This window comes from Coregonus clupeaformis, chromosome 31, assembly GCF_020615455.1.
Source record: "Coregonus clupeaformis isolate EN_2021a chromosome 31, ASM2061545v1, whole genome shotgun sequence".
NCBI classification, from domain to species: domain Eukaryota; kingdom Metazoa; phylum Chordata; class Actinopteri; order Salmoniformes; family Salmonidae; genus Coregonus; species Coregonus clupeaformis.
In genome coordinates this window covers 7,972,890-8,085,282 of record NC_059222.1, presented here as the reverse complement: position 1 = coordinate 8,085,282, position 112,393 = coordinate 7,972,890, and the positions used below count along the sequence as shown (strand labels likewise).

The 112,393-nt window shown below is 43.3% G+C and overlaps 4 protein-coding genes across 9 annotated transcripts; 1 reads left to right on the top strand and 3 right to left on the bottom strand.

Annotated features, from left to right (window-relative positions):
* Window positions 1-1,899: 1,899 nt before the first annotated feature.
* Window positions 1,900-6,482, bottom strand: LOC121547461 (chromobox protein homolog 7). Its single transcript, XM_041858769.1, has 6 exons — window positions 6,127-6,482; window positions 5,015-5,058; window positions 4,840-4,905; window positions 4,610-4,676; window positions 3,656-3,995; window positions 1,900-3,005 (listed from the first exon to the last, which is right to left on the bottom strand). Exons 1-6 carry the CDS (start codon window positions 6,193-6,195, stop codon window positions 2,818-2,820), a joined length of 774 nt encoding a protein of 257 aa, XP_041714703.1. The 5' UTR covers window positions 6,196-6,482; the 3' UTR covers window positions 1,900-2,817.
* Window positions 6,483-6,737: 255 nt separating this feature from the next.
* Window positions 6,738-20,350, bottom strand: LOC121547460 (josephin-1). Its single transcript, XM_041858768.1, has 5 exons — window positions 20,010-20,350; window positions 18,689-19,538; window positions 18,191-18,319; window positions 10,198-10,392; window positions 6,738-8,234 (listed from the first exon to the last, which is right to left on the bottom strand). Exons 2-5 carry the CDS (start codon window positions 18,967-18,969, stop codon window positions 8,132-8,134), a joined length of 708 nt encoding a protein of 235 aa, XP_041714702.1. The 5' UTR covers window positions 18,970-19,538; window positions 20,010-20,350; the 3' UTR covers window positions 6,738-8,131.
* A 14,762-nt stretch (window positions 20,351-35,112) lies between these two features.
* Window positions 35,113-61,457, bottom strand: LOC121547459 (X-ray repair cross-complementing protein 5-like). The gene is made up of 13 exons (XM_041858767.2): window positions 61,327-61,457; window positions 60,866-60,984; window positions 60,660-60,772; window positions 60,258-60,399; window positions 59,732-59,983; window positions 58,286-58,472; window positions 57,166-57,352; window positions 56,842-57,010; window positions 56,485-56,646; window positions 56,271-56,400; window positions 43,393-43,493; window positions 35,709-35,825; window positions 35,113-35,531 (listed from the first exon to the last, which is right to left on the bottom strand). The coding sequence occupies exons 2-13, from the start codon at window positions 60,936-60,938 to the stop codon at window positions 35,332-35,334; spliced, it is 1,833 nt and encodes a 610-aa protein (XP_041714701.1). The 5' UTR covers window positions 60,939-60,984; window positions 61,327-61,457; the 3' UTR covers window positions 35,113-35,331.
* A 729-nt stretch (window positions 61,458-62,186) lies between these two features.
* On the top strand, window positions 62,187-78,732 carry LOC121547457 (desumoylating isopeptidase 1). Of its 6 annotated transcripts, none has more exons than XR_005996526.2 (8): window positions 62,198-62,618; window positions 69,564-69,585; window positions 69,808-69,877; window positions 70,100-70,209; window positions 73,545-73,667; window positions 76,963-77,069; window positions 77,781-77,864; window positions 78,119-78,732. XR_005996526.2 is itself a non-coding variant. In XM_041858765.2 (7 exons), the coding sequence occupies exons 1-6, from the start codon at window positions 62,528-62,530 to the stop codon at window positions 77,054-77,056; spliced, it is 510 nt and encodes a 169-aa protein (XP_041714699.1). In that variant the 5' UTR covers window positions 62,198-62,527; the 3' UTR covers window positions 77,057-77,069; window positions 78,119-78,732. The 6 variants fall into 6 exon arrangements, 4 of the variants coding, with proteins under 4 accessions (XP_041714697.1, XP_041714699.1, XP_041714698.1 ...); XR_005996525.2 differs by having other exon boundaries at window positions 77,781-77,898; XM_041858765.2 differs by lacking the exon at window positions 77,781-77,864.
* The last annotated feature ends 33,661 nt before the right edge of the window (window positions 78,733-112,393 follow it).

Here is a 112,393-nt window from a genome sequence, read left to right as displayed (position 1 = left end):
ATAAAGCCCTTTTGTGGGGAAAAACTCATTCTGATTGGCTGGGCCTGGCTCCCAATTGGGTGGGCCTATGCCCTACCAGGCCCACCCATGGCTGCGCCCCTGCCCAGTCATGTGATATCCATAGATTAGGGCCTAATGAGTGTATTTAAATTGACTGATTTCCTTATATGAACTGTAACAGCAAAATCTTTAAAATTGTTGCATATTGCGTTTATATTTTAGTTCAGTTTAATAAGAAATCAACCACACATTAACAATTAAAGATAGACATTTATTTTGAGTACAATATAAATAATCTCAGACATAGACTGGATGGTTTTTGTAGATTTATTACATCACTTTTCCGATTAGACGAGCCATAATAAAGTGCAACAGTTCCTTGCTCAGCAGTGAATATTTAAGCAGCAGCAGAAGCAACAAACCACATTTGGCAATAATATAAAATATGAGCCTTGTCATGGCTACAGCATCAGCACATAGTTTAGTCATCAGAACTACAGAGTATAAAAACATTTAAGTTCCTCTGTATTTACTAATACACAAGGTTTCTCCTTTAAAGAATAAATACATGGAATTACATTGTCAGATCGATATAGAAAAATAAGGACTAGAAATACACAATATCCCTCTCCCCTTCTCAGTCTGTTTCTCCGCTCCCTGGAGTTAAGGTGTAAGAAGCATTCTTACTTCAAGCCCAAAGGATAAGATGAATAAACATCCAAAAATAGGGGGCAGCTAGTGTTGCATTGTTGGGTGGGTGTGCGCAGAAGCACGTGTACAAACCGTAAAAGCTCTACAGAAACAATAACATCAGGCACTTCCATAATTTCTCGCTGCATTGTGGTCGCAGACGGAGATCATTTTACTGAGTCACAATCAATGATCCCTTTAAGCTGCGTGCTCTCCTGGGACTGCCGTGCAGAAGAAATATCAGCCTGTGCAGAGAAGCACGAGATTGAACTTCACTCAACTTTCTAGTTTTCCCCTTTGGTTAACACTATCAATGTTTCCCTCTACTGTGCAAATTGTGATCGAATCAATGCAATATTAGCCACTTTCAATGCAACACACCGAAACCAAACTAACTGCAAGAGATTTTCTTGTAGGCAGAGCGCATTGGAGTAGGATTCTATTGCATTGACAGGCACGACTCAGGCCCATACTCTACACAGACCGGTGCGCCATAACAAATTAGAGCTGCAGTATCCCTATATGCAAATAGACCATTGCCATATATGGATCTGTGCCATTCACTTTGAACTGGACTGTGTTTACAGCATGAGTGGTCGCGAGTAGATGCGCTTGTTTTGAGATCAAAGCAAGAGCTGCATGTAGCCACGTGTCTACATTTGTTCATATTCTTTGCAAGTAAGTGAGTTATTAGCCCAGTTAAGCTAATTTCTAGTCAGCAATGGGGGAGTGGTTGCTTCCTACCAGAGCACAAAATGTGTGCATTTCTAGCCATCTTTGAAAAGCATGTCAGGTAAAGAGCTTGTTTCTGTCTTAAAGGGGGCAGTGTTATATTTTGAGACAGGCTTGAATAAGCTAAGTAGCCAATAGGCAGAGGGTAGCATAATTTTCCTGATTCTCTTTAATAATGGTATGGGAATAATGATGCATTTTATTTTGTAAAGTGGTTTCTTGCATCAAACAACACAACATTTTCAGTCACCTCCTTGTCTGAAGGACAAGTGGATAAACAGCTTAATTTTCAATCCCTAAATGTTTTTTTTTTTTTAATCTCATGGAATGTCCCGTGTAGCTCAGTTGGTAGAGCATGGCGCTTGCAACGCCAGGGTTGTGGGTTTGATTCCCACGGGGGGCCAGTATGAAAAAAATAATAAAATGTATGCACTCACTAACTGTAAGTCGCTCTGGATAAGAGCGTCTGCTAAATGACTAAAATGTAAATGTAGGACTGCAGCTATTTCCATGTTAAAATGTTATGGGATTCATATTTTTTTAAATAATCATGGTAGGCCACTGTGATAGGCCTACATTACGATCAAATTGCCACAGTTGCCTACTTGGCCACTGTTATAACTAACTTAAAGCGGGTACAGCTTCAGTGTGCGCCAGAAGTTGCACCGAATTTTCACAACATTCAAGTTTACGCTCAGCAGACCTGACATTTGCTCAGTGCCCAAAAAAAATTGAGGGAACATTAGTCACAAGACCCATCAGTCTCGGTTTGGGACTGGGAGTGGGATAAACAGCCACTGACCAATGGGAGGCGACAAGGAAGATTCCACAAAGATGACACATCAACATCATGACGTAAATACAGTGCAATTCAGAAAAGAACAGACTGTTCCTAAGTCTGTTTTTTTATATAGGTTTTTGGTTCCACTTTTAAAGTTAGTTTACACTGGATGTGTTGCGCAGGGCTTTAGTGGGTAACCAAAAGGTCTTGAGTATCAGTGTGTATCCAGAGAGAGGAGAGGAGAAAGGCATGCAGGCTGATGAAGTCATCTTGCAGAGGATTTCTAAATCATTTCAAGACTCTACTAAGCCACATGTTTATCTAATAACAGTCCAGAAGGATATGGTATACAGTATACTGTGTATAGCTCAATGTAGAAGGAGTGTATGCCCATCTCAATGTAGTCAGTATATACTGTACACTACACAATACAGTATGCCTATTGAACGAAGTTAGTGTGGACAGAGGTCAATCACAAGGCCAGAAAGGGAAGAAGGGTAAAGGGATGAGGAGAAAAAGTGGTCACACAGTCCAAACAGTGTCAAGAGCCACACTTTCCATATCGCTCATTCTGTTCCCAGACCCGGTTTCGTCTGTGTATGCTGCTGTGTGTTTCAGAACTCTAAGCCCCAGCCTCTGAAGAAGCCTTTGGCTGCCAGGGCTTCTCTGAAAGTCACTGTGAGAGAGTTTATGGTGACGTCAGTCACGGTCACCTCCCCTGGGCTCCAAACAGAGGACCGCTCTGACGCGGTCACTTCCTCTGAGCCAATCACGGAACTCCAGTCCTCTGCCCTATCCTGCCCTGAAGGAGGAAGAGAGAAAGGGGGTGGGGGAGGAGGTGAGAGAGAAAGGGGGATAGGGAGGAAAGAGGGTGAGAGGGAAGGGAAGAGAGGGAAAGAGAAAGGAAGAGGGTAAGATTGCTGTGATTGCATCAAGTCTATCTCTGAACTAACTGACCGAGATTAATAAGAGCACTGTATGGTGAGTACATTGCCTGTAGGCTACGCATAGACCAGGGTTCTTCAATTCCGGTCCTGGAGGGCCGAAACACCTCTGTTTTTCATCCTCTCCTTCTAATCAGGGGCTAATTCAGACCTGGGACACCAGGTGAGTGCAATTAACTACCAGGTAGAAATAAAAAACAGAAGTGTTTCGGCCCTCCAGGACCGGAATTGAAGAACCCTGGCATAGACTATCTGTGTTGTACCAGGAAGTTTGACATGTATTGGTCTGCGTCATACATGAAACCCTGTTAAGTCAACCCTCTCCCTTGCCACGACTTGTCTGTTTGCTGTGCCAGTTGCCAGCCCTGGATGGGATGGCGGAGCTTATGTTCCTGGTTGTCTGCCCAGGGGGCCTCCTGTACTGTACCGACTAACTGGTTGACACACACAGCAATGTCCTGGTTTAAAATTTGGCCCATTTGGTGAATAGGCCGACTAACACGCTTACCATTCAGAATGCCGCTGCATATCTCTGTCTCTCGCTCCGACTGCTCCTGTCGAGTTTCCTCCTCTATGTCATCTTCCTCTTCCCTCCTTCCCCAGTCATCATGTGTGGGGTCCTGTGTGGGGGTAGGGGGGCCAGGGGGAGAGGCCAGGCACATGAACTGTGACCTTCTGGGTTTGTTGTTGCGGTGGGCCAGGCGGGGGTGTAGGCTCCGTCTACAGGCCCCGTAGGTCGGGTCTTCTGCCTCAGATTCCAGTGAGCGAGTCGGGGAGAGACGTAGGTGAGCTGGAGGCTTCTCTGGGGCCTTGTGGGCGCTCCGGAGATCCATGTTGTAAATAGTATTCTACAGAGGGAGGAACAATAAAGATGTCTTATACAGTAGTAGTGGTTCTCCAAGATAATTTCCCCTTTACTTAGTATGCCAACCTATTATTCTGTCTCATCTAGGATTGCAAAATTAACGGAATCTTCAGTAATTTTGGTAATTAACAGAAAACATATGGCAATCTATTGTAACTTTGGCAATTTATACTTGAATAACTGTACAAAAATGTATTCATATACAGTATTAATTTATTATATTGTGTCCATGAGTTTCTAGTAGATAGACCATATGGTTCAAGAGAAAATAGCCAAATTAATGAAAAAACATCTTATCAACAATGGCATTATTTTAAATTAACTCTGCAACTCTTCCAACTATTTTCTATTTTAAAATAATCTTATTCAATGAGTCATATATTTTACATGTGATAAAGCCACACAGAGGGCCAGAGATTATTACAAACACCTGTGACTAACGGAAGTACCCAAATTGGCCACTAGATGTCTTGTGATAGATAACATAAAATCCTTGAACGATATCAAAAACGTCAAAATTTTCCAGTAATATACCCTTCCTTTGCAGCCCTAGTCTAATCAGACAGAGACATTATATATAAAATTAACCCATCCCACCTGTATTAGAATCCTTTTAGCTTTGGGTCCTCTCTTCCGGTACCCTAGGGCTCTGTCCTTCTGCTCTCTGGTGGAATGGTTAGATCAGTCAGTACCAACAGGTATAGTTTACTACTATGATAGTACAGTGTACTACTACTACAGTACAGTTATCAGTACTATGATATTCGTTAGCTAGGTATGGCCTCTACGTAATGCGCTCTATAGCATGCAGTGTCTCTTGGACTTACTTCTCCTCATAGGCCTGCACCAGACGCTGGTCCAAGATGTGCTCCTCTGGTTCCCATGTACTGTATCTGTACAGATAAAGACCGCCGTGGTTACTCATCCATCCAATAATACTCTGCATGACTCATTGTCATGAATTACTGGATATGATGATGATGTCATAGTGATAATACTCACTTGGGGGGCCATCCCTTCCACTTCAATAGATATTCCACGTTCCCCTGTGACACACAACGTTGGAGACAAGCATCAGTATGGGAGAGAGAGGAGAGTGTGTGGGGAGGATGTTGATTGTGATGTTGCTATGCTTACGGTCTCCACTCCAAGCACAGAGATAGGTAGCCTATAATAACCTTTGAAAATCCAGGAAAAGTATGTCTTCTCATCTATACTATGTCATTACCGGGAATTAATTCCAGGTGACGTTTTCCTATAGCTTATCGACTTTGACAGCTCCTAGATAGCATGACGTCATCGCACGAGAGCACTGGTGACTGGAGAGAATTGGGATCCTCACGAGACACACCCCCCCCCACCCCACACACACACACACTCTTAAGAACATTACATACAATTATGTGTGGGTAGGACACTGATTATTGAAAACAACAATATTTGACAGCAGGCAACGTTTTTCCCTATGTAACGGGACTGCATGGCTATAATAACGGTTGATGGTGGATGCGCGACTGCACCGACAATGACTCATGTACTTAAGGTATCGAGTTCACTTTTAATGCAGTGCAAAATACGATATTAAAGACCCAACACTTATAAGGACTTAGTATCATACATTAATTCACGCCTATGGATGCGCGTCCATAGGCGGCCACGTTCTGCGCCTTAATAACCCACAAACCTGTATTTGACATTTCCTCCGCGAAACTGCGTAGCACTTCACAAATGCACAATAGCCTAATAGCGTAATTGTATAACCCGTGGGCTATTATTCTGCCTATGCACAGGACTGAAGGCAAGGTTTCGGTTCCGATATGATTATTCTGTTTCACATATTAGGATAGATAGCTGCCACCCTGACTATAATGTAATGCAATGGCAACAAGCTCCACTTTATGTTAAAGGGATACTCCCCACACTCACGCCCCCTTACATGTTTATATTCAGTGGATACTGGATATAAATAGGCTATTGGTACAAGTGCTTTTCAATATAGCCAGCTGTGTTCCCTACTGGATCTAGGGTATCCTAGAATGGATATTCTCCAAATTGCGTAATTGTCATTATGTAATTATGGTACATGCGTTTTATTTCCAATATGAATACCTTACCTTTCTAACTCTTTTCTTGATTATTGATTCCACAGCAAACACTTGTTCACCAATCGCTGACAGCTCCATTGGTCCAATACTGAACGTTCTGCTTGCTCTTTGAAATAAATGTATTCAGCAGAAATGAGAATAACTGCTGTTAGTTTAGCTCGCCACTATAAAGTAACTGTATACAAGCTATGACAAGTCTCTACGCGTCGCGATTCAAAAACTGTTTTCTCCTCCCCCAACCCTCCCTCTACAAACTGAGCTTTGTTTTCGTTTAAGTTGGAACTGAATTTCTCCCTTCCACTTCCTTGTACCAGATCTTTCCGTATGTACAGTGACTTCTCAAATCTGCGACACATCTGCACTGCTTGGCGCGTCCCCGTGCTTCCAAACGCTCGTCCTAGGCGCGCTCTTCGTTCCACAGTGCCAAAGCAACGCTGTCAGCTCGAGCCTGGAGCTAACGCTCGAACATGGGTCCGCGCACGCAGATGACACAAAAGCAGTAGCAGGATAATAAAGTCGCCAACCCATGGCCCATTTCTTATAAAATGTGCTCTATTTTGCATCCAAATTCCAACACCAATTTCACTCTCAAGAAATTAAGCCACATCCTCACAAAGGAGTGTATATAAAGTGCCATTTCAAGCATTTTATTTTTGTGGAAAACAATAACATAACCTGGACCCTTTAATAGAAGGGAGAAGGTGGGTGGGATTGTCATGGCAAAAAGCAAAATCCACTATGTCACTACTGAGTTTTATTTCCAAACACCCTGGTTTAAAGTAGAGGGGATTTTCTACCTGGGAGTTTGGTTGCCCAACCTGAAGTCCCCTAGGGGAAGCCTCAGTCCAACCACCTCATTGATTTGTCTCATGATTAGTGATTGTTGCAAATTATTAAATTATCAGTTGAATTAATCATGTGATTGGATGCTCAGATGAATAGGAAAACTGTTGGGATTGAGCCCATGAGGGGCAAAATTCAACAACCCCTCTTTAGGTAGAGAATAATGTCTGCTTCATCTGTAAACAAGTTAAGGCCTTATCAAGTCTTCAATAATACACAATATGTTGTTGTGATGATAAAGATCTATCAACAAACAGAAATCCCTCTGCTGATTTCAAAACTAACAACATGTCTGGCTGGACTCATGCCTTTCTTCTTTCACTTTCACTTCTCCATGGGTTGTGATTAGCAGATAACACAGGTTGGTGGATTTTCCTGGTCAGGTCACATTGTCAAGAAAACCCCCTGGCTCTACCATGTTACAGTATACAGACATTTGTCAATACCTGGGCCTAACACAGCTTTAGCTAAGAGGAATTGTAATTTGAAGACAGTAAAAAACCCTGCTAGTTCCTAACAGACAGAGATGGTCTCAGCAGCAACAGAGGATAAAACAGCTGCATACACTCAGGTCCATACACTGGGGGGTGACAGAGGAAGAGAGACTGAGGTAAAGAAGAGATGTACAGTCACAGTAGAGCAGAGAATAACAAATAGAGAGATACACAAAGAAAAGGAGGAGAGTTACATGAAGACGCATCAGTGAATATACAGTACAGGGGTAAACAGTAACAGGAGGGGGGAGATAGAGGGAGAAATAGATACTCGTAGTATTACACAGTCACACGCCTCTCATACTTGGACACTGGAAACAGTAAATGTACAAAAAAAATCGAAAGTAACTTTGAAAAATAGTCATCAATTGATATATAAAAACACAGAATCCCAAAAACCAAACATAAATGTTCATAAATCTAAGTGTAGTGTGATTTTTTTCATGACCTCCCTGTATGCGTCCGTTTCCTTCATCGCTTCAGGTCTCATCAGCCTGAGTCCAGCAATGGGTGAGTAAGCACAAAAAGTACATCTGGCCAGTGTGCATCTACGTGATTGGCTGAGCACAACCCCATCTGCTTTTCAATTTGTCCCCTGATTGGACCACGCCTGTTATCCTGAGCAGCAACTGGGAAAAGTCTAATCCGGTAGAGAAAAGGTTGGCGGGCACATTCAATCAACAGCCATCTGACCTCCATGTTTGGTGGACCTCCACCTCCTCAGACACCACCAATAGGAGCTCACAGTTTTTCCCTCTCAGCTGGTGACGTAGGAACTTCCTGTTGTGTGGATGGAATTGAAAGAACAGAAGAATAAAGATATCAGCTTGTTATTCATTAGGTATTAGGCAAGGATCGATCACCATTGTGGATGGTGGCCGTGTAATTATCTATTATTTAGCTAAGGGAATGAGACTGATTGAACTTATTTTGTATTACTATGTGGCACCACCTAGTGGATACATACATAGAAATTCTGTTCTCTCTTGGATGCTCCACAATATAAATCAAATCAAATTTTATTTGTCACATGCGCTGAATACAACAGTAGACCTTACAGTGAAATTCTTACTTACAAGCCCTTAACCAACAATGCAGTTTTAAGAAAGAACACCACAAAAATGCAAATAGTCTGGGAAATCTTTCTGATTGAGAGGGGGTCAAATACTTATTTCCCTAATTAAAATGCAAATCAATTTATAACATTTTTGACATGCGTTCTTCTGGATTTTTTTGTTGTTATTCTGTCTCTCACTGTCCAAATAAACCTACCATTAAAATTATAGACTGATCATTTCTTTGTCAGTGGGCAAACGTACAAAATCAGCAGGGGATCAAATACTTTTTTCCCTCACTGTACGTACAGTCACTGTGGGGACGACGTCATCGATGCACTTATTGATGAAGCCAGTGACTGATATGGTGTACTCCTCAATGCATCTACACACAATACCCCATAATGACAAAGCAAAAACAGGTTTTTAGATTTTTGCAATTGTATTAAAAATAAAAATACACCTGTCTTTGGGGAGTTTGTCCCATTCTTCTCTGCAGATCCTCTCAAGCTCTGTCAGGTTGGATGGGGAGCGTCGCTGCACAGCTATTCTCAGGTCTCTCCAGAGATGGGCCACTCAAGGTCATTCAGAGACTTGTCCCGACGCCACTCCTGCGTTGTCTTGGATGTGTGCTTAGGGTCGTTGTCCTGTTGGAAGGTGAGCCTTCGCCCCTGAACGCTCTGGAGCGGGTTTTCATCAAGGATCTCTCGGTACTTTGCTCCATTCATCTTTGCTTCGATCCGGACTAGTCTCCCTGTCCCTGCCGCTGAAAAACCTCCCCACAGCATGATGCTGCCACCACCATGCTTCACCGTAGGGATGGTGCCAGGTTTCCTCCAGATGTGACGCTTCGCATTCAGGCCAAAGAGTCTAATCTTGGTTTCATCAGACCAGAGAATCTTGTTTCTCATGGTCTGAGAGTCCTTTAGGTGCCTTTTGGCAGACTCCAAGCGGGCTGTCATGTGCCTTTTACTGAGGAGTGGCTTCCGTCTGGCCACTCTACCATAAAGGCCTGATTGGTGGAGTGCTGCAGAGATGGTTGTACTTCTGGAAGGTTCTCCCATCTCCACAGAGGAACACTGGAGCTCTTGGTGGTTCCAAAATTCTTCCATTTAAGAACGGAAGCCACTGTCTTGGGGACCTTCAACGATGCAGACTTTTTTGGTACCCTTCCCCAGATCTGTGCCTCGACACAATCCTGTCTCGGAGCTCTACGGACAATTCCTCCGACCTCATGGCTTGGTTTTTGCTCTGACATACACTGTCAACTGTGGGACCTTATATAGACGTGTGTGCCTTTCCAAATCATGTCCAATCATTTGAATTTACCACAGGTGGACTACAATCAAGTTGTATAAACATCTCAAGGATGATCAATGGAAACAGGATGCACCTGAGCTCAATTGAGTCTCATAGCAAAGGGTACTTATGTTTTTTATTTTTAATACATTTAAAAAAATGTCTAAAAACCAGTTTTCGCTTTGTCATTATGGGGTATTGTGTGTAGATTGATGAGAAAAAAAAGTTATACATTTTAGAATAAGGCTGTAACGTAACAAAATGTGGAAAAAGGGAAGGGGTCTGAATACTTTCCGAATACACTGTATTTAAAATGAACAATGAAAATCATGATGGGCTTAATCTACTGGACAGGACACCATAATTGGGATGACGTACGCACGCAGTACCTGAGCTCATCAGGGTTTCCGATGGTGTGTGGGCTGCGTAGTTTGGAGTCGAGGTTGTAATAGACTCCGCCCACCTCCCGCACCCCTATCCAGTGCTGCCGTTTGAGTGGCAGGCGCAGTGGACCCCAGCGCAGATTGGACGGGACGTTCAGAATGAAGCCTGTTACGTTGGACAGCGCTATACTGCCCACATCCCTGCAGGAACACAATAAACAAGTCAATCACACAGTCTTCCATAGGTCTTGCAGGAGTGGATTTTCAGTAGCTACTGTAATGTTGTACAATCCATGATGATGTCTGTAGGGAAGAGTGGGGTAAGTTGAACCAAAGGGGTATGTTGAGCCACCCCTTGTTTCTAGGAAACAATACACAAAATTAAATCATGTGACCAAATATTTAGGAAGAGATCATCATTTCATGGAAAAGGTCCCAAAAAGTTCAAATTAATTTATTGTGTTATAGGTTTCATGATGCATGTATCTACACCAAAGTAGACCGTTTTATACATCAAGGTCTCTATAGGCTACAATATGAGGTCCTAAACCTAGCTTGAAAGTGCATCCTTGTAGCTGTGTGGGCTAATATAGTCAAAATGTTTGTCTTGGGGTAAATTGAGCCAATGGCCACCATACCCCATACAAATGATCATTACATTGTCAGTTTTATGCATAATATGCATAGTATTTTTGCAATGTGCCATGCGTATGAACTCATGCCCTGTTTATACAAACATAAAACAAGCAGGGGTCTAGCCCCCCATTGATGTTCTTGAGAGAGCAGCCAAGGAAGTGAGAGAAGGGAAGATTTGAGCAGCAGCAAGGGATGAAAAAAAAAATAGACTGAATGACACTGAAGAGGTACATTTACATTTACGTCATTTAGCAGACGCTCTTATCCAGAGTGACTTACAAATTGGTGCATTCACCTTATAGCCAGTGGGATAACCACTTTACAATATGTGTTTTTTTTGTGGGGTGGGGTAGAGGGGGGTAGAAGGATTACTTTATCCTATCCCAGGTATTCCTTAAAGAGGTGGGGTTTCAAGTGTCTCCGGAAGGTGGTGAGGTGACTCCGCTGTCCTGGCGTCGTGAGGGAGCTTGTTCCACCATTGGGGTGCCAGAGCAGCGAACGGTTTCACTGGGCTCAGCGGGAACTGTGCTTCTGCAGAGGTAGGGGGGCCAGCAGGCCAGAGGTGGATGAACGCAATGCCCTCGTTTGGGTGTAGGGACTGATCAGAGCCTGAAGGTATGGAGGTGCCGTTCCCCTCACAGCTCCGTAGGCAAGCACCATGGTCTTGTAGCAGATGCGAGCTTCAACTGGAAGCCAGTGGAGTGTGCGGAGGAGCGGGGTGACGTGAGAGAACTTGGGAAGGTTGAACACCAGACGGGCTGCAGCATTCTGGATGAGTTGTAGGGGTTTAATGGCACAGGCAGGGAGCCCAGCCAACAGCGAGTTGCAGTAATCCAGACGGGAGATGACAAGTGCCTGGATTAGGACCTGTGCCGCTTCCTGTGTAAGGCAGGGTCGTACTCTCCGAATGTTGTAGAGCATGAACCTACAGGATCGGGTCACCGCCTTGATGTTAGCGGAGAACGACAGGGTGTTGTCCAGGGTCACGCCAAAAAAGAAAACGAACATGTACCTGTGCGAAAGAGAGTCTATGATAGAGTAGCAGATGCACACAAGGTCTTATCTAGGGTTACAAAGGGAGGGTATATTTTGGTATCTTGCAAGGATTTTATGTAAACTAGCACAATAAATCTAGTGGCCCTTGTGGGTACTTCAGATTATCACAGGTGTCTAATTATCAGTGGCCTTATCACATGTAAAAAATGAAATAATTAAATAAGATGAGTTTTATATAAATTGAATGACAAAGCTGTAAAACATTATCTTAAATATAAACCCTCAACTATGTGAATACCATTTGTGTTTAATGAGGGTTCAGCATGAAATATCCTTTGGCAATATGTATTTGATGTCAATGATTTGGCGTCAAACTGGTGGCAGTTGTGAAGAAAAGTCAATATTTGGAAGAAATGCAGAGTTAATTGAAAATAATGCCATTGTTGATTAGATGCTCTTTTAATTAATTAGGCTATTTTCTCTAAAACCATATGGTCTATCTACTAGAAACTCATGATATGGACACAGATATAATAAATGAATACTATATATATATATATATATATATATATATATATATATAAATAATATATATATATATATACACACAGTTGAAGTCGCAAGTTTACATAAACTTAGGTTGAGTCATTAAAACTCGTTTTTCAACTACTCCACAAATGTCTTGTTAACAAACTATAGTTTTGGCAAGTCGGTTAAGACATCTACTTTGTGCATGACACAAGTAATTTTTCCAACAATTGTTTACAGACAGATTATTTCACTTATAATTCACTGTATCACAATTCCAGTGGGTCAGAAGTTTATATTCACTAAGTTGACTGTGCCTTTAAACAGCTTGGAAAATTCCAGAAAATGATGTCATGGCTTTAGAAGCTTCTGATAGGCTAATTGACATCATTTGAGTCAATTGGAGGTGTACCTGTGGATGTATTTCAAGGCCTACCTTCAAACTCAGTGCCTCTTTGCTTGACATCATGGGAAAATCAAAAGAAATCAGCCAAGACCTCAGAAAAGAAATTGTAGACCTCCACAAGTCTGGTTCATCCTTGGGAGCAATTTCCAAACGCCTGAAGGTATCACGTTCATCTGTACAAACAATAGTACGCAAGTATAAACACCATGGGACCACGCAGCCGTCATACCGCTCAGGAAGGAGACGCGTTCTGTCTCCTAGAGATGAACGTACTTTGGTGCGAAAAGTGCAAGTCAATCCCAGAACAACAACAAAGGACCTTGTGAAGATGCTGGAGGAAACAGGTACAAAGTATCTATATCCACAGTAAAACAAGTCCTATATCGACATATCCTGAAAGGCCGCTCAGCAAGGAAGAAGCCACTGCTCCAAAACCGCCATACTACAGTTTGCAACTGCACATGGGGACAAAGATTATACTTTTTGGAGAAATGTCCTCTTATCTGATGAAACAAAAATAGAACTGTTTGGCCATAATGACCATCGTTATGTTTGGAGGAAGAAGGGGGTGGCTTGCAAGCCGAAGAACACCATCCCAACCGTGAAGCACGGGGGTGGCAGCATCATGCTGTGGGGGTGCTTTGCTGCAGGAGGGACTGGTGCACTTCAAAAATAGCTGGCATCATGAGGAAGGAAAATTATGTGGATATATTGAAGCAACATCTCAAGACATCAGTCAGGAAGTTAAAGCTTGGTCACAAATGGGTCTTCCAAATGGACAATGACCCCAAGCATACTTCCAAAGTTGTGGCAAAATGGCTTAAGGACAACAAAGTCAAGGTATTGGAGTGGCCATCACAAAGCCCTGACCTCAATCCTATAGAAGATTTGAGGGCAGAATTGAAAAAGCGTGTGCGAGCAAGGAGGCCTACAAACCTGACTCAGTTACACCAGCTCTGTCAGGAGGAATGGGCTAGAATTCACCCAATTTATTGTGGGAAGCTTGTGGAAGGCTACTCGAAACGTTTGACCCAAGTTAAACAATTTAAAGGCAATGCTACCAAATACTAATTGAGTGTATGTAAACTTCTGACCCACTGGGAATGTGATGTAATAAATAAAAGCTGAAATAAATAATTCTCTCTACTATTATTCTGACATTTCACATTCTTAAAATAAAGTGGTGATCGTAACTGACCTAAAACAGGGAATCTTTACTAGGATTAAATGTCAGAAATTGTGAAAAACTGAGTTTAAATGTATTTGGCTAAGGTGTATGTAAACTTCCGACTTCAACTGTATGTATATGAATAATTGTTAAAAAAAAGTTATTCAAGTATAAATTACCAAAGTTACGCATAGATTTTCTGTTAATTACCAAAATTACTGAAGATTCCGGTAACTTATTTTATGACATGGAGTCTTGCTAAACGTATCAAGTCTCAGTTTCATGGGCTAATAGCCTCAAAATGCAGAGAAGTTGCCTATGAAGTTGAGCCAAGGCGGCTCAACTTACCCTGTCCCTATGATCAACTTACCCCATACCTGGGGTAAATTGTGCAAAGAGACCACTTATTTTCGGACAAGCTATGTTTTCAAAACAGTTATGTATATATGTATTCAGTTTATTTCCAGGATACCCAACATCCTGAAATATATGTAGATATCATTATTAGAAAGAAAACAATATTTCCCTTGACGTAGTGATGCTGAATGTAAAAAATGGCTCAACTTAACCCACTCTACTGTACATGTCTCTGTATGTCGCAATTGTTTTGATTTTCAAAATAGCTGTTTGGGTAATCATGAGTAGCCTATTCCTTTTTTTGCTGCCTTGTGCTCAACTGGGATTCAGAATGAAGAGGATATGTAAATATGCCTTCATCTTTCCTCTATTGCTGGTGTACGGCCAGTGATTGAAGTTAACTAAATTGAGCAGGGCTGAGCTGACTGAAATAGTTGCTGACAACACATGCACCAAACCAGAGAGCAGTAAACAAGATGGAGAGTATGAACAAGCATAGCATTGTGGTTCCAGTGGCTCAGTGGGTTGGATGGTGCTTGCAACACCAATGTTGTGGATTTTAAATCTCCTGCATGGTCCACATGCATCATTTTGGATAAAAATGCATGAAAACACTGTGTTTTTCAATTTAAAATTGCCACCAACAGAATGTTATATAGATGGGGCATACAACCATCTCAGCAGATTTGCTGCGAAGAGAGAATTATTAGATCATTTATTCTGGTATTAACCCTACAAATAGCACTGTTGGGAGATTTGGAAAGCCATAGTCAACAGTATAATAATACTATATCATATTATCTGCAATTGAAGCCTTGCTCTGAGTTCAAAGTTTATTTTCTAATGTCCAATCGCTGGAAAAATAAACTTTGTGAACTCAGAGCAAGGCTTTAATCGCATCAGGGAATCCTGTGTCTTTGTTTTTACAGAGACACGGTTTATGGACAGTTCACGCGACTCTGTTATTCAACCAGACGGCTTTTCTATTTTCCGTATGGATCGAACGGCGGCTTCTGGTAAGAGTAGGGGGAAGGTGTATGCTTCCTCATCAACAATTCCTGGTGTACCGAAATTGAAAACATTTCGAGCGCCTGCTCACCCCACCTGGAGTTTCTGATGATAAAATAACCCCGCTATATGCGGAGGGAATTCACGTGTTTTATTATCACAGCTGTGTACATACTGCTACAAGCAAACATCAAGGCAGCACTCAGCGAACTGCACAAGAACATTAGCTAGCATGAATCCGCTCACCCGGAAGCAGTATTTATTGTCACGGGAGATTTTAACCAAGCAAGTTTAAAACAAATTCTCACCAACATGTATCCTGTCCCACAAAAGGAAAAAGTGCTGGACCATGTGTACACAAACATCCGTGAGCGTACAAAGCCCTCCCCCGCCCCCACTTCATGTCTCTCTGTTCCTACTCCCCGCCTACAAGCAGCAACTCAAGAGGGAGCCACCAACACAGAGAATAGTGAGGCGCTGGACAGAGAAGGAAGACTCAATGATGCAGGACTGTTTGAGAATACTGATTGGAATATGTTCAAAGATTCATCCACCCAGGATTCATCCATCAACATTGAGGAATATACATTGTCATTCACAGGCTTAATTAGGAAATGTGTTGATGTTGTATCCACAATAACAATCCGGACGTATCCCAACCAAAACCCTGGATGAACGAGAAATCCGTACCATGCTGAGAGCCCGTACTGCAGCATTCAATGTCAGCAGAACAAACCCAGACGAATCAATGATGTGCGACACGTACATTGCAAGCGGGTACGAGCTCCGCAAGTCCATTACGGACGCGAAGAGACAATACAAAACTCAAATCGATGTTCGACAACTCTGACTCGCAACGCCTTATGACAAGGACTACAGGCTATCACGGACCACAAAGGGAAATCCAGCTGTGTGGTGCCCACTGAAGCCTCCCTCCCAGCTGAACACATTGTGTGCTCGCTGCAAGGCAGACAATACCGAGCAATCCAGGAAGGCTCTCGTTGCTCCAGACGACCAGGTGCTTTCGTGCTCCGAGGCTGATGTGAGGAAAACTCTCAAAAGAGTGAATACTCACAAAGCCGCCGGCCCAGATGGCATCCCTGGCCGCATCCTCAGAGTGTGCGCTGACCAGCCGCTGGGAATCTTCTCAGACATCTTCAACCTGTCCCTGTCCAGGCTGTAGTCCCCACTTGCTTCAAGGAGACCACCATCGTCCCAGTGCTCAAGAAAACCAAGGTGACTTGCCCAAATGACTATTGCCCCATCGCACTCACCCCTGTCATCATGAAGTGCTCTCAAGAGGCTAGTCATGGGCCACATCAAGGCCAGCATGCCAGGCACACTGGACCCACTACAATTTGCCTACTGCTCCAACAGATCCACAGAAGATGCCATTTCCATCGCTATTCACACATCTGGACAAGAGGAACACCTATGTGAGAATGCTGTTCATTGACTACTGTTCAGCGTTCAAGACTATTGTTCCCGCCAAGCTCATCACCTAGCTCAGAGCTCTGGGTTTGGACACTACCCTCTGTAATTGGATCCTGGATTTCCTGATGGGCAGACTTAACATAGGGCCCCCCCCCAGGGGTTTATCATCAGCCCTCTGTTGTACTCCCCGTTCACCCATTACTGCGTGGCTTTGCACGACGCCAACTCCATCAAGTTTGCTGACGACACCACGGTTGTAGGCCTGATAACCAACAACGACGAGCCAGCCAAAGGGAGGAGGTAAGTGAACTGGCATTGTGGTCCCAGGACAACAGTCTCTCCCTCAACATCAGCAAAACAAAGGAGTTGATTGTTGACTTCTGGAAGCAGAGGAGGGAACACGCCCCGATCCACATCAACAGGACTGCAGTAGAGAGAGTCAGCAGTATTAAGTTCCTCTGCGTCCACATCACAGAGGACTTGACATGGACCAACAACACCCCCACTCTTGTCAAGAGGGTGCAACATCGCCTCTACTTCCTAAGGCGGCTGAAGAAATTCGGCATGCCACCCAGGATTCTCTCCAAATACTACTGCTGTACCATCGAGAGCATCCTGCCCAGTTGCATCACAGCCTGGTATGGAAATTGCTCCGTCCACAAGGCCCTCCAGCGGGTGGTGAAGACAGACCAGTACATCACTGGGGCATCTACTTGAAACGGTGCCTGAGGAAGTCCTGCAGCATCATCAAGGACTCCACACACCCCAGCCACAAGCTGTTCACTCCCTTACCGTTGGGCAGACGGTATCGGAGCATGAAGTCTGATACCAACAGGCCATCTACAAGCCATCAGACTGCTGAACACTTGAACTGGACTGACCACATGCACCGACTCTCCGCACCTTGGCACACATGCACTCACTCACGCACACACACACACACCACAATTGCTACTACCAGGCTCTTATTTACTATTACTGCACAAGTTAAACATCCCCCCCCCCTCTCCCCCCTTTCTCTGATACATGTAAATACTGTACTATAAAATTGTGCCTTCCTGTATTATACTTATGCTAAAATGTTTATTCTATTCTACTGAGCCATTTATTTTATGTTCGAATTCTTATCTTATTTTTTATTGTTGTTGCATTATCGAGAAGGAACGTGCAAGTAAGAATTTCGTTGGACAGTGAATACCATGCGTATCCTGTACATACGACTACAAACTTGAAACTTGAATATTCATCTTTAACTTACAATCTGTGGATACTAAGCGATTAGAAAGTTTCTAAAATGTAAATGTTACAAAAAAGCTGTATAAACAAAAATGTAAAACAAAGTTACTTTTGTCCTCCGAAGAGGGCGACTGGTGGATGGGCCAATAAATAAAAAATAAACAAAAACGTTAGTTAAATAACTAGATAGGGTAGAAGACCATATAGCTTTAATGAGAACAGATGTGTACCTTCTTTTATCCCACCAGACAGCCTCGAACCCTCGGGTCTGTAGGGCGGCCATAATGACATTCACATCATAGTTCCCATTTCCCAGCACGCTCTTCTTGTGGGGGGTTACCAGAGTGCCGGGAGAGAATCTGTGGAGAGAGGGACGAGATAGAGTGAGGAGGACAGAAGAAACAAGAGAGATAAAAAGAGGGTAAAAATGGGAGAGAGAGATGCAGAGGGGAGAGAAAGAAAGAGAGGGGGAGACTTTGAAAGAGGGGAGGAATATGAGTGAGACAGAGAATGGAGAAGATAAATATCTCCCCTACAGTAGTGTTTCCTAACTCCAGTCCTCGAGTACCCCCAGAAGCACACATTTATGTTGTAGCCCCGGACAAGCACACCTGATTCAACTCGTCAACAAATCACAATGCCCTCAATGAGTTGAATCAGGTGAGTTTGTCTGGGGCTACAACAAAAATGGGAACACTGCCCTAGAAGACACAACCTTAACCCCTCACCTCTGGTAGATGTCCTGGAGTGCATCCCTGCTGAAAGCTGCCCCGTCCTGGAAGACGTTATTGAGTGCATGCAGAGCACACAGCTCCCGCCGTTGCTTCTCGTGGTAGATGGGGGATGGAGGCGGGGCCGGTGGGGTCGAGAGATCATGCTCTCTCAGGTCCGACCTCTCCTCCCCCCCTCCCGCCACCCCTTTCTGCTTGCTCAGCTTCCATGGCATACAGCCCAGGTCCTGCAGCCCCCCACTCCCCCTCCCCTTACTGGAAAATGGAGCACTCCCCATCACTGTCACCCTGTTGCTATGCCGACACGACTACCATCGCCATGGCAACCTCTCAGCTGCTGGAGGGGCGTGCGTGTGGCAAGGGATGAGGAAGGTGGGTTACTGGGTGACACTGAGGTGGGCCAGGTCACTTCAGCTAAACCTGCCGTTTCAAAAGGGATGATTGGTAGAAGGTTTTAAAAAACTGCTGGAAAACAAAGTGTTCCAAGTTTGGAGTAAGGCCCAGATTGAATTACGAGAGCGAAAAGGAGGGTGTGAACATTTATCCAGCTACGTCAGAATAAAAAGATAATGAACCCCCAAGGTCACATCTATGGCTAAACAAATACTAGAAAGAGAAGCAAGAGCATGTGTCTCTTTTTTCAACTTCCTCCATTCTGATGTCTGTCCTCGTGACTTTTTTTCTTCACCTCCAGTGTCACCAGACTAGAGTTTACTAGTTCTTTCCATTTCTAGAGAACCCAAAGAGGACCACGGTTCCACCACGAAGAGTTAGTTCCAGTGCAAAAGATGTGAGGGACATGAGGCTCTGGTGATGTGTAGACAGACAGGACTCCTTAGGAAAACAGCTGTGTTAGGAAGACAAGAGGCAGAAATGCATGTTAAATAAGGTTCCCACCCAAATCAAGTGTTTGTCATGCTGAAATAACAAGAGGGATTACCAGACGTTTTTCTAAAGCGTTTTTTCAGCAGTGGTCAGAAGGAAGGAACACAAGAGGTAAACATTTCTACTAGATGCTGACTGGATAAGAGAAGCAGGCTTGTGGCATAGGCAACATCACACTAAACTGATTTAGCTAGACAACAACAGGGGCAAGAGAATCTTGGCATTCTTCACTATTCTGTAACACAAGTGATATTTACAGATTAACGAAATATGTTTAAAATCTACATGATATTCAAATTAATCGCTCTAGCTAAAATCCAGTAGAACGACTAGATTATACTATGGGCAGCTAGCTGTATATGCCACTCTTTTGATAGCGTAAGTATGCATGTGAAACCCTTCATATTTCGTAGATGTTTCTGTTGCCACGTACCTTTCCCTTTATTTGATACTACTGTTTAGGCTTGTCATAAACCTGCTGAAATTAATCGTTTAGCCTCTTTTCCTGGGTTGTTTAGTCCTTTGTCTTTAACACTTTTACCCCTTCTAGCTCCATAGCTCTCCATGAGCATGCGCAAAACGTCATTCGCTTGTTTGCTTGTCATAGCGTGCGTCAGTCCCTCCCGTGAGACTTCGAAACCCAAGAGTTTCGTTTTTTTCATCTAAAAAAGGCGTGACCAAAAATGTTCAACAACGTATTGTTTGCACACAAAAAAACATCCCAAACATAAATAAAACGGACAAAATTAATGGAAGTGCTCTTTTGTCTTGGAGTTACACCACCAGAAAATACAGTCACTGCATTTATTTTCTGAGACATTTTTTTAATGATTCAAATAAATTATGAAACCATGGAAAAAGAGGGAACGGGATATTGACATTGTTTTTACAAAACAAGCTGTTCCCCAACAAGCCCGGGCCAAATCTTACATACTTCACAATAATCCATGCAGAGACAGATAACTCCTGAGGATCAATTCCCCAAAGATCACAAACCCAGAATCCAACAGTGACACAAAAAACGGTCAAAAATTGCACATACACTCACGTACGTATTTATTTGGACAGTGAAGCTAAACCTTTTACACTGAACAAAAATATACACGCAACATGTATAGTGTTGGTCCCATATTTCATGAGCTAAAATAAAATATCCCAGAAATGTTCAATACTCACAAAAAGCTTATTTCCCTAAAATGTTGTGCACAGATTTGTTAATATCCCAGTTAGTGAGCATATCTCATTTGCCAAGATAATCCATCCACCTGACAGGTGTGGCATATCAAGAAGCTGATTAAACAGCATGATCATTACACAGGTGCACCTTGTGCTGGTGACAATAAAAGGCCACTCTAAAATGTGTAGTTTTGTCACACAACACAATGCCACAGATGTCTCAACTTTTGAGGGAGCGTGCAATTGGCATGCTGACTGTAGGCATGTCCACCAGAGCTGTTGCCAGATAATTTAATGTTAATTTCTCTACCATAAGCCACCTCCGTTGTATTCGAGAATTTGGCAGTACGTCCAACCGTCCTCACAACTGCAGACCATGTGCATGGCATCATGTGCGCTCATTTTGGATTTGAGAATTCATGTTTTATATGAAGCGTCACTTTTTTGAAGTCAAGTTTACTGTAATAAGAATATAATATGTTTGTCAACACTTCTACCAGGGCCGGCTCCAGGCATAAGCGGTCGTTTAGGGCCCCCGGACGTTAGGGGGCCCCCAGTCTTTTTGGGGGAACTCAGTCAGGGTCTCAACTTGCTATTGAGAGTAAGAATAGTAGAATACACCGGGTGCAATTTAGAAATTTAGTTGTGCATCATTCAGCAGTTTTTCTCTTGTTATGTCAGTCACTGACAGTCACTCAATTAGCCATGTCAGCTAACACTTTTTAGATTGGTAGTTAGCTGGCTAGACTATCTAAACTTGTAGTAATCATGGCCGAATACCGACCGGCACGTGCCAAGAGCCCTGACCTCCAGGGGCCCCCCATTGATTTTGTTAGTCATTCTCACTCATATCATATTAACATGGCATCGCAAAATGTGTAGAACTGCATGAAATTAGCTTTAAAACTGCAAAAAATTCAATTCACCCCATGTCAAAATGGATAGAATTGCAGGAAGTTAGCTGTAAAACTGCAAAAAAGTATCTCTGCCCCATGGCAAAATGAGAAGACTTGCATGAAATGTGTTACACAATTGCTAAATTTTCTCTCCGCCCAATGGAAAAATGTGTAGAATTGCAGAAAACTCGCAACATTTTCTCTCTGCCGTCAAGAGGGGGGCCACTAAAAAGTTTTGCTGCAAGGTGGGGAGGCCCCCAACCAAATCTTGCTTGGGCCCCCAAAAGGCTAGGGACGGCCCTGACTTCTACATTAATGTGGATGCTACCATGATTATAATAATGAATGAATTGTGAATAATGAGGAGTGAGAAAGCTAGAGGCATTAATATCATACTGACAAAAAAAATGCTAACCTCATCTGTTATTGGTAATGGTGAGAGGTTTGCATATTTTGGGGGCATGATCTTTGCGCATCTGTAACTTTCTCATTCGTCATATTCACGATTCATTCATAATGATCCGTAATAATGGTAGCATCCACATGAATGTAAAAGTGTTAAGAAACATACACTACCAGTCAAAAGTTTGGACACACCTACTCATTCAAGGGTTTGTCTTTATTTTTACTATTTTCTAAATTGTACAATAATAGTGAAGACATCAAAACTATGAAATAACACATATGGAATCATGTAGTAACAAAAAAAGTGTTAAACAAATCAAAATATATTTTATATTTGAGATTCTTCAAAGTAGCCACCCTTTGCCTTGATGACAGCTTTGCACACTCTTGGCATTCTCTCAACCAGCTTCACCTGGAATGCTTTTCCAACAGTCTTGAAGAAGTTCCCACATATGCTGAGCACTTGATGGCTGCTTTTCCTTCACTCTGCGGGTCAACTCATCCCAAACCATCTCAATTGGGTTAAGGTCGGGTGATTGTGGAGGCCAGGTCATCTGATGCAGCACACCATCACTCTCCTTCTTGGTCAAATAGCCCTTACACAGCCTGGAGGTGTGTTGGGTCATTGTCCTGTTGAAAAACAAATGATAGTCCCACTGAGCGCAAACCAGACAGGATGGCATATCGCTGCAGAATGCTGTGGTAGCCATGCTGGTTAAGTGTGCCTTGAATTATAAATAAATCACTGACAGTGTCACCAGCAAATCACCATCACACCTCCTCCTCCATGCTTCACGGTGGAAACCACACATGCGGAGATCATCCGTTCACCTACTCTGCATCTCACAAAGACACGGCGGTTGGAACCAACAATCTCAAATTTGGACTCATCAGACCAAAAGTCAGATTTCCACTGGTCTAATTTCCATTGCTTGTGTTTCTTGGCCCAAGCAAGTCTCTTGTTCTTATTGGTGTCCTTTAGTAGTGGTTTCTTTGCAGCAATTCGACCATGAAGGCCTGATTCACACAGTCTCCTCTGAACAGTTGATGTTGAGATGTGTCTGTTATTTGAACTCTGTGAAGCATTTATTTGGGCTGCAATTTCCGAGGCTGGTAACTCTAATGAACTTATCCTCTGCAGCAGAGGTAACTCTGGGTCTTCCTTTCCTGTAGCGGTCCTCATGAGAGCCAGTTTCATCTTAGCGCTTGATGGTTTTTGCGACTGCACTTGAAGAAACTTAAAAAGTTCTTGAAATGTTCCAGATTGACTGACCTTCATGTCTTAAAGTAATGATGGACTGTTGTTTCTCTTTGCTTATTTGAGCTGTTCTTGCCATAATATGGACTTGGTCTTTTACCAAATAGGGCTATCTTCTGTATACCAACCCTACCTTGTCACAACACAACACAACTGATTGGCTCAAACGCACAAATTAACTTTTAACAAGGCACACCTGTTAATTTAAATGCATTCCAGGTGACTACCTCATGAAGCTGGTTGAGAGAATGCCAAGAGTGTGCAAAGCAGTCATCAAGGCAAAGGGTGGATGTTATGATGAGTTTCTAGGGTATCAAGTACTTAAGAATGTAATGATATATATGACTCCCGAGTGCCGCAGTGGTCTAAGGCACTGCATCGCAGTGCTAGCTGTGCCACTAGAGATCCTGGTTCGAGTCCAGGCTCTGTCGCAGCTGGCCACGACCGGGAGACCCATGGGCGGCGCACAATTGGTCCAGCGTCGTCCAAGGTAGGGGAGGGTTTGGCCGGCAGGGATGTGGGTTCGTTTCCCACAGGGGGCCAGTATAAAAAAAACACACAAAAAAACATGCATTCACTAACTGTAAGTCGCTCTGGATAAGAGTGTCTGCTAAATGACGTAAATGTAAATATACTTAGACATTTTTGATGGGGAGTTCATATAATATATTTAATATGGTACCATGGTTAGTTATAACAGAATAAGGACATAGCCCTGCCTCTGCTATCTTCCAACTCCAGAACAAAGATCCACTCTCTCTATATATACACTATGTTACAAGTCTCTTCACTAACATCTGGTACCCATCAGTGGGCACTCCTGTCTCTGATGTTATTACTCTTTACCCCCAAGTGATATATCCTGTCCATCAATCATTTCTAAGATCAACATCAGTAATCTCCTTTGACATAAGTAATGCAGACTCTGTGGCACCAAGTCACTTATCTACTAACTCTAACCTGGTCCACACAATACTATGACATATCATTACAGTGGCTACTCAAATTTAAAATACATTTTGATTTGTTTAACACTTTTTTGGTTACTACATGATTCCATGTGTTATTTCATTGTTTTGATGTCTTCACTATTATTCTACAATGTAGAAAATAGTAAAAATAAAGAAAAACCCTTGAATGAGTAGGTGTGTCCAAACTTTTGACTGGTACTGTAAGTATTCAGACCCTTTGCTATGAAACTCGAAATTGTGCTCAGGTGCATCCTGTTTCCACTGATCATCCTTGAGATGTTTCTACAACTTGATTGGAGTCCACCTGTGGTAAGTTCAATTGATTGGACATGATTTGGAAAGGCACACACTTGTCTATAAGGTCCCACAGTTAACAGTGCATGTCAGAGCAAAAACCAAGTTATGAGGTCGAAGAAATTGTCCGTAGAGCTCCGAGACAGGATTGTGTCGAGGCACAGATCTGGGAAAGGGTACGAAAAAATGTCTGCAGGATTGAAGGTGTAGTATCTGAACATTTATAGCTTTGGCTGAGGGTTTCATATTGTTGGTTAAATGAACTTTGCTCTGCTGTGCTGAAACATCTGGAAAGTGTTACTATAGGGGCCCCCTAAAATAGTGGACATGGGGCTATGTGGAGGCCAGGGATTGGTCTATTCAAAACACGCCATCTTATGTTACATAGGATATATACCATGTTTGAACAAAGGGACGAGGAGAGTGATCATATTTGAGATTGGGATTGTTGCTCTCCATATTCTGCAGAAGTCTGTAAATTGATGCTGAAATCCTTGATATAATAAACCTTTATAATCAAAGTACAGTGTCAGCGGATTCCTTGTCAACACAGCATTGCAGCATCGTTGTTCGGCCACCACAGAAATTGGCGACGAGGATTTTGGGACGTGTTGCGTCTATTTCAGCGTTACATCATGGGCTCCGAGCTGACTCTCGCTCCAGAGTCCGGCAGATAAGGGTGAGCTTTCTCACAACTTTGGGCGCTGGTCAGTTCGTGTGACTGTGTGTGCGTTGGGGGGACGCACCGTGAAGGACCGGTGTGTGTTTGCTGTGTGATGAGATTCCGTTCTAAATGTCTAAATTTGTTTGCGTTGGAAACAACGCAAACAGGGGGGAGTGTCTATATAATACAAGATCTAAGGAAAAAAGGAATTGATAACACTGGGCCCAGGGATATTTGGCTTGAATAAAATTAAAGGGAAAAAGGAATAGAATGAAGGAATAAGACAAGGAAATAAGGAAAAATGTATACTAATTAGGACGTCGCTGATCTACGGAAGCCCTCAAATGAGGCGATCATTAGATGGGCCACAAATCCTGGGAAGTCACTAGGTGAATTTTCAGGTCAGTTCCAAGGGACTGTGAGGTTGTAGAATACACATTCAATTGTATGTTACCTCTCAGTATATAGTTGACGAGGTATATGTCCGAAGTAGCCTCTCATTGAATATCTGCAACTCAAGGTAGCAGAAATTTAGGAAGGAAAATAAGGAATAGGAGCGACGGAAGCATGCTTTTGGGACTGTATGAATGGATGCATTCTTGTTGATTGAATAGTTTTCATGTGTGTGTGAGAGAAAGAGAGTGTGTGCGCAAATAAAGATGTCTTTGCTGTGTTTCAGCTGTGTGGATTGTGTAGAGATTTATACAGGGGTTTTAGTTTTTTTGTAAGGAAATCTGTTAATTACGGTTAAAACCTTATGAGTCTCCATTTGAGAGAACGTTTTCAAATTTGTTAAAATCTATGTGCCCCCGGGAGGACGTTATGATTGTATAGGGAGGATTTGTAATGGATAAGAAAATAACTATAAATCTGCAGATTGGAGTAAAATAAGTGAAGAAAGAAGAGAGAGAAAATAGACTATAGTTACGTTAAGAAACTTCGAAGTAGGATTTGTGTTCTATGTTGGTTTGTGCGTTTTGTTCAGTGTTACTGTTTGTCTGTGTTGGAAAGAACGGAGGGACAGCTGGTCTGTCTGCTGTTTGACTTAGAGAAAAGTGACTTGCGGGAGCGCTCCTCTCACCCTGAAGTCGCACTAATAAATGAACTGCGCATGTGTGGAGCTCTAAGGAGGTTGTAGTTGCACAGAACGAATATGCCACTCCCCTGCCTGCACTGAGCTGCTGTGACACGCAGACTTATAGCTGAAAAAAGAAAGGGGGAGACTGAGTACACACAAATAAAGTATTCTATTTGTTAAGTGGCTGTTGCGTAACTATGAACCTATTTGATTGAGATTAATTGAATTTATAAATGAGAGCTATGTCGACGGATTAAAAATAAAAATAAATAAAATGTTATTGTGCTATTTATAATATTCCTGAGTTAAGCTGTTTGCTTATTTCTTAGCGCGAATGTGAACATAGGTATGTCTAAAAGGGTATTGTATGGTTGAAATAACCCAGTGAGTACATAAAATACTAAATTCTTGTCTGTTTCTTTTGTTCTCCTGTGGTGTGAGAAACGAGAAGGAGGAGACAGAGAGAGAGGAGCTGACCAGAGCGTCACGCGACAGCGTGTGCTGTCCCGGATCCAGTCCAATTAAGGCCAGTACTGTTCTATCTACAAACTTACTTTCCCTTACAGGATTTTATAGATGAAGGGCATTTATCTGGTTGTGTATGCATTACATTACATTTACGTCATTTAGCAGACGCTCTTATCCAGAGCGACTTACAGTTAGTGCATACATTATTCTTTTTTATTTTCATACTGGCCCCCCGTGGGAATCGAACCCACAACCCTGGCGTTGCAAACGCCATGCTCTACCAACTGAGCTACCTCCCTGCCGGCCATTCCCTCCCTTACGCCAAAATGTTTTGACGTAAATGTTTCTATCTCAGTCAGGTAGAAGTTGTCTCTACACTACACTGAACAATGTATTACAAGGAGGGCTGACAAACTATGTAAAAAAATGTGATTGAGTTAGTCGCAGGATTTGCTAGCTCCTGAGTGGCGCAGTGGTCTAAGGCACTGCATGGCAGTGCTAACTGTGCCACTAGAGATCCTGGTTCGAATCCAGGCTCTGTCACAGCCGGCCGCGACCGGGAGACTCATGGGCGGCGCACAATTGGCCCAGTGTCGTCCAGGGTAGGGGAGGGAATGGCCGGCAGGGATGTAGCTCAGTTGATAGAGCATAGCGTTTGCAACGCCAGGGTTGTGGGTTTGATTCACACGGGGGGCCAGTATAAAAAATTTTTTTATTCACTAACTGTAAGTCGCTCTGGATAAGAGCGTCTGCTAAATGACTAAAATGTAAATGTAAAATGTAATCCTTGGATTTCAAAGTTGGAAGAAATTACGGTGGGAACACAGTCTGCCATAGGAGACATTAAGAGACTTTTGGCTAATCTCCTTGGGATTCCAGGTATGGAAGACATTTTTTTGAGAGCTGGACTTAATAGATATATGGGGACTGCGGTGAATGATCCTGAGTTGTTAGCTGCAAGTAGAAATAGGCTGTGGAGAGCACTGAAAGATACATTTCCAACAAATGTGCATCCTGACAACATTCTGATTGACCCACTAGGACAACAAGAAAATCAGAGAGCCTATGTGTCAAGAGCTCATCAAGTGTGGAGAAATATTACTGGGAATGATCCAGATGTGAGTCAAATAGAGCAGTCAATTTTGCGAGCTAAACTGCAGATGGGGCTGCCCTCACCAGTAAGGAGCAAACTGGCAGAGGTGGTTGGACTTGGAAGCATGGCAAAAGGTGTCTATACAGATCATATAGCCCATCAAGTGGATCTATACAGGAAAAAGGAACACAACCAGAAAGAACAGGACCAAGAAACTCTCAGAAATCTCAATCAAATACAATTGGTGGAGAATAAGAAGGAGAAGAAATAGGCTTTGGTTATGTAGAATCAGGGTTCACCAAATCAACAATCACTGCTACAGCTTCAACCGAACCAGTTCCAACTGCAATTGTCCTAGCCACCACTAGTGAGACCAGTTGTTTCACATCCACAGCTAGTTTCCGGACAGACACAGAATTGGAGAGGAAGAGGACGAGAAGACTTAGGAAGAGGAAGAGGAGGAAGATTTAATCCATACTTCCAGCAATCTTCAGAAGTGTTATAATTGTGGACAGGTTGGTCACTTTGCCCGTGAGTGTAATGGGCCAGGAGGAAACACCAGAGGAAATTTCAGAGGAAGATACAGGGGCCAGTCAAGATCATTTGGAGGACCGGTGAACCCTTATAGGGGTCCGGAGCCAGGATTCTAGAGGTGCCCAGAAGATCCGAAAGGGGGGTGTCAGCTGGTAGCATCAGGACCAGAAAAAGATCCAACAATTGAGGTGAAAGTAAACAACCAACCATTGGAAGTGATGGCGGATAGCGGAGCTGCTTTTACCTGTGTTCGGCCTGAAGATGCTACACGTCCAATCAAATGATTCGGACAATTGGATTTGAGGAGGTGAAACAGCTGATTCCTCTTACGGAACCAATTGAGCTCTGCTATAAAAATCAGAACACTACAATACCCATACTGGTATAGGAACATACACCTATTGCATTGTTGGGAAGAGATGCATTGTGTAGATTGAATTGTATAATAAAATGTACGCCAGACAGCAGTCTGGTAGAAGTGCCAAAAGAAACAGTTACCTTTGGGAGCTATGGTTAAGGATACTGGGAATGGTCAACTCCATAGCAATCTTTCCTGGACACAGGAAGGCTTTGTAGCATTTGAAACGATCAAACAGAGGTTACAAGAGGCACCAGCACTCACACTACCAGACTACTCTAAGAATTTCTTGCTATATGTGTCTACTTCTACTGGAGGTAAATATGCTTGTGCAGTTCTTTGTCAGCCGACAGGTACAGGGACGAATCCTCAACCTATTTCCTACTACTCTACTGCCTATTCAGAAGTAGAACTAGGACTACCACTGTGTTACAGAGCAATGGTGGGAGTATATTTAATGTATGACAAAGCATCATCTGTTACGATGGGTTACCCAGTAACAATCGTTACCCATCATAGTCTCAGAAATTATCATAGGCTCTTAGAGCAGGAAGATGTCACCCTAGTGAGGTGTGATATGGGGAATCCAGCCGAGAATTTGCCAACTTCAGAGGATGGTGAGCCACATGATTGTGTTCAAGAAGCAGAGAAATACTCGAGGCTTAGATCAGATTTGCAAGCCCTTCCATTATGTGAGGCAGACCTGGAGAATTGGACTGATGGGTCTTGTTATCGTGTGGGAGATAAATTGTGTGCTGGCTATGCAGTAGTTAAAGCCCAAGGAATTGGATTTGTTGTTGAAAAGGCTGAAGTAATACCACAGCCTGCGTCCGCACAACTTGCTGAACTTGTGGGGCTAACAGAAGTGTGTTTGTTAGCAGAAGGAAAGCGAGTGACGATATATGCTGATTCTGCATATGCACATAGTGTATGTCATTTGTTTGGAGCAGTGTGGAAATGTCGAGGGTTTAAGAAAACGGGTGGTTCTCTGATACAACATCATGCGCAAATAATGAAACTGTTGCATGCTATGATGAAGGCTAAAGAGATAGCGATAGCTAAGTGTGCAGCTCATAAAACAGATGTGTCAAAAGTCACACAAGGGAACAAAGCTGCTGATGAAGCTGCAAAAGCCATCACAGGAGAGGACAAATTGGGTAAGGTTTTTCTGGTCACTCATGGAGTGGACTTGGAAGAAAAAATTACGCTTAAGGATGTGATTTTGATGCAGGAAGCTGCTTCTACGATTGAATAACAGTTATGGCTAGACCGAGGTGCTGTCAAAGATGCTATGGGTCTTTGGAGAAACCATGAGGGGTTGATAGTAGCGCCTCTAGACCTATTAGGTCTGATGATTCAGGAAGCACATGGGTTAGCTAATGTTGCAAGGGGGGAGGTTAGGAGAAAGATCACAAAGGAGTATGGTTTTTGGGCACCATATTTGCTTGAAAAGGTTGACTATGTCATAGGCAGGTGCACAATCTGTCTGAAAAATAATGTTCGCAGAGGTGTGACTGTTCTTCCTGGTTACATTCCAACACCGAGAGGTCCTATGCGTGAGTTGGTTATCGACTTTCTTGATATGATAAAACCAATTGAAGGGAAAAGATATATGCTGGTGGTTGTAGATTTTTATGATGGCCGGAGGCATGTCCAACTAAGCGAAAAGACGCTCAGTCGGTTGCAAAGTTTTTGTGTAAAGAAGTCATAAGCAGGTGGGGATTTCCCGATCGAATATCCTCAGATAGTGGGAAAGAGTTTTGTGGATAAATCAGTGAAATTGATTTTGAAAAAATTGGGAAAAAAGTCAGACCAAAACGTTACGAAAACTAGGGTTGAAGTAACTCTAGGAAATTTTGAATATCTGATTGTGTGATAATTTTCACATTTCTTTGCATATTGTTGTGATGTTTAGTGTTTTCTTATGAATCAAAGTGGGGAAATGGAATGTGATTCATTTATATATATATCATTTTTATATATTATTTTTGATATTGATGTTTTAATTTTCATGTGTTGCTTTGCAAAAGATACTGGTTGGTGTTTTCTTTTCTTCCAGAAGCATATGGGGAATGTGTAGAGTGGGATTCAAATACTCAAACATGGACACTATGAATGGACTGGAGGAAGTAGAACAAGGAAGGTGTGGAAATGTTCAGATTCCATCATCGACGTTGCATTGAAAGTCGACACTGCTGAGGAGCTGCAGTGTAGTGGACTACATTCCAGTGTCTGCAATGATATTCAGTGGGGAGAACAAGTATTTGATACACTGCCGATTTTGCAGGTTTTCCTACTTACAAAGCATGTAGAGGTCTGTAATTGTTATCATAGGTACACTTCAACTGTGAGAGACGGAATCTAAAACCAGAAAAATCACATTGTATGATTTTTAAGTAATTAATTTGCATTTTATTGCATGACATAAGTATTTGATACATCAGAAAAGCAGAACTTAATATTTGGTACAGAAACCTTTGTTTGCAATTACAGAGATCATACGTTTCCTATAGGTCTTGACCAGGTTTGCACACACTGCAGCAGGGATTTTGGCCCACTCCTCCATACAGACCCTTCAGGTTTCGGGGATGTCGCTGGGCAATACCGACTTTCAGCTCCCTCCAAAGATTTTCTATTGGGTTCAGGTCTGGAGACTGGCTAGGCCACTCCAGGACCTTGAGATGCTTCTTACGGAGCCACTCCTTAGGTGCCCTGACTGTGTGTTTCGGGTCGTTGTCATGCTGGAAGACCCAGCCACGACCCATCTTCAATGTTCTTACTGAGGGAAGGAGGTTGTTGGCCAAGATCTCGCGATACATGGCCCCATCCATCCTCCCCTCAATACGGTGCAGTCGTCCTGTCCCCTTTGCAGAAAAGCATCCCCAAAGAATGATGTTTCGACCTCCATGCTTCACGGTTGGGATGGTGTTCTTGGGGTTGTACTCATCCTTCTTCTTCCTCCAAACACGGCGAGTGGAGTTTAGACCAAAAAGCTATATTTTTGTCTCATCAGACCACATGACCTTCTCCCATTCCTCCTCTGGATCATCCAGATGGTCATTGGCAAACTTCAGACGGGCCTGGACCTGCGCTGGCTTGAGCAGGGGGACCTTGTGTGCGTTGCAGGATTTTAATCCATGACGGCGTAGTGTGTTACTAATGGCTTTCTTTGAGACTGTGGTCCCAGCTCTCTTCAGGTCATTGACCAGGTCCTGCCGTGTAGTTCTGGGCTGATTCCTCACCTTCCTCATGATCATTGATGCCCCACGAGGTGAGATCTTGCATGGAGCCCCAGAGCGAGAGTGATTGACCGTCATCTTGAACTTCTTCAATTTTCTAATAATTGCGCCAACAGTTGTTGCCTTCTCACCAAGCTGCTTGCCTATTGTCCTGTAGCCCATCCCAGCCTTGTGCAGGTCTACAATTTTATCCCTGATGTCCTTACACAGCTCTCTGGTCTTGGCCATTGTGGAGAGGTTGGAGTCTGTTTGATTGAGTGTGTGGACAGGTGTCTTTTATACAGGTAACGAGTTCAAACATGTGAAGTTAATACAGGTAATGAGTGGAGAACAGGAGGGCTTCTTAAAGAAAAACTAACAGGTCTGTGAGAGCCGGAATTCTTACTGGTTGGTAGGTGATCAAATACTTATGTCATGCAATAAAATGCTAATTCATTACTTAAAAATCATACAATGTGATTTTCTGGATTTTTGTTTTAGATTCCGTCTCTCACAGTTGAAGTGTACCTATGATAAAAATTACAGACCTCTACATGCTTTGTAAGTAGGAAAACCTGCAAAATCGGCAGTGAATCAAATACTTGTTCTCCCCACTGTATATATATACATATTTGCATGTGTAATACATTATTTGTGTCATATTCTTTCTGTATTAATTTTTGAAGAATGATGTTTTCTGTTGTTGGGTACATGTGGGGACCTCAGATGTTTTGGTTTTTTCTTTGATGCTTAGGGATATTGGGTCTAGGCAGGGATAGAGAGAATCCACAGGAGGGTCCGATGGGTCGACCAGCCTGAATGTGGATGGGTTTTTGATGGTATTTTGTTTTCTGAGGCTTTCATGTGTATTTGATTGCACCATAGCTTAAAATGCATTGATAAAGATTTATGAATTGATCTAGAGTACTTAGGGGGTCGCCTGAGGCAGAGGGGCCGTGAGAGAATTTTACTGTCTTGATTGATTGATGGATATTTGGAAAGAAAGCTGCCAGACAGGTTTTTCGCTCTTACACTCCATAACATAAACATAAACTTGGTTTTATTGCTAAAGTTACACAAGGTGTGTCATAGTCCTATTCTTTTTGTTTTCGAGACTTAATTAGTCTCGAAGGGGGGAAATATGTAGTATCTGAACATTTATAGCTTTGGCTGAGGGTTTCATATTGTTGGTTAAATGAACTTTGCTCTGCTGTGCTGAAACATCTGGAAAGTGTTACTATAGGGGCCCCCTAAAACAGTGGACATGGGGCTATGTGGAGGCCAGGGATTGGTCTATTCAAAACACGTAATCTTATGTTACATAGGATATATACCATGTTTGAACAAAGGGACGAGGAGAGTGATCATATTTGAGATTGGTTTTGTTGCTCTCCAGATTCTGCAGAAGTCTGTAAATTGATGCTGAAATCCTTGATATAAATAAACCTTTATAATCAAAGTACAGTGTCAGCGGATTCCTTGTCAACACAGCATTGCAGCATCGTTGTTCGGCCACCACAAAGGTCCCCAAGAACACAGTGTCCTCCATCATTCTTAAATGGAAGAAGTTTGGAACAACCGAGACTCTTCCTAGAACTGTCCGCCCGGCCAAACTGAGCAATCGGGGGAGAAGTGCCTTGGTCAGGGAGGTGACCAAGAACCCGATGGTCACTCTGACAGATCTCCAGAGTTCCTCTGTGGAGATGGGAGAACCTTCCAGAAGGACAATCATCTCTGCAGCACTCCACCAATCAGGCCTTTATAATAATAATAATATGCCATTTAGCAGACGCTTTTATCCAAAGCGACTTACAGTCATGCGTGCATACATTTTTTTTTTTTGTGTATGGGTGGTCCCGGGGATCGAACCCACTACCTTGGCGTTACAAGCGCCGTGCTCTACCAGCTGAGCTACAGAGGAAGCCACTTCTCAGTAATTGGCACGACAGCCCGCTTGGAGTTTGCCGAAAGGCACCAAGAGGACTCTCAGACCATGACAAACAAGATTCTCTGGTCTGATGAAACCAAGATTGAACTCTTTGGCCTGAATATCAAGTGTCACGTCTGGAGGAAACCTGGCTCCATCCTTACGGTGAAGCATGGTGGTGGCAGCATCACGCTGTGGGGATGTTTATCAGCGGCAGGGAGACTAGCCAGGACCGAGGGAAAGATGAACGGAGCAAAGTACAGAGAGATCCTCTATGAAAACCTGCTCCGGAGCGCTCAGGACCTCCGACTGTGGCGAAGGTTCACCTTCCAACAGGACAACAACCCTAAGCACACAGCCAAGACAACGCAGGAGTGGCTTCGGGACACATCTCTGAATGTCCTTGAGTGGCCCAGCCAGAGCCCGGACTTGAACCCGATCTAACATCTCTGGAGAGACCTGAAAATAGCTGTGCAGCGAAGCTCCCCATCCAACCTGACAGAGCTTGAGAGGATCGGGAGAGAAAAATGGAATAAACTCACCAAATACAGGTGCCAAGCTAGTGGAGTCATACCCAAGAAGACTTGAGGCTGTAATCACTGTCAAAGATGCTTCAACAAAGTAGTGATTAAAGAGTCTGAATACTTATGTAAATGTAACATTTCATTTTTTCATTTTTAATAAATGTGCAAAAATATCTAAAAAACCTGTTTTTGCATTCTCATTATGGGGTATTGTGTGTAGATTGATGAGGGGGAAAAAACAATTTAATCCATTTTAGAATAAGGCTGTAATGAAACAAAATGTGGAAAGAAGTCAAGGGGTCTGAATACTTTCCGAATGCACTGTATGACACTTTCAAATGGGGGGACTAGATAAATAAAGTGCAGCATTCATTTCTAAACGGTAAAACATATGTATGAAAATACCCTCAAATAAAAGCCGACATTCTGTAATGTCACCTCATATAAAACACTTGATCTTAAAACCAAAATGCTGGAATATACCATACTAACTGTAAGTCGCTCTGGATAAGAGCGTCTGCTAAATGACTAAAATGTAAATGTAAAATGAATATAGAGCCAAATTAAAAGTTTTAGCTTCACTGTCCAAATAAATACGTAGGAGAGTGTAAACCCAAAACAAAGTACCGGCAACCCAGACTAGGAAATATGTTAAAGAACTGCAGACACAAGTTAACTTGAAGCAACTACCCTTCATTTTTTATTACAAAGTTTAAAATATGTAAAGATCATGAAAAAACCTTCTTAGTAGCAACGTAAATGAAAAACTAGATATCTCAGGCTAGAAACCTTAAAATGGAACCCCAAAGCAAAGACAGATCAATAATCCTGCTCCCAAGTGCCTCTGACCAGAATATCGACAGAAACATACAGTATATTGACATCTACGCCTCATTTTGTGAGCTGTGCCTTCAAGGCATCTATTAGCTCCTGTTTCTTGGTCCCTGTGACCTTCACCCCAAACTGCTTACAGGCGTCCTTTAGCACGGGCACCGTCAGCTTACCCAGGGTGCCTTTCTGTAAGTGACCCCTCAGCTCGTCCTCAGACATCTCCACCTTAGGCTTCTTCCCTGCTCCACCTGCTTCCTCAGCTGAACACACACAGGGCAAGGATGTTACAACAACCAGTATTTCAACAGTGAGACAGCTCCTGCTGCCAGTGACTATACTGTTTGTTACCCCATTTGCTAGACGCAAGTGTAAATCTCTCCTATGGGACACATAGCAAGTGAACAATATCTCACAAATGTAGATCATAGATTTCTCACCTGGTTTGCGTTTGGGTGCAGTCTTGCCCTCTGGGTTGTAGTCAGCAGGGTACACCAGATCTTTGAACTCCTGAGCCAGGGAACCAAGACGCTGGTCCATCATCTTCACCTTGGGCACTGAGGGAGAGGGAGGTAGAGAGGTAGAGAGAGAGAGAGAGAGAGAGAGAGAGAGAGAGAGAGAGAGAGAGAACAAACAGAGAATGGACAAGAAAAAGTGAGTATGAACACTGCTAAAAGATTATGTCTTCAGTATTTCAGTATTTTTGTGTATAGGTAGCACCAAAGGCACATATATATATGTATACAGTACCAGTCAAAAGTTTGGACACACCTACTCATTCAAGGGTTTTTCTTTATTTTTACTATTTTCTACATTATAGAATAATAGTGAAGACATCAAAACTATGAAATAACACATTTGGAATCATGTAGTAACCAATAAAGTGTTAAACAAATCAAAGTATATTTTATATTTGAGATTCTTCAAAGTAGCCACCCTTTGCCTTGATGACAGCTTTGCACACTCTTGGCATTCTCTCAACCAGTTCACCTGGAATGCTTTTCCAACAGTCTTGAAGAAGGTCCCACATATGCTGAGCACTTGATGGCTGCTTTTCCTTCACTCTGCGGTCCAACTCATCCCGAACCATCTCAATTGGGTTGAGGTCGGGTGATTGTGGAGGCCAGGTCATCTGATGCAGCATACCATCACTCTCCTTCTTGGTCAAATAGCCCTTACACAGCCTGGAGGTGTGTTGGGTCATTGTCCTGTTGAAAAACAAATGATAGTCCCACTGAGCGCAAACCAGATGGGATGGCGTATTGCTGCAGAATGCTGTGGGAGCCATGCTGGTTAAGTGTGCCTTGAATTATAAATAAATCACTGACAGTGTCACCAGCAAATCACCCCCACACCTCCTCCTCCATTCTTCACGGTGGGAACCACACATGCGGAGATAATCCGTTCACCTACTCTGCGTCTCACACAGACACAGCGGTTGGAACCAAAAATCTCAAATTTGGACTCATCAGACCAAAGGACAGATTTCCACCGGTCTAATGTCCATTGCTCATGTTTCTTGGCCCAAGCAAGTCCCTTCTTCTTATTGGTGTCCTTCAGTAGTGGTTTCTTTGCAGCAATTCGACCATGAAGGCCTGATTCCCGCAGTCTCTTCTGAACAGTTGATGTTGAAATGTGTCTGTTACTTGACCTCTGTGAAGCATTTATTTGGGCTGCAATTTCTGAGGTTGGAAACTCTAATGAACTTATTCTCTGCAGCAGAGTTAACTCTGGGTCTTCCTTTCCTGTGGCGGTCCTCATGATAGCCAGTTTCATCATAGCGCTTGATGGTTTTTGCGACTGCACTTGAAGAATCTTTCAAAGTTCTTCAATTTTTCCGGATTGACTGACCTTCATGTCTTAAAGTAATGATGGACTGTCATTTCTCTTTGCTTATTTGAGCTGTTCTTGCCATAATATGGACTTGGTCTTTTACCAAATAGGGCTATCTTCTGTATACCACCATTACCTTGTCACAACACAACTGATTTGCTCAAATGCATTAAGAAGGAAAGAAATTCCACAATTTAACTTTTAACAAGGCACACCTGTTAATTGAAATGCATTCCAAATGACTACCTCATGAAGCTGGTTGAGATAATGCCAAGAGTGTGTAAAGCTGTCATCAAGGCAAAGGGTGGCTATTTGAAGAATCTCAAATCTCAAATATACAGTGGGGGAAAAAAGTATTTAGTCAGCCACCAATTGTGCAAGTTCTCCCACTTAAAAAGATGAGAGAGGCCTGTAATATTCATCATAGGTACACGTCAACTATGACAGACAAATTGAGGAAAAAAAATCCAGAAAATCACATTGTAGGATTTTTAATGAATTTATTTGCAAATTATGGTGGAAATTAAGTATTTGGTCACCTACAAACAAGCAAGATTTCTGGCTCTCACAGACCTGTAACTTCTTATTTAAGAGGCTCCTCTGTCCTCCACTCGTTACCTGTATTAATGGCACCTGTTTGAACTTGTTATCAGTATAAAAGACACCTGTCCACAACCTCAAACAGTCACACTCCAAACTCCACTATGGCCAAGACCAAAGAGCTGTCAAAGGACACCAGAAACAAAATTGTAGACCTGCACCAGGCTGGGAAGACTGAATCTGCAATAGGTAAGCAGCTTGGTTTGAAGAAATCAACAGTGGGAGCAATTATTAGGAAATGGAAGACATACAAGACCACTGATAATCTCCCTCGATCTGGGGCTCCATGCAAGATCTCACCCCGCGGGGTCAAAATGATCACAAGAACGGTGAGCAAAAATCCCAGAACCACACGGGGGGACCTAGTGAATGACCTGCAGAGAGCTGGGACCAAAGTAACAAAGCCTACCATCAGTAACACACTACGCTGCCAGGGACTCAAATCCTGCAGTGCCAGACGTGTCCCCCTGCTTAAGCCAGTACATGTCCAGGCCCGTCTGAAGTTTGCTAGAGTGCATTTGGATGATCCAGAAGAGGATTGGGAGAATGTCATATGGTCAGATGAAACCAAAATATAACTTTTTGGTAAAAACTCAACTCATCGTGTTTGGAGGACAAATAATGCTGAGTTGCATCCAAAGAACACCATACCTACTGTGAAGCATGGGGGTGGAAACATCATGCTTTGGGGCTGTTTTTCTGCAAAGGGACCAGGACGACTGATCCGTGTAAAGGAAAGAATGAATGGGGCCATGTATCGTGAGATTTTGAGTGAAAATCTCCTTCCATCAGCAAGGGCATTGAAGATGAAACGTGGCTGGGTCTTTCAGCATGACAATGATCCCAAACACACCGCCCGGGGCAACGAAGGAGTGGCTTCGTAAGAAGCATTTCAAGGTCCTGGAGTGGCCTAGCCAGTCTCCAGATCTTAACCCCATAGAAAATCTTTGGAGGGAGTTGAAAGTCCGTGTTGCCCAGCGACAGCCCCAAAACATCACTGCTCTAGAGGAGATCTGCATGGAGGAATGGGCCAAAATACCAGCAACAGTGTGTGAAAACCTTGTGAAGACTTACAGAAAACGTTTGACCTGTGTCATTGCCAACAAAGGGTATATAACAAAGTATTGAGAAACTTTTGTTATTGACCAAATACTTATTTTCCACCATAATTTGCAAATAAATTCATAAAAAATCCTACAATTTGATTTTCTGGATTTTTTTTCTCATTGTGTCTGTCATAGTTGACGTGTACCTATGATGAAAATTACAGGCCTCTCTCATCTTTTTAAGTGGGAGAACTTGCACAATTGGTGGCTGACTAAATACTTTTTTCCCCCCCACTGTATTTTGATTTCTTTAACACTTTTTGGGTTACTACATGATTCCATATGTTATTTCATAGTTTTGATGTCTTCACTATTATTCTACAATGTAGAAAATAGTAAAAATAAAGAAAATCTCTGGAATGAGTAGGTGTGTCCAAACTTTTGACTGATACTGTATATATGGAGAGAGATGGCGAGAAATGGGCCAATGCAGTTTCTTTTTTAACATTCCGAGTGCCACTTTCTCCTCCATAGCCGTTGCTAAGTGATAATTGACGCTTCTGCGTTGTGCTGTTTATTTCTGATAGTTTTCAGAAGCTATGAAGATGTCCAGTGCAGATATGCAATTTGTCAACACCACAACTAAGGTGGCAAAGCTCCTCGTAAGTTACCGGAATCTTCAGTAATTAACAGAAAATCCATGGCAATTTATCGTAACTTTGGTAATTTATACTTGCATAACTGTAACAAAATGTATTCATATACACTGAGTGTACAAAACAAGAACACCTTACTAATATCGAGTTGCACCCCACTCTTTTGCACTCAGAACAGCTTCAATTCGTCCGGACATGGACTCTACAAGGTGTCGAAAGCGTTCCACAGGGATGCTGGCCCATGTTGACTCCAATGCTTCCCACAGTTGTGTCAAGTTGGCTGGGTGTCCTTTGGATGGTGGACCATTCTTGATACACATGGGAAACTGTTGAGCCTGAAAAACCTGCAGCATTGCAGTTCTTGACACAAACCGGTGCACCTGGTACCTACTACCATATCCCGTTCAAAGGCACTTAAATCTTTTGTCTTGCCCATTCACCCTCTGACTGGCACACATACACAATCCATGTCTCAAGGCTTAAAAAGTATTCTTTAACCTGTTTCCTCCCCTTCATCTACACTGATTGAAGTGGATTTACATTCACCTAGTCAGTCCATATCATGGAAAGAGCAGGTGTTCATGTCTTTTACACTCAGTGTATAGTGTTAATTTATTATAACTGTGTCCATATTGTCCATGAGTTTCTAGTAGATAGACCATATGGTTCAAGAGAAAATAGCCTAATTAATGAAAAAAGCATCCAATCAACAACATTATTTAAAATTAACTCTGCAACTCTTCCAACTATACTGAACAAAAATATAACCGCAACATGTAAAGTGTTGGTCCCATGTTTCATGAGCTGAAATAAAAGATCCCATACATTTTCCATATGCACAAAAAGCGTATTTCTCTCAAATCTTGTGGACAAATTTGTTTACATCCCTGTTAGTGAGCATTTCTCCTTTACCAAGATAATCCGTCCACCTGACAGGTGTGGCATATCAAGAATTTGGCAGTACGTCCAACTGGCCTCACAACCGCAGACCACATGTAACCATGCCAACCCAGGACCTCAACATCTGGCTTCTTCACCTGCAGGATCATCTGAGACCAGCCACCCGGACAGCTGATGAAACTGTGGGTTTGCACAACCAAATAATTTCTGCACAAACTGTCAGAAACCGTCTCAGGGAAGCTCATCTGCATGCTCGTCGTCCTCAACAGGGTCTTGACCTAACTGCAGTTCGGCATTGTAACCGACTTCAGTGTGAAAATGCTCACCTTCGATGGCCAATGGCACGCTGTGCGCTTCGCAGATTAATTCCAGTTTCAACTTTACCGGGCAGATGGCAGAGAGGAAGTACGGTGTCGGATGGGCGAGGGGTTTGTTGATGTCAAAGTTGTGAACAGAGTGCCCAATGGTGGCGGTGGGGTTATGGTATAGGAAGGCATAAGCTACGGACAACGGAGCTTTGTCCTCAGGCCCATTGTTGTGCCATTCATCCGCCACCATCACCTCATGTTTCAGCATGATAATGCACGGCCCTATGTGGCAAGGATCTGTACACAATTCCTGGTAGCTGAAAATGTCCCTCTTCTTCCATGGCCTGTATACTCACCAGATGTCACCCATTGAGCATGTTTGGGATGCTCTGGATCAACGTGTACGACAGCGTGTTCCAGTTCCTGCCAATATCTAGCAACTCCGCACAGCCATTTAAGAGGAGTGGGACAACATTCCACAGGCCACAATCAACAGCCTGATCAACTCTATGCGAATGAGATCTGTTGCGCTGCATGAGGCAAATGGTGGTCACACCAGATAATGACTGGTTTTCTGATCCACGCCCTACCTTTAAGGTATCTGTGACAAATAGAAGCATATCTGTATTCCCAGTCATGTGAAATCCATAGATTAGGGCCTAATGAATGTATTGAAATTGACTGATTTCCTTATATGAACTGTAACGCAGTAAAATCGTTGAAATAGTTGCGTTTATATTTTTGTTCAATGTATTTACTTTTTTCACAATTTTGTATTTATTTAAAAATCATCTTATTAAATTACTTAATATATTGTACATGTGATAAGGCAACACAGAGGGCCAGAGATTATTACAAACACCTGTGATAATCTGAAGTACCCAATAAAGCCACTAGATGTCTTGTGATAGATTACATAAAATCGTTGAAATATTTCACAATTCTGGTAGTTTACTAGTACACTTTGACAGTTTCTAGTAATATACGTACACTCCCTTTACAACCCTAACCGCAACACTGTACAGACTTGGATACACATCATCCCATATCAATAAACAGTCTGTTAAGTCTGCTGCTGTTTTGCTTGTTTACAGTGGGTCATTTCACAGGGAATTGTCGTAGGCACTCTAGTATTGTTACATCACCAACATTTCGAGAATAAAGGCGCAAACATGGCAGCTTTTCTAAAACCTGGCCGAACACTCTATATATACAGTGAGGGAAAAAAGTATTTGATCCCCTGCTGATTTTGTACGTTTTCCCACTGACAAAGAAATGATCAGTCTATAATTTTAATGGTAGGTTTATTTTAACAGTGAGAGACAGAATAACAAAAAAAAAATCCAGAAAAACGCATGTCAAAAATGTTATAAATTGATTTGCATTTTAATGAGGGAAATAAGTATTTGACCTTTCCACAGAAGCAATCAATCAATCAGATTCCAAACTCTCCACCATGGCCAAGACCAAAGAGCTCTCCAAGGATGTCAGGGACAAGATTGTAGACCTACACAAGGCTGGAATGGGCTACAAGACCATCGCCAAGCAGCTTGGTGAGAAGGTGACAACAGTTGGTGCTATTATTCGCAAATGGAAGAAACACAAAATAACTGTCAATCTCCCTCGGCCTGGGGCTCCATGCAAGATCTCACCTCGTGGAGTTGCAATGATCATGAGAACGGTGAGGAATCAGCCCAGAACTACACGAGAGGATCTTGTCAACGATCTCAAGGCAGCTGGGACCATAGTCACCAAGAAAACAATTGGTAACACACTACGCCGTGAAGGACTGAAATCCTGCAGCGCCCGCAAGGTCCCCCTGCTCAAGAAAGCACATGTACAGGCCCGTCTGAAGTTTGCCAATGAACATCTGAATGATTCAGAGGAGAACTGGGTGAAAGTGTTGTGGTCAGATGAGACCAAAATGGAGCTCTTTGTCATCAACTCAACTCGCCGTGTTTGGAGGAGGAGGAATGCTGCCTATGACCCCAAGAACACCATCCCCACCGTCAAACATGGAGGTGGAAACATTATGCTTTGGGGGTGTTTTTCTGCTAAGGGGACAGGACAACTTCACGGCATCAAAGGGACGATGGACGGGGCCATGTACCGTCAAATCTTGGGTGAGAACCTCCTTCCCTCAGCCAGGGCATTGAAAATGGGTCGTGGATGGGTATTCCAGCATGACAATGACCCAAAACACACGGCCAAGGCAACAAAGGAGTGGCTCAAGAAGAAGCACATTAAGGTCCTGGAGTGGCCTAGCCAGTCTCCAGACCTTAATCCCATAGAAAATCTGTGGAGGGAGCTTAAGGTTCGAGTTGCCAAACGTCAGCCTCGAAACCTTAATGACTTGGAGAAGATCTGCAAAGAGGAGTGGGACAGAATCCCTCCTGAGATGTGTGCAAACCTGGTGGCCAACTACAAGAAACGTCTGACCTCTGTGATTGCCAACAAGGGTTTTGCCACCAAGTAGTAAGTCATGTTTTGCAGAGGGGTCAAATACTTATTTCCCTCATTCAAATGCAAATCAAGTTATAAAATTTTTGACATGCATTTTTCTGGATTTTGTTGCTGTTATTCTGTCTCTCACTGTTCAAATAAACCTACCATAAAATTTATAGACTGATTATTTATTTGTCAATGGGCAAACGTACAAAATCAGCAGGGGATCAAATACTTTCTTCCCTCACTGTGTATATATATATATATATATATATATATATATATATATATGGCTCTGGGTAGAACTAGCTAGCATGTGGGGTGTGCGTGTATTACTGGTGTGGTCCTCTATGTGCTCCGGGGCCATGAGATCTAGAGCCAAGGCTTCCAGGTTCCTGTAGTGCTGCTGGAGGACTGGGTTCTCAAAGGAATCACTCCTGGAACACAGGAAGAGCCATACAGTGCATTAGGAAAGTATTCAGACCCCTTCCCCTTTCCACATTTTGTTACGTTACAGCCTTATAATCTAAAGTGGATTAAATACTTTTTCCCCATCATCAATCTACACACAATACCCCATAATGACAAAGTGAAAACAGTTTATTTATTTTTGCAAATGTATACAGAAATACCTTAATGAAATAAGTATTACGACCCTTTGCTATGAGACTCGAAATTGAGCTCAGGTGCATCCTGTTTCCATTGATCATCGTTGAGACATTTTAGTTGTAGTTTTTTTTTAGGGGGTATATCAGCTTTAATATTGCAGATAGATTGTATATATATATATATATATATATATATATATATATATATATATATATATATATATATATATATATATATATACAATACACACACACACACACACACACACACATACATACAAAAGTTTGGGGTCACAAAAATCATTTTTTTGGTCCATTAAAATAACATCAAATTGATCAGAAATACAGTGTAGACATTGTTAATGTAGTAAATAGGCAATTGTAGCTGGAAACACCAGTCTCAATGTCAACAGTGAAGAGGCAACTCCAGGATGCTGACCTTCTAGGCAGAGTTGCAAAGAAAAAGCCATATCTCAGACTGGCCAATAAAAATAAAAGATTAAGATGGGCAGTCTGAGATATGGCTTTTTCTTTGCAACTCTGCCTAGAAGGTCAGCATCCCGGAGTCGCCTCTTCACTGTTGACGTTGAGACTGGTGTTTTGCGGGTACCATTTAATGAAGCTGCCAGTTGAGGACCTGTGAGGCGTCTGTTTCTCAAACTAGACAGTCTATTGTACAGTTGAAGTCGGAAGTTTACATACACCTTAGCCATATAGATTTAAACTCAGTTTTTCAGAATTCCTGACATTTAATCCTAGTAAAAAGTCCCTGTTTTAGGTCAGTTAGGATCACCACTTTATTTTAAGAATGTGAAATGTCTGAATAATTTTACATTTTAGTCATTTAGCAGACGCTCTTATCCAGAGTGCATACATTTATTTTTTTATTTTTTCAAACTGGACCCCCGTGGGAATCGAATCCACAACCCTGGCGTTGCAAACGCCATGCTCTATCAACTGAGCATGAGAAGGATTTATTTCAGCTTTTATTTATTTCATCACATTCCCAGTGGGTCAGAAGTTTACATACACTCAATTAGTATTTGGTAGCATGGCCTTTAAATTGTGTAACTTGGGTCAAATGTTTCAGGGAGCCTTCCACAAGCTTCCCACAATAAGTTGGGTGAATTTTGGCCCATTCCTCCTGACAGAGCTGGTGTAACTGAGTCAGGGTTGTAGGCTTCCTTGCTCGCACACGCTTTTTCAGTTCTGCCCACACATTTTCTATAGGATTGAGGTCAGGGCTTTGTGATGGCAGCTCCAATACCTTGACTTTGTTGTCCTTAAGCCATTTTGCCACAACTTTGGAAGTATGCTTGGGGTCATTGTCCATTTGGAAGACCCATTTTGCGACCAAGCTTTAACTTCCTGACTGATGTCTTGCGATGTTGCTTCAACATATCCACATAATTTTCCTTCATGATGCCATCTATTTTGTGAAGTGCACCAGTCCCTCCTGCAGCAAAGCACCCCCACAGCATGATGCTGCCACCCCCGTGCTTCACGGTTGGGATGGTGTTCTTTGGCTTGCAAGCACCATCTTTTTCCTCTATTTTTGTTTCATCAGACCAGAGGACATTTCTCCAAAAAGTACGATCTTTGTCCCCATGTGCAGTTGCAAACCGTAGTCTGGCTTTTTTATGGCGGTTTTGGAGCAGTGGCTTCTTCCTTGCTGAGCGGCCTATCAGGTTACGTCGACATAGGACTTGTTTTACTGTGGATATAGATACTTTTGTACCTGTTTCCTCCGGCATCTTCACAAGGTCCTTTGCTGTTGTTCTGGGATTGATTTGCACTTTTCGCACCAAAGTACATGCATCTCTAGGAGACAGAACGTGTCTCCTTCCTGAGCGGTATGACGGCTCTGTGGTCCCATGGTGTTTATACTTGCGTACTATTTTTTGTACAGATGAACGTGGTACCTTCAGGCGTTTGGAATTTGCTCCCAAGGATGAACAAGACTTGTCTACAATTTGTTTTCTGGAGTGCTTGCCTGATTTCTTCTATTTTCCCATGATGTCAAGCAAAGAGGCACTGCGTTTGAAGGTAGGCCTTGAAATATATCCACAGGTACACTTCCAAGTGACTCAAATTATGTAAATTAGCCTATCAGAAGCTTCTAAAGCCATGACATCATTTTCTGGAATTTTCCAAGCTGTTTAAAGGCACAGTCAACTTCTGAACCACTGGAATTGTGATACAGTGAATTATAAGTGAAATAATCTGTCTGTAAACAATTGTTGGAAAAATTACTTGTGTCATGCACAAAGTAGCTGTCCTAACCGACTTGCCAAAACTATAGTTTGTTAAGAAGACATTTGTGGAGTGGTTGAAAAACAAGTTTAAATGACTCCAACCTAAGTGTATGTAAACTTCCGACTTCAACTGTATTTGTCCTCTTGCTCAGTTGTGCACCGGGGCCTCCCACTCTTTCTATTCTGGTTAGAGCCAGTTTGCGCTGTTCTGTGAAGGGAGTAGTACACAGTGTTGTACGAGATCTTTAGTTTCTTGGCGATTTCTCGCATGGAATAGCCTTCATTTCTCAGAACAAGAATAGACTGACGAGTTTCAGAAGAAAGTTATTTGTTTCTGGACATTTTGATTCTGTAATCGAACCCACAATTGCTGATGCTCCAGAGACTCAACTAGTCTCAAGAAGGCCAGTTGTATTGCTTCTTTAAATCAGCACAACAGTTTTCAGCTGTGCTAACATAATTGCAAAAGGGTTTTCTAATGATCAATTAGCCTTTTAAAATGATAAACATGGATTAGCAAACACAATGTGCCATTGGAACACAGGACTGATGGTTGCTGATAATGGGCCTCTGTACAACATTAACAATGTCTACACTGTATTTCTGATCAATTTGATGTTATTTTAAAATGGACCAAAAAATTCCATATATACACACACATACAGTACCAGTCAAAGGTTTGGACACACCTACTAATTCCAGGGATTTTCTTAATTTTTACTATTTTCTACATTGTAGAATAATAGTCAAGACATCAAAACTATGAAAAAACACATATGGAATCATGTAGTACCAAAAAAAGAGTTAAACAAATACAAATATATTTTACATTTGAGATTCTTCAAAGTAGCCACCCTTTGCCTTGATGACAGCTTTGCACACTCTTGGCATTCTCTCAACCATCTTGATGAGGTAGTCACCTGGAATGCATTTAAATTTACAGGTGTGCCTTGTTAAAAGTTAATTTGTGGAATTTATTTCCTTCTTAATGCATTTGAGCAAATCAGTTGTGTTGTGACAAGGTAAGGGTAGTATACAGAAGATAGCCCTATTTGGTAAAAGACCAAGTCCATATTATGGCAAGAACAGCTCAAATAAGCAAAGAAAAACGACAGTCCATCATTACTTTAAGACATGAAGGTCAGTCAATCCGGAAAAATGGAAGAACTTTGAAAGATTCTTCAAGTACAGTCGCAAAAACCATCAAGCGCTATGATGAAACTGGCTCTCATGAGGACCGCCACAGGAAAGGAAGACCCAGAGTTACCTCTGCTGCAGAGGATAAGTTCATTAGAGTTAACTGCACCTCAGATTGCAGCCCAAATAAATGCTTCACAAAGTTCAAGTAACACACATCTCAACATCAACTGTTCAGAGGAGACTGTTTGAATCAGGCCTTCATGGTCGAATTGCTGCAAAGAAACCACTAATAAAAGGACACCAATAAGAAGAAGAGACTTGCTTGGGGCTTTGTGAGACGCAGAGTTGGTGAAGGGATGATCTCCGCATGTGTGGTTCCCACCATGAAGCATGGAGGAGGAGGTGTGATGGTGCTCTGCTGGTGACACTGTGTGATTTATTTAGAATTTAAGGCACACTTAACCAGCATGTCTACCACAGCATTCTGCAGCGATACGCCATCCCATCTGGTTTGTGCTTAGTGGGACTATCATTTGTTTTTCAACAGGACAATGACCCAAAACACACCTCCAGGCTGTGTAAGGGCTATTTGACCAAGAAGGAGAGTGATGGTGTGCTGCATCAGATGACCTGGCCTCCACAATCACCCGTCCTCAACCCAATTGAGATGTTTTGGGATGAGAGGGACTGCAGAGTGAAGGAAAAGCAGCATTCCTCATGAAGCTGGTTGAGAGAATGCCAAGAGTGTGCAAAGCTGTCATCAAGACAAAGCGTGGCTACTTTGAAGAATCTCAAATTTGTTTAAATTTTTTTTGGTTACTACGTGTTATTTCATAGTTTTGATTTCTTCACTATTATTCTACAATTTAGAAAATAGTAAAAATAAAGAAAACCCCTTGAATGAGTAGGTGTGTCTAAACTTTTGACTAGTACTGTACACACACAAATATACATCCATCCATACATACAGTGGCTTGCGAAAGTATTCACCCCCCTTGGCATTTTTCCTATTTTGTCGTCTTACAACCTGGAATTAAAATGGATTTTTTAGGGGTTTGTATCATTTCATTTACACAACATGCCTACCACTTTGAAGATGCAAAATATTTTTTATTGTGAAACAAACAACAAATAAGACAAAAAAACTGAAAACCTTTTGCAGCAATTACAGCTGCAAGTCTCTTGGGGTATGTCTCTATAAGCTTGGCACATCTAGCCACTGGGATTGTTGTCCATTCTTCAAGGCAAAACTGCTCCAGCTCCTTCAAGTTGGATGGGTTCCGCTGGTGTACAGCAATCTTTAAGTCATACCACAGATTCTCAATTGGATTGAAGTCTGGGCTTTGACTAGGCCATTCCAAGACATTTAAATGTTTCCCCTTAAACCACTCAAGTGTTGCTTTAGCAGTATGCTTAGGGTCTTCCCTGCTGGAAGGTGAACCTCCGTCCCAGTCTCAAATCTCTGGAAGACTGAAACAGGTTTCCCTCAAGAATTTCCCTGTATTTAGCGCCATCCATCATTCCTTCAATTCTGACCAGTTTCCAGTCCCTGCCGATGAAAAACATCCCCACAGCATGATGCTGCTGCCACCACCATGCTTCACTGTGGGGATGGTGTTCTCGGGGTGATGAGAGGTGTTGGGTTTGTGCCAGACATAACGTTTTCCTTGATGGCCAAAAAGCTCAATTTTAGTCTCATCTGACCAGAGTACCTTCTTCCATATGTTTGGGGAGTCTCCCACATGCCTTTTGGCGAACACCAAACGTGTTTGCTTATTTTTTTCTTTAAGCAATGGCTTTTCTCTGGCCACTCTTCCGTAAAGCCCAGCTCTGTGGAGTGTACGGCTTAAAGTGGTCCTATGGACAGATACTCCAATCTCCGCTGTGGAGCTTTGCAGCTCCTTCAGGGATATATTTGGTCTCTTTGTTGTCTCTCTGATTAATGCCCTCCTTGCCTGGTCCGTGAGTTTTGGTGGGTGGCCCTCTCTTGGCAGGTTTGTTGTGGTGCCATATTCTTTCCATTTTTTTAATAATGGATTTAATGGTGCTCCGTGGGATTTTCAAAGTTTCTGATATTTTTTTATAACCCAACCCTGATCTGTACTTCTCCACAACATTGTCCCTGACCTGTTTGAAGCGCTCCTTGGTCTTCATGGTGCCGCTTGCTTGGTGGTGCCCCTTGCTTAGTGGTGTTGCAGACTCTGGGGCCTTTCAGAACAGGTGTATATATACTGAGATCATGTGACACTTAGATTGCACACAAGTGGACTTTATTTAACTAATTGTGTGACTTCTCGAGGTAATTGGTTGCACCAGATCTTATTTAGGGGCTTCATACCAAAGGGGGTGAATACATATGCACGTACCACTTTTTCGTTATTTTTTTAATTTTATTTTTTTAAACAAGTTATTTTTTTTAATTTCACTTCACCAATTTGGACTATTGTGTATGTCCATTACATGAAATCCAAATAAAAATCCTTTTAAATTACAGGTTGTAATGCAACAAAATAGGAAAAATGCCAAGGGGGATGAATACTTTCCCAAGGCACTGTATGTATGTATAGATGTACAGTGCCTTCAGAAAGCATCCAGACCCCTTGACTTTTTCCACATTTTGTTACTTTACAGCCTTATTCTAAAATGGATTAAATAAATACAAATCCTTAGCAATCTACACACAATACCCCATAATGACAAAGCAAAAACATTTTTTTATAAATTTTTGCAAATGTATTAAAAAAGTAAAACAGAAATACCTTATTTACATAAGTATTCAGACCCTTTGCTATGAGACTCGAAATTGAGCTCAGGTGCATCCTGTTTCCATTGTGTAAGAGGCCTCAATTTTTTTTCCCATTGACTGGATCTTTATATTTACCACTTGGATCCTGTTTCAGTAATAATGATATCAGACCTTCTTGTTGAGTGTCTGATAATCTACCATTTATATAGGAGTGGTTCAAACATGCTAATAACGGTCCTCTGAGTATATAAAAAAAATAATTGGTATACCTCCACTGGTACAGTGGGGAAAAAAAGTATTTAGTCAGCCACCAATTGTGCAAGTTCTCCCACTTAAAAAGATGAGAGGCCTGTAATTTTCATCATAGGTACACATCAACTATGACAGACAAAATGAGAAAAAAATCCAGAAAATCACATTGTAGGATTTTTAATGAATTTATTTGCAAATTATGGTGGAAAATAAGTATTTGGTCAATAACAAAAGTTTCTCAATAAGTTCTCAAAAAGTTTCATAAACTGTGTAGAATGGGCATCCAAATTAAATGCACATCAGAGGGACTAGTAATAGATCAGGAAGGTGTACGTCCACAGATGATGATGGCTACAGACAAAACAACAGAATTACTGGATAGGGAACATAGAATCACTAGTACAAGAGGTATTAAAGAAGTGGGGAAAATGTATCAGGGCTCATGTTCCAGAAATGAAATCATTGTACACTGCAATATGATCCATATCAAAATCATTTGCTAGAACAACTATGGTTAAGGAAGGCATGAGGTAAACCGGCTTCCATGAGATCGCAATATTTTGTAATAAGGAAACAAGGGTCAGCAATGGAAGCACAAGATGGTCCACGATCTGATATCATACAGACCTGGTTTGATATACCAGGAACAGAACCTCACATAACACTTTTAGTTGCCGAGGGATACAGTGGGGGAAAAAAAGTATTTAGTCAGCCACCAATTGTGCAAGTTTTCCCACTTAAAAAGATGAGAGAGGCCTGTAATTTTCATCATAGGTACACGTCAACTATGACAGACAAAATGACACAGGTCAAACGTTTTCTGTAAGTCTTCACAAGGTTTTCACACACTGTTGCTGGTACTTTGGCCCATTCCTCCATGCAGATCTCCTCTAGAGCAGTGATGTTTTGGGGCTGTCGCTGGGCAACACAGACTTTCAACTCCCTCCAAAGATTTTCTATGGGGTTGAGATCTGGAGACTGGCTAGGCCACTCCAGGACCTTGAAATGCTTCTTACGAAGCCACTCCTTCGTTGCCCGGGCGGTGTGTTTGGGATCATTGTCATGCTGAAAGACCCAGCCACGTTTCATCTTCAATGCCCTTGCTGATGGAAGGAGGTTTTCACTCAAAATCTCACGATACATGGCCCCATTCATTCTTTCCTTTACACGGATCAGTCGTCCTGGTCCCTTTGCAGAAAAACAGCCCCAAAGCATGATGTTTCCACCCCCATGCTTCACAGTAGGTGTGGTGTTCTTTGGATGCAACTCAGCATTCTTTGTCCTCCAAACACGACGAGTTGAGTTTTTACCAAAAAGTTCTATTTTGGTTTCATCTGACCATATGATATTCTCCCAATCCTCTTCTGGATCATCCAAATGCACTCTAGCAAACTTCAGACGGGCCTGGACATGTACTGGCTTAAGCAGGGGGACACGTCTGGCACTGCAGGATTTGAGTCCCTGGCGGCGTAGTGTGTTACTGATGGTAGGCTTTGTTACTTTGGTCCCAGCTCTCTGCAGGTCATTCACTAGGTCCCCCCGTGTGGTTCTGGGATTTTTGCTCACCGTTCTTGTGATCATTTTGACCCCACGGGGTGAGATCTTGCGTGGAGCCCCAGATCGAGGGAGATTATCAGTGGTCTTGTATGTCTTCCATTTCCTAATAATTGCTCCCACAGTTGATTTCTTCAAACCAAGCTGCTTACCTATTGCTGATTCAGTCTTCCCAGCCTGGTGCAGGTCTACAATTTTGTTTCTGGTGTCCTTTGACAGCTCTTTGGTCTTGGCCATAGTGGAGTTTGGAGTGTGACTATTTGAGGTTGTGGACAGGTGTCTTTTATACTGATAACAAGTTCAAACAGGTGCCATTAATACAGGTAACGAGTGGAGGACAGAGGAGCCTCTTAAAGAATAAGTTACAGGTCTGTGAGAGCCAGAAATCTTGCTTGTTTGTAGGTGACCAAATACTTATTTTCCACCATAATTTGCAAAGAAATTCATTAAAAATCCTACAATGTGATTTTCTGGATTTTATTTTCTCAATTTGTTTGTCATAGTGTACGTGTACCTATTATGAAAATTACAGGCCTCTCTCATCTTTTTAAGTGGGAGAACTTGCACAATTGGTGGCTGACTAAATACTTTTTTTCCCCACTGTATGTGATGGTCCGACCGCATTCTGTCCCCTATCAACACTTTTTTTAAAACTTTTGCTGCCAGAGAGAATTACATAAGAAAGTAATCAAGACGACTAGCTTGATTGAGCCTCCGCCATGTATATCTTACTAGGTCAGGATATTTAAGCCTCCATATATTCACTAGTTCCAATATATCCATGACATTTGTGATTTCCTTAAGTCCTTTACGGTCCCTAGAGGTATTTAAAACCGTATTATAGTCTCCCACCATAATAATAGAGTCTTGTATTGCTCATAGGATTGATCAATTATTATATATATTTTCAAAGAAGCGTGGATCATCATTATTTGGACAGTATAGGTTAATGAGCCATATCTGTTTATTACATTTACATTTTAGTCATTTAGCAGACGCTATCCAGAGCGACTTTGGAACCCACAACCCTCCCCTCCTGCCCCGAGTCTCCGCGCCTTCCAGACTCGAGCGCCTACATGCAGTTAGGTCCAATAACATATTTAAAATCATCCATCTACCTTGAGGATCTGTTTGGACAATTTGCACATTCGGATCAAAATTACTATTAATTAATATCATCACCCCTTTTGAATTTCTTTGCCCATGGGAGAAATATATTTCTGTTTGCCCACTGACAAAGACATGATCAGTCTATAATTTTAATGGTAGGTTTATTTGAACAGTGAGAGACAGAATAACAACAAAAAAATCCAGAAAAACGCATGTCAAAAATGTTATAAATTGATTTGCATTTGAATGAGGGAAATAAGTATTTGACCCCTCTGCAAAACATGACTTAGTGGCAAAACCCTTGTTGGCAATCACAGAGGTCAGACGTTTCTTGTAGTTGGCCACCAGGTTTGCACACATCTCAGGAGGGATTTTGTCCCACTCCTCTTTGCAGATCTTCTCAAAGTCATTAAGGTTGAGGCTGACGTTTGGCAACTCGAACATTCAGCTCCCTCCACAGATTTTCTATGGGATTAAGGTCTGGAGACTGGCTAGGCCACTCTAGGATCTTAATGTGCTTCTTCTTGAGCCACTCCTTTGTTGCCTTGGCCGTGTGTTTTGGGTCATTGTCATGCTGGAATACCCATCCACAACCCATTTTCAATGCCCTGGCTGAGGGAAGGAGGTTCTCACCCAAGATTTGACGGTACATGGCCCCGTCCATCGTCCCTTTGAGGCCGTGAAGTTGTCCTGTCCCCTTCGCAGAAAAACACCCGCAAAGCATAATGTTTCCACCTCCATGTTTGACGGTGGGGATGGTGTTCTTGGGGTCATAGGCAGCATTCCTCCTCCTCCAAACACGGCGAGTTGAGTTGATGTCAAAGAGCTCGATTTTGGTCTCATCTGACCACAACACTTTCACCCAGTTCTCCTCTGAATCATTCAGATGTTCACTGGCAAACTTCAGACGGCACTGTATATGTGCTTTCTTGAGCAGGGGGACCTTGCGGGCGCTGCAGGATTTCAGTCCTTCACGGCGTAGTGTGTTTACAATTGTTTTCTTGGTGACTATGGTCCCAGCTGCCTTGAGATCATTGACAAGATCCTCCCGTGTAGTTCTGGACTGATTCCTCACCGTTCTCATGATCATTGCAACTCCACGAGGTGAGATCTTGCATGGAGCCCCAGGCCGAGGGAGATTGACAGTTATTTTGTGTTTCTTCCATTTGCGAATAATCGCACCAACTGTTGTCACCTTCTCACCAAGCTGCTTGGCGATGGTCTTGTAGCCCATTCCAGCCTTGTGTAGGTCTACAATCTTGTCCCTGACATCCTTGGAGAGCTCTTTGATCTTGGCCATGGTGGAGAGTTTGGAATCTGATTGATTGCTTCTGTGGACAGGTGTCTTTTATACAGGTAACAAACTGAGATTAGGAGCACTCCCTTTAAGAGTGTGCTCCTAATCTCAGCTCGTTACCTGTATAAAAGACACCTGGGAGCCAGAAATCTTTCTGATTGAGAGGGGGTCAAATACTTATTTCCCTCATTAAAATGCAAATCAATTTATAACATTTTTGACATGCGTTTTTTTCTGGATTTTTTTGTTGTTATTCTGTCTCTCACTGTTCAAATAAACCTACCATTAAAATTATGGACTGATCATATCTTTGTAAGTGGTCAAACGTACAAAATCAGCAGGGGATCAAATACTTTTCCCCCCTCACTGTATGTCAAGTAAGGCTTCTCTCAGAAAGATGTTCTCCTTTTTAAGTTCATTAACGTCCGTTTCAATCCCTTTTAGCTTGTTTGTTTCTTTCTCCATTGTCGTCTGTGTCTGTCGAGGAGTCGCGTTTTCTTTTGGAGATTGGTTCTTCTTGTTTACTCTCCGTCATGTTTGGGTGTTGCTTGTTTTCGTAATATTTGTCGATACATTTCTCTAGCCTTATGATTTGTTTTGTGTTGTTGTCCAGATTGAAGGTTATTACCCACCAGTATGTGAAGTGCTAATATTAAGTATAACTTACAGATATTGACAGTTACGTTTTCATCTTGAGGTGATCTGCACTGCTGTGTTCAGTCTGCCATCTTGAATGTTTTTTTCTGATTGGAGTCCACCTGTGCTAAATTCAATTGATTGGACATGATTTGGAAAGGCACATACCTGTCTATATAAGGTCCCACAGTTGACAGTACATGTCAGAGCAAAAACCAAACCATGAGGTCGAAGGAATTGTCCGTAGAGATCAGAGACAGGATTGTATCGAGGCACAGATCTGGGGAAGGGTACCAAAACATTTATGTAGCATTGAAGGTCCCCAAGAACAAAGTGGCCTCCACCATTCTTAAATGGAAGTAGTTTGGAACCACCAAGACTCTTCCTAGAGCTGGCCGCCCGGCCAAACTGAGCAATCCGGGGAGAAGGGCCTTGGTCAGGGAGGTGACCAAGAACCTGATGGTCACTCTGACAGAGCTCCAGAGTTCCTCTGTGGAGGGGAGAACCTTCCAGAAGGTCAACCATCTATGCAGCACTCCACCAAATCAGGCCTTTATGGTAGAGTGGCCAGATGAAAGCCACTCCTCAGTAAAAGGCACATGACAGCCCGTTTGGAGTTTTGCCAAAAGGCACCTAAAGGACTCTCAGACCATGAGAAACAAAATTATCTGGTCTGATGAAACCAAGATTTAACTCTTTGGCCTGAATGCCAAGCGTCATGTCTGGAGGAAACCTGGCACCATCCCTACGGTGAAGCATGGTGGTGGCAGCATCATGCTGTGGGGATGTTTTTCAGTGGCAGGGACTGAGAGACTAGTCAGGATCGAGGGAAAGATGAACGGAGCAAAGTACAGAGAGATCCTTGATGAAAACCTGCTCCAGAGCGCTCAGGACCTCAGACCAGGGCTAAGGTTCACCTTCCAACAGGTCAATGACCCTAAGCACACAGCCAAGACAACGCAGGAAGGGCTTCGGGACAAGTCTCTGAATGTCCTTGAGTGGCCCAGCCAGAGCCCAGACTTGAACCTGATCAAACATCTCTGGAGAAACCTGAAAATAGCTGTGCAGCGACGCTCCCCATCCAACCTGACAGAGCTTGAGAGGATCTGCAGAGAAGAATGGGAGAAACTCCCCAAATACAGGTGTGCCAAGATTGTAGCGTCATACCCAAGACTCGAGGCTGTAATCACTGCCAACGGTGCTTCAACAAATACTGAGTAAAGGGTCTGAATACTTATGTAACTGTGATATTTCATTTTTGTAAAATAAAATTATTTGCAAACATTTCTAAAAACCTGTTTTCCCATTATGGGGTATTGTGTGTAGATTGATGAGGGGGAAAACTATTTAATCAATTTTAGAATAAGGCTGTAACGTAACAAAATGTGGAAAAAGTCAAGGGGTCTGAATTATTTCTGAATGCACAGGAGTAAGTGGGAATCTCAAGACTCATTCAGGTCATAGGAAATTTACATTAGTGCTCCCCTAGTTTTCTACTGTGCTGTCACTGTTATGTTTTATGCTTTTACTTTTTCAAAATGCAAATCCTGGTATGGAAATAATCTGTGCAGACAGCTGTGATGTTTTTATCATTCACTGTAATGAAAGGGCCGTACTTGTATTTGAAACGTAGCTTGTGTACTATCTCCTTCATCTTTTCCACCTGGGCGTCGGAGGCGGTGGGGAGCTGAGGAGCGTCCAGGGTACGGATGTCATCCGCGTAGGGCAGGAAGATGCCATGGAAGCCTGAGACAAATACACATCACTACAATTAGTCTGAATGTGTGTGGGGCACAAGACCCCGGCTGCAGTGGGACCCAATGACTGTACCTGGAGCCGCAATCTGGGCCTGGCCCTCATCCACCTCCTCTCTCTGGGGCACCAGGGCTAAGAAGCGTGGGGGAGAGTTACGGATCCGTGTGTATTTACACAGAGCGAACACGTTCCTCTCACTACACCTGCGCAGCAACGCTGTAAACACACAGGCACTCCCTGGGATGGAAAAACAGGACAGAGTGAGAAAGGGGTTAAAGTTGGAACTCAAAAGATAATGGAACTGAGATGGGGAACATGGGTTGACTCTCCCCGGATAACATTTTGACGGGCAGTTATGTATTCAACTGTCACAGTCTCTCTTCCCATCATAGTGAAAGGTTCAGTGTTGATGGAGGATGCACACAAACACACCTGTGACCATCTCCTCCTCTGGGTAGATGAAGACAGCAGATCTGAGGTGGTGGTGCAGTTTGAGACGCTCCATGGGCTTGAACCCAATCAGATCCAGACCCGGGTTTGAAAACTTCTTTATCACATCCACCTCGTCTTTCTCCATCACGATCTGCTTGCTTGCATAAACCTACACAGACAAACACACAACCACAAATCACCTCTAGACTGAAATGACCCTGACAGAATGAGAAGTATGAACTTATACTTTGATACACTTTCGATAATTGCTATACACATTTTTTTTCACAAAAGTGGTTCGATTTGAGATTCCAACTTAGTTACCTGGGCCCTCTTGGTGTCGCTGGGGAGCAGCAGGCTGCCCGTCTGTGTGTGGTAGAGGCGTGTCTTGGTGAGGACGGGCTCGTTGTTGTCTCTGTAGAGCTTGATAGCATTAGGCTTCCTGGCCTGTCGGGCCGTGATGTACACACCCACCGCCACGTTCATCCCTTCCCCCAGACACAGATTCAACCTGAGACTCAGAGGAGAGGACTCATCAGCAACCAGGGCGCTGTCAGTAGGGATGTGACAACATGTGCCACTTCTCATCAATGTGATGGCTCATTGCAGTGATGTATGACAGCGTGTTCATAGACGTCCAACAATCTGTTAACGCCACGTATGGTGTTTGAGAGCTTGCGCTCTGTACTTGCAGAGCAATCATTGTACAATTTCTCCATCCGGGCCGTCAATGGTTTTTCGACATGACATCTTGTAGTCTGGTCCTAGATATGCCATCAGGGCACTGAAGCCGACAACCTCTACCATTGACAATGGCTGCATATCAACTGCAATAATTTCTGTAATCAGCACTGTGACTTTCTCACGCCGTCCCTTATCACACTTCTTTCATGTGAAGAGCCTGTCTAATGTCTGTTGTTGGGTACCTCCCTTTCAGACGGCTAAGCATTGAACCTGTACTGCCACTGTAGCTCAATTCCACCTCGCAGTTTGCATTTCACCACCTTCTCAAAGTATTGCCATATAGGACTTAGATGCTGTCGCTTCCGTCTCACTCTCTGACATTTTTCCAACTGTTAACGACGATGAAGTGCGGAGCGCTTTCTATCTGTGGCAAATCATTTGAAAGATGCTTATCTCCCCCTAGTAATGTTACAGCATTGTTGCATTAGGTATTTGTTTCCCTTTATGATGACCGGGAGCTGTTAGTGGTAGTTTTGTGATAACTGCACTGCTACTGAAATTTTGTGAGAGATGTTTTTTTATACAGCGTTTTTTGTTTAGAGATTTCGAAACGTTAACGATCCCAATTTCAGTTAAACGTTCACACCCTTAGTAGGGAGAAATGTTATTCAACGATTGAAACATCTAAACATGTCCTATCAGAACACAGCGCCCTGCCTATACAATGGTGGGGGAAACAGTGCTAGGCTGTGCTTGTCACCTTGCCATGGATCTCTTCTTGATCTCCTTGGCTCGGACCCTCTTCTGGAGGTCCTCCAGTTTACCACAAGGCTCCATCTGCAGGCCCAGCTCAGCCTCATCCTCGGGGGGGCTCACTACGTCGCAGAAGAAGAGCGAGACGTCGAACCCACCTGGCTTCATCAGATGCATCAGGTCTATCACCACACCTGTGAGTGAGTGACAGAGAGAGAGTGAGAGAGATCATTGATCATACACTTCTAGTGATAAACTAAACATCTGCAGGACCAAGATGTATTTCAGACCACTTTTCAAACCCCTCCACCTACAACCCAGTGACATCAAGGCCAACTGCCATAGAGATACAACTACACTACCGTTCAAAAGTTTGGGATCACTTAGAAATGTCCTTGTTTTCGAAAGAAAAGCAATTTTTTTGTCCATTAAAATAACATCAAATTGATCAGAAATACAGTGTAGACATTGTTAATGTTGTAAATGGCTATTGTAGCTGGAAACTGCTGATTTTTAATGGAATATCTACATAGGCGTACAGAGGCCCATTATCAGCAACCATCAGTCCTGTGTTCCAATGGCACGTTGTGTTTTCTAATCCAAGTTTATCATTTTAAAAGGCTAATTGATCATTAGAAAACCCTTTTGCAATTATGTTAGCACAGCTGAAAACTGTTGTGCTGATTAAAGAAGCAATACTGGCCTTCTTGAGACTAGTTGAGTATCTGGAGCATCAGCAATTGTGGGTTCGATTACAGGCTCAAAATGGCCAGAAACAAATAACTTTCTTCTGAAACTCATCAGTCTATTCTTGTTCTGAGAAATGAAGGCTATTCCATGCGAGAAATTGCCAAGAAACTGAAGATCTCGTACAACGCTGTGTACTACTCCCTTCACAGAACAGCGCAAACTGGCTCTAACCAGAATAGAAAGAGGAGTGGGAGGCCCCGGTGCACAACTAAGAGGACAAATACATTAGAGTGTCTAGTTTGAGAAACAGACACCTCACAGGTCCTCAACTGGCAGTTTCATTAAATAGTACAGGCAAAACACCAGTCTCAACGTCAACAGTGAAGAGGCGACTCCGGGATGCTGACCTTGTAGGCAGAGTTGCAAAGTAAAAGCCATATCTCAGACTGCCCATCTTAATCTTTTATTTTTATTGGCCAGTTTGAGATATGGCTTTTTCTTTGCAACTCTGCCTAGAAGGTCAGCATCCTGGAGTCGCCTCTTCACTGTTGACGTTTAGACTGGTGTTTCCAGCTACAATAGCCATTTACAACATTAACCATGTCTACACTGTATTTCTGATCAATTTGATGTTATTTTAATGGACAACAAAATTGCTTTTCTTTCGAAAACAAGGACATTTCAAAGTGACCCCAAACTTTTGAACGGTAGTGTATGTGTGTTCTATCTTTGACAACTGCCCGTCCCCTTTCTCCAGACCCACCAGTCTCTTTGAGGTCACTGGCCTTGGTGCGGGCCTGGCGGTCGTGCTCGCTGTCGCCCCTGTGTGGCATGTCTCGGCAGGTAAAGATCATGAGGCGCTTGTGGGAGAGCCGCAACTTGAAGTCGCTGTAGAGGTTGGAGCAGCACCACAGGGCCTCGCCCAGGTTGGTCTTCCCACAGCCCATGGTCTCATCTGCCACCTGGGCACCGTTCTCCCCACGCAGCCCGTCCACATCCTGCACCCGACGGGCACCTAGAGGAGTGAGGCCGGGAGAGAGAGAGAATGAGAGAGATGGAAGGAAAGGGATGAAGGGATATGGAACAGGACAGAGGACAAAAGAGGGATGGAGAGATAGGTGGAGATAAGAGGTGGATAGACAGAGAGATAGGGGAGGAAGAAGAGTAAAGACAAGCAGATTGGAAATAGAGATACACAGAGAGCATAATAACAAAAATGTATTTGGCTTCCAGAAGACTCCAAGACCCTTTCAGAACATACACAGAAACTGCAGGCCAGGGAGACATACCAGGCGAGTCCAGGTCATGGTAGACATAGACATGCTTGAAACTGTTCCTGGGGTTCTTGCTCTGTTCTGTCCCATAGAACACTAGAGCCACCAGGTCCTTGTCACTGCTGATGATCTTAGTGGTATACACGCTGTGGACACACTGGGGAGGGAGAGTAACACGATACAATACATTACAACACTGTCAGAGGGCTAAGTAGGACCACAGAGAGTTAAAGAGAGAAGGAGTGGGAAAGAGCCATGGGTCATGTCACTTTTCATGGTGCTGAGAGTTCAGTAATATTGATCATGTCTGAGATAGTGAGAGAAAGAGAGATAGGCAGGGAAGGGGGTGAAGAAAGGACAGGAAACTGTAAGGGAAAGCAGAGCGAGTTTGAGACAGCCCAAGAGAACGAGATCTACCTGCATGGTCATGTCGAACGGTGAGGGCTCTCCATCCTCCCCCTTGATGAACATCTCCTTGGAAGCATCCACCAGAAACACCAGGCTGTCACGCCCTGTGCTCTTATAGTTCACTGGGCAGAGGGATTGCATTTACATTACAACATATGCTAAACTCCATACTATTCAGTATTGATCCATTCAATCGCCATCAATGTTTGTCCTACCTCCAGACTCATCCCCTTCCTCTCCGTCCACATCTTCATCCTCATTCTGGTAGTAGGCGTTCCACTCTGCCATTGTCCTCAACTAGGCTACACATGCACTAGAAGGCTCTGCTGGAGCCCTGAAAATGACATCTCTCTCTCTCTCTCTCTCTCACACACACACACACACACACACACACACACACACACACACACACACACACACACACACACACACACACACACACACACACACACACACACACACACACAGCGAGAGAGAGAGAGAGGGACTCTGATCAGGTAACTAATAGCATATATATTGTTGAAGACTGATTTGTTTTGGAAGGCAGATCATGATGACGTCGGCCTCAATGCTCAACTACTTTCTGGCGGGTAACTGTATTTTGGCTAGCAGACATTTATCGCCATAAAATAACAATACATTTTCATTTAACATTTGCTGCTAAAATAAAGCATACCTTGCGACCGAGTGTGTGGTGTTAGAAATGTGTTTCGGATTAGAATAGCTAGCAACAAGCGTTGTTCTATCTTGATGCAGATGTGATCATAGCATAGCCGCGTGGTCCGTTGTCACGTGAACGCGCAGCACTTTTTATATGTTGACAAATATGTTGGTGGGTTCATGTAAAGCTAAAATTGAGTAGCGCCATCTACTGTGGGATTTAGGTGGAGAGGCATGGATTGTGCATTTATGAAACATACTGTATATTGTCTAAATAATTGTCATATCAATTGTAAAACTCACTTGAATAAACACAAGATTTCTCAATTGTATGGATTCTTGCTTGTGGCCTGTGTGACTCATTTCATAATATGTTATCAGATGATGATGTAGGTCCCAGTCCCACTCTATCCATTAATTGGCTGGTTTCTAAACTGTATGTATAGGCCATAGAAATATGTATAGGCCATATAAATATTATGAATAGAACAGGCTTGGAACCTCTATCCCTGGCAATTTCACTGGTAAACTCATGTGTACACTCGCAATGGATGCCTGGTATTGTGATACAATCATTTCCATGGTAATGTTCATTCAAATGATGCTAACTGATGTGGCTCATGCAATGGAATGTACTTTTTGTATTGTCAGTTGAGTTGATTCAACAAATCACAGCACAGATTGATGGGTACACATCCTGCTTTTACTCTAGCTTTTACTTCCTGCTTTGCTGTTTATGGGTACGCTCGCAATGGCCGCCAGTCCACCATTATGCCATCATTGACTTGAATGGGGACATCCGTTCTATTCATTATATTTCTATGGTATTCATAGATCGCACCTCCGTCACTCGGTCGCGTCATACCATTGTTATGAACGTTCTCAAGCCGCCCTCTATCGGCGGCGCCATAGTGGTGCCTTAAGTGGTGATAAGAGACAGTGACACAGAAACAGCTGATTAGCATGCTAGCTGATCGGTAATGACTTAATACGTTCGTGAATTTTCCTAAATTATTAGATAGTCGTTCTATTTAAGCTGACTTTTTATTTAGCCCAACATACGCTATTTCGGACGATTTGGGTTTTGCGATTTTAGGCTAAGCGGAACCAGAACGAGCTAACATTAGTGTAGTCAGATATCGTTAGCTAGTTAGCCAGCTCGTAAACATTGGAGACAAAACAGCACTAAAAAACCTGATTTAACATCAAGCTGAATTATGGATCAAAATTACACCTCGTATCCTGTAAAACTGTTCGTTTACGACCTGTCTAACGGAATGGCTCGCCAGCTGAGCCCCCTCATGCTAGGTAAGTTGCAAGCTAGTTAGCGTTGGTTGTAATATTTTTTATGTTTATTTTGTATTAACAATAATAAATCAATACAAAGGTACACGAGGAACACAATAATATACAAAGGACATTGGGCTAGGGGGTACAAAACACATTACACAAAGACCTTAAGGGACCAGTGGCGACCTGTCATTCAGGGCAGGTGGGGCAGAGCCCCGTCGATGTGAATGGGGGCATGTTTGTTCTTTTCCTGTAGTCCACAATCAGCTCCTTTGTCTTGCTCACATTGAGGGAGAGGTTGTTGGCCTGGCACCGACGAAGATGGCGGCCTCGCGACTAGATCTTATGAAACTTTGCAGTATTTTGTTTTTTTATCTATTATTTTTTACATTATTAGCTCAAAAGTGTTTTGTATCATTACATACAGCGGGAAAAACTATTGGATATCAGAGCGGCGGTAACTCACCAGCATTACGACCAGGAATATGACTTTCCCGAAGCAGATCCTTTGTTTGCTCTCCCCAGGGCAATTGAACTGATTCCAGCGACTGATCCAAAACATTGTCAGTGGAGGAGAGGCACTCGGAGCGGCCTGCTGGTTCGACTTAGGAGGCGCGCACACCACCCACCGCTTCCAAGTATACTACCCGGTAATGTTCAATCTTTGGATAACAAGGTCGACGAGCTCAGGGCAAGGATTTCTTTCCAGAGAGACATCAAGGCCTGTAACATACTTTGTTTCACGGAAATATGGCTCTCTGGGGATATTCTGTCGAAATCGGTCCAGCCAGATGGGTTCTCAGTTCATCGCGCAGACAGAAATAAATATCTCTCCAGGAAGCAGAAGGGTGGAGGTGTGTGTTTCATGATTAACGACTCATGGTGTAATTGTAGTAACATACAGGAACTCAAGTCCTTTTGTTGACAAACTGAAATGGTCCACCCATGCAGACAGTGTGGTGAAGAAGGCGCAACAGTGCCTCTTCAACCTCAGGAGGCTGAAGAAATTTGGCTTGGCACCTAAAACCCTCACAAACTTTTACAGATGCACAATTGAGAGCATCCTGTCGGCTGTATCACCGCCTGGTACGGCAACTGCACCGCCCGTAACCGCAGGGCTCTCCAGAGGGTGGTGCGGTCTGCCGAACGCATTACCAGGGGCAAACTACCCACCCTCCAGGACACCTACAGCACCCAATGTCACAGGAAGGCCAAAAAGATAATCAAGGACATCAACCACCCGAGCCACTGCCTGTTCACCCCGCTATCATCCAGAAGGCGAGGTCAGTACAGGTGCATCAAAGCTGGGACCGAGATAATGGAAAAACAGCTTCTATCTCAAGGCCATCAGACTGTTAAATATTAGAGGATGTTGCTGCCTATTGAAATCACTGGCCACTTTAAGAAATGGAACACTGGTCACTTTAGTAATGTTTACATATCTTGCACTACTCATCTCATATGTATATACTGTATTCTATAATATTCTACTGTATCTTAGTCCATGCCACTCTGTCATTGCTTGTCCATATATGTACAGTGGGGAAAAAAAGTATTTAGTCAGCCACCAATTGTGCAAGTTCTCCCACTTAAAAAGATGAGAGGCCTGTAATTTTCATCATAGGTACATGTCAACTATGACAGACAAAATTAGATTTTTTTTCTCCAGAAAATCACATTGTAGGATTTTTTATGAATTTATTAGCAAATTATGGTGGAAAATAATTATTTGGTCAATAACAAAAGTTTCTCAATACTTTGTTATATACCCTTTGTTGGCAATGACACAGGTTAAACGTTTTCTGTAAGTCTTCACAAGGTTTTCACACACTGTTGCTGGTATTTTGGCCCATTCCTCCATGCAGATCTCCTCTAGAGCAGTGATGTTTTGGGGCTGTCGCTGGGCAACACATACTTTCAACTCCCTCCAAAGATTTTCTATGGGGTTAAGATCTGGAGACTGGCTAGGCCACTCCAGGACCTTGAAATGCTTCTTACGAAGCCACTCCTTCGTTGCCCCGGGCGGTGTGTTTGGGATCATTGTCATGCTGAAAGACCCAGCCACGTTTCATCTTCAATGCCCTTGCTGATGGAAGGAGGTTTTCACTCAAAATCTCACGATACATGGCCCCATTCATTCTTTCCTTTACACGGATCAGTCGTCCTGGTCCCTTTGCAGAAAAACAGCCCCAAAGCATGATGTTTCCACCCCCATGCTTCACAGTAGGTATGGTGTTCTTTGGATGCAACTCAGCATTCTTTGTCCTCCAAACACGACGAGTTGAGTTTTTACCAAAAAGTTATATTTTGGTTTCATCTGACCATATGACATTCTCCCAGTCCTCTTCTGGATCATCCAAAATGCATTCTAGCAAACTTCAGACGGGCCTGGACATGTACTGGCATAAGCAGGGGGACACGTCTGGCACTGCAGGATTTGAGTCCCTGGCGGCGTAGTGTGTTACTGATGGTAGGCTTTGTTACTTTGGTCCCAGCTCTCTGCAGGTCATTCACTAGGTCCCCCCGTGTGGTTCTGGGATTTTTGCTCACCGCTCTTGTGATCATTTTGACCCCACGGGGTGAGATCTTGCGTGGAGCCCCAGATCGAGGGAGATTATCAGTGGTCTTGTATGTCTTCCATTTCCTAATAATTGCTCCCACAGTTGATTTCTTCAAACCAAGCTGCTTACCTATTGCAGATTCAGTCTTCCCAGCCTGGTGCAGGTCTACAATTTTGTTTCTGGTGTCCTTTGACAGCTCTTTGGTCTTGGCCATAGTGGAGTTTGGAGTGTGACTGTTTGAGGTTGTGGACAGGTGTCTTTTATACTGATAACAAGTTCAAACAGGTGCCATTAATACAGGTAACGAGTGGAGGACAGAGGAGCCTCTTAAAGAAGAAGTTACAGGTCTGTGAGAGCCAGAAATCTTGCTTGTTTGTAGGTGACCAAATACCTATTTTCCACCATAATTTGCAAATAAATTCATTAAAAATCCTACAATGTGATTTTCTGGATTTTTTCTCCTCAATTTGTCTGTCATAGTTGACGTGTACCTATGATGAAAATTACAGGCCTCCCTCATCTTTTTAAGTGGGAGAACTTCCACAATTGGTGGCTGACTAAATACTTTTTTCCCCCACTGTATATATTCTTAAATTCCATTCCTTACTTAGATTTGTGTGTATTGGGTATATGTTGTAAAATTGTTAGATATTACTTGTGAGATATTACTGCACTGTCGGAGTTAGAAGCACAAGCATTTCGCTACACCCGCAATAACATCTGCTAAACACGTGTATGTGACAAATAAAATGTGATTTGATTTGACACTGCCAGGTCTCTGACCTCCTCCCTAGAGGCTGTCTCATCGTTGTCTGTGATCAGGCCTACCACTGTTGTGTCGTCAGCAAACTTAATGATGGTGTTGGAGTCGTGCTGTATATTTCAAAAGTGCTGAACAAATAGTTATATTGACTACGTCCGTCATCGCTCGTTCTGTCTTAATCAAAATTACGGACGACCTCTTATCCGCTCGTCGTCTCCTTAATATAGTTTGTACATCTCAATTGTCAGTAGAAACCACATTTGTTTAAGCAAGTCAGCCATATCAGCTATGTTTTTTTTAAAGGCAGTAAATGAGGTTGAATGAACTGTTTCGCTGCCAGACAAGGCTCCGCTGATAGCCAGGTGTAGCAGAGGTAAGGTGTTGGGACTCTGCTGTTGGGACAGCTTTATGTAGGCCCTAACAGTTTGTGGGCACTGTTTGTCACCGTTATAGTGCAATAAATGTATTGTTTAGTGTTGTGTAGTGGCTTTGCTGGCATGCATCTAAAAAATTTGGGGGGAGTTTGCACCACCAAGATTTACATGCTAAAATCACCAATGTAAGGGACATACACACATTTATAATTCAAAAAGCTTTTTTGTTGTTGGAGTATTTAATTGTCTTAAAATATTGTTAAATTTTATTTTGTAAGGTAAGAAAAAAGGGTTGTTTTTGTTTGTAAATGTAGATTTGTGAATATGAAATTTGGCCAGAAGAATAATTATATTAATTAGATAAAATAGTTAAAAATTATTTTTATTGTAGGTAAAGAATCCAAGCAGCACATCTCTCCATAATAGGGTACAATCTTCATAAATATGATCAATTATAATCTACTGATGTCTTGCCACAGATTCTTTACATAAATATTGCCAAAAGAGATGTGGGTGGTAGTTACAAAGATACAATTTGTGTTTGTCTTTTTTAAAACTTCTTCATATAGTGGTTGGCAGGATAATATTTATGAATCATAAAAAAATGCATTTAGTTAATAAGTAGGTATGTGTGAGGCAACATCCACACTTTTTCCAACAGATATGAACAATAAGGCATTACATAAGGTATTTACACTGAACAAAAATATAAACGCAACATACAACAATTTCAAAGATTTTACTGAGTTACAGTTCCTATAAGGAAATCAGTCAATGGAAATATATTAATTAAGCCCTAATTAATTGATTTAACATGACTGGGAAAACAGATATGCATCTGTTGGTTATAGATTTTTAAAAATAAAAATAAGACAATAGGGGTCGTGGATCAGAAAACCAGTCAGTATCTAGTGTGACCACCATTTGTCTCATGCAGTGCGACAGATCTCCTTTGCATACAGTTGATCAGGCTGTTGATTGTGGAATGTTGTCCCACTCCTCTTCAATGGCTGTGCGAAGTTGATGGATATTTGCGGGAACTGGAACACGCTGTCGTGCACGTCTATCCAGAGCATCCTAAACATGCTCAATGGGCGACATGTCTGGTGAGTATGCAGGCCATGGAAGAACTGGGAAATGTTCAGCTTCCAGAAATTGTGTACAGATCCTTGCGACATGGGGCCGTACATTATCATGCTGAAACATGACGTGACGGCGGCGGATGAATGGCACGACAATGGGCCTCAGCATCTTGTCATGGTATATCTGCATTCAAATTGCCATTGATAAAATGCAATTGTGTTCGTTGTCCGTAGCTTATGCCTGCCCATGCCATAACCCCACCACCACCATGGGGCACTCTGTTCACAACATTAACATCAGCAAACCGCTGGCCCACACGCTACCATCTGCCCGGTACAGTTGAAACCGGAATTCATCTGTGAAGAGCACACTTCTCCAGCGTGCCAGTGGCCATCGAAGGTGAGCATTTGCCCACTGAAGTCGGTTACGATGCCGAACTGCAGTCAGGTTAAGACCCTGGTGAGGAGATCGAGCACGCAGATGAGCTTCCCTGAGACAGTTTCTGACAGTTTGTGCACAAATTATGCAAACCCACAGTTTTATCAGCTGTCCGGGTGGCTGATCTCCGACAATTCCTCAGGTGATGAAGCCGGATGTGGAGGTCCTGGGCTGGCGTGGTTACACGTGGTCTGCGGTTCTGAGGCCGGTTGGGACGTACTGCCAAATTCTCTAAAATGACGTTGGAGAAATGAACATTCAATTATCAGGAAACGGCTCTGGTGGACATGCCTGCAATTGCACGCTCCCTCAAAACTTTAGACATCTGTGGCATTGTGTTGTGTGACAAAACTGCACATTTTAGAGTGGCCTTTTATTGTCCCCAGCACAAGATGCACCTGTGCAATGATCATGCTGTTTAATCATCTTCTTGATATGCCACACCTGTCAGGTGGATGGATTATCTTGGCAAAGGAGAAATGCTCACTAACAGGGATGTAAAACAAATTTGTGCACAAAATGTGAGAGAAATAAGATTTATGTGAGTATGGTAAATGTCTGGGGTCTTTTATAAACCGTTTTTATAGTTTCAAAATGTCCAAATTGTGTGTTTTTTTAAATCCTAATTGAATATTGTATGTGTATGTATATTACTGCAAATATTGATCAAATTCCTTGTGTATGATCATATATTTTGATACATTGAATGTTAATATTGTGAACTTATGTTATAATTTTTTTTACCTCCTGTTTCAGGAGGTGATGTCACTGAGTACTGCCCCTATAGTCTCCTGAGTGGCGCAGTGGTCTAAGGCACTGCATCGCAGTGCTAGCTGTGCCACTAGAGATCCTGGTTCGAATCCAGGCTCTGTCGTAGCCGGCCGTGACCGGGAGACCCATGGGGCGGCGCACAATTGGTCCAGCGTCGTCCAGGGTAGGGGAGGGAATGGCCGGCAGGGATGTAGCTCAGTTGATAGACCATGGCGTTTGCAACGCCAGGGTTGTGGGTTCGATTCCCACGGGGGGCCAGTATAAAAAAGATATGTATTCACAAACTGTAAGTCGCTCTGGATAAGAGCGTCTGCTAAATGACTAAAATGTAAATGTAAATGTATATATAGGACCTTCCACCCCCACCTGGGATATGGATGCCTGATGAAGACCTAAGGGTCAAAACGTTGTTATAAATCAGGGTTCTTCAATTCCGGTCCTGGAGGGCCGAAACACCTATGTTTTTCATCCCTACCTTCTAATCAGGGGCTAATTCAGACCTGGGACACCAGGTGAGTGCAATTAACTACCAGGTAGAAATAAAAAACAGAAGTGTTTCGGCCCTCCAGGACCGGAATTGAAGAACCCTGTTATAAATAAATATCACCTGGGAGCATGAGCAGCAGTGTGCTGCGTTTTCCATCTTTTATTTCAGCTCATGAAACATGGGACCAACACTTTACATGTTGCGTTTATATTTTTGTTCCATGTAGATACAAGCTTTGGTTGGAATAGAAGTTGTATTATCAGCAGAGAGTGATGCCACACAGAACAAGGAGCAAATATCTTTGGTGATGCAAGAGCGGGGAGAGCTGGGGCTCCCTAAAAACACACCACTTCGATACAAGTGACTTTTTGTAGCAGGGATGAGGAGAGACTGAGGATGCAATTTAGGCCCATGGGCTGAACTTATTATTTATGCCTAGCTCTCATTCACAAAATGTACATATAAACTATTTTCTTCTATTCACAGGGAAACAGCTTGATGGAATATGGTGAGTAAATTATGTATTCTTTGATGATTTAAGTTCTTATTGTTAGTGAGGACAAAGGTCAAGTTTATGTACACCTGTCATTTCATAACTGGATGTTGTAAAATATGTTGAATATTAGCTACATGAATGTCATGATATTTATATTTTTCCCCCAGTGTTTTTAAGTCTGTTAATTGATAATCCCTCTTAATGTGAAATGAAACAGTAACCTATTCCTCTCAGGCACACTGCTATTGTTGTCCATGGAGAGGAGTTCTTCTATGGGGGAGAGGGCATCGCAAACTGCCCACCTGTAAGACAACGTTTTATTTTATTCCTTCCTACAATGAACTAGACCTGTAAATCTCTTTCTGCGTTGTCTACAGAACTCTAAGTTAGAGTTGCCCCAAACATAGATGTTGTGATACTCAATTAATCCTGGGGCTAAGTAAAAGCTGCAAATACAGGGCCATTGGAGGACAACTGAGCAAGCAGGGGACATGACTAAGCTGTTTGTGTTTGTTGAGTGTTTCAGGGTGGGACGTCCCTGGGAGAGCCCAACTCCATAATAGACCTGGGCATCACAGAGGTGACTGAGGAGATCTTTATGGAGTACCTGTCTTCACTGGGAGAGTCCACGTACAGGTGAGGCTAAGGCACCTGGTGTATCTTAACTCCACAGGGAATATATATATATACAGTGGGGAGAACAAGTATTTGATACACTGCCGATTTTGCAGGTTTTCCTACTTACAAAGCATGTAGAGGTCTGTAATTTTTATCATAGGTACACTTCAACTGTGAGAGACGGAATCTAAAACAACAATCCAGAAAATCACATTGTATGATTTTTAAGTAATTAATTTGCATTTTATTGCATGACATAAGTATTTGATACATCAGAAAAGCAGAACTTAATATTTGGTACAGAAACCTTTGTTTGCAATTACAGAGATCATACGTTTCTTGTAGGTCTTGACCAGGTTTGCACACACTGCAGCAGGGATTTTGGCCCACTCCTCCATACAGACCTTCTCCAGATCCTTCAGGTTTCGGGGCTGTCGCTGGGCAATACGGACTATCAGCTCCCTCCAAAGATGTTCTATTGGGTTCAGGTCTGGAGGCTGGCTAGGCCACTCCAGGACCTTGAGATGATTCTTACAGAGCCACTCCTTAGTTGCCCTGGCTGTGTGTTTCAGGTCGTTGTCATGCTGGAAGACCCAGCCACGACCCATCTTCAATGCTCTTACTGAGGGAAGGAGGTTGTTGGCCAAGATCTCGCGATACATGGCCCCATCCATCCTCTCCTCAATACGGTGCAGTTGTCCTGTCCCCTTTGCAGAAAAGCATCCCCAAAGAATGATGTTTCCACCTCCATGGTTCACGGTTGGGATGGTGTTCTTGGGGTTGTACTCATCCTTCTTCTTCCTCCAAACACAGCGAGTGGAGTTTAGACCAAAAAGCTATATTTTTGTCTCATCAGACCACATGACCTTCTCCCATTCCTCCTCTGGATCATCCAGATGGTCATTGGCAAACTTCAGACGGGCCTGGACATGCGCTGGCTTGAGCAGGGGGACCTTGCGTGCGCTGCAGGATTTTAATCCATGACGGCGTAGTGCGTTACTAATGGTTTTCTTTGAGACTGTGGTCCCAGCTCTCTTCAGGTCATTGACCAGGTCCTGCCGTGTAGTTCTGGGCTGATCCTTCACCTTCCTCATGATCATTGATGCCCCACGAGGTGAGATCTTGCATGGAGCCCCAGACCGAGGGTGATTGACCATCATCTTGAACTTCTTCTATTTTCTAATAATTGCACCAACAGTTGTTGCCTTCTCACCAAGCTGCTTGCCTATTGTCCTGTAGCCCATCCCAGCCTTGTGCAGGTCTACAATTTTATCCCTGATGTCCTTACACAGCTCTCTGGTCTTGGCCATTGTGGAGAGGTTGGAGTCTGTATGATTGAGTGTGTGGACAGGTCTCTTTTATACAGGTAACGAGTTCAAACAGGTGCAGTTAATACAGGTAATGAGTGGAGAACAGGAGGGCTTCTTAAAGAAAAACTAACAGGTCTGTGAGAGACGGAATTCTTACTGTTTGGTAGGTGATCAAATACTTATGTCATGCAATAAAATGCAAATTAATTACTTAATCATACAATGTGATTTTCTGGAAATTCTGCCTCTCACAGTTAAAGTGTACCTATGATAAATATTACAGACCTCTACATGCTTTGTAAGTAGGAAAACCTGCAAAATCGGCAGTGTATCAAATACTTGTTCTCCCCAATGTATGTATGTGTGTGTATATATATATATATATTGTTACGTTATTTAAATGGATTAAATAAAACCATTTCCTCATCAATCTAAACACAATACCCCATAATGACAAAGCGAAAACAGATTTTTTGAAATGTTAGCAAATTTATTAAAAATAAAAACAGAAATACCGTATTTACATAAGTATTCAGACCCTTTGCTATGACTCGAAATTGAGCTCAGGTGCATCCTGTTTCCATTGATCATCCTTGAGATGTTTCTACAACTTGATTGGAGTCCACCTGTGGTAAATTCAATTGATTGGACATGATTTGGAAAGGCACACACCTGTCTAATATAAGGTCCCATAGTTGACAGTGCATGTCAGAGCAAAAACCAAGTCATGAGTTCGAAGGAATTGTCCATAGAGCTCCAAGACAGGATTGTTTCGAGGCACAGATCTGGAGAAGTATACCAAAAAATGTCTGCAGCATTGAAGGTCCCCAAGAATACAGTGGCCTCCATCATTCTTAAATGGAAGAAGTTTGGAGCCACCAACAATCTTCCTTGAGCTGGCCGCCTGGCCAAAGGGGGAGAAGGGCATTGGTCAGGGAGGTGACCAAGAACCCGATGGTCACTCTGACAAAGCTCCAGAGTTCTTCTGTGGAGATAGGAGAACATTCCAGAAGGACAACCATCTCTGCAGCACTCCACCAATCAGGTCTTTATGGTAGAGTGGCCAGAGGGAAGCCAATCCTCAGTAAAAGGCACATGACAGCCCGCTTGGAGTTTGCCAAAAGGCACCTAAAGACTCTCAGACCATGAGAAACAAGATTCTCTGGTCTAATGAAACCAAGATTAAACTCTTTGGCCTGAATGCCAAGCGTCACGTCTGGAGGAAACCTGGCACCATCCCTACATTGAAGCACGGTGGTGTTGGCATCATGCTGTGGGGATGTTTTTCAGCGGCAGGAACTGGGAGACTGGTCAGGATCGAGGGAAAGATGAACGGAGCAAAGTACAGAGAGATCCTTGATGAAAACCTGCTCCAGGTTCACCTTCCAACAGGACAACGACCCTAAGCACACAGCCAACAAAACACAGGAGTGGCTTCAGGACAAGTCTATGAATGTCCTTGGGTGGCCCAGCCAGAGCCCACACTTTAACCCGATCTAACATCTCTGGAGAGACCTGAAAATAACTGTGCAGCGACACTCCCCATCCAACCTGACAAAGCTTGAGAGGATCTGCAGAAAATAATGGGAGAAACTCCCCAAATACAGGTGTGCCAAGCTTGTAGCGTCATACCTAAGAAGACTCGAGGCTGTAATCGCTGCCAAAGGTTTTTCAACAAAGTAGTGAGTAAAGGGTCTGAATACTTATGTAAATGTGTTATTTCAGTTTTAGTTTTTTTGCAAAATGTCTAAAAACCTGTTTTTGCTTTGTCATTATGGGGTATTGTGTGGAGATTGATGAGGTAAAAAAACAATTTAATCAATTTTAGAATAAGGCTGGAACGTAACAAAATGTGGAAAAAGTAATGGTGTCTGAATACTTTCCAAATGCACTGTATGGATGGATGGATATGTGCAGTTGGATACTGACAATCTTTTTCTCTCTCTCTCGCACTCTCCCTCACCCTATCCACTCTGTCCCTGTCTTTGCTTCTTTCTTTCTCTCGCTCCCCCCCCCCCCCTCTCTCTCTCCCGCACTCTGTAGGGGGAACCAGTACCATCTGTTTGAGTGGAACTGTAACACATTCAGTAATGAAGTGGCCCAGTTCCTCACCGGCAGCAAGATCCCCGCCCACATCACAGACCTGCCGGCTGAAGTGCTCTCCACGTGAGTTACCCCTCTCTCCCCTCCCTTGTTTCTCTAGCAACAAGAACCTGTTGTCAGACATATAGAGTGTAGTGCGGGAGCGTGGCACAGCGATAGTGCTGCAGTCTTCCAAGAACATATTGTCCATGAGCGACATTGGTATGAATTCCAGCCCTGACACTTTCGTGCAGTCTCTCCTCTACCTGTACCCCTATATCTACTGAATAAAGAAAAAAATACGCAAGGATGACAAGTCTCCGTTCACATGTAGAGTGTAGACTAGGGCTCTCCAACCCTGTTCCTGGGAAAAACGAAAACTTACAGGACGGTAGCTCTCCAGGAACAGGGTTGGTGAGCCCTGGTGGAGACCCCTTGACTTTTTCAAAATTTTGTTACGTTACAGCCTTATTCTAAAATGGATTAAATCGTTTTTTCCCCTCATCAATCTACACACAATACCCCATAATGACAAAGCATAAACAGGTTTTTATAAATTTTTGCAAATTTATAAAAAAAACTATAACTGAAATATCACATTTACATAAGTATTCAAACACTTTTATTCAGTACTTTGTTGAAGCACCTTTGGCAGCGATTACAGCCTCAAGTCTTTTTGGGTATGACGCTACAAGCTTGGCACTCCTGTATTTGGGGAGTTTCTCCCATTCTTCTCTGCAGATCCTCTCAAGCTCTGTCAGGTCGGATGGGGAGCGTCACTGCACAGCTATCTTCAGGTCTCTCCAGAGATGTTAGATCGGGTTCAAGTCTGGGCTCTGGCTGGGCCACTCAAGGACATTCAGAGACTTTTCCTGAAGCCACTCCTGCGTTGTCTTGGCTGTGTGCTTAGGGTCGTTGTCCTGTTGGAAGGTGAACCTTCGCCCCAGTCTGAAAATCATCCCCACAGCATAATGCTAACACCACCGTGCTTCAATGTAGGGATGGTGCCGGGTTTCCTCCAGACGTGACGCTTGGCATTCAGGCCAAAGAGTTCAATCTTGGTTTCATCAGACCAGAGAATCTTGTTTCTCATGGTCTGAGAGTCTCCAAGCGGGCTGTCATGTGTCTTTTACTTAGGAGTGGCTTCCGTCTGGCCACTCTACCATAAAGGCCTGATTGGTGGAGTGCTGCAGAGATGGTTGTCCTTCTGGAAGGTCCTCCCATCTCCACAGAGGAACTCTGGAGCTCTGTCAGAGTGACCATCAGGTTTTTGGTCACCTCCCTGACCCCGATTGCTCAGTTTGGTCGGGCGGCCAGCTCTAGGAAGAGTCTTGGTGTTTCCAAACGTCTTCCATTTAAGAATGATGGAGGCACTGTGTTCTTGGTGACCTTCAATGCTGCAGAAATGTTTTGGTACCCTTCCACAGATCTGTGCCTCGTCACAATCCTGTCTCTGAGCTCTACGGACAATTCCTTCGACATCATGGCTTGGTTTTTGCTCTGACATGCACTGTCAACTGTGGGACCTTATATAGACAGGTGTGTGCCTTTCCACAGGTGGACTCCAATCAAGTTGTAGAAACATCTCAAGGATGATCAATGGAAACAGGATGCACCTGAGCTCAATTTTGAGTCTCATAGCAAAGGGTCTGAATACTTATGTAAATAAGGTATTTCTGTTTTCTATTTTTAATAAATTTACAAACAAATCCAAAAACCTGTTTTCACTTTGTCATTATGGGGTTTTGTATGTAGATTGATGAGAGTTTTTATTTATTTAATAAATTGTAGTATAAGGCTGTAATGTAACAAAATGTGGAAAAAGTCAAGGGGTCTGAATAGTTTCCGAATGCACTGTATGTGCCAAATTTGACACTTAATCAGGATCCGGCACCTCTCCGTTTTGGACTGTTTTGTTCCGGAACCTATTTGGCCGGATCCGGTACCTCTCGTGGCATGAAAAATAATTTTCACTTTTTGCAATGTAAAAATTATAATAAAAGCGATCTGCCTCTTCGTTTGAGTTGTCTCTTCGTTAATTATCTTGCCCCCACAAAAAAAACGTTATGTGAAAAAGTACATTTTCAGCCCGGGCCTAATATTCTAAGAGTTGATTTGGGTTGGGGCGGCTAGGTTTATGGTTTGCGCAACATTGTAACCCATGTTTGAGACCAACGCACGGCCGTGATTGTGTGAGAAGCGCGCCAGTATCTCTCATATAACTAGAATGAGATTCACTTTCTATGATCTCTCTGCTCTGATAGACATGAGCTTGCAACTCTCATCTCTCCAGCATTGCACTGCATCATTTATTGCGTTATAGAATCATAGCCGCGCGAAGGGTTCTGAAGGAATTGCAGCACCCCTGATAAATTGAAATACGTTGGCCAAAGTTATAGAATTCCTGCCGTCTGTTCAAAAATAAATGAAATAATTCAGAAGAGCCTACTACACCATGAGAAGGCCTGTAATTTAGCCACAGGGGATCAATAGCTTCTTTAAAAGCCCAATAACAAGGAATAGCCTACAGTCGGGAACGCGCAGCAAATCTGTCGGTGAAAAAACAGTATCTTTCGCAATATTTCAAATACAATTGAGGGAAAACACAGGTTGGAAAGCAATTGGCTCCTGCTGAAAAGTGAAGACTATGCTGTAGGCTACCAAAATATTCAATCAACTTCCAAATATTGTTTACAAAGAGAGAGAGGCTTTTGGCACGATCGCATCGGCCATCACCAGCGAGTGAGCTGCTCATCATTGGGTGAGTCAGTGAAACTGGAAAGCATTTTTACGACTGTAGCCTACAATATGTGTCCCCACATACCTAGGCCTAGGCTATTGATGGATTCAAGACAAGGTCATTTTATTGATCTCAGATTCTCATTTTGTCAGTGTTAAAGGTAGCCTGCCATTTCAATCATTTGTGCGGTATTAAAAAAGATTCTGCCGAAGTCTCCATTCATGTAAAATGACGTAGAATTGCGTGAAATGTGTTTATAAAAGGCAAATAATTTCTCGGACCATAGGCTACAAAAATGTTTCCCCATGGGTGCAACTTCTGTAAGTGTCTCTACTCTACTGCTCAATGCCACTACGCAAATGCGATGATATACATGCAATACTTTATTATAAAGGTGATTTTTTTTCTTTTCCAGAACTCCCAGGTCACCTCACGCTCTCTTTTTCTTCCGGCACCTCCCGATTTACAAATTAAGCACTGCACTTACTGTATGTTTCAAGTTAAGTTTAGTTTGTTGGAATGTGTGATATAAATAAGGAAAGCTTGTTCAAAACATAAGTCACTGTGTGGAGTTCATCGTGTTACTCCCTAATGATCAGATTCTAATTTGTGTGGCGTTCCACTTTCTGTCACCCGCAGGCCTTTCGGCCAGGCGCTACGCCCTCTTCTGGACTCCATCAATATTGCACCTCAGGGGGGCAACAACTTCAATGGACACTATGGCCAGAGATAGACCGATAACACAGGTGCACAGAGTAATATATTAAACGATCAGTCAGTCTGTGTGTGGGGGGTGGGAGATCTGCAGCTCTGGACCTTTGTGAGTCCCTTACTGATGTACGTCAGTCAGTGGGCCAGGCAGCAACCTAACCCAACCTGACCTCTTTAATACCTTAAAGGCCCAGTGCAGTCAGAAATGTGATTTTCCTGTGTTGTTTTTATATATATTGGAATAATACTGGGAAATTATGAAAAGTGTAGGAGCTGTTTGAAAAGGTAGCTGGACATTTCAGTGTGTTTTGGTGGGATGGAGTTTTGGCCTTTCATGGTGACATCACCATGTGGTAAATTAGTTAATAGACCAATAAGAAAGAGAGTTCCAAACCTCTGCCAATAACAGCAAATTTTTCGTTTTCCCCTCCCCACTCAGACCACTCCCAGACAGTCTTAGCAAAATTATTTGCTAAGAAGCTATTTTTGTTTCTTTTTGACCAATTTAATTTAAAATAATCACACTAAGTTACTTAATTGTTCCCCAGAAATGATTTGTTATTGATATAAAAACAGCTGCATTGGACCTTTAACACCAGCCCAGCCTGACACTCCTCAGACTTAACGCGATCCTACCTAACTTACCCCTTTTCCACTGTAAACTTGGCCTGCGATCCTTGTATGTATCAAGCTGGTATTAGGCCGTAAGTGTATAATATGATGGAGCTTTCTTCTACTCTCCATAGGAGCCCATGATCAGCTGAATGTAAAACTAGGGAGCTGCAAGGTTTCTCTCTAGAGCCAGAGCTGTAGCTCTTTCCTGCACAGGGGTGGGTAGGGTGTCCTTTTACCTTCCTATTATAAGTAAGTATTAAGTAAGCTATTTTAGTGTTTTTATTATTATTACCATAACATGACTGCATTGACAGAGAAGATGAAAAGGAAAGAGAAACAAACAATAATGTTTGAGATTTTAGCTGAAGACGTGATAAAACTTCACAGATTCTGACTTGCACTTGTCTTTATATTGTGAACTTGCGTATTCACATATCTTCGTACCAACTTCCAATTGTCTTGCATCTAGGTTTATCCCTTGAAAACATTGTTGCACACACACTCAAGATCATCAAGCAAGACCTCGTGTGACCTGTATGTGAGATTTTACAGTAATACACTGAACAACTGCATCTTTCCAGAATTGGTATACTTATACCTTTCAAATGAGCAGGAATGCACCATATCTAGCCATTTTCTAAGATTGGAATGTTGTTGAGGCTCTCTGTACTGTTTTTTGCACTCAGTGTGCAGCCTAATGTTGGTCCAGCATAGGAAATCACTCTCCATATCAAGAGTTATGCCAACCGCCATTCACCTTTTTCCTGATATCAAGTATCTGTGATTTTGTTGCCATTATTTGTTTGTTTTGATCTGTTTATTTATTTTAATATTATATACACAAGACTGTCTTTGTAAGTTAAATATTTTAATGTATTACCTAATGTCATTATGCGCATACATATCGTTATAACTATTGTATTATCAACATTAATATATTCCGTAATTCACATTTGGGATTGAGTCAAAGTTGTGATACCCCAAGAAATTCCACCCTTACTCTGTCCACAATTGTGATGTAAAGATCCTGTTTCTATTTTACGAAACTCTTGCCTCTGCTTGATAAAGACAACTTTTCTCTAAGTATTGTTGTGTATGTGTCTTTTTGTGTTAACTTCACAAGATCCAGAAGGAGGGAGTTCCACAGTGAAATACACACCAACATGCTGTGTGCTACCAGCCTCTGACTATGGTTATTTTTGTACAGGTAGTTTACTAAACTAATACTTAATCACCCAGAAATATCCCTTCAGCCAGTGATCAGTGGGAGACAATACTACATTATGTGATGGTGTGTAAGATACTTTTTGAGTGATACTGGAAAGTGCTTTTGATGACTGTAATGCCCAGAATGTCCACGTGGTGGGGATGTTGGTTTTCTAGTTTCAGATTTTCTAATTTCCTGTCTCGAGTCCACTCTGGACAACACTTTACCAAATATGTTTTATACCCAAGATAGACCACAGCCTGTTTCCAATGGGAGCAAATTAATCATAGTGGTCAGAACAAGCAAGGAGGTGGGCAGAGCCAAGCACGAGCTAGTGAGATCCTATTGGTGCGTTCTAGCATGTATTTGCATATTTCCATTAGGGAACGCCTACTCTGTGAAGTGCGCGTGTGCAATAACTAAATTCGCCCTTGCACTCCTAAACAACGCAATTTTTAGAAACACTGACAAAGGGTAAAGTCTAAAAAACTTAGTCCACTCTGTTCGTAACATATTCTAGTTTTGGGAACAGAAAATTGTATTGAGATCAGATGTTCCATCGATGAGAAAGTTAGCAGAATGTTGGCCAAAATCCATCTCATCCATCATCTCTCACTGCCGGTCACTGGGCTTCCTCTAATCACCATATTTGGTGGTGAGTTGAAATACCAACCGCATGCTTCAGATTTAGACATTCAGTCAAACATCTGGCTCATTGTTCTATCTGTGACTTTACTCTACACGTCAGGGAGCACAGAATTGAGGAAAAAAACCAATAACCTGTGTGAAAAATGTGAGCAGCTTGAGGGTGTGTAGACTCTTCGTGGCTATTGTGAGCAAGGAGTCTTCTTAGGGAGCAATGCTTTCTTTTCTTCCCTCCCTCCTTTCTTTCATCAGGTGTGACAAATGAGAGTTTTGAGAATGACACAAATACTAATTTTCACAAAGTCTGCTGCCTCAGTTTTGATGATGGCAATTTGCATATACTCCAGAATATCATGGAGTGATCAGATGAATTGCAATTAATTGCCAAGTCCCTCTTTGCCATGAAAATGAACTTAATCCCAAAAAAAACATTTCCACTGCATTTCAGCCCTGCCACAAAAGGACCAGCTGACATCATGTCAGTGATTCTCTCGTTAACACAGGTGAGAGTGTTGACGAGGACAAGGCTGGAGATCACTCTGTCATGTTGATTAAGTTAGAATAACAGACTGGAAGCTTTAAAATGAGGGTGGTGCTTGAAATCATTGTTCTTCCTCTGTTAACCATGGTTACCTGCAAGGAAACACGTGCCGTCATCATTGCTTTGCACAAAAAGGGCTTCACAGGCAAGGATATTGCTGCTAGTAAGATTGCACCTATATCAACCATTTATCGGATCATCAAGAACTTCAAGGAGAGAGTGGTTAAATTGTTGTGAAGAAGGCGTCAAGGCGCCCAAGAAAGTCCAGCAAGCGCCAGGACCGTCTCCTAAAGTTGATTCAGCTGTGGGATCAGGGCACCACCAGTGCAGAGCTTGCTCAGGAATGGCAGCAGGCAGGTGTGAGTGCATCTGCACGCGCAGTGAGGCAAAGACTTTTGGAGGATGGCCTGGTGTCAAGAAGGGCAGCAAAGAAGCCACTTCTCTCCAGGAAAAACATCAGGGACAGACTGATATTCTGCAAAAGGTATAGGGAACAAAACATCGACATTTTGGATCCATGGCCAGGAAACTCCCCAGACCTTAATCCCATTGAGAACTTGTGGTCGATCCTCAAGTGGCAGGTGGACAAACAAAAACCCACAAATTCTGACAAACTCCAAGCATTGATTATGCAAGAATGGGCTGCCATCAGTCAGGATGTGGCCCAGAAGTTAATTGACAGCATGCCAGGGCGGATTGCAGAGGTCTTGAAAAAGAAGGGTCAACACTGCATATATTGACTCTTTGCATAAACTTAATGTAATTGTCAATAAAAGCCTTTGACACTTATGGAATGCTTGTAATTATACTTCAGTATACCATAGTAACATCTGACAAAAATATCTCTCAAAACTTTTGACCACGACTGTAGAGCTATAAAGATCAAACACACCACATAGTGTTTAAAGTTATACAAATAACACTTAAGAAGGTCTCTTTGAGAGAGACATTTAAACGTCTTCAAGTAGTTCCATATTATTTCATCTTCATCTGAAAAGTCAGTGTTATCGAAAACTTAACAGTTCTCAACAAATAACATTTCCATATACAGCATGTACAGGTACAAATAAGTAGTTTGGTCATCAATATAAATATTATTTCTCCCAACAATCACAGATCTTTATTCAGCACATAATAGCATACATGTATCACACTTATATCAGATAATTTTGTTTGGTCATAGTATCTTATACATTTAATACTGCACTGTATACTTTTGACTGAAGTAGGTATATTCATATTACGCATTGGTCTTTTTGTGTACCAAACTAGGCTATAGATTCAGTCTTCAGCTGGTGACAGCTTTGCTCCTACAAGTGCTGCAGTAAGAGCCATCCTTGGATTTACAACTAAACAGAATATATCCCTAGTTAGACATCAGAGTCCTAAAGGGGAACTGTATAATCTGTATGTGGAAGTATTATGTTTCCTATTACCAAACCCACATTGTCAACAAGACAGATCTTATTTAAGAATAGAATGAATACTAATGTTGCTCTCATTCCCAGTACTGCATACAGTATGATGCCCATACAACAGTACAGTGAGACTCATATTTGAATGGTAATAGATGTTTTTAGTGTCCTACTCTGGGTTCGATGTTATGTACTGTACTGATTATATGCTTATATTACTGCTTATATGCAGTGAATAGATGGATAGAAATTCACGAGTTAAATTGTTTGTTTTTCCATTATGGTAACTCCCAATAGAAACAGGAAATTCGTTCCACTGCGTTCTGTCCTAATTTACCCCTGGCCACCCCGGGTTACTCATCAGAAATATATCTACCTTTTCACACTTTTTTACGAACATAGCTTTCAATGGCCTCCATTTTATCAGAGTAACATTCTACGTGTGAACTCCAGCTGATTTGGTCACATCATAGTGGACTAGTCTGAGAGATCAACTGCAATTGAAATATTATTTTTTTCTCAGATCATAAAGCCCTTATGCAAACAAAATATTAAAACTCCATCACATCTCATAACATATACACAAAATAATATTATTGAAATATACAGCTGAACACATGATTTTCAGATTTCTTCTCACTATAAAACCTTAATTTGGTATGATCTGTAAGTCATGTATTGCCCATTAAATATAATTTATGCGTACAAGAATACATATATTTATACAGTGAGCTCCAAAAGTATTGGGACAGTGACACATTTGTTGTTGTTTTGACTCTGTACTCCAGAAATTATACACTGACTACAAGGTTAAAGTGCAGACTGTCAGCTTTAATTTGAGGGTATTTTCATCCATATCGGGTGAACCTTTTAGAAATTACAGCACTTTTTGTACATAGTCCCCCAATTTTAGAGGACCAAAAGTATTGGGACAAATTCACTTGTGCGTGTTACTGACTTTCTCACTCATCATTATTCACAAATTTGTAGAGTCACAAGCTTGATGTAGTCATTGCGTGCGATGAATATGGGACCAAATACTACACTTTTTACTACTTTATTACACATAAGTGAATTTGTCCCAATACCTTTGGTCCCCTAAAATTAAGGGACTATGGACAAAAAGTGCTGTAATTTCTAAATAGTTCACCCGATATGGATGAAAATACCCTCAAATTAAAGCTGACAGTCTGCACTTTAACCCTATAGTCATGGTATCATTTCACATCCAAAGTGCTAGAGTACAGAGCCAAAATAACAAAATATTTCTGGTATGTGGGCCAGATTGGTAATTTAGCCAGGACACCAGGGTTAACACCTACTCTTACGGTAAGTACAAGGGGATATCATCATTGGGTTGGAAAAAGTGCATGGTGTCATAATGGAAAAGGTTGGAAGCATTTCATTCAATGCTAAAAACATTGACTTAAATACTGAAATATGAATAACTATTTATGTTGCTTCAACTTTTCTCGTCCCTCTTGACTACCCTCACCAGTATGTGCTGCTTACACTGTTTTTGCCTCTGTGTGTCACTCATGTTGTGTTGTTGCATGGTAACACTTACTTGACACCCAGCATCATTACACGGTCATAACCATGTCATAATATGTAATAACATTCAACATAACTTGTCATAACCTGTTATAATATGGTTAGACCTGTTGTGACATTGCGTTATTTTATGACTGGTTATGACACCTACAAAAGAGTGTCAAAACTCACAAAACCTACCACACATGGCAAAACATTCCATTACACCATAGCCTACGTGTCAACAGTATATATATATTTAATATATATATATATATATTTAACTCACCATATTAAATGGGATGAATGCAGGAGCAGATTTCAGTAGCAGGACAAGAACCCCTCTTTTTGATTGATACTGTATAAGGGCATGTACACTACCGTTCATAAGTTTGGGGTCACTTAGAAATGTCCTTGTTTTCCATGAAAACATACATGAAATGTGTTTGAATAGGAAATATAGCAAAATGCATAGGAAATGTAGTCATTGACAAGGTTAGAATATAAATAATAATTGTGTCCTTCAAACTTTGCTTTCGTCAAAAAATCCTCCATTTGCAGCAATTACAGCCTTGCAGTCCTTTGGCATTCTAGTTGTCAATTTGTTGAGGTAATGTGAAGAGATTTCACCCCATGCTTCCTGAAGCACCTCCCACAAGTTGGATTGGCTTGATGGGCACTTCTTACGTACCATACGGTCAAGCTGCTCCCACAACAGCTCAATAGAGTTGAGATCCGGTGACTGTGCTGGCCACTCCATTATAGACAGAATACCAGCTGACTGCTTCTTCCCTAAATAATTCTTGCATAGTTTGGAGCTGTGCTTTGGGTCATTGTCCTGTTGTAGGAGGAAATTGGCTCCAATCAAGTGCCGTCCACAGGGTATGGCATGGCATTGCAAAATTCAATATCCCTTTTACCCTGTACAAATCTCTCACTTTACCACCACCAAAGCACCCCCAGACCATCACATTGCCTCCACCATGCTTGACAGATGGCATCAAGCACTCCTCCAGCATCTTTTCATTTGGTCTGCATCTCACAAATGTTCTTCTTTGTGATCCGAACACCTCAAACTTCGATTTGTCTGTCCAATCTTCCTCTGTCCAGTGTCTGTGTTATTTTGCCCATTTTAATATATTATTTTTTTTGGCCAGTCTGAGATATGGCTTTTTCTTTGCAACTCTGCTTAGAAGGTCAGCATCCTGGAGTCACCTCTTCACTGTTGACGTTGAGACTGGTGTTTTGCGGGTACTATTTAATGAAACTGCCAGTTGAGGACCTGTGAGGTGTCTGTTTCTCAAACTAGACACTCTAATGTATTTGTCCTCTTAGTTGTGCACCGGGGCCTCCCACTCCTCTTTCTATTCTGGTTAGAGCCAGTTTGCGCTGTTCTGTGAAGGGAGTAGTACACAGCGTTGTACGAGATCTTCAGTTTCTTGGCAATTTCTCGCATGGAATAGCCTTCATTTCTCAGAACAAGAATAGACTGACGAGTTTCAGAAAAAAGTTATTTGCTTCTGGCCATTTTGATTCTGTAATCGAACCCACAATTGCTGATGCTCCAGATACTCAACTAGTCTCAAGAAGGCCAGTTTTATTGCTTCTTTAATCAGCACAATAGTTTTCAGCTGTGCTAACATAATTGCAAAAGGGTTTTCTAATGATCAATTAGCCTTTTCAAATGATAAACTTGGATTAGAAAACACAACGTGCCATTGGAACACAGGACTGATGGTTGCTGATAATGGGCCTCTGTACGCCTATTCCATTAAAAAAATCAGCCGTTTCCAGCTACAATAGCCATTTACAACATTAACAATGTCTACACTGTATTTCTGATCAATTTGATGTTATTTTAATGGACAAAACAATTGCTTTTCTTTAGAAAACAAGGACATTTCTAAGTGACCCCAAACTTTTGAACGGTAGTGTATGTGATAGGCCTATCTGGCTTATGATTATGATGGTCATAATGCTTCTTGACAGTGTCATAAAGTGTATTTTCTAGAAAAACATGACTAATGAATTCATTACAACAACAAAGGATTTAAGAAAATATTTTAAGAATTTGAATAAATGTGTGTTTTGACACTTATGTAGGTGTCATAACCACCATAAAATAATGCAATATATATCACAACAGGTGTAAATATGGATCATGACAGTGTTATGACCATATTATGACAGGTTATGACAAGTTATGTCAGCTGTTATGACATTATGACATGGTTATGACCGTGTCATAATGTGTTATGACACTGGGTGTCAAGTGAAGTGTTACCAGTTGCAGTAGTCATTATTGTGGTGGTGGTGTCTTACAATTTGTTGTGAGGGTGTAATGCTAGCATGTTGATACAGTGTTACAGGTTTGGCATTGCATAGGCTGTGTTTGGTTCTCACTTGAGGAGAGGAAGCATTCAGTGCAAAACCTAGCTGAAAATGGGTCTGTTTTCTGTTCTTGTCGTCAAAACATTCGTTTTAAAAGCTGCTATTGGCGCGGGAGTCATTTAAACACAGTGTCTGGTAGTTTCAGTCATTTAAACACAGTGTCTGGTAGTTTCAGTCATGTTCATGGGGAAGTTGTGAGAGTACACATGCCCTTGTCTCAGCCCACTGCCCTGACACACATACATACACACTCAAGCCTGAATTCTGGGGCTGTGGGACGTGGGGTGATGGGACTGGGAAACAGCTTGGAGGAGCCATTGTCAGAGCAGGGGGCCAAAGGACTATCAGTTAAACTGTCTGGAGCCAGAGAACAGAGGGAACATGAGCGAGTGATGAGGAGGGAATGAGAGAGAAAATAGCTCTCCAAAAGAAGGGTTGAATAGAGACTTGATGAGAGAGCCAAGAGAAGGAAGAGATGAAAGAAGGATAGGAGCGGATATGATTACAACTGGAGAGTAGCTGAAAACAGTAGAGGAGGAATAGAGAGAAGATGAGGAGGAATAGAGAGAAGATTATGTTTTAGTCATTTATCCAGAGTAACTTATAGGCGCAATTAGGGTTAAGTGCCTTGCTCAAGGGCACATCAACAGATTTTTCATCTAGTCGGCTTGGGGATTCGAACCAGCGACCTTTCGGTTACTGGCCCATACGCTCTTAACCGTTAGGCTACCTGCCGAGGAGGAGGGGTGGGGATGTGCAAGGTAGGGGGTAGTAATGCATCATCATCATGACTCATGTAAAGAGCTTAGTTGTATTCGTTGCCTTCATTAGCAATCCACTTCTGGAAGTGGGCAGCTAGTACGTTGGCCATGTGTGTTAGCCTCGTACGGCCCTCCTGATCTTGCTAGCTTACATTCTGTTTTGAAACAGAATGTAAGCTCGCGAAACAGAATGTAAGCTAGCGAGATCAGGATGGTCGTACAAGGCTACGTGTGTGCCTTGTTAGAGTGAGTTTGTTTGTGCTCAACCCCTACCGTCCAAGAGACCGTAGCATCGATTAGACTTCATTGGTCCTTACACATTTCTGCTCCATTGTCTGGGTTTTAGAACTACTGCAACTGACCAAAGGTACTACTATCACTAGTCCCCTGCCTGTTATGTGTCATTTAGTCATGTACCACATGCCCTAATAAAAATATCCTACTTTTCAACAACAGTTCTGTTTCTCTATTCTCCTTCAGTGGTTAATCATTGTCCTGGTCAACAAATAGATGCACCACTTGTAGAATAGGGCACGTCCCATGCCATTTAAAGAGAGTCTGGTAGCCTTAGCAACACCTCTAGAGCTCTAGTCCGTGCCCTTTACTGTCCGTGCATCAGGGGGAAAACACGGAAGGCCTCCACTCTGGGGTCCGAGATGCCGCAGCGAATTCCCTTACACTGACAGCCCAGTGGGTCCTCACATACGCCCACGCATGCACGCACACTCAGAAATACTCCATCATGACCCAGACAGTCTCTAGCCTGGTCCCAGATCTCTTTGTGCCATTGCCTACTCCATTGTTATTGTCAAGCCGTGACAATTCCATAAGGAGTTGGCAAGAGAGCAGAAACAGACTGGCACTCAGGCTAGACAGTCTCCAGATCCATAATGACTCCTTCATTTCGCCCCCAGGGAAGATTTTTTTTTACATATACAGTTGAAGTCAGAAGTCTACATACACTTAGGTTGGAGTCATTAAAACTCGTTTTTCAACCACTCCACACATTTCTTGTTAACAAACTATAGTTTTGGCAAGTCGGTTAGGACATCTACTTTGTGCATGACACAAGTAATTTTTCCATCAATTGTTTACAGACAGATTATTTCACTTATAATTCACTGTATCACAATTCCAGTGGTTCAGAAGTTTACATACACTAAGTTGACTGTGCCTTTAAACAGCTTGGAAAATTCCAGAAAATGATGTCATGGCTTTAGAAGCTTCTGATAGGCTAATTGACATCATTTGAGTCAATTGGAGGTGTACCTGTGGATGTATTTCAAGGCCTACCTTCAAACTCAGTGCCTATTTGCTTGACATCATGGGAAAATCAAAAGAAATCAACCAAGACCTCAGAAAAATAATTGTAGACCTCCACAAGTCTGGTTCACCCTTGGGAGCAATTTCCAAACGCCTGAAGGTACCACGTTCATCTGTACAAACAATAGTACGCAAGAATAAACACCATGGGACCACGCAGCCGTCATACCGCTCAGGAAGGAGACGCGTTGTCTCCAAGAGATGAACGTGCTTTGGTGCGAAAAGTGCAAATAAATCCCAGAACAACAGCAAAGGACCTTGTGAAGATGCTGGAGGAAACAGGTATAAAAGTATCTATATCCACAGTAAAACAAGTCCTATATCGACATAACCTGAAAGGCCGCTCAGCAAGGAAGAAGCCACTGCTCCAAAACCGCCATAAAAAAGCCAGACTACGGTTTGCAACTGCACATGGGGACAAAGCTCGTACTTTTTGGAGAAATGTCCTCTGGTCTGATGAAACAAAAATACAACTGTTTGGCTATAATGACCATCGTTATGTTTGGAGGAAGAAGGGGGTGGCTTGCAAGCCAAACACCATCCCAACCATGAAGCACGGGGGTGGCAGCATCATGCTGTGGGGGTGCTTTGCTGCAGGAGGGACTGGTGCACTTCACAAAATAGATGGCATCATGAGGAAGGAAAATTATGTGGATATATTGAAGCAACATCTCAAGACATCAGTCAGGAAGTTAAAGCTTGGTCGCAAATGGGTCTTCCAAATGGACAATGACCCCAAGCATCCTTCCAAAGTTGTGGCAAAATGGCTTAAGGACAACAAAGTCAAGGTTTTGGAGTGGCCATCACAAAGCCCTGACCTCAATCCTATAGAAAATGTGTGGGCAGAACTGAAAAAACGTGTGCGAGCAAGGAGGCCTACAAACCTGACTCAGTTACAACAGCTCTGTCAGGAGGAATGGGCCAAAATTCACCCAACTTATTGTGGGAAGCTTGTGGAAGGCTACCCAAAACGTTTGACCCAAGTTAAACAATTTAAAGGCAATGCTACCAAATACTAATTGAGCGTATGTAAACTTCTGACCCACTGGGAATGTGATGAAAGAAATAAAAGCTGAAATAAATCATTCTCTCTACTATTATTCTGACATTTCACATTCTTAAAATAAAGTGGTGATCCTAACTGACCTAAAACAGGGGATTTTTACTAGGATTTAATGTCAGGAATTGTGAAAACTGAGTTGAAATGTATTTGGCTAAGGTGTATGTAAACTTCCGACTTCAACTGTGTATATATATATATACACTTTGTCCTCTCCTGTCATCCGGCTTTCCTCTAAAGATCCCTAGAGTGATTTCCCGCTCTTTCCCTACCTTTCTCTCTCCCTCTGTCTGATTGGAGCTGATGTGACGATGGCATTGTCCCTGTCGAGTTAATGTGGCCCCGGGGGTGCTATCGTCCCTCTAATGGCCTAAACACACCGCTTCTAAGGGCGGGAGGGGGAGAGAGGGGGGAGCTGTGGGAGTGGGAAACAGAGGATATAGGCGGAAGAACAAGATCAGAGAGGAATGCATGGAGAGATGTACTAGAGTTAAAGAAAGGTTTAGAGTAACGAGTTGTGGTGGACATAGAGACCGAGAGGGTCAAGGTTCTGAGGCTCAGAGGTGTTCAGACAGCGACAGTGTTTCTCTTGCATTATCAATGTCTTGGTGATCTTTGTGGTTAAATTATTGTAATAGAGTCATGGTGGCGATGCTGATGCATCGTTGCCCTATCTTTTAACCCCCCTTTATCCAGTATCTTTGAAACACTCCGACACTCCTCTGTATCCTGTACATATTTGTATCTGTTTCGTATCACTGCAGGTACAGAGGAACTCAGAGCCCCATTCTCAGACAGTGACCTCCGTCTTGCTGTTGGTGGAGTAGCTCTTATGCCTGGTGTGGTGGTAGGAGGATGGGTGGCCGTACGACACAGGGTGGTTGAACAGTTCCGGGAAATTCTCTACACTGTGCTGTCTCCTGGTGGAATAGGCATGCCGGCGGGCTGAGATGTGCTCAGGCTGGGAGGTCTGCCTCTGGATGTGGCGTCCACTGGTGTCCCAGGCTTTCAAGGCAGAGCTGGAGAACAGGGGGTGGCTGGTGGTCTTGGACAGACGGGACCTCTCCAGGTGGCTCTGGGGGATGGAGATGGAGGCATGGAGGTCGTGGTGGGAGGGGAGCTGGTGGTGGTCCTGGTGAAGGTAGGACTTGTCTTTGGGGTGCAGGGAGATGGGCTGGAAGGCTGGAGGGGCTGCCTGGTACTGGGAGAAGTCCATCAAAGGGTAGCTCTTATAGTATCCCCAAGAGGCAGTGTCCGCTGCAGCAGACAGAGAGAAGAGAGTTAGTGGCCCGAAATGAACTGTCAACTGTCTGAGAAGAGGCCCTGATTTCAGAGAAAAACTAAAATCCTCAATTTAAAAAAATCTCTGAATGAAGACAGATACACACACCCAAAGTAGCCCGGAAGTGTGTGTTATAAATAGGGTGGGCACTGGGAGGCCAGTGTGTCAGATAGCTTCAGCTCAGGGGGACGGGGACAGCTTCGGTCTCAGCAGTGAGGTCAGTGCTTCCAGTACCCCGATCCCTCAGGCACACACACTCCTAACCCTGTCCTGTCCTGCTCGCTTTGTGTGTGCGCTCTCGTGTATTTATTGTTCTGTCTCTCTCCATGAACAAATGTCAATGAAGTTATCTGTTCTCTCTGAGCTGTGGGTTTAAGTCATAATACCCCTTTCACACAGATGATGATTGATGCTTTTTGGTTTTGAATGAAGCACCAGAGTTGGGGTCAATTCCATTTCAATTCAGGATGGATTTTCTTTTTCAAATTCTTCCTGAATTTAGAGAATTTTAATGAAATTGATCCCAACCCAACATGAGAAACACCTTTGCTGCTGCTGCGAGTGTCTGCATGTATGTATGTGTGTGTGCGTGTGTGTGGATGTGTGTTCCTACAGACAGTACGTTTATATACAAGTGTGTGTGTGTGTCTACATACGTGCGTGTGTGTACTGTATGTGTGTTAGTGAGTTTATTTCATCTCCAGGTCTCTGTCAGGTTGGATCAGCGTTGTCTGCCAGGCGATATGTATGTGTGTGATGCCTGGATGCTGAGAGACAAATCTATGAGAGAGAGAGAGCGAATGTTTCTAAGAGGAACTCTGAGTGTAGTTTGGGTTCGAAAAATACTTTCCATTCCACTCTACTCAGTGAATCATCCTATCCCTGAAAAGTGGAGTGACAGAGGTTCCGATCCCTGTCTGTTGCTGTGTTTCTCTTTAGTCTGTCGGTGTGGATGGTGTATTCTGTCCCAACACACTGTCATAACATTGCTTCAGTCACAAAATAATACATTACTGTGAATTGTATAGAGTGTGCGACTTTAATAAAACAATTCTACGAAGTTTATGATCTGCCAGTCTGCACCACAACATCACTGTAGCTCCTGGGTGCATGTTTTGTTTTTTGCCCTAGCACTACACAGCTGATTCAAATAACCAACTTATCAACAAGCTTTGATTATTTGAATCAGCTGTGTAGTGCTAAGGAAAAAAACAAAACGTGGCCCCAGGACCAGGTTCGGGAAACCCTGGTTTACATGACTTTCACCAGAACCAGAACCATATAAGTTTATTAGGTACACCCATCTAGTACCGGGCCGGACCCCCTTTTGCCTCCAGAACAGCCTGAATTCTTCGAGCCATGCATTCTACAAGGTGTGGCATTCAAATGTTGCTCAATTGGTATCAAGGGACCAAACATTCCAGGAAAACATTCCCTACACCATTACACCACCACCACCAGCCTGTAACCGTTGACACCAGGCAGGATGGGGCCATGGACTCATGCTGCTTACGCCAAATCCTGACTGGCATCAGCATGACGCAACAGGAACCGGGATTCGTAGGACCAGATTATGTTTTTCCACTCCTCAATTGTCCAGTGTTGGTGATCGCATACCCACTGGAGCCGCTTCTTGTTTTTAGCAGATAGGAGTGGAAACCGGTATGGTCGTCTGCTACAATAGCCCATCCGTGACAAGGACCGATGAGTTGTGCTTTCCGAGATGTCGTTCTGCACACCACTGTTGTACTGCACCATTATTTGCCTTTTTGTGGCCCACCTGTTAGCGTGCACGATTCTTGCCTTTCTACTTCGACCGTTCTCATCAACGAGCTGTTTTCACCCACCGGACTTCGCTGACTGGTTGTTTTTTGTTTGTCGCACCATTCTCTAAAAACCTTAGACACAGTGATGTAAAGTACTTAAATAAAAATACTTTAAAGTACTACCTAAATAGTTTTTTGGGGCATCTGTACTATCTATAATTTTGACAACTTTTACCTTTACTTCACTACATTCCTAAAGAAAATAATGTACTTTTTACTCCATACATTTTCCCTGACACCCAAAAGTACTCATTACATTTTAATGCTTAGCAGGACAGGAAAATTGTCCAAATCACACACTTATCAAGATAACATCCCTGGTCATCCCTACTGCCTCTGATCTGGTAGACTCACTAAACACAGATACTTTATTTGTAAATTATTTCTGAGTGTTGGAGTGTGCCCCTGTCTATCCATAAATAAATAAAAATTGTGCGGTCTGGTTTGCTTAATATAAGGAATTTGAAATGATTTGTACTTTTACTTTTGATACTTAAGTATATTTAAAACCAAATACTTTTAGACTTTTACTCAAGTAGTATTTTACTGGGTGACTTTTACTTGTGTAATTTTTTATTAAAGATTATTATCTTTACTTTGACTCAAATATGAAAATGGAACACTTTTCCCACCACTGCCTAGACACTGTCATGCGTGAAAAGACCAGGGGCTGGACACTTGAGATAGTGGAACCAGCGCGTGCGCGCCTGGCACTGACGATCATACCACGCTCAGGTCACTCATTTTGCCCATTCTAACGTGCAATCGAACAGTAACTGAATGCCTCGATACCGGTCGGCCTGCTTTATATAGCAAGCCACGGCCACGTGACTCACTGTCTGTAGGAGCGAACCATTTTTGTGAACCTAATAAACTGCCACTGAGTGTATATGGATCTGACCTACACTTTCCAGAAAAGCTCTGAGACTGTATTGCCAGTAGGATATCTCCTTTCATTCATATATCTCTTTGCCATGAAGGGAGCCCAAACCGCATCAGATGCCAGCTTGAAAACCTTACGATGGTTTGAAAAGGCTACAGTGCCAGTCTGGATTATGATCAGCATGTCCTGGAGTGTACAATGGGTGGGTGTGTATGTGTGTGCATGCATGTGTGTGCATGCATGCATGTGTGTGTGTGTGTGTGTGTGTGTGTGTGTGTGTGTGTGTGACCTTACCCACAGCCCTGAGGGAGTTGTACTTGTTGAGGCCCAGTCCACTGAGATTGCTGTGGGGGTGAGGCATTCCTGGGTATAAGGCTGAATTGTTCAGGTGGTAGTGCTCTGTAGGGATAAAGAAGGATAGAGAGATGGAGAGAAAAATAGAAAAGTGAGTACTAAGATTAAAAAAAGATCACTTTATTTGTCAATTGTACGGACAGCATACTGTTTAAATGCTCCTAACATTTGTGACTGGAATTGAGAATTCTTCTTTCCTAGTCCAGATCTGTCACAGCCCAACACTGTCTGTTGCAAAGTGCTGATTTGCCAAGGGAGAATGTGGCCCCTAGTGCTAAATGAGATGTGACTAATTAACAATGGAACAAACAAACTAGGTAGAAAAAAACTGCATCAATGACTGCTGCTGGCCCAGCCTCTGTCATGCTGTCAGGGGGAACAAGAAAAGTGGGACACTGGGGTTGCATAGGGGCCTCACACCCTCCATGGCCAGTGGCCATAGAACTGGGGTCCGTTAGTAGCCTATATGAGCACATAGGCTCACATGATTATTCCTACACACCGGTACACTGCCATTAAAATCCCAAAGGGTTTTTCCCTATGATGTACTGTTACATCAACAGTGCCATAGCTTGGCAATGCAGTTTGCAATATATGCAGTGCATTCGGAATGTATTCAGACCCCTTAACTTTTTCCAAATTTTGTTACGTTACAGCCTTATTCTAAAGTGGATGAAATATATAAAAATTGTCAGCAATTTACACACTACCCATAATGACAAAGCGAAAACAGGTTTTTATAAATTTTTGCAAATGTATTAAAAATAAAAAACAGAAATATCTTATTTAAATAAGTATTCAGACTCTTTGCTATGAGACTCAAAATTGAGGTCAGGTGCATCCTGTTTCCGTTGATCATCCATGAGATGTTTCTTCAACTTGATTGGAGTCCACCTGTGGTCAATTCAATTGATTGGACATGATTTGGAAAGGCACACATCTGTCTATATAAGGTCCCACAGTTGACAGTGCATGCCAGATCAAAAACCAAGCCATGAGGTCGAAGGAATTGTCCGTAAAGCTCCGAGACAGGATTGTGTCGAGGCACAGATCTGGGGAAGGGTATCAAAAAATGTCTGCAGCATTGAAGGTCCCCAAGATCACAGTGGCCTCCATCATTCTTAAATAGAAGAAGATTGGAACCACCAAGACTCTTCTTAGACCTGGCCACTCGGCCAAACTGAGCAATCGGGGGAGAAGGGCCTTGGTCAGGGAGGTGACCAAGAACCCGATGGTCACTCTGATAGAGCTCTAGAGTTCCTCTGTGGAGATGGGAGAACCTTCCAGAAGGACAACCATCTCTGCAGCACTCCACCAATCAGACCTTTATGGTAGAGTGGCCAGACGGAAGCCACTCCTCAGTAAAATGCACATGACAGCCCGCTTGGAGTTTGCCAAAAGGCACCTAAAGACTCTCAGACCATGAGAAACAAGATTCTCTGGTCTGATGAAACCAAGATTGAACTCTTTGCCCTGAATGCCAAGCGTCACGTCTGGAGGAAACCTGGCACCATCCCTACGAAGCATGGTGGTGGCAGCATGATGCTGTGGAGATGTTTTTCAGAGGTAGGGACTGGGAGACTAGTCAGGATCGAGGCAAAGATGAACGGAGCAAAGTACAGAGAGATCCTTGATGAAAACCAGCTACAGAGCGCTCAGGACCTCAGACTGGGGTGAAGGTTCACCATCCAACAGGGCAACGACCCTAAGCACACAGCCAAGATAACACAGGCGTGGCTTCGGGACAAGTCTCTGAATGTCCTTGAGAGGCCCAGCCAGAGCCCAGACTTTAACCCAATCGAACATCTCTGGAGAGATCTGAAAATAGCTGTCCAACGACATTCCCCATCCAACCTGACAGAGCTTGAGAGGATCTGCAGAGACTCAAGGCTGTAATCGCTGCCTAAGGTGCTTCAACAAAGTACTGAGTAAAGGGTCTGAAAACATACAGTTGAAGTCAGAAGATTGGAGTCATTAAAACTTGTTTTTCAACCACTCCACAAATGTCTTGTTAACAAACTATAGTTTTGGCAAGTCGGTTAGGACATCTACTTTGTGCATGACACAAGTCATTTTTACTTTAAACAGCTTGGAAAATTCCAGAAAATGATGTCAAGGCTTTAGAAGCTTCTGATAGGCTAATTGACATCATTTGAGTCAGTTGGAGGTGTACCTGTGGATGTATTTCAAGGCCTACCTTCAACCTCAGTGCCTTTTTGCTTGACATCATGGGAAAATCAAAAGAAATCAGCCAAGACCTCAGAAACAAAATTGTAGACCTCCACAAGTCTGGTTCATCCTTGGGAGCAATTTCCAAACGCCTGAAGGTACCACGTTCATCTGTACAAACAATAGTATGCAAGTATAAACACCATGGGACCACGCAGCCGTCATACCGCTCAGGAAGGAGACGCGTTTTGTCTCCTAGAGATGAATTTACTTTGGTGCGAAAAGTGCAAATCAATCCCAGAACAACAGCAAAGGACCTTGTGAAGATGCTGGAGGAAACCGCTACAAAAGTATCTATATCCACAGTAAAACGAGTCCTATATCGACATAACCTGAAAGGCCGCTCAGCAAGGAAGAAGCCACTGCTCCAAAACTGCCATAAAAAAGCCAGACTACGGTTTGCAACTGCACATGGGGACAAAGATTGTACTTTTCAGAGAAATGTCCTCTGGTCTGATGAAACAAAAATAGAACTGTTTGGCCATAATGACCATTGTTATGTTTGGAGGAAAAAGGGGGGCGCTTGCAAGCTGAAGAACACCATCCCAACCGTGAAGCACGGGGGTGGCAGCATCATGCTGTGGGGGTGCTTTACTGCAGGAAGGACTGGTGTACTTCACAAAATAGATGGCATCATGAGGAAGGAAAATTATGTGGATATATTGAAGCAACATCTCAAGACATCAGTCAGGAAGTTAAAGCTTGGTTGTAAATGGGTCTTCCAAATGGACAATGACCCCAAGCATTCTTCCAAAGTTGTGGCAAAATGGCTTAAGGACAACAAAGTCAAGGTATTGGAGTGGCCATCACAAAGCCCTGACCTCAATCCTATAGAAAAGGAGGCCTACAAACTTGACTCAGTTACACCAGCTCTGTCAGGAGGAATGGGCCAAAATTCACCCGACTTATTGTGGGAAGCTTGTGGAAGGCTACCCGAAACATTTGACCCAAGTTAAACAATTTAAAGGCAATGCTACCAAATACTAATTGAGTGTATGTAAACTTCTGACCCACTGGTAATGTGTTGAAATAAATAAAAGCTGAAATAAATAATTCTCTCTACTATTAATCTGACATTTCACATTCTTAAAATAAAGTGGTGATCCTAACTGACCTAAAACAAGGAATCTTTACTAGGATTAAATGTCAGGAATTGTGAAAAACTGATTTTAATGTATTTGGCTAAGGTGTATGTAAACTTCCAACTTCAACTGTATGTGTGTGTGTATATCCCCTGTAGTTCAGTTGGTAGAGCATGGCGCTTGCAACGCCAGGGTTGTGGGTTCATTTCCCACGGGGGGCCAGTATGAAATGTATGCACTCACTAACTGTAAGTCTCTCTGGATAAGAGCGTCTGCTAAAATGACTTAAATGTATATATCTATATCATGTATGTGTGTGTGACCTCTAAATCACAGACATACCCTTTCCCCTCCTGTGCATGGGGAAGGGTATCTTGTCCGCAAGCCATGTTTCAGAAATACAGAGAATATTGCAGTTATGAGAGTCCCGTTGATAGCAAATCCGCAATCGGAGGTCATCTTTCTTATTATTAGCCAATAGAATGGAGGGAAGTGGTGGCCGGTTTTCCCTTCGCCTTAAGGCGTCAGCATGCTTCATGGGGGGAGTGTGTGTGTGGGTGGTGTGTGTGCACTTGTGTGAGTGTATACAGTATGAGGGCGCGTGGGTTTGACTGGTGTCGTGGACAGTTTGATAGCGGTGTAGCTTCAAAGCGTTTCATTACAGCAGAGACTGACAGACCTGAGAGATGCACAGTGCACCAAGCCAGCCCCTCGAATACTAAATCACACCCACTGCTACAGAAAGAGAGAGATGATGGGAGAGATACAGAGATTGATGGTAAGAGGGAGAGAGGGAGAGAAAGCAAGAAAGGGAGAAGTAGAGTGGGACAAGGGGCGGGGAGAGAGAGAGCGAGAGCAGGAATTGTGGAGAGTAAACAGTAACTAGGTAAGGACGTGAGATTGAGATGATGGAGTGAGTGAGGATGGGGGGGCGATTGCGGGTTGTATGTTTGTGGAATAAATTAGGAAATTGTGCTTTAGTAAGAAGGAAGGAGAAATATCAGACGTTAGCCCTCGTGTCCTCACAGGCTCCACAACCTCTGCCTGGTTACGGGCAGCACCCCACCGACTTGGCTGCACCGCCTGGTACCCAGGATACTGCTGGTCAATCCTGTAGTACTCAGGGACGTGAGGTACAGGCCAGGCGTTGCTGCCAGTAACCAGCAGAGGTTGTGGAGCTGGTGAGTGCTGGACAGGAGGGGGACTCGGGACAGCTGTTGCAGGGCCTGTCGACATCGGAGATGCTCCAGGCTCTGTTCCCTGACAGCTGCAAGGTTACAGTAGGGGGTCAGTATCCTCATGGGGGGCCTCTCCATGGCCTCAATCTGCTGGACTTTTCAGTCCTTCTCTTCTAGCCAGCAGCCTCGAACAGCTTGGGTGCCACGGCCGCTGGTCCAGCCGCCACTCACATGTTATCCGGCCCGCCAGTTAGTTCAGCTGCCACCCGGACACCAGCATGTCCAGTGGTCACCAGTGCACCATCTCCTCTGCCTGTCAAGCGGCCACAATGACTCTATTACGTCCAGACAGCAACGCAACACCCTGAGCTCCATCCAACCATACGGCACCCTGCGCACCAGTCCACACCCCAGCAGCTGCCAGAGTTGGAGCCAGACCTGCCACCCAGACTGCAACTAACCTGGCCTTCACAGTTCCCATCGTCAGTCCTCGAGCCAGCCGAGAAGTCGCCAGAGCTGAATCCAGTCTCGACCAACGTGCTCCAGTCAGCCAACCCAACAACAGAGTTGCAGCGAATTCCTGAGGCTGCCCTGCGATGGCTACCGAGACCCAAGTCATTCCTGCAAGGAGTGGCCAAGCTCCACTCTGCACTCCAGCTGGTGCCACTACAAGCAGCATCCGAGCTATTGCTACAGCGTGACCAACAGAGCTTCAGCTAGCCAAGACGTTGCAGGAGCTGCAGCCAGACCAGCAAGCACCAGAGCATGAACCTACTCCACCTCTACCTGCAGGACCAGATCTGCGGCGTGAGCCAGCACCCGAGCCGACGCCTGAGGAGATTCCAGCTAGTGTCTCTCCTGGACCAGTTTTGGACTTCATTAAGGGTTCTTTCGGCTGTTCGGGCACACAACAAGTCTACGCTCCTTTGTCGGTGATTGGTCAACAGTAGGGATTCTTCAATAAAGTCTTTCTTGTCATTCAATGAGACAACTCATTTTCATGCAAATTTTTTCATTGATAAATACTGCACCAGACATCTTAGTTAGATGTAAAATTGCGTGACTAAGATCTCCTCGGCAAAAACGTCAAAATTAATGACAGATTTATTGAGTTATCTTAGATTAATTCTGACTATTTTGAGGAAGTGTATACTGGCTACGGAGTCTCAAAATGGACAAACGGTACAATTGCCGTTTTTTTCTCGTTTTTCAAGTGAAGGACTTTTAAGAGAGTATGCGAGCACACTAGTTCAGTTCGCCTGGCTGAGTTCGGCTAGGCACCAGCCGAACTGAAGCATGCTGACGCCTTAAGGCAAAGGGAAAACGGGCCACCACTTCCTTCCATTCTATTGACTAATAATTCGATGGATAGATCCAATCGCTGATTTTTATTATCAACGGGACTCTCGTAACTACAATATTCTCTGTTTTTCTGAAACATGGCTTTCGGACAAGATACTGGAGGCTGCAGAGGGGAGGATGGCTCATAATAATAATGGCTGGAACAGAGTAAATGGAATGGCATCAAACACATGGAAACCATATGTTTGATGTATTCGATACCATTCCACTGATTCCGCTACAGCCATTACCATGAGCCCATCCTCCCCAATTAAGGTGCCACCAACCTCCTTTGCCCCCATGGCTATCCAACTCGATTCTCCATTCACCAAGCGGACAGGACATCGTATTCAGGGAAATCCAGAGGGATATGTCTCTTAATCAACAACAAATGGTGAGCAGACAATCTCAACCTATTGTTCAACAGTCTTGGAATACCTGATGGTCAAATACAGACCCTTCTACCTCCCGAGAGTTTTCAATCTTATATCATGACTGCTGTGTATATTCCACTTCAGGACGACAACAACTACAACAAGCTGGCACTTGACGAACTGTACAAGGCTATAAACAAGCAGGAAACCATGCACCCGGAGGCTGCTTTTCTTGTTGCTGGTGATACCCAACTTTTATCAACACATATTTTTCGCCACTAGGGGCAATAAAGTCCTAGACCACTGTTACTCAAGTTTCAAGCATGCATACAAGGCCCTCGCTCGTCCCCCCTTCGGCAAATCAGATCATGACTTTTTTTTGTTTATTTATTTATCTTATTATAGTGTCATGCATCTTCATGATGCTCAGCCCACATGGGCTTATAAGACATTGTATTTGTTGTATACAAATAAAATGATCATACTCATACACTGAGTGTACAAAACATTAGGAACACCTGCTTTTTCCATGACATAGACTGACCAGGTGAAAGCTATGATCCCTTATTGATGTCACCTGTTAAATCCACTTCAATCAGTGTAGATGAAGGGGAGGAGACATGTTAAAGAAGGATTTTTAAGCTTTGAGACAATTGAGACATGAATTGTATATGTGTGCCATTCAGAGGGAGAATGGGCAAGACAAAAAATGTAAGTGCCTTTGAACGGGGTATGGTAGTAGGTGCCAAGCGCACCGGTTTGAGTGTGTCGAACTGCAACGCTGCTGGGTTTTTCACGCTCAACAGTTTCCCGTGTGTATACAATACAACTTTATTGATCACCAAGGGGCAATTCATTCCGGGCTGACAGGGTGCTTCAGACAGGACAAACACACGCATTGTGCAATTTAAGAAACTAAAAGTTCATGGTATTTACAGTTCTTAATTCATTGCAGGGCTAAACTATCTCTACAATAGTTCCTAGGTCTTCCTTAATTGTCCTGTTAACCAGGGGATGGCCTCGGGCACAAACGAGGCCCAGCGCCTATTGGTGGAGCACTTGAGACAGTGCAGGCGGTGTCCAAGGGGGAGCAGTTGAAATTCTGGGTTGAGGACATGGGTGCTGTCCCCCAGGATGTCACAGGCCTTCCTCCTGGCCTGCTGCTCAAAGAATGAAGCCAGACTTCTGAGAGGAACCCGGTGATCTTACAACAGGTGTTCACAATGGCTTGGAGGCGGTTCCTGTTCTTGACAGAAAGAGATGTGAACCAGCATACAAAGGAAAAACACAGAACACTCTCAATTAAAGAACTGTAAAAGGTTTGCAATATCGATTTGTGGACACTGAATGAATTCAGTTTCATGAGGAAGTATTGTCTCTGGTGAGCTTTTTCAAACTTCAGGGTGTTATCAAAGATGGTACCAAGATATTTAGACTCGTCCACAATGTCCACCTCCTCACCATGGATGATCACCTGGTCCATCCTGGGGGGCTTCCTCCTGAATTCGACAACCATTTATTTAGTCTTGGAGACATTCAACTCCAGCAGCGCACTGTCACACCAGTCAATGAAGTCCTGTAGGGCTGGTTCGTGGTCCTACTCAGACCCTGAGAGGAGTGAGAGGAGGACTGTGTCATCAGCAAACATCACAAGATGGCAGTGGTCGTGAGCACTCTGACAGTCAATGGTATAGAGAATAAAAAGAAGGGGTGACAGTACACACCCTTGTGGTGAACCTGTGCAAGTGAGTAAGGTATCTGACACGGCACCATTAGCATAGACTCTCTGTGGCCTATCAGTAAAAAAAATCCATAATCCATTAAATAAGGCCATGGTCGAGATTAAACTGTGAGTCAGCTTTCTGGTGAGAATGGCAGGCTGCATGGTGTTAAATGCAGACGAGAAGTCCAGAAATATGAGCCTGACAAAGGCCCCCCCTGCTCTCCAGATGTCGTCCATTAGGAACAGCTTGGCATCGTCCACACCTCTCTTGGTGCGGTACACGAACTGTAGGGGATCCAGCATAGCATCTGCCACAGATGTGATGTGGACCTTGACCAGCTTCTCCAGGGCCTTCATCACAAGAGAGGTCAGTGCAATAGGTCTATGGTCATTGAGAGAGCGAGGCTTGTCTTTCTTAGGAATTGGGATAATGGTGGATGTTTTCAGCGGGACCAGGCTCTGGTCCAGTGAAGACTGGAACAGATGGAGTAGGACCCCATTGAGCTGCTCAGCACAGTACCTGAGGGTCCTGCCACAGATACCATGATTGGTGTTGATTTAAGCAGTTTCATTACATCATTACAGGGGTGAACGTGGCACATGGCGTGATACTCTGCTTGAGCTCCACCGCGTCAGGAGTAAGGTCGGGCCTCTCAAAGCGAGTGTAGAACTTATTCAGCACGTTGGAGAGAGGAGTCACTGATCCCCTCCACATTCACAAGCCTTCTTTCTGACTGTGTGTTTACAGCGGCCATGTTTTAATACCCTGCCAGGCTGCGCTGTAGTTCCCCTGCTCAATCTTGTTTTTAGAGATTTTTAGCTCGTCTAATGGCTTGCTTGACTTCCTTATTAACACATTTTTTCTGCTCCACTGTACCTGTGAAAATTACTAATTTATTCTCGTTAGGAATGCCCTTGAGCTTCTTGGTCACCCAGGGTTTATTGATGGGAAAAATAGTAATCGGTTTCATTGGGATTATACACAAAAAGCAATGTATTTTGACACTTAGTACTTCTTCATTTAAGCTGGAGCATGACTCAAAGAACAGTTCCCAGTTGGTGCACTCAAAACAGCCTTGCAGTGTGTCAGTACTTGAGGAAGTCCATGTTTTAACTGTTCTCACCTCCCTCTCTACTCTCTTTACCACTGGCATGTAGGCATGGCACAGGAGGTTGGTGGCACCTTAATTGGGGAGGGCGGGCTCATGGTAATGGCTGGAGCGGAATAGTGGAATGGTATCAAACACATGGTTTCTATGTGTTTGACGCCATTCCATTCGCTCCGTTCCAGCCATTATTATGAGCCGTCATCCCCTCTGCAGCCTCCACTGAGGCAGGGGCAAGTAGAACGATATTGTGATCAGCCGATCCAAGGGGGGGCAGGTGGAGTGACCTATAGGCTCCTGAGACTAGGCCATAGCATAAGTCCAGAATAGAAGTGGCGAGTGGCACAGGTCACATATTGATGATAGCCTTTTAGTGCTTTATACATGGTGCAATGGTTAAAATCCCCAAGGATGGGTGAATCTGGTGATATGGTACACTATATATATTCATTAACGTTAGGTGGTTGGTAGCTGCTGTACTTAATTTCGGCTACTGATTGCAGTCTGCCAGTTTGGCTTTATACATAGCTTGGGCTTTGTCGAGTAAGGCTTAAACTATGTATTTAGATTGTAGTTAGGTACTATAGGTAGGCATCGTGGGCTGTATATTATTAAGTAGTATAGGTAGGCATCGTGGGCTGTTGTGTAGTTATTGTAGGTTACTTTTGTATTCGGCGGTGCCGGGTGTAGCACGAAGCTAGCTAGCTAACTCACCTCCTGGATTAGCTGGCGAGTTGCTATTAGCAACGGTTGCAACTAAAAACAATATCCTTTTAGCCAGCTACATTCGTTCGCAGCGACGCTGTTTTTCAAACAAAGTCAACACAGTAGCCATTGCTAGCCAGCCAACACTACCAGCTGGCTGTACTGTGGTAGCTAAATACAATATCTTTGTGCTAGCTACCCAACGTTTAATCATTGCTGCGTTATGAAAGGTAAGCTTGGCTTCTTATATGGTGTTGAGTTAAGCTTAAACCATGTATTTAGATTGTAGGTAGGTATTGTAGTTTGGTATTATAGGTAGCTTACTCAGGTAGTTATTGAAGGTTATTGTAGGTAATTATTGTAGGTAAGGACTGTATTCGGCGGACCCCGCGAAGCACGAGGCTAGCTTACCCACTACTTGGACCAACAAAGCTAGCTAGCTAGCTAGCTAGCGGGTAGCTACTGGTAACTTTTTGCAACTGTGGTTAATTGTTTCCAATGTTATTTCATGCTTAAGAGTACCTGTGATTGAGCCAGCTAGCTGCTACCATTCAGCTGTTTTTCTAACCTCATCCGAGGCATTAACGTTAGGTGGTTGGTAGCTGCTGTACTTAATTACAGCTACTGATAACAGTCTGCTGTAGTTTACAACAATTCTAATTTCTAAAGTGGAAGTTGGGAGAGTTTTACTCGGGTGGTTCAGTGAAACAATTATAGTTTCTGAGGTGGAAGTTGGGAGAGTTATATATATATATATATATATTTTTTATTTTATTTTATTTTATTTTATTTTTTTTGGTGAGGGAGGCCTGCTCTCTCCTTTCCCTGATGTTTAGTTCATTTTTTCCGATCTCCTCTGCATTATTGTAGCCATCTGCTGCAGCCTGTCAACTATGCCTCTGCCTATCCCTGTTCTCTCCTCTCCGCACAGGCTACACAAACGCCTCACACCGCGTGGCTGCTGCCTCTCTAACCTGGTGGTCCCTGCACGCACCACACACCTGGAGTTCCAGGTCTCAGGCAGCCTCTGGAACTGCCGTTCTGCCGCCAACAAGGCTGACTTCATCCCAGCCTATGCTACCCTGCAGTCCCTCGACTTCCTGGCGCTGACGGAAACATGGATTACCACTGAAAACACTGCTACTCCTACTGCTCTCTCCTCGTCTGACCATGTGTTCTCGCATACCCCGAGAGCATCTGGTCAGAGGGGTGGTGGCACAGGAATCCTCATCTCTCCCAAGTGGTCATTCTCAATTTTTCCCCCTAACCCATCTGTCTATCTCCTCATTTGAATTCCACGCTGTCACAGTCACTAGCCCATTTAAGCTTAATATCCTTGTCATCTATCGCCCTCCAGGTTCCCTTGGAGAGTTCATCAATGAGCTTGACGCCTTGATAAGTTCCTTTCCTGAGGATGGCTCACCCTTCACAGTTTTGGGGAATTCAACCTCCCCACGTCTACATTTGACTCATTTCTCTCTGCCTCCTTCTTTCCACTCCTCTCCTCTTTTGACCTCACCCTCTCACCATCCCCCCCACTCACAAGGCAGGCAATACGCTTGACTTCATCTTTACTAGATGTTGCTCTTCTACTAATCTCACTGCAACTCCCCTCCATGTCTCCGACCACTACTTTGTATCCTTTTCTCTCTCGCTCTCCTCCAACACTACTCACTCTGCCCCTACACAGATGGTAACGCGCCGCCGCAACCTTCGCTCTCTCTCTCCCACCACTCTCTCCTCTTCCATCCTATCATCTCTTCCCTCTGCTCAATCCTTCTCCCTCCAATCTCCTGATTCTGCCTCCTCAACCCTCCTCTCCTCCCTTTCTGCATCCTTTGACTCCCTGTGTCCCCTATCCTCCCGGCCGGCTCGGTCCTCCCCTCCAGCTCTGTGGCTTGATGACTCATTGCGAGCTCACAGAACAGAGCTCCGGGCAGCTGAGCGGAAATGGAAGAAAACTAAACTCCCTGCCGACCTGGCATCTTTTCACTCCCTCCTCTCTACATTTTCTTCATCTGTTTCTGCTGCTAAGGCCACTTTCTACCACTCTAAATTCCAAGCATCTGCCTCTAACCCTAGGAAGCTCTTTGCCACATTCTCCTCACTGCTGAATCCCCCCCTCCTCCCTCTCTGTGGATGACTTTGTCAACCACTTTGAAAAGAAGGTTGACGACATCCGATCCTCGTTTGTTAAGTCTAATGACACTGCTGGTCCTGCTCACACTGCCCTACCCTATGCTTTGACTTCTTTCTCCCCTCTCTCTCCAGATAAAATCTTGCGACTAGTGACTGCAGGCCGCCCAACAACCTGCCCGCTTGACCCCATCCCCTCCTCTCTTCTCCAGACCATCTCCGGTGACCTTCTCCCCTACCTCACCTCGCTGATCAACTCATCCTTGACCGCTGGCCATGTCCCTTCCATCTTCAAGAGAGCGAGAGTTGCACCCCTTCTCAAAAAACCAACACTCGATCCCACTGATGTCAACAACTACAGACCAGTATCCCTTCTTTCTTTTCTTTCCAAAACTAAACTCTTGCTATCTCTCTCAGAATGACCTTCTTGATCCAAACCAGTCAGGTTTCAGGACTGGTCATTCAACTGAGACTGCTCTTCTCTGTGTCACGGAGGCTCTCCGCACTGCTAAAGCTAACTCTCTCTCCTCTGCTCTTATCCTTCTAGACCTGTCTGCTGCCTTTGATACAGTGAACCATCAGATCCTCCTCTCCACCCTCTCCGAGCTGGGCATCTCCGGCGCGGCTCACTCCTGGATTGCGTCCTACCTGACCGGTCGCTCCTACCAAGTGGCGTGGCGAGAAGCTGTCTCCGCACCACGTGCTCTCACCACTGGTGTCCCCCAGGGCTCAGTTCTAGGCCCTCTCCTTTTCTCCCTATACACCAAGTCACTTGGCTCTGTCATATCCTCACATGGCCTCTCCTATCATTGCTACGCTGACGATACACAACTAATCTTCTCCTTTCCCCCCTTCTGATAACCAGGTGGCGAATCGCATCTCTGCATGTCTGGCCGACATATCAGTATGGATGACGGATCACCACCTCAAGCTGAACCCTGGCAAGACGGAGCTGCTCTTCCTCCCGGGGAAGGACTGCCCGTTCCATGATCTCGCCATCACGGTTGACAACTCCGTTGTGTCCTCCTCCCAGAGTGCGAAGAGCCTTGGCGTGACCCTGGACAACACCCTGTCATTCTCCGCTAACATCAAGGCGGTGACCCGATCCTGCAGGTTCATGCTCTACAACATTCGGAGAGTACGACCCTGCCTTACACAGGAAGCGGCACAGGTCCTAATCCAGGCACTTGTCATCTCCCGTCTGGATTACTGCAACTCGCTGTTGGCTGGGCTCCCTGCCTGTGCCATTAAACCCCTACAACTCATCCAGAATGACGCAGCCCGTCTGGTGTTCAACCTTCCCAAGTTCTCTCACGTCACCCCCCTCCTCCGCACACTCCACTGGCTTCCAGTTGAAGCTCGCATCCGTTACAAGACCATGGTGCTTGCCTATGGAGCAGTGAGGGGAACGGCACCTCCGTACCTTCAGGCTCTGATCAGTCCCTACACCCAGGCGAGGGCATTACGTTCATCCACCTCTGGCCTGCTGGCTCCCCTTCCTCTGCGGAAGCATAGTTCCCGCTCAGCCCAGTCAAAGCTGTTCGCTGCTCTGGCACCCCAATGGTGGAACAAGCTCCCTCACGACGCCAGGACAGCGGAGTCACTCACCACCTTCCGGAGACATTTGAAACCCCACCTCTTTAAGGAACACCTGGGATAGGATAAAGTAATCCTTCTACCCCTCCCCCCCCCCCCAAAAAAAAAAAAAAAAAAAAAAAGTATAATTGTAACGTGGTTATCCCACTGGCTATAGGGTGAATGCACCAATTTGTAGTCGCTCTGGATAAGAGCGTCTGCTAAATGACGTAAATGTGCCCTTGAGCAAGGCACTTAACCCTAATTGCTCCTGTAAGTCGCTCTGGATAAGAGCGTCTGCTAAATGACTAAAATGTAAAAATATATACAAAAGTATGTGGACACCCCTTCAATTGAGTGGAATCGGCTATTTCAGCCACACCCGTTACTGACAGGTGTATATAATCGAGCACACAGCCATGCAATCTCCATAGGGACATTGACAGTAGAATGGCCTTACTGAAGAGCTCAGTGACTTTCAACATGGCATCTTTCCAACAAGTCAGTTCATAAAATTTCTGCCCTGCTAGAGCTGACCCGGTCAACTGTAAGTGCTGTTATTGTGAAATGGAAACATCTAGGCGCAACAACGGCTCAGCCGCGAAGTGGTAGGCCACACAAGCTCACAGAACAGGGCCGCCGAGTGCTGAAGCGCGTAGCGCGTAAAAATAATCTGTCCTCGGTTGCAACACTCACTACCGAGTTCCAAACTGCCTCTGGAAGCAACGTCAGCACAATAACTGTTCGTCGGGATCTTCATGAAATGGGTTTCCATGGCCGAGCAGCCGCACACAAGCCTGAGATCACCATGCGCAATGCCAAGCGTCGGCTGGAGTGTTGTAAAGCTCGCCGCCATTGGATTCTGGAGCAGTGGAAATCTTAACGCTACAGCATACAATGACATTCTAGACGATTCTGTGCTTCCAACTTTGTGGCAACAGTTTGGGGAAGGCCCTTTCCTGTTTCAGCATGACAATGCCCCCGTACAGAAATAGTTTTTCGAGATCGGTGTGGAAGAACTTGACTGGCCTGCACAGAGCCCTGATCTCAACCCCATCGAACACCTTTGAGATGAATTGGAACGCCGACTGCAAGCCAGGCCTAATCGCCCAACAGTGCCTGACCTCACTAATGCTTGTGGCTGAATGGAAGCAAGTCCCCGCAGCAATGTTCCAACATCTAGTGGAAAGCCTTCCCAGAAGAGTGGAGGCTGTTATAGCAGCAAAGGGGGGACCAACTCCATATTAATGCCCATGATTTTGGAATGAGATGTTTGACGAGCAGGTGTCCATATACTTTTGGTCATGTAGTGTATCAAGTATGTGCAGGGTGTTTTCTAAGAGCTCTGTGGCTTTATGAACATTGGCACATGGGTGAATATAAACAACAACATATTATGGTTGGGGGAATTCACATGGCCGATAAAAGGGGCGGAGAGAAATGCCAAGAAGTTCAATGACAGATTCACAGATTTGATTTCGCACTAATACTTTGTTGCACCAGTTCTTATTTACATAAATGCAAACCCCACCGCCCCGTTCTTTTCCAGTCCTCTACTTGTCTCTATCCAAGCAGACTGGTGCGCCATCAATGGAAAGATTGTTGTCACCCACTCCGCTATCCAACCAAGTCTTTGTGAAAGGAAGAATGGGCGCGTTCCTATATTCATGCAGGTAGTTCACATTGGCTTGCAACTCATCCAGCTTGTGAAGGAGTGAGCGAACATTTCCCAGGATTACAGCGTGCAGTGGAGAGTACCTTTGAGTAAGTCTCAGTCCTCCTATCAAGAATGGTCCACCACCCAAAGGACGTCCAGACAACGTGACTACTGTGGGAAGTATTGGAGTCAACATGGGCCAGCATCCCTGTAGAACTCTTTCAACACCTTGTAGAGTCCATTCCCCGACAAATTGAGGCTGTTCTGACGGCAAAAAGGGGTGCAACTCAATATTAGGAAGATGTTCCTAATGTTTTGTACACTCAGTGTATATGCACACACGTACATACGTACATACATAACAGCTTCTACCCCCAAGCCATAAGACTCCAGAACAGCTAATCAAATGGCTACCCGTACTATTTGCATTGTCCCCCCCCACCCCCTCGTTTACGCTGCTTGCTACTCTCGGTTTATTAACTCTACCTACACTACCGTTCAAAAGTTTGGGGTCACTTAGAAATGTCCTTGTTTTATAAAGAAAAGCAATTTTTTTGTCCATTAAAATAACATCAAATTGATCAGAAATACAGTGTAGACATTGTTAATGTTGTAAATGGCTATTGTAGCTGGAAACGGCTGATTTTTAATGGAATATCTACATAGGCGGACAGAGGCCCATTATCAGCAACCATGAGTCCTGTGTTCCAATGGCACGTTGTGTTTGCTAATCCAAGTTTATCATTTTAAAAGGCTAATTGATCATTAGAAAACCCTTTTGCAATTATGTTAGCACAGCTGAAAACTGTTGTGCTGATTAAAGAAGCAATAAAACTGGCCTTCTTGAGACTAGTTGAGTATTGTGGGTTTGATTACAGGCTCAAAATAGCCAGAAACAAATAACTTTCTTCTGAAACTCATCAGGCTATTCTTCTTCTGAGAAATGAAGGCTATTCCATGGGAGAAATTGCCAAGAAACTGAAGATCTCGTACAACGCTGTGTACTACTCCCTTCACAGAACAGCGCAAACTGGCTCTAAACAGAATAGAAAGAGGAGTGGGAGGCCCTGGTGCACTACTGAGCAAGAGGACAAATACATTAGAGTGTCTAGTTTGAGAAACAGGCGCCTCACAGGTCCTCAACTGGCAGCTTCATTAAATGGTACCGGCAAAACACCAGTCTCAACGTCAACAGTGAAGAGGCGAATCTGGGATGCTGACCTTCTAGGCAGAGTTGCAAAGAAAAAGCCATATCTCAGACTGGCCAATAAAAATAAAAGATTAAGATGGGCAAAAGAACACTGGACAGAGGAAGATTGGAAAAAAGTGTTATGGACAGATGAATCGAAGTTTGAGGTGTTCGGATCACAAAGAAGAACATTTGTGAGACGCAGACCAAATGAAAAGATGCTGGAGGAGTGCTTGATGCCATCTGTCAAGTATGGTGGAGGCAATGTGATGGTCTGGAGGTGCTTTGGTGGTGGTAAAGTGGGAGATTTGTACAAGGTAAAAGGGATATTGAAGAAGGAAGGCAATCACTCCATTTTGCAACGCCATACCCTGTGGACGGCGCTTGATTGGAGCCAATTTCCTCCTACAACAGGACAATGACCCAAAGCACAGCTCTAAACTATGCAATAACTATTTGGGGAAGAAGCAGTCAGCTGGTATTCTGTCTATAATGGAGTGGCCAGCACAGTCACCGGATCTCAACCCTATTGAGCTGTTGTGGGAGCAGCTTGACCGTATGGTACATAAGAAGTGCCCATCAAGCCAATCCAACTTGTGGGAGGTGCTTCAGGAAGCATGGGGTGAAATCTCTTCACATTACCTCAACAAATTGACAACTAGATTGCCAAAGGTCTGCAAGGCTGTAATTGCTGCAAATGGAGGATTCTTTGACGAAAGCAAAGTTTGAAGGACACAATTATTATTACCTTTCAGTCATACAACTTATCTTGTAGCGTCTTCCACACTTTAGAAATAGACTTGTCCCAGTCTGTAATCCCCACATGTTTCAAGCTGACCACCATAATTCCTTTCCCCCAAATTCTCTAAGGCATCCTGCTACAATGACTACCGCCCTGGGCCGACCCCAGGTGGTAAGAGTAGGCAACAATACCTCCGCCACGCTGACCCTCAACAAGGGCCCCCCCCCCCAGGGGTGTGTGCTTAGCCCCCTCCTGTACTCCCTGTCCACCCACTACCATGTGGCCACGCACGACTCCAACTCCATCATCAAGTTTGCTGACGACATGGCGGTGGTAGCGATAAGACAGCCTACAGGGAGGTGGTCAGAGACCTGGAAGTGTGGTGCCAGGACAACAACCTCTCCCTCAATGTCAGCAAGACGAAGGAGCTGATCGTACCTGCTACCAGTTACCAGTTGTCCTGCTACTGATCGTACCTGCTACCTGCTACCAGTCACTTTCAGCCCTGTTTACATGTATAACCGCCTATCATGCCTACACTCACACTAACACACACACACTCACACTAACACCCACATACTCACACTAACACCCACACACTTACACTTGCATACCCACACTCACCACCACATACTCACCCACCCACCACTTATGCTGCAGCCATGCTGTTTACTATTATTATTTATCATAATACCATTCACTTTGTCCTAATCGTATGTACTGTATACCTCAAATACTCCAGTATCCCTGCACAATGTACATTTGGTACTGGCACTGACCCTGTATATAGCTTCCTCTCATTTCTTATTTCTCGTGTAAAAAAATAAATAAAAAATTACAATTAGTTATACTATTTTGATATTGAATACTGCACTGTTGGGTAGGGCTTGCAAGTTAAAATATACGTTTTCTTTTAAACCACCTCATTTTTTGATGTAAATGGCATGTTATAGAAGGGTTCACACACCTTTTTTTTTGATTTCACGTTTTAGAGAAACTTACCCCAAACAACAAGTCACTTCCTCATCCTCATTGTGTAGTATTGGGGCCATGAACAAAATCTCCAAAAAGGTCCTTTTAGAAATGGCAAAGCGCTCAGTATAGTGATGCAGGTCTTTAGATGTTGTACACATTAAGTTGTGTAATTCCAAACTTTATCCACAATGTTATATTCCCTTTAGTGCGACAAAAAAGGTGTCTGGACCGTTCTATAACATGCCATTTACATCAAAAATAGAGATTTGGTTGTAAACGATAAAACTTATCCTTTAAGTGTTTCACTGTACTTGTGCATGTGACAAATAAAAATGTTAAAATCTGACCATGTAAGTGAGGGTTTCCCAACCCTGTTCCTGGAGAGCTACCCTCCTGTAGGTTTTCGCTCCAACCCCAGGTGTTACTAACCTGATTCATCTTATCAACATGCTAATTATTAGAATCAGGTGTGCTAGATTAGGATTGGAGCAAAAACCTACAGGACGGTAGCTCTCCAGGAACAGGGTTGGGCAGTCCTGATGTAAGTGGACTCCTAACCGAAAACACCTATCACATCACTTCCACCATTATTTCCTGTTTCAATGCCGTGTGTGTCTGTCTTGAGTCTGGTATTAAAAGTGTGAATGTATCGGTCTCCTACTAGTAGTTCTACATCCTCTAACCGGGAGCACTGGGACAGTTGTACCTATATTTTAAACCGGCACCTCTTTCGAGGCCATCACCAGTTGGTGGTGCTCTTTTTCACTGATGATGATAAAGGAGACACTAATGAGGTGGTCTACTCCGCTCTTTTCTGTTCTGCTCTGCTCATGTTAAGACCCTTAGAGGGTACAGGCTTGACTCAGCTTCAAAACACTGTGGAACCAAGACTGTGTGTGTGCGTGCGTCCGTGAACTATATGTGTGTAGGCCTACTGTCACGCCCTGGCTCTGGGGACTCTTATATGTTGAGCCAGGGTGTGTAGGGTCTATGTTTTGTGTTCTATGTTCAGTTTCTAGTTCATGTGTTTTCTATGTTGGCCGGGGTGGTTCCCAATCAGAGGCAACGTGAATCAGCTGTTGCTTGTTGTCTCTGATTGGGAACCATACTTAGGCAGCCTTTTGTGCACTTGTCATTTGTGGGATCTTGTTCCGTGTAGGTTTGTGTGTTTATGACCGAGGACTTCACGTTTCGTTTAGTTGTTTTTGTTGTTTGTATCGTGTTGCTAAGTACACATTAAAAAGATGTACGCATATCACGCTGCGCCTTGGTCCGTCTCTTATAACGATCGTGACACCTACATCAAATGAGTGGTGTGTGATCTAACAAAGGAGAAGCTGGGAGATGGAGTTGTGCCGCGCATATTAATTAAAATTCTCCATTAAATTATGACCAAGTAGGACCTTCGGAGTGGTGACCCACTGAAGAAAGAACAAGAGGGCAGGAGCGGCCCATTATGGTTATGTAATGTAATGTCTTTCCAGGCTGGTCCGGCTGGGTGGTGTACTGTA

Excerpts from the sequence above, each read along its gene's own strand:
- LOC121547461 (XM_041858769.1), bottom strand. The coding sequence starts at position 6,195 with ATGGAGCTGTCAGCGATTGGTGAACAAGTGTTTGCTGTGGAATCAATA. Across the intron at positions 5,059-6,126 it reads TCAAGAAAAGAGTTAGAAAG|GGGAACGTGGAATATCTATT; the intron begins GTAAGGTATTCA and ends TGTGTGTCACAG. Across the intron at positions 3,006-3,655 it reads ATGCAGCGGCATTCTGAATG|GGCAGGATAGGGCAGAGGAC; the intron begins GTAAGCGTGTTA and ends TTCCTCCTTCAG.
- LOC121547459 (XM_041858767.2), bottom strand. The coding sequence starts at position 60,938 with ATGGCAGAGTGGAACGCCTACTACCAGAATGAGGATGAAGATGTGGAC. Across the intron at positions 57,353-58,285 it reads AAGAAGAGATCCATGGCAAG|GTTGAATCTGTGTCTGGGGG; the intron begins GTGACAAGCACA and ends TCTGAGTCTCAG. Across the intron at positions 56,401-56,484 it reads GGCCCAGATTGCGGCTCCAG|GCTTCCATGGCATCTTCCTG; the intron begins GTACAGTCATTG and ends TATTTGTCTCAG.
- LOC121547457 (XM_041858763.2), top strand. The coding sequence starts at position 62,528 with ATGGATCAAAATTACACCTCGTATCCTGTAAAACTGTTCGTTTACGAC. Across the intron at positions 69,878-70,099 it reads GCATCGCAAACTGCCCACCT|GGTGGGACGTCCCTGGGAGA; the intron begins GTAAGACAACGT and ends TGAGTGTTTCAG. Across the intron at positions 70,210-73,544 it reads CTGGGAGAGTCCACGTACAG|GGGGAACCAGTACCATCTGT; the intron begins GTGAGGCTAAGG and ends CGCACTCTGTAG.
- LOC121547460 (XM_041858768.1), bottom strand. The coding sequence starts at position 18,969 with ATGGGGAGTGCTCCATTTTCCAGTAAGGGGAGGGGGAGTGGGGGGCTG. Across the intron at positions 10,393-18,190 it reads GTCTGGTGGGATAAAAGAAG|GGATGTGGGCAGTATAGCGC; the intron begins GTACACATCTGT and ends GTGTTCCTGCAG. Across the intron at positions 8,235-10,197 it reads GGAAACCCTGATGAGCTCAG|GAAGTTCCTACGTCACCAGC; the intron begins GTACTGCGTGCG and ends TCCACACAACAG.